Source organism: Leptodactylus fuscus, chromosome 3, assembly GCF_031893055.1.
Source record: "Leptodactylus fuscus isolate aLepFus1 chromosome 3, aLepFus1.hap2, whole genome shotgun sequence".
Taxonomy (NCBI): domain Eukaryota; kingdom Metazoa; phylum Chordata; class Amphibia; order Anura; family Leptodactylidae; genus Leptodactylus; species Leptodactylus fuscus.
Window position 1 is genome coordinate 31,655,149 of NC_134267.1, and position 142,872 is coordinate 31,798,020.

The 142,872-nt window shown below is 42.0% G+C and overlaps 1 protein-coding gene across 1 annotated transcript; it reads right to left on the reverse strand.

The window, feature by feature from the left end:
- Positions 1-8,616: 8,616 nt before the first annotated feature.
- TASP1 (taspase 1) lies at positions 8,617-111,584 on the reverse strand. The gene is made up of 15 exons (XM_075267385.1): positions 111,475-111,584; positions 107,836-107,891; positions 99,734-99,907; positions 99,161-99,228; positions 94,780-94,848; positions 94,146-94,266; positions 92,287-92,371; positions 86,331-86,410; positions 81,310-81,416; positions 71,285-71,404; positions 68,245-68,323; positions 39,741-39,851; positions 21,340-21,450; positions 21,188-21,261; positions 8,617-9,867 (listed from the first exon to the last, which is right to left on the reverse strand). The coding sequence occupies exons 3-15, from the start codon at positions 99,876-99,878 to the stop codon at positions 9,781-9,783; spliced, it is 1,257 nt and encodes a 418-aa protein (XP_075123486.1). The 5' UTR covers positions 99,879-99,907; positions 107,836-107,891; positions 111,475-111,584; the 3' UTR covers positions 8,617-9,780.
- Positions 111,585-142,872: the final 31,288 nt, after the last annotated feature.

Consider the following 142,872-nt stretch of genomic DNA (forward strand, 5'->3'; position numbering starts at 1 on the left):
GAATCCGTCTAAAAAAAACGCGTCCCATTCATTTCACTCGCAGTTTTTATCGGCTAGGGATTTTTTTTCAGCTAGCGGGACATAAAAGCAACATGACCTATCTTCACGCGGATTCCGTAGCTGAGTTAGCCGTGGCGTCCATGGCTGGAGACTCCCATTATTTGGGCCTAATCAGGAACGGGATGCCGTAACTAGCTGCGGCTAGGATCCCATTGCGGCTAGCCGTGTGAAAAAGTCGGTAGCAGAAAGTGAAGAGGAATTTCCTGTTCACTTTTTGCCATGTGAACAAGGCCTTAGGAGGCCAAAGAACCCTCTGCTGTATCACCTGATATAAAATATAGTACTAACATATATGATAAGACGCCTTTCCATGGTCAGATCCACTGTCCCTCATGAAATAAGCAACACCAATGATTCTGGCAGCCACAATTTCCCCACCTCATAGTGAAATCACATCGCTGTTATAGTGGAAGTTGGGTCTGAAAGCGAGCATTAATCTTACGGCTATCTCTTGTTTGCTTAGCTTAGCTCATATTCGGTGACAGTAATAAGAGCAATACACTTGGTGCAACTGCGGGTACAGTCTGTACATTGTGTTTCACAGTCTCACTCCGTAATATCATGTTCATTGGCCAGGATTTCTTTTTGCCTTCAAATTCAGAATGAATATTGAATTTCTAATGGTGTAATGCATAAAGTGCTATGCAAAAGTAGGCAGACGCGCGTATCACATTGAAAGCAATAGGTAAAAAAAAGCCTCCCATTGACTTCAATGGGTAGAGCACGTAAGACCAAACCCATTGAAGTCAATGGGATTCTGTTTTACTGTGCTCACTCTGACACGTGTTTACGCGTCAGAATGAGTGGAGCATTACTCTGTGTGAAAGCACCCTAAGGGTGCATTCACACTGAGTAAACGCTAGCTTATTTTGTAGAGTAAAATTACACTTGTAAATTTTGCTATCCCATTGACTTCAATGATATTTTTTTACAAGTGTAAAAATACGCCTGTAAAAAATACGCCTGTAAAAATACGCCTGTAAAAATACGCCTGTAAAATGTCATTGAAGTCAATGGGATAGCAAAATTTACAAGTGTAATTTTACTTTACAAAATAAGCTAGCGTTTACTCAGTGTGAATGCACCCAAAGGGTGCATTCACACTGAGTAAACGCTAGCTTATTTTGTAGAGTAAAATTACACTTGTAAATTTTGCTATCCCATTGACTTCAATGATATTTTTTTACAAGTGTAAAAATACGCCTGTAAAAAATACGCCTGTAAAAATACGCCTGTAAAATGTCATTGAAGTCAATGGGATAGCAAAATTTACAAGTGTAATTTTACTCTACAGAATAAGCTAGCGTTTACTCAGTGTGAATGCACCCTAAGTGTGAGAAGGAGCTATTGGATGTCCTTCCTCCCAACCGCGGTCAGGCTGTATAATCAATATCAGACTAAGCGGAGATCACTCTGCACAGAGAGCTAGACGATCCTGGAGTCTTTCTTTTCTTCCTAGTTGCTATGTCTCCTAGTATCTCTTCTATCTGCTATTCTGTGCTTGTATATGTTCTTTCTTGTATTATATTACTGTATTATCCATGCTGCTGTAACACACTGAATTTCCCCATGGTGGGACTATTAAAGGATTATCTTATCTTATCTTTAGCAGTCCACCTCTCCATTTTTTGGAGCATTTTCCACACCTCTAATAAACACAATCTTCATACATATGTGGCCATCACTGTCCTGTACGCTTTATGGCAGGTCCCCTATGTGGCCATCACTGTCCTGTATGCTTTATGGCAGGTCCGCTATGTGGCCATCACTGTCCTGTATGCTTTACGGCAGGTCCCCTATGTGGCCATCACTGTCCTGTATGCTTTATGGCAGGTCCCCTATGTGGCCACCACTGTCCTGTATGCTTTATGGCAGGTCCCCTATGTGGCCATCACTGTCCTGTATGCTTTATGGCAGGTCCCCTATGTGGCCACCACTGTCCCGTATGCTGTATGGCAGGTCCCCTATGTGGCCACCACTGTCCTGTATGCTTTATGGCAGGTCCCCTATGTGGCCACCACTGTCCTGTATGCTTTATGGCAGGTCCCCTATGTGGCCACCACTGTCCCGTATGCTGTATGGCAGGTCCCCTATGTAGACCTCTGGGTATATAAAATATCAAAATAGAAAAAAAAAATGAGAATACTGCACTTAATTACAGAATATGGAAGACTCATACAGACTCTGCAGGAAAGGAAACGTCTTGATCCAGAAAGAGATCCATTTGCCTCCCTTAAGTCCTTGCATAATCTCTTAATTGCCTCAATATGTTTTGACATACTTACAATCAAGATAATTTAATTTTTTTTCATTTTGCACGATCCTTTAGCTGGGATTTCATGTCATGCTATACAGGAGAGTTATGATGGCTTTAGACAAACAATGTCTCATTGGAGGGGTAACCATTGTATTGGCTCACTTTGCAATCCTGGTTCCTTTGGCAATGCTCGGGGTAAATCTAGCCTGGATCTATTCCCAGCAGCCCCTGGTGAGTATTGTTCTTAGTCCTCAATGTGAAAACCGCAAGGTAATTTTTCACTACTACAGCTCTGCGTTTACTTTGCATTGAGCCATCTTTGGCTTTTCTTTGACATTTCTGAACATGATCCGCTGTCATTAAATTTCTGTAGGGTACGGTGCGGCCAATTTTAGATTTAATCCTTCCTTCGCTTCCACGGTTTACAGCCAAAGTGCATTTTTGCGTCCACATCTTGCTTCGTCAGCGCTGGAGTCCTGCACGTTTTACAGTTTTTGCCAAGATTAGAGCTTGAAAAAAATAAAAAAATATAAAAAATCCCAAAACAATCAATTTTTTTTTTTTTATACAGAGGAGCCGTACAGGCAAATACCAATAACTCGTGAATACGGCGGGTTTATTTTCACATTCTGCTTATATCGCATAGCGTAATGAGTCATCAAATCAGAAATGAGGTATGTTTGACAGGAAAGTATTCTCCGCTGACTTTTGTATAGTCTAGCTGTAGCCTGACATGACAATTGTAGATATAAGACTATTGGCATGACGACTCGTTGACTTGTCTCTGTTTATCCTACAGAACGTGCGGATTATGGGTCACTGTTTACAATTTCCTATGTAACCTTCCATCTCCGCTAAGATTAGATCGTAACCTGAAGATGGAAGAATATGCATTATAGAGAACGGGACGAAAAGAAAGCAGCAGGTGGGATTTCTATAGGCCCTATAGACCCCAGTATAGGGTCTTCACCGTGGAGGAAGGAACACTACAAATGTCCATAGTAACACACAAAAATCTCTGTGTAGTCTGACCAAGTACTCCCTTTACTATTATTATAAGTAAATATAGCTATTCGCTGATATTCATGTGCACGGAGGGGACAGGTGATATATCAAATTTATTAAGAGCCGCCATGGACTCGCTCAACACCCTGATAACACAAGAAAGGATTCAATTGATGTCAGAAACCCCTTACAGAAGCTTCCTACTTGATCCCTGAGAATAAAAGGATCAGGCATGTTGAAATACAACTGCTCAATCCTCTCTACCCAGAGGACAATGCAGATTAGATGGTCGGCCAGTCCTGACAAAATCTAATGTATACGGTCAGCTTAGGCTCTATGTACAGAACCATAGGGTCAGTGAAAAATGGAATGGCCAGCATACGGATCATATCTGTGTACTGTCTGTGTTTATTGGACCTATACACTTATCCCTACTATCATGGTGTCTATCAGACACCACTACCATAGGCATAGAATTATGATAGAAACCATGATAGTACTTAAAGGGGTATTCCCATGACGCTTGTTCACCAACCTGCAGGCTGTTGTGCTCTCTTCACTTCCTGCTTTTCTCGGCACATTGGTGGGCGGGGTTTCACTTGCACAGGATTGGTTGTAAATTAATTACCACAGTGTGAAGCTGATGTAGCAGAGCTGGATTTGAGTCAGTTTGCATTACATACAGAGGTAACGGACTCCCTATCTCAGCCCTTATCAGCCAAATTCAATTAAACTGACTGATAAGAGCTCAGAAATCCCTCTCTGAGAAGCTCTGCTACTTAAAAGACACAAACAGCTCAGAGCTGCTCCCAGCCCCTCCCTCGCCCCTGAGAGCAGGTAGCTACATCACTTGACAAATGAGCAGATAATCCCAATTGCCATAGAAACGAGTGTAAACAATGAAGTGAATAAATTAAGATAGCGGCCAAACAAAGCAGTTTTGATAAAGCAATGCATTTAGGAAAAGTCTTAAAGCCACATAAACTAGCAGTATAGATAGGATCCTTGTGATGGGACAACCCCTTTAAGGGTTAAATGAATGAACTTGGGCCACAATATAAACAGGAATAGCACCTGCTCCAAATTTTGCGGCCCAGGTGCATGTGAACCATGTGAACCTGTGAAAAACAGTTGTAGGCATGGGGATATAGAAATAAATGGGTCTGTATACTATCTGTAATTCTGGAGTATATGGGAAATATATATGGCCCTGTACATACAGCCCTAGGACCCTCGTAGACTACTGTGTGCGGGCTGCTGGCCATGATTGTCTAATGTCATCTGTGTGCTGCCTGTGCAATAAGGGCTGCGGAAGCACGGCCACAGGACTGGACCTGTCCTGAGTTTTGCGGCCCAGACTGTCGGCCCACACACAGATCCGTGTGATACAAAGTCATATTAATGACTTCATTAATCCACTTGCGGATCCATATCACATCACATTGTAAATCCTACAGTGGGCATTGGATTTTGTACGGTAAAATCTTTTATCTGAATGATAGGAATCGCATCCTAACGCCTTTAGATTGGATTATTTGCAGTCATATACGTTCATTGTTCACACAGTCATTGTATTGACGCACGATCAACAAAGTTTTTCTTGGAACTTCAGGACGCTTGGAAGTGAAGCACATGAGTAATTATGACTAGATCTTCCTCGACTTGTTTTCTACTGGACCCCACACATATCGTGGTGCCAAACCTCCCATTACTGTGTTTGCTGGCAGCATTTAGTCGTCAGTCACTGCCAGAACGTATCAGATAAAAGTAACCACGATTTATTATTGAATGTCACTCTTCATGAGTCATTGATAGTGCAACGTGCAGAAGGAGCGTCAGGGAACTCAACTGAGATGTGCATTCTGGGTCAGGGTGTCGGGGAGATTTACGGCTTTATATGATATATGTCAGGCGTTCACAGACTCTACGCCAATTCATCGTCAGATTATTCTCCTGATAGACTCTTCAACAATACTAAAATAGCTCTAAAACCACAATCCAAAATTATTTGTAAATCCCACATCAGCACTCTACAGAATGCATATTTTAATCTCCTTCAGGACCAAGTAAATCAATATATAAGATAAACAGAACACACTCGTTGTAGTGCGGAGGGCTGTGCACTCAGGAATACATATGGAGGAGAATCGGGAACATATTGCGGAATAGTCTTTATAGGGGTTCTCCATGATATTGACCACCTGTCCTTAGGATACGTCATCAATATTAGATTGGTGGGGTCTGAAACCTGGAACCCCCACAGATCAGCTGATTGAGGGGACTGCTGTGTTGGAGCCTAGACACCGACGTACATATAATGGTTGTGCTTGGTATTGCAGCTCAGCCCTAATTCTTTGAATGGTACTGAACTGCATCATGGTCATGTGACCAATGGACTTGGGAAAAGGAGGTGGAGCCTACACAACGCTGCAAGCTTTTCAGCAGGGGTCCCAGGTTTTGGACCAATCTAGTACGGATGGTCTACAATATGGATAGGTCATCAGTCTCAGTCACAAAAAATCCCTTTAAATCCTCAAAATTTAAACCTATATGGCCTATGTCTTTTTCTACATCATTATGTTTTAGAGCTACAGATGGAGGTTTCCAACTTCTTATTTTTTTGGTCTATTTTCTTTTAGACTGTCTCCGTCCATCTCTATTGGAGTGAAAGGAAATCCCCAAGACAGAAATTTACATTCCTGGCTCCCTGTATACTGTTAAAGTGGGTGAAGGGATGTGACTATGTGTAAGATGATGGCAGCACCGCAAGGAGGTAGGAGGAGAGGTCAAGGAAGAGATTGTGATATGGTCCTATCTAAGGCCTGATATTAATATAATTATTATGAATGGTTTCTGTCTCCAGATACAGAAGGAAGAGCAGCTCTAATAAGCAACCTATAGTGCAATTTGATAGAACAGGAACACTTTTGTTATTTGGGTGGCAACACATATTAAAGAGAGTCTACCACCGAAATTGCTTGTGAACCTCGTCTATCCTGGTTATAGGGCCGAGTAGTGACACAGTCAACATAACTTTCTAGTGTCAAAAGGAAATCTTGCTACCAAGAAGACAATTTAGGGTCGGGGTTCCCACATTGCGTATAGGCAGTGCTTAGACTGCGGTAGAAACGCTGCGGCGAAAAACATTGCGTATTAAAGTACCTGCAAAGTGGATGGCATTCTGGCTAATTCCATCCACACATTGCAGAAACAAAAATCTAGAGCGGAAATTCTGCGATTTCAAGAATGCAGCACGACAGTTATTCGTACGTAAACGCTGGCGGTTTCCGCATAGGTATAATAGAGAGGGAAAGATTCTGTGGACTCTGTTTACAATGCTGCAGAAAAAGCCATGATGCATTTCCGCCACAGTCTTTTCCGCAGCCCTTTTTGGCTGTGGCTCTCTATGTAGGGCCTAAATGTATATACAGATGACCAGCTTGGTGCACGGATGTGGCCGTATATACCAAGCCTCCTCCTAACATAAAGGCAGATGTGGCCGGGCACTGGGCACAAAAGATTACACTTTAGTATGTGTATACCAAATTTAAGCCAGAAGTCCAAAGTGAACAGGGCAATGCCTTATGCAATTAAACGAATATCTGATACATATATATACTGTGATATTAAGTTACCATTCTATGTTATTTTAAATGACATATTAGAACATCATTTTACGTCTCAGCTATATAGTGGCCATAGACATATACCGCGACGGTGGTATGAAGACTGAGATCTGCACCTGTTACAGACTTCAAAGAGCTTCTCCTATGACTACAACTTTCACGCAGCATGAAAAATGTGTGCGTTTCCTTTGAAGTCTGAAGCAGGCAGGACATTGTATTGTCAGAGACTGCACAGAATTAAAGGGATTAGTCATGAAAAAAGAACAAGCAGTTTTATCATATAAAAACTTGGTTTTTTTCTTTTTTAGCAAGGTCTCTGAAGGCAGCCAGCAACGGATAACGGTATCCCAAATTTTCTAATGTCGTGGTGAATTTTCTGGAACGCATTTGTTTTGTGTCCAAAAATGAGCCATTTTCTGACTTGCTTGCCACCTTTGAGAAAACTGGGCACAGTCGGATGGAGATCCAGTCCCAACAGAGATACTTTAAGGTTCACACTACCATCACTTATGTCCGTTGCTCTCATATGTCACAGGATGAGAGCAATGGACATTGAGGCTAAGGGTTGGTTCACACTAGCGCTTGTATTCCGTCCGCAAGGAGTCCGCATGAAGACCCCCCCGAACGGAATACCAACGCTAATGCAAGCGCTGTGCAGTTAAGCACACGGAGCCCATGGACTATAATGGGCTCTGTGTGCTTGCCGCGCACTGCCAGCACAATTTATTCGTCTATGGGCTCCATGTGCTTTGCAAGCACATCGCTTGCAATTGCGATTGCATTCCGTCCGGGGAGGGTCTCCATGCGGATGGAATACAAGCGCTACTGTGAACCAACCCTCAGGCCTCATGTTGCAGAAACGCAGCTTTTTTTGTTGCAGATTTTGCTGTGTATTTTGAGCCAAATCCAGAAGTGGATTGAACAAAAGGTAGAAGTATAAGTATCTCATATATATCTCCCATTCCTCTTGTAGCTATGGCTCAAAAAACTGTAACAAAATCTGCAATAAAAAAAAAAACTGCATTTCCGCAATGTAGGGCTGTAGCCTAAGGCCGGGACCCCACGAGCCGGAAACGCCGTGATGGCGTTTTACAGTAACTGCAAAGTGGATGGGATTCTTGCAAATCCCATGCCCACTTTGCAGTAAAAACCACAGCACAGGCATGCAGCGATTTCCAAAACCGGCGTGGTTTTGGAAATCGCAGCATGTCAATTATATGTATGGAAACGCTAGCGGCTTCCCCATAGATATAACTGTAATAGAAAGTCCGCAGAGGAAAACACTGCAAACTTTCTGTTTAAAGCTCTGCGGGAAGAACCACAATGCGTTCCCGCCATGGTTTTTCCCGCAGCCGTCTCGTGGGGCCTTAGCCTCAGTGACAGATCTAGATGGAGACCCCTGTTCGGGGTTCACCCCAATATAAAAACAATATGACGGAAGCTGATTTTGGATGGTGTCAGACTGCACAAAGACATGCCCCATAGTCGAAGGGGAAAGGTTACATACAGCTCATGTACTCATGCATTTCCAGGAGGGCTAAGAGAGGAACAATACAATGCAAAGTTCTAAAAATCTGCTTTTTCTTAAACAGACATGTCAGGAAATGTGTCAACTAAAAAAAAAATCTGCAGAACCAAAGAAAGTGTATAGTAATATTTGACTTTATTTGCAGTCATAGAAAATATACGTAAAGAACTGAGTGGTAATATTCAGTTTACAGTACATAGACTTTGATATAACTTCGTAGTCTCACTACAGTACATTTTCATTTGCAAAAAAACCATCAGTGGACAAGAGTTGAACTATTGACCAGCAGTACTAGCAAATACGTGTTATAGAAGATCATTGCTTTGCTTGGAAGCCCATCTAAAGTATAGTGTCGACTTATATAAACTGATATATGTTTCCATTAAGTTCTAAAATGTGTCTATGTGAAATCATTGTGTATATTTCCTTTGCAGTAATTTTACTCTAACATCATAATATATGTGCATACCATAAATATGTCGCCATTACTCCATAAATAAAATACATTTAGACTGTTACTTAAAAGGGTTGCTTGAAACTGGAATCCCATGGCTGTTTCCTTATTAAATCAGCGCCTATGTATAGTCTATAGGCCACGTTTGTTATTGGAATGAGGCTGACCTGCAATACCAAACACAACCTATGGACGTAAGTGGCGCTGTTTCCTCAAGGAAGCAGTCAAGTCCCTTTCTTATATCATATGCGATGGCAAGAATATAGGAACTAAGTCTAAGAAATGATATAATTTGCAGATAATTAATAAATTAAATGCAGACGTGTATAACATAAGTGAAGTAATAAATTATATTGACCCATCCTAGGTTATATAAGGGAGAAACAAAGTAAAATGTATCTGAGCCAACTTTCCATCTGTACCGAGCACACTTATCTATACAACAGCCAGGGATTTAAAGGGATACGGAATTATTCAAAAACCACTTGGAATTTCAAGGAAAACGGATTTAGGAAGCTAGTAAAATAACAGAGAACAAGATCATCAAAAACAAACATACACTATACTTAGGAAAGAGAAGAAATCATTAGGTAAAGGGAACATCTAACTAACACAAGATCCAATACCTACGGAGATGTTGAAGCAGCCTACTGGAAGTAAGCACAATATTATCGGAAGAAGCCTTCACTGCAGTACAAGAAGAGGACAGGAAAGACAGCTGCATGCTGGTCAGGTTATATGGCGCATATTGTGCAATGACGACAACTTCTGAAACAAAGGGAAGTATCTCCGTGAAAGTATGATCGGTAAGGAAGCAGCAACTGGTGGACCAGGGAAGAGTCATGTCCAACTATGTGGACTGTAACCTACATACACCCCCTTCAATGGCGACAGACTGGCCAGCCACTGCACCCGGAGGAAGCCTGGAAATGTGTGTCTGGAAAAAAAATAAAATATAGGTTAAAGTGTATATTGTCAGGTGGATTTTCTGAAGAAGTGCTCGCGTGCTAACACAATTTCCGATCATTTCTGATCTTTACATGACTTACTGTATATACTTTATTTATCACAAGATTTGCCCTTGGCAGGCTCATTCTCAATTTGTCTTGAAGCTGGTAAGATGTCTCTTATACACAGGGAAGAGATCATCTTCCTTCTTTACCTCTCTGTAGCCCACAACTAGAATCAGCAACATAGATGATGTTATACAGTAGTACTAAGCAGTGTTGCTGTGAATCCAGAATTGTGGTGAGATAAAACACTTACTAGAAGCAGCAGCATTTTTGCATTGGTCTCTTTCTAGCCTGTCCACCAACTTGTATTGACAGCAACTCCAACCTGATCTCTCACAGAGGACAAATTTTAATGGTTAATAGTAAGTGACCACTGCAGTAACAATGGGGAGATGTAGTGGCTGATCAAGGGAGAAAGTGGAATTATTTTGTAGTAAGAGTTACTACAAAGTTTCTTCTATACACTTGTTCTGTATAGGGCTCTTCTAGAGGGTCTTGCATTGACAATGGGATAACCATTCACAATTTAACCCATTGTAAATTGATACCTTTGTCATTGAGATATTCAGGTGCGCCAACCTCCATGTGCGGAGCTATTAATGATATGCTGTATTCTGTTCACAGACTCTCTCTAAATTCTCAGGTTTCGTGTTGGGGGTGGCACTAGAATTTATTTTTTTAATTCAGTTTATTAGGCAGTAGGCTTGGATAGTACAGTGAAAAGCCCAGACTGTTTAATCAGCATTCCTATATCCTATATACCACGAGGATACAGAGGATGGTTCTTACGTACAAGGGAAAAGGGCAACTAATTCTATTCACAAAGTTGATCTGGAGAGGCTAAGGACTTGGCCAAGCAGCAACTGCAGGGAGCTGAATAAAGGGTGTGCCTGGGGTGCATTGCTCCATAAACCCCAAATGTTGTCAAATTTTATAAGCATTACCTATTCTTATAAACAATCCTCTCATAGGGCCCATCTTGTTAACTAAAAATCTCCACCGAAAGAGTGAAAGGGGAAGGTGTTCCACCCAGCGTAGCACCACAACCTGGCCAGAAACAGCATCTCGAAGAGAAGATAAGCCTGCAGGTCCTCTGATACAATTAGCATATCTCTGGGGTACTAGGTACTGCCTGCTGAAGCAGATCTGATAATATTATCTCGTTCCAAAATGTCCCCATACATGTACACCCCCAAATTAGGTGAATGAAGTTCGTGCCTAGGATGTGACACCTATGACAGGGAGTGTGAGACAAATGTCCCATTCTAAATAAACGGGAAGATGTCGAGTAACATTGATGGTGAAATTTTCCACATTGTGTCCTCACTCACAGACATCAAACATCTGCATCACGACCACAAAAATGGAAAAGGTTTTCTGTCCATCACAATATAATTCAGAACTTGCATATGTAACCTAGACAAGATGTAGACAATATATGTGTAAAAATAATGTAGCATCTGGCAAACACAGAAAAGAGCCCATAACCCACAGTTCTGCTATTGAAATACATAATTTGATTGTTTGACCAATTTAAGGAAGTCTGGGTCCTGGCAGTTCTTTTACGTGTCCCGCAGTTGTGGACATTCTTCAGTTTTCAGATTCTTTAGGCAGCAGAAATGACCTCTGACAACCTACTGTCAGCAATCCAATATAGTCAACACCACTGTGCAGTCTTTGCTCTAAGTATATTGCAATAGCTACAATAATAGAATGATTTCTGGGTTTTGCAGTGTTGAAAGGTTAAAACAAACATCACTGTGATCGAGCGTAGATAAAGGGGGAATGCCAAGATTCCTGGTGGTCTAAGGTAGCTAAGAGGTTAATGTCAACTTTATTGGTGGTCTACAGGAATCGCTGAAATCTATGGTGATCTAGGCCATTGAAGGGATGAATACCAATGTTTTTCGGATTCTTGCCTAATTAGCAATTAAGTTCCTAAAGTCCAGGGCTAGTGAGGTAGTTACTAGAGATGAGCGAGTACTGTTGGGATCAGCCGATCCGAACAGCACGCTCCAAAGAAATGAATGGATGCACCTGGTACTTCCGCTTTGACGGCGGCCGGCCGCTTAACCCCCCGCATGCCGGCTACGTCCATTCATTTCTATGCAAGCGTGCTGTTCGGATCGGCTGATCTGAACAGTACTCGCTCATCTCTATTAGTTACCTTTCCTAGCTCTTGTTCTTATAAGGAGGCGTTTACACATCTAGCTTTTCTGATGCAATTTACTTTAAAGCCGAAACCAGGAGTGGAGTGCAAAGAGTCACAGCACCAACCTTCTATATGCTCAAGGGCTTTATGAACCACACTTGGTTTGTTCCGATTGCGAATAGACAACCACAAAGTTCACATTGGATCAGCCGATCCTAATAGCACGCTTGCATAGAAATGAATGGATGTAGCCGGCACGCGGGGGGTTAAGCGGCCGGCCGCCGTCAAAGCGGAAGTACCAGGTGCATCCATTCATTTCTATGGAGCGTGCTGTTCGGATCGGCTGATCCCAACAGTACTCGCTCATCTCTACATGTAAACTATGAGCAATTCTCAAGGGATCCCCACCATTGTGTGCAGATTGCAACAGGTATTTGTGTGTCTTTACCAGCAGCCTCCCCTGTCCATATAGACTATAGAGATATATACATACAGACTATGTAAAAACAGAATCATTTGGAGACCTTGGTTTTATTACTTCTGCACATCACTATAAGCCTAGGCCAGAATGTCAGGCCCGATTCACATCTGTACATGGATTTCCATTCGGGGAGTCCCCCCACCCCCCAAAGGGAAACCTAATCCACATAAAAAAGCGGTTACCTTAGGAAACCTGTGGACCCCATAGACTATAATGAGGTCCGCATGGTTTCCATTCGGTTTTGGAAGGATAAAAAATGTGGAGAAAAGTGCTGCTTGCAGCACTTTTCTCTCTTCAGAGAGGGGAACGGAATCCCCGTACGGAGTGGCAATTGCAGATGTGAACCAAGTGTCAGCATTGTTCAACATGTCCAAGTGATAGAGAGAACAATGGTTGAACTGGAACGGCAGAAAAAATTGTGCACAGGTGAACCTCTGAATGGATGGATTGTCTGATTGGCGCATACACATCCATTGTGTAATATAAGTGCAATTGAATGTGACATACCGAGCCTAGGGCGGCAAATTCAACGTTGCATAAAATTTCTTACATTGATTTGTAAGTAGATGCATTATGGTATATGGTGCGCACGCTCAGAACTGAACAAATCAAGGCATTCATTTAGTTTCCATTTTTTGTATCATATGAAATTCCAATTCCAAGACTTTCTTGGAATTGGAATTTCAACGTTGAAGAGTGTGTGTATAAATATGTGTGTACTAAGTGTTAAAAACAGGAGAAACATACTTAAGAGACCCTTAAAGGAACAATGTTGCAAGATTTTAGTGTGTTACAAGACGTAAGGAATGTTTCTGATGGACGTGCATTTGAAGCTCAACACTAGAAACGGCTCCTTGCTACAGAAGCTCCGAGAGACAGGGCTAGAAGAGGGAGATTAACTCATTTCAGGAAAGGTCAAAAACATCTCTTCAGAAGAAGGACTGAGAGCAGCAGCTGTTTCTGTCATCAGAATTAAGATTCCCGGCTGTAGAATATGATAACAATGTAGACCAGATGTCAGAAGATGCAACTGTGAAGACTGCAATGTACATGAGCCCTGGGATTTCACCTAGAAAGGAAATGCCCGGAGCACCTTGTTCTGCATCACGAGCTGACACATGAAAGACAATGGAAAATGTAATGTAAAGTAGACTTTGCACCTCACGGCTTATCTGCTTGTGCACTACATAGATAGTTTACATTCACATGTAACTTTCAATGATCATCATTCCTGGTGGATGGCAGTGGACTACATGAGAACGTCACCTGTTAGACTAGTGTATTTCCATTACAGATGGCTCTGCACATCACGGCCTCCTTGTTTCAAAGCTCCAGACAAGCATGTGTTTTACATGACAGCTTATGTTCTCGATATTAAGTCATTTACAGTATAAAATTATTCTCAGCAAAACACCAATGCTATAAATTAGAAAAAAGATTACATTATGTTCAGTGACTGGTTGCAGTGCAGCCCCGCGATACCAAAAATTAGCAGCACCCCATGTTATTAAAGGGAACCCATCACCATGGGAATGCTATCCAATCTACCCCATAAACTATCCATAGGATGTGACTTTTATTTGCAGATTTGTACCCCAAAATAAAGGTCTGAAAATGGTATAACTAAAATCTGGCAAAATCAGAAAACCCACTCCCATCCTATTTGCATCCTTCAATAAGTGCCAATGCACTGGATCCGATGCACCTGGAATTTCTCTCTAGGCCTATCATTCCCATGCGCTCCTGTTATTTTTAACATCCAACATGCTAATTAAGCTCTATACCAGTGATGGCGAACCTTTTTGAGACCGAGTGCCTAAACTGCAACCCAAAACCAAATAAATTATCACGGAGTGCCAACACGGCAATTTAACCTTAAAACTCTGTGGGTCCACAATTGCGGACCCACAAATTACAGTCATGTGACTGGGGCTTTACAGATCTTGTACTGAAAGGTAAAGGCCTCTGCATTCTGTACTTTTAAACAATTAATTTTCACTATTTACATCGCACAGGATCTGTTTTATAGTTTACCGTGCAATGATATTACATCCTGTACTAATTTCACGTCTGCTATAAAACAAATACTGTGTGATATACATAGTGAGGGGACCCCACACAGTACAATCTGCCCCTCAGTGGCCCCCCACACAGTACAATCTGGCCCACAGTGGCCCCCACACAGGATTATACCTGTATACTCCACAGTAGCCCCCTCCCACACAGCATGAACTGGTCCACAGTAGCCCCCTCCCACACAGCATGAACTGGTCCACAGTAGCCCCCTCCCACACAGCATGAACTGGTCCACAGTAGCCCCCTCCCACACAACATGAACTGGTCCACAGTAGCCCCCTCCCACACAACATGAAATGGTCCACAATAGCCCCCTCCCACACAACATGAAATGGTCCACAGTAGCCCCCTCCCACAGAGCATGAAAGATCCACAGTAGCCCCCTCCTACACAACATGAAATGGTCCACAGTAGCCCCCTCCCACACAACATGAAATGGTCCACAGTAGCCCCCTCCCACACAGCATGAAATGGTCCAGAGTAGCCCCCTCCCACACAACATGAACTGGTCCACAGTAGCCCCCTCCCACAGAGCATGAAAGATCCACAGTAGCCCCCTACCCGCACAGCATGAAAGTCTACAGTAGCCCCCTCCCACACAACATGAAAGGTCCACAGTAGCCCCCTCCCATACAGCATAAAATGGTCCACAGTAGCCCCCTACCCACACAGCATGAAAGTCTACAGTAGCCCCCTCCTACACAACATGAAATGTCTACCGTTGCCCCCCTCCCCTGACAGTGCAAACAAACACAATATAGTTACCTGAAGAGCTGCCGGGTGTTCTCTCTTCTGTTCACTGCGCGCGCTGATGACTTACGTCATCACGCCCGCGCTTGTTCAGAGGTCACACTCTGTAGTCAGTGTAGGCCGCGTAGTACGCGTGGCCTACACTGAGCTACACTGACAGCTTTCAGCTGGATGCGCATTTGCACAACCAGCTGAAGGCAGCGATCGCTCACTAACGGGGAATCCTGCATCGGATTCGCCGTTAGTGAGCGATCAGGGCGACAGCACGCGTGCCAGCAGAGGGGGCTCTGCGTGCCCTCTCTGGCACGCGTGCCATAGGTTCGCCATCACTGCTCTATACTGTCAGGTGGGTGGTGCCAGGCAGTTCACTCCTTCTAGGGCCACCCACCTGACAGTAGAAAGCAAGACTCAGGGAGAAGCAGGCGAAGATAGAGGCGGTGCTGGAGATTTCTCTCACAGCATTGGGACCGCCTCCAGTGCTGTGAGAGAACTCATTTGCATACTGAAGAAAACCGGGATTTCTACCGAATGGCGGCACGGAGAAGACATCTAAAGGTATTAGAAGAATAGCCTTTCCTAAGGCTATTCCTACGTGTTACGGAGAAGAAAAATTGCATTTCAATGATTGAATCCCTTTAAGCAGCCATTGGCTCTCCAGCCCAGGTAGTATTGTTGACCCTTCTCCTCTATGATAAGTGACACTAACTCACTACAGGACAGTAGTAAACCAGTTATCCCCTAGGCTGTCGATTGCTAATCAAATTTGTCCAGCCCTTTGAAAAAAAAAAAGAAAGGCCCAAGGCAATTTTTTGGCAGAGATTCTGGATGAGTCCCTGATGAGTAATTCCAATGATAAATCCCATTATAAAAAAGAAGCGAGTGTATTCAGGCTGCCGTAAAACATAACCTAGCCACTTGCTCAATGTTAGTAAAGTTCTGCGCAGCCTTAGGCCACAGATGTGGTCATGAAGGATTTCCAGAGAAACCACACAAGTCGGAGACATGACTATACAATGACAGGGAACAAGGCTGCATTATTACCAGTATGTATCACTAAGTGCTCGGCAGATGGGATTACGGCTTTTAATTGTATGTGGTTTACCACCTGCTCTTTTATGTTTTATGATGATGAATAAAATTATTATTAAGGTTCTAATTTACCATTTAAAGAAATCCTAATATGTAAGATTACAGTTTTATAATACTAGCTTTGGTGTTCTGCCAATCCCAAGAACGTACGATTAGAAATTGCTTAGCCGAGTCTCCCTGGCATGAAATATCTGTTGCAACTATAGAATAAGTCAATGAAGAAAACTGATAAAGGGGGGAAAAATACAGGTTTATGGAGAGGAGGAAACATCTAGTGCTGGGTCTGAAGAACATGACATGGGAATTTACAGAGGACTAAATACAGACGTCCTAGACCACCCCATCTGGCCGTGCACTTATTGTTCCCTTTAACTTTACTCCTTAATATCATCTGGGGTATTATAGAAGCGGACGGGTGCTTGTAGTCTTAAAAGTGGACCTTTCACCAACTCCACCTCATGGCACTGCATTGATTCCAGCGCAGTTAGAATTTATTCTCTATCTCCCACCGCTTCAGAAGGACAAGGACCACCCGACAGCAGAGAGTAGAACTGTGCTGAAGCTCACAGCAATGATGACTTGGGAGCAATGGGGGGGATAGAAAAAAAATTTCAACTGTTTTAGAATCAGGTTGCAAAGTTGGGTAAAGTTTTCTTTAAACTAACCATAGATATTAGGTTTAGGGTGTTTTTCCATTAAGGAAAGCTATCCCTGATTCATAGGATAAGAGATGATTTGCAGATGCAAGGGGGTCTGATAGCGTCATGGCTGGGCATTAAGGAAAACCCTCTCTGACAGTATAGCGCAATAGAGCTAATAGTAATTGTACCGATATCTCTTCCCCAGGGGCACCTAACGGGAAAGCCGACAGTGTCCTGAATTCAGCACACTGTTGGCATTCTAGTGGTATATAAAACCACATGTGCCCGAGAACATGAAAAGTCCTCTTTAAGGATGCTGTGAACTCTGAATAAAAGCGATTTATTTCTCTTACTGGTATAGCGCCAACATATTCCGCTGCACGGCCTATAGGGCTGAAAATCTAAATTCCCTATCAGTATGTCATGTGATTATGGGAGGAAATCAGAGTACCTGGAGGAAACCCACACAGACACAGGGAGAACATACAAACTTCTTGTCCTTGGTTGGTTTCCAACCTATGACTCCAGCGCTTCTATTTATTAAAATTCCACCATAATGAGATTTTGTGGCATAAACAGGGTCGTAATTCAGCTTTGTGGCCATCAATGACCGACACGTACTGCATCTAATTTAATTACCGGATATACTCGAGTATAAGCTGAATTTTTCAGCCCAGTTATTGTACTGAAAAAGCCCCCCTTGGCTTATACTCGAGTCAGCAAAAAAAAAAAATTAAAAAAAATTATTTATTTTTAGGAGGGGGAGGGGTCTATGACCAGCTTATACTCGAGTCAATAAGTTTTCCCATTTTTCGTGGTAAAATTAGGGGCCTCGGCTTATATTCGGGTCGGCTTATACTTGAGTATATACAGTAACAGAAAAAAAAAAAAAAAAGGTTTTGCGTTATTTTTTATTTTTTCCCTACCTTTTAAAAAGATTTATTTTCCTTGAATTTTCTGAAATAATCACACCGCATTTTTAGGAAACGCGGGATATAAATTGTAGCCATAACCTATATGAATGAAACTACTTAGGTTATTGAGTTGTCTTCATCTCACCGCAGCGTGATCACCAAGGAGAAATGGAAACAAAACGTCGAAAATGAGTTTAGCACATAGTCTAACACATCTTAAAATACCCACTCACATCTTTCCCAAAATTAAAAATAGCAGTATAAGTGAGAAACGCGATTCCCTCAGAGGGTCAGCTCTACGCTTTGTTCCTCGACACCTCCGAAGGCAGGAAGGCACCGCACACCATTTCTGTGGTCAGGACTCGACGTTCTAGAGGTTTTAAGCCTCCGCTCAATGTTAACATAATTTGCATTAACCTCACCGTAAATAAAAATGCACTTTAACGAAAGTCAAGCAGTAACAGTTAACAAAAAAATTACTTAAAATAATAAAATAAAGTGAAATCAATGTCTCAAAGCCCGACCACCTGAAAAGAATAAACTCTCTTCTAGTCTCGAAAAGCAGAATAGTAAATCTGGATAAATTAGATATGGAAGCCAACTATCTGCAATATTGTAAAGTGTGAAATTCATCACCTACAGCATCTGTTCCTAATCCGTTCCACCATCAAAAAGATATGAAATGCTTTGAATGTTGCTCAAGCTTTTCATTTAGCCAAAATAAACTTTAACGTTCTTCCAGCCTATAATCCATAGACGGCCATCATGGTGATATAACAGCCATGTCCATGCTCTACTGTCAGATTGTCAGATATACTGATTAGAAGAAACTTAAAGGGGTTGTTCGAAGTAAAAATAAATAAATAAATAAATAAATACAAAATAATTAAAAAAAAAATAAACTAAAAATAAGCCTGCAAAAATGTCTCCTTTAAAACAAACTTATTCTGGTCACCTTCAACTGGTTTTCAGTTCCAAAATTGACAGCCTGGCCCTTGTCGGACAACCTTCTGGTACTTAGGCCATTTTATTCTGTAACTTGTACTTCTACAAATAGCCCAGTTACAGTGAGGGGAAAAGTAAAATGTAAAAAAAAATAAAAATGGATATTTTATTTTAAAAAAAATACACAACAAATAAAATATCCATTAAAAAAAAGAAAGAAAAATGGACATTTAATTTTGAAAAAATACACAAGGAATAAAAATTTAAAAAAGGAAAAATAGACATTTAATTTTGAAAAAAATACATTAAAAAAATCAATTAAAAAAAAAAAGAAAAGCAGACATTTTATTTGAAAAGAAAGAAAAGTAAACATTTTATTTTGAGAAAAAAAATACAAAAAATATAAAGAATCAACAAAAAAAAAAAAAAAGAACAGTGGACATTTTTTCTTTTTTTAAAAAAGCATCTGTCAACCTTCACCATAACCATCCTGTTCATCCAAGACTATACTACATAATACATCAAAATTTCGATACAATATGGAAACCCATTTTAATATACTGTTTTAGTGTGAGTTTGCAAAATAAAAAACATATATATATATATATATATAAATACACAATATAAAATGCATATTACTTTTGGTAAAGTTTACCCTCAATAGAGAAACAAAGTTTCTCTAAGGGCTAGTTCACTCTGAGTTTTCTGGCAGCGGATTTTCACACGAAGCTGCCAAAAACGGTTCCCTTTGACTTCAATGGGAGCCACTCGCTTCTTTTTTTCCGTTAGCTAGTAGCGGAAAAAAGAAGCGACATGCTCTATCTTGTAGCAGATTCTGCGGCTGAATCAGCTGTGGCGTCCGCGGCTTGAGACACACTCCAGTGTAGGTCCATTCATTCAGGCCTACGCAGGAGTGGAACGCCGCGATGGAATGCCGATGCTGCATCGGCATTCCATCGCGGCAAGTGGCGCAGAATGTTCGCACAGCGGAAAAGGTTTCTGTGACCTTTTCCTTCATGTGAACATACCCTAGCGTTTTTTTTTTTTTGTTTTTTTTTAATGTAGATTGTGAGCCCCACATAGAGCTCACAATGTACATTTTTCCCTATCATTATGTCTTTTTTAGAATATGGGATGGAAATCCATGCAAACACGGGGAGAACATACAAACTCCTTGCAGATGGTTTTATGCCCTTGGCGGGATTTGAACACCAGGACTCCAGTGCTGCAAGGCTGCAGTGCTAACCACTGAGCCACCGTGTGGCCCCCATACCCTAGCGTTTTTATGGGGGAAAAAAATTATGCAAAAATGACTTTGTTAGCCTAACAATGAAAAAGGCTCAGGCTGTTAAATCAACATATACACAAAAACACTAAAATTTGTCTTGTCACCAAGGCCTCTTCAGGCCTAGACATTAAGCGGTTAAACTACATGCCATTATAGCTACATAAATTTCCTAAAGGGTGAGAGACCTATCGATGAGAATTGGATATTTGTTGCTGTTTTGAAACTGCTGTGCAAGTCCTCTATTTGGATCAGACATGTTTTAGGCACATAATAAGCAACCTAAGGGCTCGTTCACAAGGGGGGCAGTTTTTGGCACTGAGAGTGACGCGGGGAGCCGCGTCACTCTCGGGTCAAAACCCGCCTACCACGACCATTGCGGTCACGGCTTCCCCCTCCAGAGTCAGCTCAAATGAATGGGCCGACTCTGGAGGTTGCTGCCGCCAGGCAGAAGCTGCGGCTCAGCGAGCCGCGGAATCTTCCTGAAGAAAGGGCAGCTCGCTTCTTTTTTGCGCTAGTGGCAACAAAGAACGCTAGCGGTGTCCATAGACCACCATTGTATGGAGGCAGATTTTGAGGCGAAATCCACTGTCAAAATCCACCTCCTTGCCCCCATGTGAACTAGCCCTAAAACTGTAACTAACCAACTATAAATACTGTAATTCACTCAATAAAATACTTAAAAACAACATAACAAGAAACAGCAGCAAATTTTATGGTCTAGATAGATAAAAAATATCAGCCACAGACAATTAAAAAAAAAAAAAAAAAAATTCTACTTTCGTAGACGTAATGAAATGACTGTGGGGGGAAAAGGAGGATTATATCAATGCAGAACGTAAAACGGATTGCGAACTGTCTGGGTTGAACAGAATACCGTCACGAATAAGAATAAATGACACTTTACAAACCTTGGCTTTGCCATCCTGAGCAGACATGTAACCGACACACATGCTCTCTGTAGTATGGCTCCACAAGAACTCAACTGTAAAGTAAATGTAAGAATTAGGGTCCGCACAGATATGTTCACAGGGCTAAGCCATTGAGATTTCCGGTTATTTACCTAGCAGAGCCTGCTTATCGTCTGGCGAGCCCAGCTTTGAGGAACATCTACATGATCGAAGAACAATTACACCTCCAAGAATGCTATCTTCATTCGCCAGGAAGGGTGAACCTAAAAAATCATTACTTTGGTTGAATATCAGATATTTAGGAACATTTATAAGAAATATCCTATCCTACTAATATTATAAATGTGAAAGTTTGTGTGTTTGGATGTTTGTGCGGTTGTTACTCAATCACACAAAAATGGCTGAACAGATTTGGATGAAATTCGGCACATATATAGAATGTAAACTCGATTAAAATATAGGCTACTTTTTATCCTGGTAAATGACATGGCTGCACGACTGTTAGGAATTAATATTCACATACTATATTACACTGCTCTTATCTGAGTTTCTGAGAAAGCCAGGGCTGTTATCTCTCTGTGTAAACACACACTAACCCTCAGTGTACATGCATTTGCATATTATCTGATCTGCTCCAGGCACTGCTGAAAAACTGACATGGGCAATCACCTTTAATCTGAATTGGCAGTTTGCCAATTTTCAACATGCCTGGAAAAAGAAAATCTAGTTTGTCGCAAACGAGAGCTATGAAGGAGCCAGAAGTCACAGAGGTCTCCTCAATCGGAGCTGACGGGGATCATCAGTGCTAACAACACACTCATTATATGGTGTCCCAGCGAGCTGCTAAGATACCGCAACAATCACGGGCACAGCGCGAGGAACGAGTTCAGCAGCAGATCAGCTCGACAGCTGTCAAAACCGCGGAGCAGGCGGGTCATCAACACCAACAGCATGGTCATAACGTGGCGTCCCAGCAAGCTGCTGAGATGCCGGAACAATCACAGGCACAGTTTGAGGAACATGGTCAGCAGCAGGACAGCTTGAGAGCTGCTGAAATGCCAAAGCAGGCAAACCATCGTTGGCAGCAATTTGCTGAATACAGGCGGATCATCGACGCCAACAACCCGCAGACAAATTGCGGGCAGAGGCTAGTGTAATATAATATTACACTCTAATGAAAAAAAACACATTATTAAGTGAAGGTTCGGTTCACATCTGTGCATGGGTTTCCGTTTATGGTTCCGTTAGGGGACCCCCTGAACAGAGACCTAATCCATATAAGAAAGCGGCTACCTTAGGAAAAATGCAGACCCCATAGACTATAATGGGGTCCATGTGGTTTCCATTCGAAAAATGTGGAGAGAAAAGTGATGCTTGCAGGATTTTTCTCACCGCATTTTTCATATGTAGAAGGTAATGGAATCCCCAAATGCAGATCTGGAATTAAAAGGGATTCCCATAAACAATACGTATCATCTATTTTATATAAAAAGCAATACAATACAATATAATATACACTTGCAGAGTGATATAGAAGGAGTTTTCCTTAAAGAACTCGCAAAGTAAAAGATACTACGAGGGAGGTGGAAAGAGTACAAGCTACTGAATACATAGCTTCTGTGAAGGCTTCTTCAAAAGGTCTGAAGGAACAGGAAAGAAAATATTTGAGGGTCCAAAGACATTTTATATTGGTTTTCCAGAATAAAAAAAAAAAAAAATTCACAGTACGGAATGCTGGAAATACTCAAAATATAGTGCTTGGCCATCTCTGATGCCCCCATTGATACGAATGGTACAGTGGCATGGTACCCGATCAGATGGGTCAGATGCCCACCAATCTGCAAGTTATCTCCTATCCTATGTATAGGGGGTAAATGGCTAAGATAGGAAACCCCTCTAAAATGCCAATGCTACTATTTAGTTTCAAGCCTATAGATATTTGTACAAGTGTAAACTCTTGCATAATCTCATTTTACCATGATTTAAGAAATTGTGACGGGAATTGCCAAAAAAAAAAAGTGGCACTGCAAAAATATCAGCGACCTAGAAGGGACTGAATTTAGTTACATGGCAGCGATCATGTAACTAAATCACAAGGTTACTCTTGTTAGGGCAATTTAGCTGAGAAAAGAAAGCAATAACCAATAGAAACCAGATTGCAGATGGTTTAAAAGGGCAAAGTTAGGAATTAAAACAGAGGGAACAAGCAAGAAAAACAGATGTTCAATTAGAAGCAAATTCCAAAACAGCAAAACTATGTTATTTTTAAGACTATTGAAGAAAGGAACGAGAGACCGGCAACAGGTTAAGAATGAGAGTGAGTGACACTGAGTGGTTGGAAGAGAAAATGGACATCATGTTCATTTCTGAACATCAGTACTTTAGAATATCCTAGAACCCTCTTCAGACAATAGCAGTCTGGAGCCCTATCTTTGCTGTGTATAAATTCAGAAACTCTGGTGAACCCCATAAAATACTGGCATCAAGTTATGAAGTCGATGTGAACGTACCATAGGAAAATCTTCAAACAAAGTTTACATAAATCAGTAGTACGAGTGAATGTAAAAAACTTAGATATCTTAGCAAAGGTGAACATAACATGTTTGTAGGGAAAAATGCCTCTTTCTCCACTAATCAGGCTCCTTTCCTCCTCCTCTTACTAAACTTTTCATGGATTCTGAAATTACTACAGAATTTGTCTCAAGACAAATTGTCATATTCATAGAAGAATCAGAGTAAATGAAGGAACCACATGAGAGCAATGTATGGATGTAGGTACTGACATGTTGATGCAGTTACTAGTGAGGCTTTTATCTCATTCAAGTGATTTCTTCAATTCAATACAGCCCAGTACTTCTCAATAAAATGCTTTACGGTGGTGCTGCTACTGTTTCTTAGAGAATGAGAGTGAGTTAGAGAGCAGGATCTACTATTTTCTTAATTTCTTCATGTGCAGTCTTCTATGGACATCTACTAATGTCCACCCACTAACGCCAAGGACGGTGGAGAATTAGTAGGAGGCAGAGTCTACAAAGGGGAAAACTACTAAGAATTCACCATAAAAGTCATACAGTGGTGAGAAATAGCGATACTCTCCATTCAGATTTGTCAGAGTTAAAGGGGTATTCCTATAACTCTTGTTCTGCAGCCTGAAGGCTCCGTACTCTCTTCACTTCCTGGATTTCTCGCACATTGGTGGGTGGGGTTTCACTTGCTCTGCTATCTACTATGATTTACAGTATGACGCTGATGTGGAAACTGATGTAGCAGAGCTGGATTTGAGTCAGCTTGCATTACATACAGAGGTAACAGACTCCTTATCTCAGCCCTTATCAGCCAAATTCAATTAATCCGGCTGATAAGTGGAAAAGCTGAAGATAGACAGCACAGTAATCCTGGAGCTCTCACCTCCCCCTCCCCTATATGAGGAGCTCTGTTGCTTGTCAGCCCCTCCTTCCCCCCCTGAGAGCAGGCAGCTAGTCACTTGACAAATGAGCAGATAATCCCAAGGGTCAGTGTCAACAATGAAGTGAATAAATTAAGATAGCGGCCAAACAAAGCAGTTTTGATAAAGCAATGTATGTAGGAAAATTCTTATATCCACATAAACTAGCAGTATAGATAGGATCCTTGTTATTGGACAACCCCTTTAATCGGAACTGTGATTGGTTAAACCGCTGCAGCGTGGTATCTTATTTCAGAAGACGACAAAAAACAATGAAAACTTATTGGAAAAACACATTCTTCAATGACTTTTCTTTGGTTTTTGCTGTCTTCAGTGTATCATGCTGCAGTAGTCTAACCAATTGCAGAAATTCAGGTAAAGTCTACAATATCTGTATATGGAATGTTTTAAAGTCAAGGTCCTGTTTCGTGGAACTGCCCAAGGTTATCCATACATAGCTGGTATGGTAATTAGGCTTTGCTACATCGCTCTGTTAAAGCTATTGCTACCACCCCAGCACAGGAAAGTTACTTTCCGGGAAGTAGTTAATTCACTACACTAACACTCAAGTTCACTTAGTCTACTTACTCTTTGTGATTTGCAATGTCTGCCGAAGGTTTACATCCAGAGGATTTCCTGATTATATACTTCTGATGGAAGACGCTGTACACCCATACAGTGGACTGTCACTCATATATGTATTTTTTTACTGTATGCCACTTTACAGAATAGTGCAGTCTGATGGGCTATTCCCAAAAGCAAAGAACACACTTTTTGGCCTACATTGGGCTGAACGGGGAACCATGGATATGTCTGATGTTTGCACCAAGAGCTTTCGTGGCACATAAAGCAAACACATACAACTGCATTGTGTAAGTAGCCTTAGGGCTCGTTCACAAGGGGGGTCAGGTTTTGACCATATTTTGACTCGGGGAGCCAAGTCAAAATATGGTAAAAACCCGCCTGCCACAAAGTCGCGGTCGCTGCTTCCCCCACCCCGGAGTCGGCTCAAATGAATGGGCCGACGCCAGAGGCTGCGGCTGCCAGGCAGAAGCCGTGGCTCGGCGAGCCGTGGAATCCGCCTGAAGAAAGGGCAACTCGTTTCTTTTTTTCCCGCTATCGGCAGTTGCCGATAGTGGAAAAAGGAAGGCTAGTGGTCTCCATAGACCACAATTGTAAAGGGGCGGATTATGACGTGGATTCCGCTGTCAAAATCCGCCCCTTTGGCCCCGTGTGAACTAGCCCTTAGGGAGCCTTCACACGGAGTTACGCTGCGCTCATTCTCATTCCCTTAGAGGGCGTTCACACTTGTGTCCTATTTCCCAGAGAAACTGGACAGGGGATGGCTATCCGGCGGTCAATTTTAAAACCTATTCATTTGAATGGGTTTTAAAAGAAAACAGCCGGTGTCTGTATCCAGCCTCTGCGCGGGGAAACATTTGGGTTATTTTTTTTTTGGGCCGGACACAAAGTCGGACATGCGGCGGGCTGACACGGGCGCAGGTGTGAACGCCCCCTTAGCGACACGATTATTGCTTAATGTCAGGGGAAACTCAAGCCCTATAATGTGGCGTTGGACTCAGGGTCAGTTTTGGGTAGAGTGAGAAAAACATTACCAACTTCAGCTTCGAAATCTAATATCTTACAGTTATGTTATACACTTATTATCAAAATGGTATAATTAATAAGATGTGTAGAATATCTTTTATAGAAATTCACCGCTTTATCAAGAATTAAGGAGATTTACGGCTTCTGACTGAACTTTTTATGAAGGAGTCAGTCGGTCTTCGGAAAAACAGAGGAGTCAGAGTCGGTATTTTGGCCTATAGACTCCCCTGGCTTCCTACTTATTCCAATAATAGACAGTAAATATCATCAGGCCCCTACATCAACACTGTAATGTAGCAGGCAAAACCAGGGAAGAAAAACAAACATGACATGGAATTTGTAGTAAGAGAGATTTCATAACTTGTCTTTTTATTTACGTTCCATGTTTTGGCCAATAGTTGACCAATAGTTGCGCTTCACTTAATTTCCAAAGTTACTCTGTAGAATAAATTGAGCACTAGTGGAATTCTTTTCCCCCCTAAACTCCACCAGCTGTGTATCAAGTAAACTAAGAAAAGGCAAAGTACAGAACACTTAAAGATCTCTTTGCCAAGAATGAAAGAAGACGATTAGACGAGCAGCAATTTGGTAAACAAAATTCCCAGAAATATAGACTAATGCATAGAATGTCCAGGGGCTTACAGTTCATGTGAAATAAGAGAAGAAGGGAAATGATGAATGGGGCTGATGCATGATGTGGATAGTATTAATCCACGCACAAAGACATTACTATTCTCAATGCGTTGAATTGTTCAGCAGGTGATTACACTGACAAATATATTCAGAGTATTGTTTCTTACAAAGCTCTTCATAGCATGAAGCGAGATCAAAGTAGCTATGTTGTGAATTTAACTCAGCCTTGCAAAAAAAGGTAAATGTGACAGTACGATTCGCCTCCTTTACAGAAGATGATGTACTTGCCAAGATAAGGTAAAAAAAAAAAGAAGAAAAAAAAAAGGAGCAGGGGAGCTGGAGGTCAGAGAATGGAGATGAAGGGAAAAAAACATCTCAGGAACAGCATGGGGGCAGAGGCAGGAGAAACCCGAGAAGAGCAAGGATTAGGACGGAACATTATGGGGTGCAAGATTTCAGCTATTATACAGCTTTCAAACATAGTTTAGAGGACACACTTTAGAACAGTAGAGATGTTAAAGGTGACCTGTCACAGGTCTATAAATCCACCATCCCTAATATGTAGACGGGAAATACTTGTTTCATTGTTAACAGCATAAAATAAAAAAAACAAGTGCAAAAGGGAATTTCTAAATCTACCCCATGTAGTAATGTATCAACATAACACAGAAGATGTCAATGCAGTAGCAGGATACAGATGTTGTATAATTGCAGTCTTGCAGCTTGTACATTTCCATCATGATATATGCTATAGACATTTAAAGGGTAACTCCAGCTAGAAACATCTTCCGTGGTAAGATCGAGCAAGACGCTGCTTTTTTTTCAGCGCACCGAAGACAGACATGTCCATCACGGCCTCTCATTGAAAACAATAGGTGACAGATAGAACTGATTTTAAATCAAAATCCTCTCTAAATTCCTCCATGTAAAAACTTACACTTACAGTACTCATACACACACGAGCAAAGTCATCCAGAACTAGTCAGTACTAATATATATTATATATATATATATATATATATATATATATATATATATATATATATATACACACACACAAGCAATGTCAGCCAGAACTGGTCAACTCTTCCCCCTCAAACTATGTCTGACTAGGAAGGATTGGGCAAAGTGAATTCATCATGCCTGATCTTTTATTTTTGTAAGAGACAACCTGCTGAAACTGAAAACACAGGCATGCTTGGCTCAGCGCAGGTGAATTAGGGGGTCCTTACAAATACTGTAGGTGTGGTTAGTATGACCAGTTTTAATGGCTATTCCCAACTCAGATCTGTAGCGGCCTCAGATGGCCAGGAGTGTGAACCCTGCTGAACAAGCTGTTCTACTCAGTTTCCATAACTCTCAGCAGTATTAAGAGTTATGGAATAGTGTAGCAAAGTGCTATGTGGATTCCAACTCTCGAAATGTGGAATGAGCGCAGCTTGTTTCTTCCCATTCATTTCAATGAGATGTTTCTGTACTCACAGCTTCCTTGGAATATTAGGATCTCAACTACTAAAGGCTAAGATGTAGCCTACCAACTAGGGTATAAAAGGGGTGCCTGGCCAGTTGTTTGTTTTTTTAAGGATAGACTGGAGAACAAAACAGAAGAAGTGACACTTACCTTACCGCTCACCACACAAGAAATAACTGCTGTGCTAATCACGGTTTGCCAATCACTAACTTAAGCAATGATCTCTGTCTCAAAGTGGTCAATTCACATTTATCTAAGTCACATATAATGCACTCAACTTCCATCCAAGACAGAGCGATACTGTATACAACAGAGACTAGACTGAGTGCGCTCTTTACACATATGCACTTCCCAGCATGTTCAGTGAGATGCTCCTGGCACTGCAGGGAGCTCCTTATCTTGGTTTATGTAACTTCAGCCTGGATTATTCTTTACCCTCTGCTCTTGACATCGGGTTCACACCAGCGTCTGGACTCCGTTATCAGGTTTCCATCTTCTGCCAGCAGTGTCCAGCTGTGAGCGCCGGTCAGTGTTTTATGCTCTCCGCGGTGAAATTTTTTTTTAAAAAACGGACACAGAGTACTTCATGTCCGACTCTGTGTTCGGTTTAAAAAAAACGTTTTCGTCACGGAGAGCATAAAACGCTCATCAGCGCTCACGGCTGGACACTTTTCAAACCCATTCAAATGAATGGGTTTGAAAGATGCCAGCAGGTTTCTGTCTCCTTTTTTTTTTTTTTAATGTAGATTGTGAGTCCCACATAGAGCCCACAATGTGCATTTTTCCCTATCAGTATGTCTTTGGAATATGGGATGGAAATCCACGCAAACACGAGGAGAACATACAAACTCCTTGCAGATGGTTTTATGCCCTTGGCGGGATTTGAACACCAGGACTCCAGTGCTGCAAGGCTACAGTGCTGACTATTTTTACATTTCTCACTGATTACTCACTATTTGGGTGCTTGCTTTTTTTTTTTTTTTTTTTTTTTTTTGGGGGGGGGATCTTTTTCTTTTCTTTTTTTAAGGGAGGCCTTTTTTTAGGGACAGGTTCCTGCCAGGGCATTTGCTACTAGAGCAATGTCCCTGAGCTAGGCCTGTAGGGTCATATTCAGAATCGCACCCTGTCTAGCATATTTTTGTACTTTTTTATCTTTACTGTCCTTGTATTGTATAGCCTATCATTATTTTGAGGCTTCTCTCACTTTTGGCCCGGCTGGCAAAACACATTATAGGTCCTCCTATTTATCCGGCTTCATCTTAAGTGGTGAGTAGGTCTGGTTTAATTTTCTTGGGGGCTGCCGTGCCTTGTCTAATGGATATATTATCACTTTACTTTTATATTGATATCTACCGGTCCATGTTGGTTTTCTGTGCAGGACTATTTTTAATGGTATTTATTAAAAGTTATAATATATACACATATATATATATATATATATATATATATATATATATATATATATATATATATATTTTACAAGAATCTATTCCATGTGGACTCTCTGATATTGATACAGAGGAAAGTCTCCTTTTTTTGCTTTCTATATCATGCAGAACGCCCTGTACAGTTAAGCAAGTAAAGTATAATCCAGGACATGATGACAGGTCTGCTCTAAAAGATAACCCTACTAAGAGTTTCTTTTAACTCCCAGCAATTATTCATCATCCCATGACAAGCGATCTGGAGGATCAAGGGAGTGCAAGTGGCCAATATTTTGTTACTGTGTTGTACTCAGCCAGTTCCAGGTCTAATATACCCTATTTAGAAGATATTTAATTGTTAAACATATATTTCACTTTTACATTCCAAACATCTTACAGTTAAGAAATAAAAATATACACCAAGTCTCAACTTTATTAGGCATATATTGAGGATGATGCTCCTGTTCCCCTAAGTGCACACAATCTTTTTTTTTTTATTATTATTTATTCCCTATTTCTCCCTATCAGTATGTCTTTGGAGTGTGGAAGGAAACCGACGCAAAAACAGGGAGAACATACAAACTTCTTGCAGATGTTGTCCATGGCAGGATTTGAACCCAGGACTCCAGTGCTGCAAGGTCACTGAGCCACCATGATGCCTTAAGTGCCCGAATTCTGAAAGTGGTAGTGCATACTCTCCAGACATCTGCATTGGACATCCTGATAATGTCTAGGTCCTTCAAGCACACTCATCTCACTGTCCTACTTAAGGAACCATAATGGTTTAATATCACATAACATGGCATTTTATGCTGCTGAAAATAGCCATTAGAAGACAAACAGAAGGTGTATGAATGTACCAAGATAGTAACATTGCTTAGAAAAGCCATGAAACAAAATATGCTCATGTGTTAATAAGGGGGATTTATTAATATTGAGAGCAAAGAAGGCAGAAGCACCAGAATTATTAAGACTCTTAATTAGAGATGAGCGAGTACTGTTCGGATCAGCCGATCCGAACAGCACGCTCACCTAGAAATGAATGGACGTAGCCGACACGCGGGGGGTTAAGCGGCTGGCCGCCGTCAAAGCGGAAGTACCAGGTGCATCCATTCATTTCAATGGAGTGTGCTGTTCGGGTCGGCTGATCCGAACAGTACTCGCTCATCTCTACTCTTAATTCCTTGCACACCATGGGAGGTCTCTCCGATAAAAACAAGGTCTACATCAGTCATAGAAAGGTAAAGATTTCAGAAAACTAGCGCCAATTTTCTGGCCTGAGCTGTAGTAATTCTGATAGGGCAAGGAATCCTTACCCTGGCCTGCCTTGATGGTGTAGGAGTCAGAATAGTGACAGTGGCGCATGTGACGGACATGCTGCAAAAATGTGACTTTTTACACCAAAAAACTAGCACACTCATTTTAATACCTTTGGCCCTATATTAGCTTAAATATTCCAGACACATGCATCGCGGTTCCACCCACAGCACTTTAGACAGAAAGTTTGCAGAGTTTTCCTCTGTGGACTTTCTGTTACAATTATACCTATGAGGAAACCGCAAACGCTTTTGGAAATTGCGACGTGTCCGCACTGCGGTTTTTACCCTGACTCTAAAACCCTGCAATTTTTATTTTACAAGGCTTGCCCATCCCGTGGGGCCCTGGCCTAAGATGGTTTACAAAATAGGGCATTTTCTGAAACAATCCCCTGTAAAGGATCTGCTGCTGACATCTTGATGCAAGATTCCATAGAACGCCTTCAGAAGTCTTGGGTCCATGCCTCAATGAAACAGAACTGTTATTGAAACAAGTGGCAGACCTACGGAAAGCATCAAGCAGGTGGCTTTGAAGTTATAGCTTATACATGGTGTACATTATGTAAACAGACAACTCTTCACCTACAGTCCTACAAATCAGAAGCGTTTATATCTGCTATGATAGTATATCCTAATAGAATCCCAGTAATATTTCCATTTTACACGACTGCTCCCATTCTCACCCTGTACACCCCCAATGTCCACGCTCTCAATATACACACACATGTGCCCGACACGCTGTTAATAGCTTGTTATGTATGTACATGCATATACACAACCCATCATATTTCACAGGGTGCTATTCTAAAGATTTGAAAGAACATACACAACTATAGTCTAAACATCTCGAAAGTTCAAGGGGAAAAATGCACTAACAATGCTCTCCAGAATCTTGTGGCGAGAAGATTTATCTCCATTTTATAAACTATATTTTATCTGCTCATTATTTGTCCAAGTTTTACTGAAAGCGTTAACACACAAATATTTATGGCAACTCTGCCGTCCATAAACTTGGCTTCATCATAAAAGAAGCCATCAGTAACACATCCTCATTTGTAATATTTGGATTTTTGGATTATTCTTGTGTATATACAACATCTTCTTATTTGCCGGCATTTCGCAGTTCGATTAAGCGCTCATCAGATCGCAGTCCAGGGCATTAACATTTAACAAATGTGTTTTCGCAAATCTAATTATGCCATGTCTTTTATTTTTAGTCCTGAAAGATTGGTTGGCTGTACTTTGATTAGAAAAAAACTACATCTGCCATTGGTTTGTCCATCACCTGCAGATTAGAGAGCTCCAAGTGTCTAAGCCAGGCATTGCCTTCTTGGAAACCATCCCAAGCCTTTTATAGAGTTTGAGAGATGCGCTTGAAATAGGATGGAAGAAATGTACTGAAATAGCCAAAATCGGTCACCTCCAAGTACACTGCAAGATCGTATTTTGTGTGAGAACTTGATCTTGCCCAACCCGTTCCTTAGCTCCCTGGAGCCAAACCAAGAATGATTTTTAATGGAACCTTCTCATGTACTTCTAAAAACATACCAATTGTTTTACATCCTAGTGCTAAGCAACACAGATAGTAGTTGTATTCTACACCCAAATATTCCTCCGTTTCTCGCAACAATTATTAAAGGGAATTTTATGGCGATTCAAGCAGACTTCATTATAATTCCAGCACCGTTACAATGTTAACACGTGTTTTATAAAGTTATATCAAAATTGTTCCACAATTACATTTTATGTTTCTTTGTTACATAGTACAAAACATCATTTTTCACCCAATTTTTTTTTACACTCATGCATGGATATTGAGTTATGGTGACTTCTCCCCCCCTCTTCTGATACCCACCCGCCTGCGCAGTACGCTCTGTTCAGCATAGACTTCGCCGAACGTACTGCGCATGCCCGTGGCCATAGTGCCGACACCGCAATTTTGCGCATGCGCAGTACGTTACTCGAAGTCTTCGCCGAACAGAGCATACTGCGCGGGTGTCCGACGTGAAGCCGAAGAAGGAAGGGAAGGATGCAGAAGAAGATAGAAGCAGTGCTGGAGTCGGTTTTCGAGCAGCAATGGGGACGCCTCCATCGCATTTCCAGCCCTGGGGGACGCCCCCATCACTGCGAGAGAACTAATTAGCATACCGGTAAAAACCGGTATTTCTAACGAACAACATGGCGGAGAGCACTTCCAAAGGTAGGAGACGAATAGCCTTTCTAAAGGCTATTCCGACGTGTTACCTAAAAAAAAAAAGTTTTTTAATGGTAGAATCCCTTTAATTCATTAAAAATCTATTGCTTGAATTTCTATGAAAATATAGAAAAATATATGTAAGAAATTGTGTATATAATGGATTATACACTACCAACAATTGTTTTATACACTTAAGAATAATCACTTTATTTTGGAACTGTAGTCGGTAACTTTTTTCCCTACGACATAACTCATACTCCAACTCCACAGCTCTGGAGATAACTACAGAAATTCTATGCGTACATACCGTACATTCTTAGAGGGCGGTCACACAACCATTGGTGACCATCAGCCGTGGCCGTAGTTATTGACTGTTACAAGATTTTAGCAACAGACACTAGCTGAACCATCAGTAATCTGTTAAAATTTCCATTCATTTCAAAGGGATTTTATACTGTTTCCGTTAGTGTCTGTTTACACACAATCCGTCAGAAGTCAGTTTTCTCCCAGAGGAGAATCCTACATGCTTTTGTGTCCATTTGAAAACACGGATCTTGACGGACAGCAAGTCTATGGGCAACAGACCTATAACAGACAGTAACTGATAGCCATCAGTTACTGTCCATTATTTTGTGTCCGTTGCAGTCTGCGCATGCTCAAAAAGCAGAAACAAAACAAAAAAATCCCAGACAGTATAAAATGGACACTAAATGATGCTAGAATGTCCATTTTTTTTAAATGATCCATTAAATGGATCAGTTAAAAAAACAGACACATTAAATTCAGGTAGTGTCCATTAATGTCTGTTAAGATAGGTGTGTGTTTGTTGTTTTTATTGTTGGGGGGGGGGGGGGGTTAACAGACACCTTCATAACAGAATCCAACAGTGGCGTGAACCCTGCCTTAAAGTATGCCTATCATTCAGGATGGGTCTTCAGAGACAGTGGTCACGTCAGTACATGTGCAATGTAAGCATTTCTGACCATTAAATGATTACTGTATACTCTCAAGTATAAGCCAGATTTTTCAGCAGAGTTTTTGTGCTGAAAAAGCCCCCCTCGGGTTATACTCGAGTCAAGAAAAAAAAAAAAAAAAAATTATATATATATATATATATATATATATATATATATATATATATATATGTTTTTATTTCTTTATTTTTTAAACTATGACCAGCCGCAATAGTAATGTATAGAATCTCCCATAAAATAGTGAAAAAAAACTTTAAAAAAAACATAAATAAAGTAACTAAAAGTTCTAAATAATTTCTTACCCTAGAATACATATAAAAGTAGAAAATGACTGTGAAACACATACACATTAGGTATCCCTGTGTCTGAAAGTGCCCAGTATAATTGAGTATAAGGTATCTGAAGGCTCCTGTTCCGTCGGGAAGGGGTTAATAGGAGCACTGCAGATACCCTATATTCAGCCAGACTGAATTCCAAATGAGGGGGAAAAAAACTCAGTCCTTAAGCTCAGGGAAGGGGCAGACAGACAACCAAAATACCCCCTCCCCCTCCCCTTCCCCAGCAACTACTGCACCCAAAAACTCCGACCATTTTAATTTTTGAAATTTTCCAGTAGCTGCTGCATTTCCCCCCCCTTGGCTTATACTCGAGTCGATAAGTTTTCCCAGTTTTTTTGTGGTAAAATCAGGGGCCTCGCGTTATATTCGGGTCGGCTTATTCTCGAGTATATACGGTAAATCCAGCTTGTTTCAGTAGGTTTGCTCTTCTGTAGGCTCAATTCCTATTTGTTAGTCCCCTCAGATTTCTGCTCCATGATGGATTGGGACTAGCTGTTATGAGTTCTCCTGTACACAGCACAAGGATAAAACATCTCTGACAAGACGCAGCAGCAGCATGGAGGACATTATACTACAGTACTGAGCAGTACTGCCACGAGATGCTCCTTACAGCTGCTTCCTCTACCTTCTAAAACCCAGGGCTTCTCATCTTCACATCTATGGCTGATAACATGTCTTTTTCACTGGCTGTGTATGGATTTTATCAGTGAGCTGAGAGTAAGAGAGGACTAGAGTTGGCTAAGTGGAAAAAGAGCCATTTTCCTGAAATAAGGTATAATAAAATAGTTCCTTATCTTCACTTTTACTATTTATCTATGAAAAAGGAACATGATAGGTACGCTGTCTTTTTTTCCCTTATATATAAAGGGGTGGTAATTTGAATAAATCTTCTCTCTCTCAAGTAAAAAATTCCACATACTGGTAACATAATGATGCAATTATGGTCCGAATGTTGATTTTGACTTAATTTTCCATCAATTTATCCCACAGAAGATATTCGGCATCACTCTGCACAGAATGTAATCACTCATACCATTCTCCAATTGCACACGCAATCTAGGGCTTATTCCATAGGAGGGCACTAAATATATCTACTTTGGAAGATAAAATGGTACTAGAGTACCCAGAGTAAACTAAAAAAAAAAATTTGTGCTGGGTGGATCTGATCCCAAGACCCCCATGCAATAAAAAAAAAAAATCACAGACTCAGGTAGGGATTTTCTTTAATATTTACTTGTTTCGGTCCCTGTAATATATACTGAAATTTTTCAACCCTAAAAAGTGGAAGAATTGCCCATAGTAACCGATCAGGATGGAATCTGATTACTAGGGCTCATCGAGAACATATAGTAGAAGTGAAGCAGCTACATACAGCAAACAAGTAGATTCTATTCTGATTGACTGCTATGGGCAACATTTAATAAAAATTTAGCACAAGAAATTGACCTATTTTTTTTTTTAGATCTTTTAGTTTAGTTTAATTTTTAGGTTAAGCATATTCCTATGGACATGTTTGGGAATCTTCATAGTAACAGGATAGCCCCTGTGATCTCGTCATGGAAAAGGTACTGGGGAGGTGGGGACTTGTACTGGGGGGCACAAAAGAAAGTATTAGCCATGATAAATGTAAACAGTGGAGACTAGTGGTTATGGAGCTTGCTCTGCCGTCCCTGTGATTGTTTCAGCATCTCAGCTTTTAGCTGGGACACCATATAATGAGCTTTGATGATCTGCCTGCTCCAGTGTTTCGGCAGGAGTCAAGCTGACCTGCCACTGAACTCATTCCTCGTACCGTGCCCATGATTGTTCCAGCATCTCAGCAGCTCGCTGGGACGCCATATAATAAGCATGTTGTTGGCATCGATGAGCCACCTGCTTCAGCGTTTTGGGTGCTCTAAGAGCCGCTTGACACCTAGCTTGCTCAATCCTACTCAGCTCTGCTTGAGGAGAACTCTGTGACTTCTGGCTACCTTCATAGCTCTCATTGCTTTAGAATTTTTCGATAAATTAGATTTTCTTTTTCCTGGCATGTTTAAAATTGGCAAACTGCCAATTTGGATTAAAGGGGTTTTCCCATCCAGTGTGTACGCACTGTAGCAGATCAGATAATATGCCAATGCTTGTACACAATGGACTCAGTGTTATCTGTGTGTTTACATAGAGAGATAACAGACCAGGCTTTATCAGAAATCTCCAATTAGCTGATTCTCCTGCTGGCAAGAGCAGTTTAATATAGTATATGAACATAAATTCATAACAGTCGTGAAGCCATGTCATATACCAGGATAAAAAGTAGCCTGTGTGTTAATCCAGGTTACAAACTATCTATGTGCCAAATTTCATCCACGTCCGTTCAGCCGTTTTTGTGTGCTTGAGTAACAAACATCCAAACTTTCACATCAATAATAATATATATATATATAATATATATATATAATAATATAATAATAATAATAATAATAATAATAATAATAAACATAATATTAGTAGGATAGGATAGGATCTGAATTTGGCGAAGACATCAAGTAAGCATAGTACATATCAAAACACCATGCAGTGCCTATTTTTTTTCCCTTCTGGGATGAACTTTTTATTTCATGGGTAGCCTGTTAACAAGAGCAGGTACCAAACATTACAAGTAAACTTCACCATATGCCCCAACTATTAAAGGTGTCAGCATAATTTGAGTACAACTGTAATGTATAGGATGGAATTCCATTTAGCCACACAAAAAAAAAAAAAAAAAATCGGAAACGCTGGCTTTTTTTTTTCTACCCAACTGCAGACGATGTGTAACGTGTACAAAAGCCATGCGGCGGGTTTAATTATCTCTTTCAATACACTTATGTAAATCTTAGTTTGGATTGTAAATAGTGGCATCTGCTCAGTGTCAGCGAGAACTGTCCAAGTCAATTTTGATTTCTTTCACAAACTAAGCGCACTTGTTTTATCCTTCGTAGTCCTCAGGGGAAGAATTGGGGTAACTGGAAACCACTTCACCCGTCAGATTTATGCATGACACATCAAATGCTTGTTTTGCTATTTTTGTATAGATAAAATTACCCTTTATGCAGAGGACATTATCCAGAGCTAAGCTATAAACAAATTTCTTAGCAAGCTGGAAGAATTTCTTTTTTATCTGGCAGGCATATGTGAAAAACGCAGCTCTTCAGAATATATTCCCAAATACCTCACTTCGGAAGTCACATTTATTTGGTATATGGCGGATGTAACATGTGGGTAAAGTCTTGAGGTTTACAAGTACACCTAGAGTGAAAACCTGCAGCAAGACAGGCGAAATGGAATTTGGAAATATGATTAAAAAAAGGGGGGGAATAAAAATCTATAAAAATATTTTACGTTCTATAAACGGAGCGGTGTTGTCTATCGCTGTGTCTCCTGAAATAATAATGATATATACAGATACAAGTCTGGGAAACTTTCAAGGCACTTTTCTGCCTAAATAATAAAATCGGGGGTTATTACTTTCCCTTGTGACTTTATTCTGTATGTGATTCAACTTTGTGTACCAGAGCCTCCATTAGGAGACTATAGAGAGCTGCCTTGGTCACCCAGCCAAGCAGTATACATGTATCCACCATCACTCCCTACTGGGATCCCTATATGGAATCCCATATAATGCAGACGAAAGACAGGAATATATAGGGCTATTCTTATGATACCCATTCATTTCTATAGTGGGCTCCATTTTAGGGGTCATTCACACGGAGTAACGCGCTGCGCATTGGGCCCCAAATATATGTGTAAAATCCATTAAGCCATTGAGTTCAATGGTCTTTCTTTTTTTCGTATAACGCGTAATTTTGCACGCGTAATATTACACGCGGAAAAAAAAAGCCATTGAACTCAATGGCTTAATGGATTTTACATGTGTATTTGGGGCACAATGCGCATCGCGTTACTCCATGTGAACAGCCCCTTAGAGATAACCATTATAGCAAGACAGTGGTGGAGTGGTAAGAAAGCTTTATCAATACTGTCCTAAAATTAAATATATCAATATGGCACACATGTACTTGACGCAAATCGCTAGACATGCTAAATAGTTTCCACTAATTTGTGGCAAAAAATGGAGCACAGCACTAAAGGGTTATTCCCATCTTGGCAAATAATTGATTTTGAATGGAAGGGCAGTGATCACACATGGCCACCAACCAAGGCCGTTTTAATCACAAGGCCAATGGTGCACTTGCACCAGGCTCTATGGTATTGTAGTAGGGGTCACCTGGGTACAGTGGGATAGTCCTGCATTTGCTGACCCGCTGTTCTGTCTAACTAATCTGCATTCTCCGGATGCAAAAGAGTTGAGTGCAATAGTGATGCAGAAAGCTGTTCACTCCCTGCTTTACCATTTGGCTACTATCTATGCTCCTGGTGTCCTGGGACCTGTAGGCGCGATATGCTGACGTCACTTACATCGCACCTGTAGGTCCTAGAAGACACTGGGACCAGAGAAAGGAGAGAACAGGGGAATGGGGAAAGGTGAGCATTAAGGTTTTTTTTTTTCTTTCATACATACTGTGGGGGCAACTGAAAGTTGAACATGAAACTGTGGGAGCAACCAGGTGGGGGGGCGAGAAACTGTGAAGGCAAACTGAAGGGACACTGAGGAGGAGGGTAATATGTGATGCACGCAGAGACATTTGACTGTGTGATGGGCCTCATATTGTATGGGGTCACTAAAGAGGTATTATACTATGTGGGGTCGGCCATAATTTGTGCGGGTCAGGTATTTCTAAGTGCTGGTGATGGGGGGGGGCACTTATTTTGCACTGGGCCCACCAATGTGTTAAAACGGCCCTGCCAGCAACCCAACTCGATGTAGGCCTGTAGTCAGACATTTATCACCTATCTTTAGGATATGCTTTGATAGTAGGAACATGCCTTTAAACTCTATACTAGCTGTATAAAGTCACAAGCAGATTATGACATTAGGATGCTCATTTACAAGGATTAAAATGTATAAATTAGTCTCAGTGTGAGATGGAGCCCAACCTGAGTTTTGCTATTGGGCCTTATGATTTTTCCGTACACCCATCCTCTGCGGTTTTATCTTCAGATTCTTTATAGTAGAACATGGATGACTAATACACACATTTCATATTCTAAGTTTATACTGATCTTACCAATAAATTTATTTTGCATAGACTCTAGCAAAGCTTGATGTGCATCTTCAGCCTGCAACGCAAGAGAACATTCCCTGGCCAGGATGGTTCTTACAAGGTGCTCTCCACAACCTACAAACAAAAAAAAAATACATTCTATTACATTGTAATATTGTAAAAGCTGTGTACATCTTCAGATCCAATTTTTTTGTTGACATAATTTATTATAAATTGGACGGGATTAGAAAATGGTGTCTGCTTTCTTCCTCTCCGGAAGTGACGTCATGTCCATTAGTCATAATACAAAGCTGCAGCCCTGTCCCGTAAATCTCAATAAGACTGATCTGTAACATTGCCATGTGACCAAAAGACACAATGTCACTTCCTGTGAAGAAGAAAACAGTGATGTCTTCTAATCCTGGGTCACCCCTTTAAGTTTGTACTTGAGTACATAAATCTTTGCTGCCACTGAATAGCTCAATATGCCAATCACAAGTTTACATCAAAGTTGTAACTAGCAACCAGTGGCCCTACTCTAACGTGACCACCCTGAAGGGAGTCTGTCAGCAGTAAAATAAACCTAATCTCAGGACCTCGTAGAGGGGATTCTGCAGTTTCCAAATAAGTCTTTGTTATTCTGCTTTGAAGCCCCATAAATTTGTTCATATACAAATGAGGAAATGTGTGCTTTGTCTGGAAATCTATAGTGGAGACCAAATCCCATGCAAGCTAAGGCACCCAAAAAAAATGATTTCTCCTCATTTGCATATGAATAAAGCTGCAATTTGCACAAATTGGGGTTCCGAAGCTGAATAACAGAGATATATCAAGAAAATGTAGAATTACTTCTATAAGGAACTGGGATTAGATTTATAACTAGAGATGAGCGAACAGTGTTCTATCGAACTCATGTTCGATCGGATATTAGGCTGTTCGGCATGTTCGAATCGAATCGAACACCGCGTGGTAAAGTGCGCCATTACTCGATTCCCCTCCCACCTTCCCTGGCGCCTTTTTTGCTCCAATAACAGCGCAGGGTAGGTGGGACAGGAACTACGACACCGGTGACGTTGAAAAAAGTAGGCAAAACCCATTGGCTGCCGAAAACATGTGACCTCTAATTTAAAAGAACAGCGACGCCCAGCTTCGCGTCATTCTGAGCTTGCAATTCACCGAGGACGGAGGTTTCCGTCCAGCTAGCTAGGGCTTAGATTCTGGGTAGGCAGGGACAGGCTAGGATAGGAAGGAGAAGACAACCAACAGCTCTTGTAAGAGCTAAATCCCAGGGAGAAGCTTGTCAGTGTAACGTGGCACTGACGGGCTCAATCGCCGCAACCCAGCTTTCCCAGGATCCTGAATGGAATACACTGTCAGTGTATTCCCGTATACCCGATATATACCCCGATACCCGTTCCAACGGTGTGCCCCCCCACCTTCACCCCAGAAATACCCTGCAAGTCCCCTAGCAATAGAATTGGGGCTATATACACCCACAATTTTTACTACTGGTATACAGTGCCATTGTCTGACTGGGAATTCAAAGAATATATTGGGAATACAAATACCCTCATTTCTTGCTACTGCCATATAGTGCCAGTTTCTGACTGGTAATTCAAAGAATATATTGGGGTTACGTGCACCCACAATTTTTACTACTGGTATACAGTGCCATTGTCTGACTGGGAATTCAAAGAATATATTGGGAATACAAATACCCTCATTTCTTGCTACTGCCATATAGTGCCAGTGTCTGACTGGGAATTCAAAGAATATATTGGGGTTACGTGCACCCACAATTTTTACTACTGGTATACAGTGCCATTGTCTGACTGGGAATTCAAAGAATATATTGGGAATACAAATACCCTCATTTCTTGCTACTGCCATATAGTGCCAGTGTCTGACTGGGAATTCAAAGAATATATTGGGGTTACGTGCACCCACAATTTTTACTACTGGTATACAGTGCCATTGTCTGACTGGGAATTCAAAGAATATATTGGGAATACAAATACCCTCATTTCTTGCTACTGCCATATAGTGCCAGTGTCTGACTGGGAATTCAAAGAATATATTGGGGTTACGTGCACCCACAATTTTTACTACTGGTATACAGTGCCATTGTCTGACTGGGAATTCAAAGAATATATTGGGAATACAAATACCCTCATTTCTTGCTACTGCCATATAGTGCCAGTGTCTGACTGGGAATTCAAAGAATATATTGGGAATACAAATACCCTCATTTCTTGCTACTGCCATATAGTGCCAGTGTCTGACTGGGAATTCAAAGAATATATTGGGGTTACGTGCACCCACAATTTTTACTACTGGTATACAGTGCCATTGTCTGACTGGGAATTCAAAGAATATATTGGGGTTATAAATACCCTCATTTCTTGCTACTGCCATATAGTGCCAGTTTCTGACTGGTAATTCAAAGAATATATTGGGGTTACGTGCACCCACAATTTTTACTACTGGTATACAGTGCCATTGTCTGACTGGGAATTCAAAGAGTATATTGGGAATACAAATACCCTCATTTCTTGCTACTGCCATATAGTGCCAGTTTCTGACTGGTAATTCAAAGAATATATTGGGGTTACGTGCACCCACAATTTTTACTACTGGTATACAGTGCCATTGTCTGACTGGGAATTCAAAGAGTATATTGGGAATACAAATACCCTCATTTCTTGCTACTGCCATATAGTGCCAGTTTCTGACTGGTAATTCAAAGAATATATTGGGGTTACGTGCACCCACAATTTTTACTACTGGTATACAGTGCCATTGTCTGACTGGGAATTCAAAGAATATATTGGGAATACAAATACCCTCATTTCTTGCTACTGCCATATAGTGCCAGTGTCTGACTGGGAATTCAAAGAATATATTGGGGTTACGTGCACCCACAATTTTTACTACTGGTATACAGTGCCATTGTCTGACTGGGAATTCAAAGAATATATTGGGAATACAAATACCCTCATTTCTTGCTACTGCCATATAGTGCCAGTGTCTGACTGGGAATTCAAAGAATATATTGGGGTTACGTGCACCCACAATTTTTACTACTGGTATACAGTGCCATTGTCTGACTGGGAATTCAAAGAATATATTGGGAATACAAATACCCTCATTTCTTGCTACTGCCATATAGTGCCAGTGTCTGACTGGGAATTCAAAGAATATATTGGGGTTACGTGCACCCACAATTTTTACTACTGGTATACAGTGCCATTGTCTGACTGGGAATTCAAAGAATATATTGGGAATACAAATACCCTCATTTCTTGCTACTGCCATATAGTGCCAGTGTCTGACTGGGAATTCAAAGAATATATTGGGGTTACGTGCACCCACAATTTTTACTACTGGTATACAGTGCCATTGTCTGACTGGGAATTCAAAGAATATATTGGGAATACAAATACCCTCATTTCTTGCTACTGCCATATAGTGCCAGTGTCTGACTGGGAATTCAAAGAATATATTGGGGTTACGTGCACCCACAATTTTTACTACTGGTATACAGTGCCATTGTCTGACTGGGAATTCAAAGAATATATTGGGGTTATAAATACCCTCATTTCTTGCTACTGCCATATAGTGCCAGTTTCTGACTGGTAATTCAAAGAATATATTGGGGTTACGTGCACCCACAATTTTTACTACTGGTATACAGTGCCATTGTCTGACTGGGAATTCAAAGAATATATTGGGAATACAAATACCCTCATTTCTTGCTACTGCCATATAGTGCCAGTGTCTGACTGGGAATTCAAAGAATATATTGGGGTTACGTGCACCCACAATTTTTACTACTGGTATACAGTGCCATTGTCTGACTGGGAATTCAAAGAGTATATTGGGAATACAAATACCCTCATTTCTTGCTACTGCCATATAGTGCCAGTTTCTGACTGGTAATTCAAAGAATATATTGGGGTTACGTGCACCCACAATTTTTACTACTGGTATACAGTGCCATTGTCTGACTGGGAATTCAAAGAGTATATTGGGAATACAAATACCCTCATTTCTTGCTACTGCCATATAGTGCCAGTTTCTGACTGGGAATTCAAAGAATATATTGGGGTTACGTGCACCCACAATTTTTACTACTGGTATACAGTGCCATTGTCTGACTGGGAATTCAAAGAATATATTGGGAATACAAATACCCTCATTTCTTGCTACTGCCATATAGTGCCAGTGTCTGACTGGGAATTCAAAGAATATATTGGGGTTACGTGCACCCACAATTTTTACTACTGGTATACAGTGCCAATTTCTAACTAGGAATTCAAAATGCGCAAGGCTCCCGGAAAGGGACGTGGACGAGGCCGTGGGCGAGGTCGGGGGAATGGTTCTGGGGAGCAAGGTAGCAGTGAAGCCACAGGGCGTCCCGTGCCTACTCCTGTGGGGCAGCAAGCATTGCGCCACTCCACAGTGCCAGGGTTGCTTGCCACATTAACTAAACTGCAGGGTACAAACCTTAGTAGGCCCGAGAACCAGGAACAGGTCTTGCAATGGCTGTCAGAGAACGCTTACAGCACATTGTCCAGCAGCCAGTCAGACTCTGCCTCCTCTCCTCCTATTACCCAACAGTCTTGTCTTCCTTCCTCCCAAAATTCCGAAGCTTTACAGAACAATAACCCAAACTGTCCCTGCTCCCCAGAGCTGTTCTCCGCTCCTTTCATTGTCCCTCAACCTGCCTCTCCACGTCACGATTCCACGAACCTAACAGAGGAGCATCTGTGTCCAGATGCTCAAACACTAGAGTCTCCTCCATCTCCGTTCGATTTGGTGGTGGATGACCAGCAACCCACCCTCATCGACGATGATGTGACGCAGTTGCCGTCAGGGCATCCAGTTGACTGGCGCATTGTGCGGGAGGAGGAGATGAGACAGGAGTTGGAAGAGGAAGTGGTGGATGATGAGGACACTGACCCGACCTGGACAGGGGGGATGTCAAGCGGGGAAAGTAGTGTGGATGTTGAGGCAGGTGCAGCACCAAAAAGGGTAGCTAGAGGCAGAGGCAGAGGTCAGCAGCTTAGGCGAAGCCAGGCCACACCCGGAATCTCCCAAGATGTTCCAGTTCGTACCCAGCCCCGAAAAACTCCCACCTCGAGGGCACGTTTCTCGAAGGTGTGGAGTTTTTTCAAGGAATGCGCCGAGGACAGATATAGTGTTGTCTGCACAATTTGCCTCTCGAAATTGATTAGGGGCTCTGAGAAGAGCAACCTGTCCACCACTTCAATGCGCCGTCATTTGGAATCCAAGCACTGGAATCAGTGGCAGGCAGCAACGGCAGGACAAAGGCCGCCTGCCGTTCACGCCACTGCCACTGCCTCTGCCTCTGCCACTGCCACTGCGGACTGTGCTGGCGATGCACTCCAGAGGACGAGCCAGGACACCACTTCATCTGCCTCCGCCACTTTGTTGACTTCTACCTCATCCTCCCCTGGTCCTGTCTTATCTCCTTCTCCTGCACCATCAAAGGCACCATCAGGCGTTTCTTTACAACAACCCACCATCTCTCAGACATTGGAGCGGCGGCAGAAATACACTGCTAACCACCCACACGCGCAAGCCTTGAACGCCAACATCGCTAAACTGCTGGCCCAGGAGATGTTGGCGTTCCGGCTTGTTGAAACTCCCGCCTTCCTGGACCTGATGGCAACTGCGGCACCTCGCTATGCCGTCCCTAGCCGTCACTACTTCTCCCGGTGTGCCGTCCCCGCCTTGCACCAGCACGTGTCACTCAACATCAGGCGGGCCCTTAGTTCCGCGCTTTGCACAAAGGTCCACTTGACCACCGACGCGTGGACAAGTGCATGCGGACAGGGACGCTACATTTCACTGACGGCACACTGGGTGAATGTAGTTGAGGCTGGGACTGCTTCCCAAACTGGCCCGGTGTACCTCGTCTCCCCGCCTAACATTCCTGGCAGGGACACGAGAAGAACACCCCCCTCCTCCTCCTCCTCTACCGCCTCCTCCTCCGCCACCGCCTCCTCCTCCGCCACCGCCTCCTCCTCCGCTGTTAGATTGACCCCAGCTACGAGTTGGAAACGTTGCAGCACTGGCGTTGGTAGACGTCAGCAGGCTGTGCTGAAGCTGATCAGCTTGGGGGACAGACAGCACACTGCCTCCGAGGTGAGGGATGCCCTCCTCGATGAGACGGCAATATGGTTTGAGCCGCTGCACCTGGGCCCAGGCATGGTCGTTTGTGATAACGGCCGGAACCTGGTAGCAGCTCTGGAGCTTGCCGGACTCCAACATGTTCCATGCCTGGCCCACGTCTTCAACCTAGTGGTGCAACGTTTCCTAAAGAGCTACCCCAATGTTCCAGAGCTACTGGTGAAAGTGCGGCGCATGTGCGCCCACTTTCGCAAGTCGACAGTAGCCGCTGCTAGCTTAAAATCTCTCCAGCAACGCCTGCATGTGCCACAACACCGGCTTTTGTGCGACGTCCCCACACGCTGGAACTCAACGTTTCAGATGTTGAATAGAGTGGTTGAGCAGCAGAGACCTTTGATGGAATACCAGCTACAAAACCCTAGGGTGCCACAAAGTCAGCTGCCTCAGTTTCACATCCATGAGTGGCCATGGATGAGAGACCTTTGTGACATCCTACGGGTCTTTGAGGAGTCCACAAGGAGGGTGAGCTCTGAGGATGCGATGGTGAGCCTTACAATCCCGCTCGTGTGTTCTGAGAGAATCCCTGATTGACATCAGGGATAACTCAGATCACACAGAGGAGTTAGGGATAGCATCCGATCCGTCACAGCTGGAGAGTAGGTCCACACATCTGTCCGCTTCACTGCGTTTAATGGAGGAGGAGGAGGAGGAGGAGGAGGAGGAGGAAGAAGAGTTGTCCGATGATGTGATGGTGATACAGGAGGCTTCCGGGCAACTTCGAATCGTCCCATTGTTGCAGCGCGGATGGGTAGACATGGAGGATGAGGAGGAAATGGAGATTGAACTTTCCGGTGGGGCCAGAGGAGTCATGCCAACTAACACTGTGGCAGACATGGCTGAGTTCATGTTGGGGTGCTTTACAACCGACAAGCGTATTGTCAAAATCATGGAGGACAACCAGTACTGGATCTTTGCTATCCTTGACCCCCGGTATAAAAACAACATCTCGTCTTTTATTCCGGTAGAGGGGAGGGCCAATCGCATCAATGCTTGCCACAGGCAATTGGTGCAGAATATGATGGAGATGTTTCCAGCATGTGACAGTGGCGGCAGGGAGGGCAGTTCCTCCAGTAGGCAACCAAGTTCTCACCGGTCCACACAAACGAGGGGCACACTGTCTAAGGTCTGGGACACCTTGATGGCACCCCCTCGCCAAAGTGCCGCCACGGAGGGTCCTAGTGTCACCAGGCGTGAGAAGTATAGGCGCATGTTGCGGGAATACCTTTCCGACCACAGCCCTGTCCTCTCCGACCCCTCTGCGCCCTACACGTATTGGGTGTCGAAGTTGGACCTGTGGCTTGAACTTGCCCTATATGCCTTGGAGGTGCTGTCCTGTCCTGCCGCCAGCGTCCTATCTGAGAGGGTGTTCAGTGCAGCCGGTGGCATCATCACTGACAAGCGCACCCGTCTGTCAGCTGAGAGTGCCGACCGGCTCACTTTGATAAAAATGAACCACCACTGGGTAGAGCCGTCATTTTTGTGCCCACCTGTGTAAAGCACCCCAACATGAAACTCCATGTCTGTACTCAACCTCTCCAATTCCTCCGCATCCTCATACTCATCCACCATAAGCGTTGCACAATTCTGCTAATACTAGGCTCCCTCCAACATGATTTCCCCCAACTCTGCTGGTTAGAGGCTCCCTCCACCCTGATTTCCACCAACTCTGCTGGTTAGAGGCTCCCTCCACCCTGCTTTCCCACAACTCTGCTGGTTAGAGGCTCCTTCCACCATGAATTTGCCCAAACTGGGCTGTTTAGAGGCTCCCTCCACCATGAATTGGTCCAAACTGGGCTGGTTAGAGGTTCCCTCCACCATTAATTGGTCCAAACTGGGCTGGTTAGAGGCTCCCTCCACAATTAATTGGTCCAAACTGGGCTAATTAGAGGCTCCCTCCACCATGAATTGGTCCAAACTGGGTTTTTTAGAGGCTCCCTCCACCATGAATTGGTCCAAACTGGGCTGGTTAGAGGCTCCCTCCACCATTAATTGGTCCAAACTGGGCTGGTTAGAGGCTCCCTCCACAATTAATTGGTCCAAACTGGGCTAATTAGAGGCTCCCTCCACCATGAATTGGTCCAAACTGGGTTTTTTAGAGGCTCCCTCCACCATGAATTTGCCCAAACTGGGCTGGTTAGAGGCTCCCTCCACCATGAATTTCCCAAAACTTGGCTGTTTAGAGGCTCCCTCCACCATGAATTTGCCCAAACTGGGCTGTTTAGAGGCTCCCTCCACCATTAATTGGTCCAAACTGGGCTGGTTAGAGGCTCCCTCCACCATGAATTTGCCCAAACTGGGCTGTTTAGAGGCTCCCTCCACCATGAATTGGTCCAAACTGGGTTTTTTAGAGGCTCCCTCCACCATGAATTGGTCCAAACTGGGCTGGTTAGAGGCTCCCTCCACCATGAATTTCCCAAAACTTGGCTGTTTAGAGGCTCCCTCCACCATGAATTGGTCCAAACTGGGCTGGTTAGAGGCTCCCTCCACCATTAATTGGTCCAAACTGGGCTGGTTAGAGGCTCCCTCCACCATGAATTTGCCCAAACTGGGCTGGTTAGAGGCTCCCTCCACCATGAATTTGCCCAAACTGGGCTGTTTAGAGGCTCCCTCCACCATTAATTGGTCCAAACTGGGCTGGTTAGAGGCTCCCTCCACCATGAATTTGCCCAAACTGGGCTGTTTAGAGGCTCCCTCCACCATGAATTTGCCCAAACTGGGCTGTTTAGAGGCTCCCTCCACCATTAATTGGTCCAAACTGGGCTGGTTAGAGGCTCCCTCCACCATGAATTTGCCCAAACTGGGCTGTTTAGAGGCTCCCTCCACCATGAATTGGTCCAAACTGGGTTTTTTAGAGGCTCCCTCCACCATGAATTGGTCCAAACTGGGCTGGTTAGAGGCTCCCTCCACCATGAATTTCCCAAAACTTGGCTGTTTAGAGGCTCCCTCCACCATGAATTGGTCCAAACTGGGCTGGTTAGAGGCTCCCTCCACCATTAATTGGTCCAAACTGGGCTGGTTAGAGGCTCCCTCCACCATGAATTTGCCCAAACTGGGCTGTTTAGAGGCTCCCTCCACCATGAATTTTCCCAAACTGGGCTGTTTAGAGGCTCCCTCCACCATGAATTGGTCCAAACTGGGTTTTTTAGAGGCTCCCTCCACCATGAATTGGTCCAAACTGGGCTGGTTAGAGGCTCCCTCCACCATGAATTTCCCAAAACTTGGCTGTTTAGAGGCTCCCTCCACCATGAATTGGTCCAAACTGGGCTGGTTAGAGGCTCCCTCCACCATTAATTGGTCCAAACTGGGCTGGTTAGAGGCTCCCTCCACCATGAATTTGCCCAAACTGGGCTGGTTAGAGGCTCCCTCCACCATGAATTTGCCCAAACTGGGCTGTTTAGAGGCTCCTTCCACCATTAATTGGTCCAAACTGGGCTGGTTAGAGGCTCCCTCCACCATGAATTTGCCCAAACTGGGCTGTTTAGAGGCTCCCTCCACCATGAATTTGCCCAAACTGGGCTGTTTAGAGGCTCCCTCCACCATTAATTGGTCCAAACTGGGCTGGTTAGAGGCTCCCTCCACCATGAATTTGCCCAAACTGGGCTGTTTAGAGGCTCCCTCCACCATGAATTGGTCCAAACTGGGTTTTTTAGAGGCTCCCTCCACCATGAATTGGTCCAAACTGGGCTGGTTAGAGGCTCCCTCCACCATGAATTTCCCAAAACTTGGCTGTTTAGAGGCTCCCTCCACCATGAATTGGTCCAAACTGGGCTGGTTAGAGGCTCCCTCCACCATTAATTGGTCCAAACTGGGCTGGTTAGAGGCTCCCTCCACCATGAATTTGCCCAAACTGGGCTGTTTAGAGGCTCCCTCCACCATGAATTTGCCCAAACTGGGCTGGTTAGAGGCTCCCTCCACCATGAATTGGTCCAAACGGGTTTTTAGAGGCTCCCTTCACCATGAATTGGTCCAAACTTGGCTGTTTAGAGGCTCCCTCCACCATGAATTGGTCCAAACTGGGGTGGTTAGAGGCTCCCTCCACCATTAATTGGTCCAAACTGGGCTGGTTAGAGGCTCCCTCCACCATGAATTTGCCCAAACTGGGCTGTTTAGAGGCTCCCTCCACCATGAATTTGCCCAAACTGGGCTGGTTAGAGGCTCCCTCCACCATGAATTGGTCCAAACGGGTTTTTAGAGGCTCCCTTCACCATGAATTGGTCCAAACTTGGCTGTTTAGAGGCTCCCTCCACCATGAATTGGTCCAAACTGGGGTGGTTAGAGGCTCCCTCCACCATTAATTGGTCCAAACTGGGCTGGTTAGAGGCTCCCTCCACCATGAATTTGCCCAAACTGGGCTGGTTAGAGGCTCCCTCCACCATGAATTGGTCCAAACTGGGGTGGTTAGAGGCTCCCTCCACCATTAATTGGTCCAAACTGGGCTGGTTAGAGGCTCCCTCCACCATTAATTGGTCCAAACTGGGCTGGTTAGAGGCTCCCTCCACCATGAATTTGCCCAAACTGGGCTGGTTAGAGGCTCCCTCCACCATGAATTGGTCCAAACTGGGTTTTTTAGAGGCTCCCTCCACCATGAATTTGCCCAAACTGGGCTGGTTAGAGGCTCCCTCCACCATGAATTGGTCCAAACTGGGGTTTTTAGAGGCTCCCTCCACCATGAATTTGCCCAAACTCTGCTGGTTAGAGGCTCAATCCACCCTGATTTTCAAAACAAATGTTGGTGCCAACCTCAACTTACTACAAGGGCCAAATTCACTGCTGGTGACAAGCTCTCCTCACTGCAAGTGCCAAATACACATGTTTCAAGGTGTTTTCCTACTGTCAGAGAGGTGGTATTGAGTGTGTAAAGTGTGTAGTTGTTAGGCTGTGATGTTGGGGTAATAGAGGGTCTTTGGTGTGTTAGATGCCCCCAGACATGCTTCCCCTGCTGTCCCAGTGTCATTCCAGAGGTGTTGGCATCATTTCCTGGGGTGTCATAGTGGACTTGGTGACCCTCCAGACACGGATTTGGGTTTCCCCCTTAACGAGTATCTGTTCCCCATAGACTATAATGGGGTTCGAAACCCGTTCGAACACACGAACATTGAGCGGCTGTTCGAATCGAATTTCGAACCTCGAACATTTTAGTGTTCGCTCATCTCTATTTATAACCAATTAACTGCTGGCACTTTCTCTTCAAGCAGCAAGTTCAGAACTAGAAAAGTAGAATATTTTTGGCCTTCTTTACACACAGGGAGAACACAGTGCTTATACAGTACAGATAATTCACACAGTGATGTCACAGTACAAGGAAAATATATATAATATTATAGTAAAAAGATAATGTCAAAATACAGAGAAAATATACACTACGATGTCACAGGGAGATCTGATAAGAAGATAGATCGATAGATAGATAGATAGATAGATAGATAGATAGATAGATAGGTAGATAGATAGGTAGATAGATAGGGACACAAAACATGCAACAAACTGGTTTATTTAGAAAAAAAAAAAAAGGAAAATAAATAAATCTTGACTTCAGGCACAAAATGAGCAAAACAAAATACAGCCCTAACTTCAGTCAAAAACAAATGAAAAACCTGCTCGTCTGAGCAACTAAACAGAACTGATAACCTAACTATACGTGTGGCTTACTTCCAGCCACACGAATAAAATAAGCACAATATAGTCTCACAGGACTCAGGGTTACAGGACAGAACCGCACACCTCCTTTCACCCCATGGAATTGCACTGTAATGCAAGAGCTGCAGCCTTTTCTGGCACAGTAATAAGAGCAGGATCTACACCTGGGCTGAGGCCTACTCCAGATTCGCCCTGGGCCACACATATGTCAGAAACCTGGGGCTGATATATCTGGACACCAGCACTCTGCCTGTTACCTTCTGACTCTATCTATCTATCTATACACACAAAAGAATACTTTCTATATCATACATTTCTGCTGTTCCTCCATCTACAGAAGATGGAAACAATTAAGGTACGCTGCCAAATACAGGAGCTCTATGAAAAGATATTATCAGTAGGATACGAATGATGATATACATGTATAAGACACATAGCAGCGAAATATGGAACAAATCAATTATACAGTTAGTAAACAGAACCAGTGCACCGCACACTAGTGGTCTTTTCCAAGAGATACCTGCTCAATGTCCTGCTTTCAGACAGATACATTTTCTTCCAACACACAATTTACACAGTAATTGTCATAATTTCCAGTAATGTAACCCTCCTGACCAAAGAAGAGATGTAAAAAGTATTCACAAAAACTTCCGCCCTTTCCCTAATTATAGTTCTGAGGGCGGCAGACTGTTCTGTTGTTAAAACAAGAAGCATCAAAAGACCTATGGATAGTAAGGCATACCTATAGTTATACAAAAAATGTTCATAGATTTTCAACTGCAATATCTTTGTGGATCAGATACTGTAAAGCGCAAATTTTACTACAGATCTCTCTTAATAATCTGTTTTTATTATTTATGTAGGGATGTATTCACACCTGCATTGTTTAATTCATTTTTCTAGTGGGTGGCATGACCATAAGAACAGATTAAATAATAAAACAGATCCATCTAAATGACTTAACACCATGAATCTCATTGACTGTAATGGAGTCTATCAGATATCAGCTACTTACCCATTGGCATTACCAGGCAAAAAAGTTAGACTTGTAAAATGTGTGATTTGAAACGGACTAAGCGTTGGCGTCCGTCTGTTTGAAATCGAAGAAGAAAAAGTCTTGCAAGACTGACCTTCTATGTCTATGAAGTTCAAGAGGTACAGCGGAGGTGCGACCATTTGTATAATGCTCAAAAATTCTGAAGCAAATTGGACCAAAAATTTGTCTAACATGCCTTACACCATATTCATCAAGTTTTTTTTTTAGATTTATCATCCACTATGAAAAGTCTGCTGTATTTCAAAACTAACTAAATAGTATTAGAAAATCTGCTCCACTATCTCTACAATGTCTTATGTAAGAATCCCCAAATGCCTGCGTGAACTTTTCTCACATTCCACTTAATATATGCAGAAAGATAAATCCTGTATGCAGGGAATCCAGATAGAAATGCGTCGGACTTCATTATAGTCTATGGAGTCTGCGGACAACCACTTTTTAAAGGGGCTCTATCACTGGGAAAAGTCATTTTTAACTAATCATATCCTTGCATAGGCTTTAGAAATGCTATTCCACACCTTTCCTTTAGTATGTAGATTGCCTCAGTGGTTTCTGAATAAGTCCGTTTTTATTCATATGCTAATGAGCTTCCAACCAGCACAGGAAGTTCCCAGCAGCACTCGTCTCTGCTATTATCTCCTGTGTGTGTGTGCAAACAGGAAGCTGAGTCATCAGCAGCAGCAGCCTCCCATAGGAAACAATAAGAAAGGGGTGCACAATGTATCGTGCACCAGTCTAATTAGCATATGAATAAAAACGAACTTATTCAGAAACCACTGAGGCAATCTACATACTAAAGGTAGGTGTGGAATAGCCTTTCTAAAGCCTATGCAAGGATGTGATTAGTTAAAAATGACTTTTTCCAGTGATAGAGCCCCTTTAAGCAGATAGGGTTTCTGTTTTTCAGGTCCGAAGAAAGGAAACCCCAACGCTAGTATTAACCTAGCAGTATTCGTTTATATAGATAGAGTTTGTATATATTTTCAAATTTTTACAATCATCAAATTTGGAAAAAAAAGAAATTCTAAAATCTGCTATAGAGCAGAAAGTGATAAAGGAAAGGAATGGTCACCATTAATAGTACCAATTCATGGAGTCTGTGACGAAAATGTGCGACTTCCACCGATATAACTTATACTTTAGATTCCAAAAATACAAGACATGTCGTAAAAGTAGAGAAAATAGCAGATTTTACAATAATGGTTTAAGCAATGGCTGAAAAGCCACAAATCACAAGCTATGGGTGGCGCCAAAAAAAAACATAAAGGAAAAAAAAAAAAAAAAAAAAGTTAAACCCGCTACATTGTAATTTAATCTCTAAACCAGACATACTGATCTGTAACTATTGCTCCAAGTTGCTGGCCTATTTACATTAGGCCCCCTTATATATGGCCTCCCAATCTAGTAATGTCAGAAACAGTTAAAACCACATTACAAGAATCCCAAAGCATAACATTCCAACCACCACGGAATTAGGTCGAGCCTAAAAGAGCCACAACAAAAGCTAGAATATTCATTTTGAAGATGACAATGGAAAAAAATTACCAATGTAACAATAAAAGATGGGCCTGCCAGACAATGGAAGGCCCCATCGGCCTCTATCCATCTATGAATAACCCGATGGTCGGGAAGTGGCGACAGAACAGAAAACAAGTCTTGTGGAGTAGGGTCTACTTGCAGCATGTCGTGGAGAAATTATTGTAGTGCTCCTTCTTTTGAAGGACTCTGCTTTTAACTCAGGAAATTAGAAACAGGAGTGCCAGAGGGCATACACATCCAAGGCTGTACACTGGAACACACACGTTTTCAATTACGGAACATGAAAGGAACTTCTGATGAACGAAAGAAATGAAATCCAGCCTTCTTTCTGGGAGCCATATGCCGAGAACTTTGGAAACCTGACATCAACACCAAGCTGCGTCTTACTTACTCCTGAGTCAGGTTATGCTATACAATCTGGCCCTGGATTCCTCCACAGCGCTCACTACTGATCGAGTGCATAAATACAGGATCTGCTTAGTCAGCAATTTTCGGGTGACGTATTTCAGATACAGTTATGCACTTGGAAATGTTATTAGAGTGAAAACAACAATTCGACAACCAATGCATCAAAAATAAAATCCAAATCTAACTATTTTATTTTGTGTCTACAGCTCCTATAAAGACCTACACACGTGGACAAAATTGTTGTTTGATGAAAGAAAAACCCACAATGGTCACAGAAATAACTTGAATCTGCCAAATGTAATAATAACCAAACTACATGTTGACAAGCCACAAAGCTTCTGGGAGAATGTCCTATGGACAGATGAGACAAAAATCGAACTTTTTGGCAAGGCACATCAGCTCTATGTTCACGGACAGAAAAATGAAGCATATCTTGAAAAGAACACTGTCCCTACTGTGAAACATGGAGGAGGTTCTGTTATGTTCTGGGGCTGTTTTGTACCTCTGGTACAGGGTGTCTTGAATCTGTGCAGGGTACAATGAAATCTCAAGACTATCAAGGGATTCTAGAGAGAAATGTGCTGCCCAGTGTCAGAAAGCTCGGTCTCAGTTGCAGGTCAAGGGTCTTGCAACAGGATAATGACCCAAAACACACAGATAAAAACACCCAAGAATGGCTAAGAGGAAAACATGGGACTATTCTGAAGTGGCTTTCTATGAGCCCTGACCTAAATGCTATTGAGCAGTTTTGAAAGGAGCTGAAACATGGCGTCTGGAAAAGGCCCCTTCACACACCGAGACAACTGGAGCAGTTTGCTCATGAGGAGTGGGCCACAATACCTGCTGAGAGGTGCAGAAGTCTCATTGACAATTACAGGAATCCTGTGATTGCAGGATTGCCTCAAAAGGTTGTGCAACAAAATATTAAAGAGGACCTTTCATGGTTTGGGGCACAGGCAGTTCTATATACTGCTGGAAAGCCAACAGTGTGCTGAATTCAGAGCACTGTCGGCTTTCCCGATCTGTGCCCCGGGTGAAGAGCTATCAGTCCCGATACCGTAGCTCTTTACAGTCAGAAGGGCGTTTCTGACAGTCTGTCAGGACCGTCCTTCTCCACAGCAGCGCCTATAGCGCTGTACAGTGTGAGCGGGGAGGAACTGTGCACTGTTGGCTTTCCAGCAGTATATAGAACTGCCTGTGCCCAAACCCATGAAAGGTCCGATTAAGTTAAGGGAACCATCATTTCTGTCCAGGCCTGTTTCATGAGGTTTATTTAAAAAAAAAAAAAAAAAAATCTGTTGAATCGAAAAGCAATGTCTGACTTTCATTCGTTCAATTACATAGAATTTTTATGTATTATTACTTTTATCAGATTTGTTATTTCTGTGAACATTGTGGGTTTTTCTTTCATTAAACAAGAGGTACCGACAATTTTGTTCACGTGTATGTGTGTCCATGGTAAAGATTACAAACACACCCCTATGTAGTCTGACTTGATGGTCAATTAGCACAAAATAAGTATAATATATGCAAAAGAAGAACAATTATTTTACTTTGGGATTTTAACCGTAATTTTTTATTTTAATTCCCAGCCTTACAAAAGGCATAACCTTTTATTTTTCTGAGGATTTCTTTTTTGTGGGACAAGTGGTAATTCCTAATGGCGCCATTTAATATTCCATATCATGTACTGGAAAGTTGTATTTAAAAAAAAAAAAATAAAAAAAAAGTTTTGCATGGGGTAAATTATAAAAAGAATGAATTTATTTACTAGCTTTGTTTTTATTGCAGTGAAAACGAAGTTACCTTTATTCTGTGGGCCAATATGATCATGGAAACGCTAAGTTTATATATCTATATTTTATTATCTTTTAAAAAATCTCAGGCATCACCATAATCGGACCCTCATAACCCTATATATCTGTTTACAGAGTAAGGGATCTTTTTGTAGCACCAGGTTTAGTATTTATTGATACCATTTTAAGGAATGTATGATTCTTTATTCACTTTTTTACCAATTTTTTGGGAAACAAAGTAGTGAAAGGATTGAGAGATGGGCATTTGGTTTGTTTTTTTATATTTCCAAATGTTCATAATTTTTGTGAAATTGGGAAAGGACATGCCTTGAATTTTTAGGTTTTATTATACATATTTTTTAACAACTTTTTTTTCTAATTACCACGTCGGAATAGCCTTAAGAAAGGCTATTCGTCTCCTACCTTTAGATGTGGTCTCCGTCGCGCCGTTCCTTAGAAATACCGGTACTTACCAGTATGCTAATGAGGTCTCGGCAGCAATGGGGGCGTCCTTCTTCATCTGCTTCCCCCCCCTTGTCTGTTGTCTTCTTTCTTCGTCATGTCTGACGCCTGCGCAGTCAGCTCTGACAGCAGAGACCCTGTTAGAGCCGACTGCGCATGCTCAGTAAGGTCCGTACAGCCCTCCGACGCCTGGATGAGTTCACTCGCACGTCGGAGGGCTGTACAGACCTTACTGAGCATGCGCAATCGGCTCTAACAGGGTCTCCATCTGCGCAGGCGTCAGACATGACGAAGAAAGAAGATGACAGACAAGGGGAGGAGGCAGATGAAGAAGAAGGACACCCCCATTGCTGCCGAGACCTCATTAGCATACCGGTAAGTACCGGTATTTGTAAGGAACGGCGCGATGGAGACCACATCTAAAGGTAGGAGACGAATAGCCTTTCTTAAGGCTATTCCGACGTGGTAATTAGAAAAAAAGTTGTTTTAATGGTAGAATCCCTTTAAATAATTTGGAATTTTTTCTTTTATATAAAAGTTGCACATATATTCTGCTCACAGAAAATATTACACAACAACTTGCAACCCCAAGGTCCTCCTGTAAACTTCAAATTCCTTGGTTTTATCTGTAGTTCGCCCACAGTCAATGAAAGGAGAGAATAAAACATAGTTTATAAAATATCCCATTAATGTCTATGTCTGGTGCAAACGTACAAACAGATAGACTCGCTCTGAAAACTCGGATCCATTTTCTGAGTAAATATTGTTTCTATATATTCAAGTTGCCAAATACTTTTGGCCTGTGTGAACATTTACACAAACAGAAGAGTCATTAAAAATGAATTAGCAAGTTACAGAACAAACACAATTCATTAAAACCAAAAAGGGGAAAGAAGTGAATTTAAGATGCGATGACCTCCTATTTACAGGAGTCACATTCTTAGCAGGACAGGCATGGCCTGATAAATCCCTGTCCCAGCTCTGATACATAAATATATATACTGTGTGTGTGTGTGTGTGTGTGTGTGTGTGTGTGTGTGTGTGTGTGTGTGTGTGTGTGTGTGTGTGTGTGTGTATATATATATATATATATATATATATATATATTTATTTATTTTATTTTTTTAAAAAAATTTTATTTTTTTTTATTTTTTTTTAATTCAAAAGCTTTATTTGGTTTTCCAGAATTTTTAAAAGAACAGTACAAAAGGTAAAATAATACCACAACTGAACATCAGATCATATACAGAGCATTACCAGGTAAACAACGGTAAAAAGTGATAAAGCGAAGATCACAAAATCTCGTGTATTATCATCATGAGCAATAAAATAGAATAAAATAAAACAAGCTGTCAAGGATGAGAAGAGATAATATCAGTGCGAGAAGTCCGCTCAGGCAAACCGCCACAACAAAACGTACAAAACATATAAAACGTACATAACAGCAAACAGCACCTGACATGCTAACAACAGATAACCAGAGAAGAGGGGAAAACATAGGCAGGGGAAAAGGCAAAAGAAGGTAGGAATCCGATCACCAAGGGAAGAAAACATATGAAACAACATATGAGACAGGAGCAGTCAAAGTCTCCACCAAAGAAATCGAGCCAGGAAGCGCCATCAATCCCCCCTGGCGGCAGACGTATCATTTGCAGCCTCCGATTGAGCCAGCAAGCTCTTCCGAGCCTTTGGCGACCTGTTTCTTCCCGAAGAACGAGAGGGATCCTGCTATGCCGTAGGAATGAATGGACGCAGCCGGCGCACAGGGGGTTAAGTGGCCGGACGCCGGCACAGGCTGTGTGCCGGCGGCATCCATTCATTCCTAACACTGTTAGCTTTTCCCACAATGCTTGGCCAGTAGTAAAGCATTGTGGGAAATAATCTCCGACCTCGATCCTGCCAAAAAAGATCGGGATCGGAATTCCGATCGCAATCGTGAAATTTACTTGATCGCCGATCAGAATCCGATCCCAATCACTCAACCCTAAACGGGAGCCCCAATACCTTCCAAAGAATCGAGGCAAAGATAGTGGCTCTCAGTTATATGGATTATTTGATTTGGGTAGTCTTGCCACCCTTGTATAAAACAAGACTCCTAGATTCCCAAGGGCCATCATTACAAATTGCAACCACAGATTGAAGTATTTGTTGGTACCATGTATCCAGTCTACTGTATGTCAAAATGGACACATTACATTATGGCCTCTAATGCTAGAAAAACTCACGCCTCCATCAGCCTTACAAAACATAAGATTCTTCAGAGTAATTCATGGTCTCTTCCTTCCTATATGAAGTGAATGAATGCCAGGTTGAGACTACAAACACAAGAATGTTTCAATAGTAGGGAGGGGTTCTGAAGGGGATAGAACAGCCATCTTGGAAATCTGATCATCTTGATCAGGTAACATCTCCTTAGGAAAGTAAGTGGCAAATACTGAGCTCTGTAAATATTTTCTTTAGTTGCCGGTGCTAATATTATGTTTTCTACCTCTCTCACACTAGAAATGGTCAGTATTTCTTTTAAAATGTTTTCCAAGTGGCTTCTGGGTAACAGACTGAGTTAGGGAGCAGGAGCTTTTGTCTGCATGTGCTGTATACAGGATACCTGATTTTATCTAGTTTTTGACCTCTAGCTCTGAACCCGAAAATTAGAGAAAGACTGAAAAGGAGAAAAAGTGATATAAACAGGATTGTGGAGTCCGAAGGCCAAACCAGCGACTCCTACTCTGACTCTTTTATGTGTCCTAAGCTAGACCCAGACGCCTTTCAAACAGCCAATGTCAGATAAAACATTAAAGCTCTTCTAATTCAATAAAAAAAAAGTTGACATTGAATTCTTAAGGCTGGTAAATACACAACAATATGCATCTACTTAATGAGACAATATTAATCAATAATTGTGTAATTGTGGGCCATTGTGGGTGATCGTTGTGGGTGGTGGTCACCTATGGGGGATCTATGGCAGGTCTGCCTGCTATCTCTCTCTGTTATACTAAACAAGACGTCGTGACCAGCCCAGAATCCATCAACCAGATGATCAAGCATGAACCAAGCTGTAACTCTAGAAGATATCCAGATGAAGAAACTCAACTATGAGCTTCTCTGATGATGTAAGCTAATGAGACATTGACTGATATTTCTGTTATTCTGGAAGTTTTCCCCCGTTCCTGTGTTTTCCTAGTGGTGTCCCCAGTGCTGCGAGAAAATTATCCAGTGCTGCCTTCTCCTTGTTTGCTTGCTCCGCCTCCTCTTCCTTGTCCCGTCACAACTTCTTCAAAAAGCGCTGACTACACATGTCTGCCACTATATTCCTATGACCGAACGGGAGAGACCACAGGAAAATGGCCAACGGACATGCGCAATGGGCCATTTTCCTGAGGCCGAACAGAAAAGAAGCAGAGAACAAGAAGGTGGCAGCGCTGGATAGTTTTCTCGCAGCACAGGGGACACCCTCAGTGCTGTGAGAAAAATAATTAGCATATGGGCAAAAACCGTGATATCTAAGGAACAGTGGCGCGGAGAAGACATCTAAAGGTAAGGGACGAATAGCCTTTCTTAAGGCTATTCCGACGTGGGTTTAGCTTAAAACGGGATTCCAATTATAAGATCCCTTTAACATTTTATTTTAGGCCTTCTTCATAAAAACTAGTGAATTTGGAATATTGTTGTTTTCTAAGAAATGGTTTGAAATATTTTTTTAATTCGCATATATCAAGACCTGTACAAAAATATATTCCGCAGTAATTTAAATAAATGATCAAATTTAACCCACGCATATTTAATTAATAAAAATATTATATATATATATATATATATATATATATATATATACATATACACATTTTTTTTTATAATATATGCCTGCACATACAGACACTTTTTTTTTTTTTTAAAACAACTTTCTCATTACAATTGCGCACAATGAAGCTGTTACTAAAAACTCAAATCAGTCTTTGCACATTAGAATATTTCAGCAAATAAACAAAGGTAACTTCAAGGAGACGATGGTGTTTAAATTTAAAGAATTTGCAGAGTTAAAAAGTTGATGTTACCCCCATAAAAATAAATGATTCCTGTAAGAACTTGAAAGTCTCACCTAGAGTTTAGGAATATACTACATCAATATTTGTGTTTCACTGAAATAACATGATCATTTATGAGCAATGAAGACAGGCGCTTCTATTCTTAGATTTATTCACTAGCTGTTTAGGTTTGGTCTACCCGCTTACATAAAATACACTTTTCAATACCTTCGGGTCCTGGGACTAGAAAAAAAAAAAGAAGGTTTAGCTGTCACAGAAAATAACTAAAGGGATTGGGGAACTCATCTACATTTTAACTAGTTGACTTTAGATGAATTTGTTAGTAACCGCACACAGCCTTCATACAAGACCCGAAGTGTTTGTAGGGGTTTCAGTGTTTTGGGCGGCATTTTTTTATAATGTGACATTTTGTACAGACATTTCCCTGCTGTTTTTAAAGTTGTATAGTGAATCCTATTGAGAAAGTCGCCAGGAAAAAAAAAAAAAAAAAACCTTGACCATTGACCCTCAAAAAGATACAAAAATAACTAAAAACACTAAAACACTGTAGGAGGGATTTATCGAGACTGGTGTTCTGTACGCAGGTCTTGATAATCCGCTAGAGGAATTGCTACATTCAGGATGAGGCACAAGCAGCAATTTTTTTTCACATATGGAGTTTTAAAAAAGTTGGAAACCCGAGATCTCCAACATCATCAAAGTGACAAAGGGGAATAATAAAATCCCCCCTAAGCATGTAGAATGTACATCATTTTACAAGAGACTTAAAGAGGGCTTTTCACCACCTCCATAAATTCAAGTTGTTAGCATCTGTGAATGGGTGGTCCTACTAACCATACATTAGAGAATTATTTGCTCGGGAACAATGGGGTCTAGATAAAAAAAAAAAAATCCAACTTTTCCAGAATCAGTGGAGAGGCAGCTACTAATTGCTAGAGGTGACGGAAGGTCCTGTTTAAGAGAGTTGCCAGAGACCCATTCAAAATGGACAGTGAAGACCTATCCGTATGATAGACAGTAGGCTGGTAGAAGCTCTGCTTCTATCCAGTGCCACCAGTACAGTGTACAGAACTGACAGCTATATAATGTGTACAGTGCTCTGTACACTGTAGTGGTGGAGCTAGGGTACTGCAGCTCTGCTCCCATTCACTTGAACAGGAGAATAGCTGCGTCTGGTCATATATCTTATATATGGCTTTCAGTACCTGACCCAATATGATATTGTCCTGAAACACAATCTGTATGATGTACTACCAATAAAAGTTTGATGTTCTTCTACTGATGTGGTTATTAACCAGTGAACGGTAAAGGGGCGTTCACCCTTGTGCCTGTGTCCGCCCGCCAGGTCTCCGCCCTATTCCCCAGAGAAATTGGATAGGGGATGGCTTCGCAGCAGTCAGTTTTAAAATCCATTAATTTGAATGGGTTTTAAAAGCAAACCCCTGATGTCTGTGTGCAGCCTCTCCGTTTTTTTTTTTTTCTTCGAACACAAAGTCCTGCATTTCCAACTTTGTATCTGGCCGAAAAAAACTGTTTTACCGCAGAGAGGCTACATACGGACACCGGCGGTTTGCTTTTAAAACCCATTCAAATGAACGAGTTTTATGACTGACCACCGGGAAGCCGTCCCCTGTCCAGTTTCTCTGAGAAATAGACCTGGCAGGCGGACACAGGCGCAAGTGTGAACACCCCCTAACACTACTTCAAGTGCTTATAGTCGTGCACTACTTTGCAGACAATGCCTTATCAAGAATTCCTACCTGTGATTTTATCTTATTTTGTCCATGTACCACATATGTTAAAGTCTCTTACTAGAATCCAGCATATCTACTAGGCCACAAAGATAGATTGATTCAGGTGCCCCTAAAATGAGTTGCTACTTGTTAATCAGTGCTGCTATGGAGCAATTGCTCCAAAGACGTAAGTAGAAAAGCCCTCATGGCACCAAAGAGCTCATATATGAACAATAGCTCAGCAATGAAGGCATCTATTCACAATGGGAATTCCAATGATCCTAATCTATCGATCTGGGTTGATATCATGGGTTTTGATGTCAGAATCCCTTTAAGATTTGGATTGGTTAGGATACGATGTCCGTACATAACTGTCTGACCATAAGCTGTAAAAATCTTCTAAGTTATTAAAAAGTTAGTGATTAAATTTGTATGACAGTAAATAAGCAGCAAACTATGTATTTAATAGCTATAGAATACCAATAATCATATAATATAATTAAAATAACAAATCATTTTATATTGAAGCCAGTCTGTTTTTTCCCAAAAAAACTGTCTGCAATGCCACATCCCTGACTAAAGCTTTTTTATAGGCCTATGCTAAGACTACAAAAAATAAATATAAATATATATACCGTATATACTTGAGTATAAGCCGACCCGAATATAAGCCGAAGCCACTAATTTTACCACAAAAAATTGGGAAAAACTTATTGACTCGAGTATAAGCCGAGGGGGGGAAATGCAGCAGCTACTGGAAAATTTTAAAAATTAAAATGGTTGGAGTTTTTGGGTGCAGTAGTTGCTGGGGAAAGGGAGGGGGTGTTTTGGTTGTCTGTCTGCCCCTTCCCTGAGCTTGAGGACTGTTTTTTCTTCCCCCACTTGGAATTCAGCCTGGCTGTATATAGGGGATCTGCAGTGCTCCTATTAACCCCTTCCCGACAGAACAGGAGCACTGCAGATCCCCTATATTCAGTAGACCGGGCACTGTCAGACACAGGGATACCTAATGTATAGGTGTTTCACAGTCATTTTCTACTTTTATATGTATTCTAGGGAAAGGAGGGATTTACAACTTTTATTTACTTTATTTTTGTATTTTTTTTTTTTAAAGCTTTTTTTTTTTTCCACTATTTTATGGGAGATTCTATATATTACTATTGCGGCTGGTCATAGACCCCCCCCCCCCTCCCAAAATTAAAAAAATTTTCCTTTTATTTTTTTTGGCTGACACGAGTATAAGCCGAGGGGGGCTTTTTCAGCACAAAAACTGTGCTGAAAAAATCGGCTTACACTCGAGTATAATATATATATATATATACATATACACACACACACGCTACACATTTATATTTTTACTAGCTTTTACCCGCGACTTCGTCTGCGGTGATTTGAGAATTGGGCGGACACAGACGTGTGAAACTGTAAAAGTGCTTTAAAAAGTTTGGTGGGCTAGCAAATGTGATGTGATGTGTTGTATTGTGTATGTCGTGATAAAGACAATGTGATGTGTTGTATTGTGTATGTCGTGATACAGACAATGTGATGTGTTATATAGTGGAAAGCTATATGTAAATGTGAGTGAGTAGAGTGAGGGCTACTCCTGAGGTGACAGTAAGGAGTGTGCAGGCAGGTTGAGGCAGGAAATGCCAGGCAATGTGTGTGAGTGTGTATGTAGTGATACAGACAATGTGATGTGTTGTGTATGTAGTGATACAGACAATGTGATGTGTTATGTGAGTGAGTAGAGTGAGGGCTACTCCTGAGGTGACAGTAAGGAGTGTGCAGGCAGGTTGAGGCAGGAAATGCCAGGCAGTGTGTGTGAGTCTATAGCTGGGGCTAGGAGTCCTGCTTTTGGGAGTCTCCTGCTAGGAAGCCATGTTGTTTAGTGGCACCAAAAGTAGCCTGTGACTCAATCCTAAGGGAAAACTATGTTTGTGGAAAATTGCACGCAAATCCGTCCAGGCGTTTTAGCGTGATTGAGGAACAAACATCCAAACATCCAAACACACAAACTTTCACACTTATAATATTAGTAGGATAAAATTATTATTAATCGTGAAAAAAGATCTCAAATATCTTCGAAAGTATTTTAGATTATTAAAACATTGTAGTATAGTTCAGACAATATTGAATCCATGGTGGAAGCCCATATAATCCAATATTCATTTCCACTCTAGGAGGTTTTCATTAACCCTCTTTTACATCTCTTAATTATATATCTAAATCCCTTTCAATTTAAAGCTGGATGACTTAATTTGAAGACCGTACCCACATCCTCAAGAAATCACAACCACATAAGAATTAAAAGAACTTGCACAGAAACAAGCACCAATTTAGTACCACAAACCAATATACTTGGTCTTTAGCGAGCAGATGGCTAAGCCACACAATCATAGGTCTGGATTTAAGCTTGTATCCTGCTCGCTTCATTTGTGTGTTCTTGATAAAGATTACTTGCTGGATAAAAAACGTCCCGGCCTTCTGCACTAAAGCAATAAATATGCACTTTATTAAATCGCTATTTCATATCAGATTTTAAACTGGAATCACATAAAATAACACAATAACATCTCAGAACTTCCTGCGTTTCATCACTCGCTGTCTACTTATATAATAGACAAACAAAACGAACAAAAAAAAAAAACCAAAAAGACTTCAAAGGCAAGAATTCTCAGATCTGGGTTCATTGATTGGATTTCAACTAATTGGCCAATTATTGGTTCACGTATAATAACAAACCAACTGTCCAAACCCAAAGGCTACAAAAATTCTACCCTCTCAATTTTGTCTAGTGGCCAGTTGGCACGTGTACACACGTAGATCAATTACCAGCTGTAAAGCTTTTCGGAGACGGGTTAATTATTTTAATATTTTAGTTAAATTCTTTATGTACAGTCCTATACAGATAAAACAGCAAAATTCCTTTGAAAGGACATGCAGAAATTCCTAATGAGGCACAATTGTAAGACTAACCGGGATCAAATATTACAACTTCACAACATCCAAGAGGAATCACTGCATAAAGCCCATATCTTGGGAAATGCTGAAAGTCTGAAAAGAAACTTTTCAGAATAGACAAGCCCTTTAAGGAGGACCTGTTACCAGGTCTCAGAAGCCCAATGATATACATCATCTGATAGGCGTAGTTAGTAGAGATGAGCGAGTACTGTTCGGATCACCCAATCCGAACAGCACGCTCGAATAGAAATTAATGGACGTAGCCGGCACGCAGGGGGTTAAGCGGCCGGCCGCCGTCAAAGCGGAAGTACCAGGTGCATCCATTCATTTCTATGGAGCGTGCTGTTCGGATCGGCTGATCCGAACAGTACTCGCTCATCTCTAGTAGTTAGTATCCAACATGTGATTGCCTAGGCCAGTGATTTATTTTACAACAGCCCCAGTAAAATTTTAATTTACCCTGGAAAACCTCTTTAAATACGGATATACATAAGGTTTCCATCAAGGCTTAAATTGTCTTATGCCTGGTTCATATCTGCATTTGGTAATCCGTTCAGGGAGTCCGTAAGGAGACGCTCTGAACGGACTACCGAACGCACTGGCAAGCGGTGTGCAGTGAAAGCACACGGACTCTATAGACTATAATGGGGTCCGTGTCTTCTCCGCGCGCTTCAAGCACGAATCATGTGGACATGACAGTAGATCACAAAGTACTTTTCTGTCCGCATGCGGACACCACGCGTAAAGCACACGGACCCCAATATAGTCTACGGGGTCCATGTGCTTTCACTGCACACCGCTTGTCAATATGTTTAGTATTCCGTTAGGGAAGGGGCCGACTCCCTGAACAGATCACCAAACGCAGATATGAACCGGGCGTTAGAACTTAGCCTCATTTAATAGAGCATGTGATTCTGGACCAAAATGTAATGCACTCCAAGTTTCCTGCCCAAAAACCTGCTTAGGCACCATGTAGCGAGCCACAGCAAAAACAAAAATGCAGTGAAAAAAAGACTTTGGCAGAAAGGCAAGCATTTTTGAATACAGAGCTTTTCCGCTGCAAATTTTTTTCTGCAATGTGTGAATGGGATTAGCCAGAATCTCACCCACTTTGCAGGTACTGTAAAGAGTAGTGCTATTTCCGTGGCCAAAATGCTGTATTTTTGCAACGTGGGGTCTCGGCCTAAAGATGCCACCACTAAATTTCTTCCCCCTTCATATCTTGCTGCTTACTCCCTGATATTAGGGAAACAAGCTGTATACAAGAACACAGAAAGTGGAGGGGCAGGTCTCTCTTCACAGCCTCTGCATCTTCAGAAATCACTTTGCTATTCGATGCTCCCAGTTTGCAACTTGTCACAGCTCACAGTGAGGTGAGGAGAGTCTATGTACTTCTGATTAGCTGCTAGTGTTATTGCTGATGGGATGTTAGTCATAGACAGCAAGCAGCTTTCGTGTTTGTGTTCAGATTTCTCTTCCTCTGGGTGAATGATCTTTTTAGCTGCATCATTTACTGGATTTGCATTCCAGTGTCCCTGGATCTTCTATATTACCACTTTGGCTTTTCTCAGCTACTTGTTTGCTATTTTACATTTACTTTTTGCAGAACTACATGTAAACAAACCAGTAGTACTAATGATGATTAAGGGAAGGGGCAGTTTGCTCTGTATTCTACATGTCCCCAAACCTAAGACAGAAATGCAAAATGTGCTGCAGCCATTATGAGGTTATTATCAGAAGACAATGATGACGAATTTAAGATTCCCTGTATATATATTAGGCTGAACTAACACTGGATGAAAGCTTTAATCCATATCGAGCTGATGAGATGCAAGTACATCGAAACGGCCATCCTCGATTGAGAGACTATACCTGGTAATAATCCCAGCGTCATTGCAAAACAAAGGCCTCTTGGAAGGTCGAGCATGATGCTAAAGGGAGCAGCCTTTATTGGGATATTTCACTGGAACTCTATCTTCCTAACTAAATCAGGGAAGACAGGCTTGCACATTCGAGTGAGCGCCCTCAAATTGGTTTGCAACACTGAGGCAGCAGCTGACTTCCTAATTACATCATGGAAGACAGATTTGCATATTCTTCCCATAGCTTTAATCCATGTCAAACATATCTATAGGTTCACATTCATCTGATGGTCAAAAGACTCTCCTTTTAGGTGGGCAGGGATGTATCAGTATATTTTTTCAGTATACAGTCTCTACAATATCATACCATATAAAACATGTATAGGTATACATGAGCCTATGGGCGACGCATGCATGGTATTACTATAAAATGCCTTATGTCGGAGGTATACATCCGGAAACCTACCTTATGTATACCTCCGACATGCATCACAAATGCTATGTGTACTTACTCTTACTGCAATACTCCTTTTGGAATATAGACATCAACACTGATCTAAGGAATTGGTTTTTTTGCTTCATTAAACATGAAGAAATTGTGAACTACAGCAGGAAATCTTTAAAGCAGCCGTCACCTTCACACATACATTATTTGCAATAAAATAAGCGGAGTATAAATAGAAAGCATTAAGAACGGTCCTGACACAAGAAGACAGCTGTGCACAGAATGCCTATGTGGCACACATATGTTCTGATTTACTTGTTCAGCGCCAGAAGTAGCAGTAAGTAATCATGGAATGGAAGCAGTAAATACCTGAAGTACTCACAGCTGTAGAATAAGGGTTGTGAACTCCAGTGTTTTCAGCCCAGCAGCCACATCCATAAAGAGCAGCCTAAAAATACATCAACAATATCAATGAGATCAAAAGTGCAGAAATACAGCACAAATACTATTGCCATTGTAATATCATTTACACTACAGTCAATTTACATTCAATTTGTGTTCTGTTGTAAGAGGAGGATTCACCCACAACAAAGCCACCTGTCTGGACCCTGTACGTCAGCACATGGGGGTCCATACCCCAAAAATGCGTAGGCATTTTATGTTCTGTCCCATGTGATGAATGACAGTCCTTCATAGGAACAATGCATGGAGGGAATATATCACTAAGAGCGGGTTCATACCTGTGCCCGGTCTCCGCTTTCGGGATTCCGTCTTCTGCCAAGAAAAACTGTACAGGAGACGAAACTCGGCGGTCAGTTTTCAAACCCATTCACTTGAATAGGTTTGCAAAGTGACCGCCCGTGAGCGTCTTCTGCCTCTCTGCGGCAAAACGGTTTTTTGTTTGTTTTTTTTAACCGGACACAAAGTCAGACATGCAGGACTTTGTGTTCGGTTAAAAAAAAAAAACGGTTTCGCCGCAGAGAGGCAGAAGACGCTCACAGGCGGTCACTTTGCAAACCCATTCAAGTGAATGGGTGTGAAAACTGACCGCTGCGTTTCCGTCTCCTGTCGAGTTTCTCTTGGCAGAAGACGGAAACCTGAAAGCGGAGACCAGGCGCAGGTGTGAACCCGCCTTAAGGCTTGCAGCGGACCATGCCACAATTTTCTGACCTACAAATTGGATTCCTATTGAGAGTAAAAAAATCTATAAACCTGGGGCCACAGAGATGTACAGTATGGGCTTTTACTAAAGACTTGTGACACAGTCATATGTATAACACTGATGGTATCAGATCTATAGGCATGCATATGCCCACGCTTAATCTGTATGTATTTCTCCACCTCCATCTGAGTCTGCTTCTTCCGACATTTGCAGGACTTTTTCTGCTGAAAAAATTTAAAAAAAAAAAACATGACAGAAGAAAGCTTCCATTATCTTTTTTTTTTCTTCATGGGGGTTAATACACACAGACACTAGACGAGGGGGCTCCATCTGCATCTGTTATTTAATGTCCATTGCTCTCATCCTGTGACGGATGAGAACAATGGTCATGAAATAATTGGTAGTGTGAACCGATTCATAGTCAATGAATGTTAGAATACAAAACACAGATTCATAGATTCAAGCAAGGAAAAAAGGTTCTCCTATAAGTTTTTCCTATGAACATAACCATATTTAGGTTTGTAGACAATTACAAGTTAAAGATTTTTAAAAATCTAAATAAATAAAAATTTTGCAGGATTTTAAAGATTTCCTCTAATCATCTTAGTGGTGGCAGTCTGTTATCCTGATAGTTTGCCAATGGATATGACCATGAATGCAGGAACTTTCTGTGTCCTGGCACTTCCCAGAAACCCAGCCATGATTTCCTTATTGTGACCAGGTTATCAGGCAGGGACACTATGTGCATGTGACGATAACCCGGCCACAAAATTAAAATCATGGCTGGATTTCTGACCACAGAAAGTTCCTGCACTCATGGTCATATCCATTGGCAACTTATCAAGACAACAGACTGTCAACACTAAGATGGCGAGAGAAAATCTGTAAAAATTCTTCAAAATGTTTATTTAAATTTGCAAACAAGTTTAACTTTTAATTATCTAAACATTTTAAAATATTTTTAATTTTCGAGTGGGAAAGCCTCTTTATAGCGTTGCCCAGTTTCCACAAACAAATATTATTGTTTGTATAAGGTAAAGTTGTACAAAAATTCCTCACAGTTTTCTAGATCTTTGCTTGCTGTTATTGCGTGTTTTTAAAGGACGTCATTTGGCAGCATTAGATTCAATGCAATTGAATGGAGGCTATTCACATGTTATTTTTATGGCCCGTTGTATTAGACCGACAAAATAAAGGTCATGTTCTATTTTTGTCAGTTTTCACCGATACATCCATACACACAAATGTATGGAGTATCTGTGAAATTGGTGCCCCTTGGGAGCAAGATGGCCGTGAAAAATGGCCGTTTTTCGTGGCCGTTTCGTACCTAGTTGTGTGAATGTGAATAAAAATCAGTCCTTGGAAATATGATACAGTCACATGGTCACGTGATAGACACAGAGGTGCACGGCTCGTTACTGATCTGTAATTATAATCAATCACGTGTCTGGTATCGAACTGTGCACCTGTGTGTCCATCACATGACCATGTCTGATTACTCAGCTGTGACTGTAACCATCACATGCCCATGGACTGTATATCACACGACCATGGACTGTATATCGCACGACCATGGACTGTATATCGCACGACCATGGACTGTATATCGCACGACCATGGACAGTATATCGCACGACCATGGACAGTATATCGCACGACCATGGACAGTATATCGCACGACCATGGACAGTATATCGCACGACCATGGACAGTATATCGCACGACCATGGACTGTATATCGCACGACCATGGACTGTATATCGCACGACCATGGACTGTATATCGCACGACCATGGACTGTATATCGCACGACCATGGACTGTATATCGCACGACCATGGACTGTATATCGCACAACCATGGACTGTATATCGCACAACCATGGACTGTATATCGCACAACCATGGACTGTATATCACACGACCATGGACTGTATATCACATGACCACCAACTATATATCACATGACCATGGACTGTATATCATATGATCATAGACTGCATGACATGACCAGGGACTGATTTTTATCCACTGGAAGTAAACAAGGAATGACAGCAAGCAGAGATTTAGAAAAACGTGAAGAATTGTTACAGAAAGTATATTGGAATTTGTAGATCTTTTCACTATATAATCAATAACAATTATTTTGAGAACTTATACAACCCCTTTAAAGTCACTCTAGTGCTACGATCGCCCCACATGTGGAAGGACAGATCACACAAGATGGATATATTCCATACAACACTCACCTGGCCAACTCTTCCTGGATGTTTCATGGCTAATCCACCACTGGAGACAGCAGCAGCTACATTTCCATCTTGGTCAACAACTATTGCTCCAACAGTGTCCAGAGTTCCTGAGTCATTCTCCTGCGGGGGCAACAGCAACAATTACTTAAAGTAATATTAGCGAGTTAGCAAAGCAGACTTTAATGAAAATTGATACTACTATAAATAATAAAAAGGAAATGTAAGCATTTTGTTTCAGCAGAAAGGTCAGGGAACATACGTAATAGCCCTCCCACTGTTTGTACTGGCATAAAACAAATAGAACAGTTTATTAGATACACACACTGTATTATTGTAACCTCCAGAACTCGTGTGTTGTCACAGTTACTTTATACCAAGTCTTTTACTTCTAGGGTTATATAAGGAGGTCATATTCAGGGCTACACTACCAACGCAACGCAAGTGAACAATCACATCCTTTGAACTGCCGACAGCAAAAGCAATACTAAGGCTGTATTCTGACTAGTGTATTGGTGTTACGTTCTCTTGTCCATCAGTTTGCAAATGGTAACCTTCTTTCTTGAGCTTGGACCCATTCAAGTTCTGTACATAATGAAGGAAAGAATGGACCTCATCCTTATTGACAACTTTTTCAGACAAGTAGACCCAACCTAAAATTCAACGTATGAGCAACATTATCATGATTTTATTTGTTAAAAGATGGCTGGCCCTTTGTACCAAGTAAGGCCTCGTACCTCGTGTCCCCAGATTTCCTCATAGACTGTAAGCTCTTGCAAGCAGGGCCATCACTCCTATTGTCTGATATGTTAATTATTTTGTCACATTGTAATCACATGTCTAATATTGTTGTGGAATATGTTGGGGTTATAGAAATAAAAGGTATAAGGATAAGGACACACGTTGCGGAAACACAGTTTTTTATGCTGCAGATTATGCTACTTTTTTGTGCCAAAGCCAAGAATGGCTACAAAAGTCATGGGAAATATATAAGACGTTCTTATGCTTCTCCCTTCTGCTCAAACCACTCTTGGTTTTGTCACAAAAAAAATGCAGCAAAATCTACAACAAAAAAAAGCTGCATTTCTGTAACGTGGGGCCTCAGCCATATTATTTCTCTGGGAGCATAGGATGGATTCATGCTAAGACTAAGGGATTATTCATCCCGAAACGCGTTAGTTGCGTATTTTTATTAGCTTTCTTTATTTTTTCACTTTGTATGTTTTTTCCTATCTTTTTCACTTTATAATTTTTTAAAAAAACTATGGATTAAAAGTAAAATTTTAGATGCCGGGCTGTGGATACGTATTTCTTTTTCATTATATATTATTTCTCCCTTGAGGCTCTCCCCTGCTTCTCACGGTGTACCATGTAGGGGATTGCGTGAAATACAAAGTAAATAACGGGGGGGGGGTCACTTCAAACATAGAAATGCACTCCTATGTTTGTATGAAAGAACATATGCTCACCTTTCATATGACACTAAGGTTGCAGTTCTACCTGTATCATTTCTATCACTGTGGGGTTTTTTTTGAGCCAAAGCCAAGAATGGCAACAAAAGGAATAATATCTATCTCAAATATATAGGAAGTTCTTATACTTCTCCCTTCTGCTCAATCCACTCCTGGCTTTGGTTATTTAAAAAAAATAAAAAAATAAAAATTAGCAAATTCTGCACCAAAAAAAGCCTAAAGAATAAAGAAATGCAGGATTTCACAAAAAGGAGACAAAATTTGTTATTAAAATTTATTTATGGCACCAAAGCTGGTGAAAATCCAAAGTTGTCGAAAAGTTTAGTTATGCTTTAAGGGTATATTCACATATAGGATAAATGTCGTGGAAACCTTTTCCGCCTTGTGAACATGCCACTCGGCTAGCTGCCACAGGATGCCGTTGCAGCATCGCCATTCTGTTGCAGCATTCCGCTCCAGTTTAGGCCCGAATAAATGGGCCTAAACAAAAGCACGCCTCGAACATCTGCGGAAAGATAGGGGATGTCGCTTCCTTTTTCCACTACTAGCTAACGAGAAAAAAAAAAAAAAGCAAGTGGCTCCCATTGAAGTCAATGGCAGCCATTTTTGCAGGCAGATTCCGTGTCAAAATCCGCCTGCAAAAAACTCTGTGCTGTATACGTAGTCCTACAGTCCACACAAATATATTAATATGATAAAAGTTGGAATAAATAAATAAAAAGCAAATAAATACGGATAAAATTCCAGCTAATTTTGGGGAAAAAAAGCAAAACAGAGGAAAAAGGTCACAGAAACGATAAAGTCATTACAGAAGAGATCAATTCCCCTTAGGTGGCCAGGAGCGAGGAGACTCTTGACATGCCCTACAGCCTGCTATGGGTCAAGAGTGTTACTGCTGGTAGTATTTACAGTAGATGAAGAGAAACAAGACAGATGACATCTTTAACCGCTTAGTAAATGTGGCATACGATCTTCTCGCCTAGCAACCTGACCTCTGTGGTTACAAACATTAAAGTGCATCCAGAATTTATATGGATTCGTATCCGACTTTATTAGGAAGTTCTTTTAATAACTCAAAAATATGGAAACTGTTTCTGTAAAAATGGTAAAATGTGCTTGTGAAAAATACCAGATGATTCTTTCGTTCTGGAACAGAAATCGCTTTACAAAAGGTTAAAGCGGAATCTCTGCAGGAGTGAAAAACTAGCCAACGTATATATGTATAATGCTTGCACAGCAATGGACGGTTCCTTCAACCCACAGCTCCGACTAGGACAGCGTGGAGAAAGCTTCATCGGATTACAATGAATTTGTTTATGAGAATTGCAAAAATTCTAACAAAAAGAGAAAGTGTTCTCTACAACATTCTGTAACAAATACTGCGCCATATGTAAAATGAAATGTAAAAAAAAAAAAATTCACTTGTTATATTTAACAATAAATAAATGTATATTTCAGAGGTTTTAAAATAATTTTGTTTTTTGATCCTGTAAGTCACTGATTCCTATGTTTACCGTATTCAGAGAGTGGGAATTGTAATAAGGGGTAATGGATCTATAAAAAAAGAACCTTTCATGTCCTCAGGCACATGCGGTTTTATATACCGCTAGAAAGCTGACACAGGGGGCATTCCTTACCACCCAGCGATGTCACTAATCTGTAAAGAATGCCCCTAGTACTAGTCTATCGATGAGTACTGTCAGGAGGGGTGTTACTCAAAGCATAGCGTCATTGCTAGGTGGTAAGGCACATCCCCTCTGACAGTACAGAGCTATGGATGAGTACAGTCAGGAGGGGCGTTCCTCTCAGCCCAGGTAGACTGTAAGGAACGCCCTTCTGACAGTGGGCAGAGATCGGTAATGGCACCAATATGTCCAGCCCCGAGGCACATAACGGGAAAGCCGACAGCGCACTGAATTCTGCGCACTGTCAGCTTTCTAGTGGTATATAAAACCGCATGTGCCTGAGGACACAGGTTAATAATAATAATAATAAAATTTATTTATATAGCGCCAACATATTCCGCAGCACTGTACAATTTGTAGGGTTCAAATACAGACAGATACATAACAAAGAACGTCATTTCACACAATGGGACTGAGGGCCCAGGATAAGTCATCAGAATTCATCGTGGTTGAGGTCTGACACCCAAACCCTGCAGCAATCAGCTATTTTTCAGTCACTGGAAGCAGTTCTCTCCTATTCAGGTGAATGAGTAGAGCTGCAGTTCCTGGAGTCACCACATGTGGCACTTCATACAAAAAGCTTCCCGTCTGTACAGTCTAGCAGTGGAGATGGGATCTGTAGCTTATAGGTCATCCGTTTCCAACTTTACTGGATCGTGGACAACCTCTTTAATGGTAAAGTGTAACAAAAACTGGGCAATACATAGTAAATGTCTAAACAGTTAAAAATTGTAATTTCAAAAGAATCTATCAGGTCTATTTGGGACACTAAACTACCCACAGGTTCTTATGGATAGTGTGGTTTAGTTCCCTAAATATCCCTAATGCTGTCCTTGGCTGCTATGGACAAAAAAACCTTAAGGCTAAATGCACACAACAGTAAAATAAAAAAAAAATAGACATTAAAAATTTATGAAAATGGCAAATTTCAACATCCACGTGCCACATATTTTTCATCCACTTTCTGGCCAATTGTCTGTTTTTAATGTTCATATTGCATCAGTTTGTAATTTTTTCTTATTTTTTTTTGCCTTCAGTTAAAAAAAATAACAAAAAGGTTGAACTTCATTTGGTACTTACGACGTGTTGATTGTTTTTATTGCATTCTATATCTGAATTTTAAGGCTTTATGGCATTTATCATGTAGAATAAATATGTTCAAATTGTAGTTTAGGTTGTTATGTATGTGGTCACACCAATTTTTTTTTCATTAGCAAAAGGGAAAAAGTCTATTTTTCCCTTTTTTTTTCTTCTATAAAACAACTTAGGTGTTGTGAGCAAGTATGCTTTCTGATTGATAATGTTGATAATGGGGGGGGGGGAGGAGGATATCAAGAACAAAAGTCTATGGTAGACCAACACGTTTCGGGTCTTGCCCTTTATCAAGTGTGTATTAACTTAATAAACGCTTGATAAAGGGCAAGATCAGAAACGCATAGTGTGTTCACCATTTGGAGTAAAATTCTTTACTTCTGGACCAGTGCTTGTATGCCTCACATTTAGAGTATTAACCTATACCCTACACTGGATCTTCCTGACATGTTATCTCTGTAACGTTTCTGTGGCCGGTGGAATTGTTCCTTCACGCCTTTTAAGACATTTAGTGTACGCTCACCTTAGTGAACTGGGATGAGCTCACAAACTGCTTATTTGATTTTTGCTTTCCACCTCGGTTTAGAGACTCATTGGACTCATCCCTGATCCCTAGTCACTGACTGATGACATGGCTGTTTTTTCCAGATATTGCATCAATCTGTCTGTCTAGGTTGTACCATCATGTCTGTCTAGGTTGTCTCAAGTATTGTAACTCAGTCTAACTGAAGCTTATGGGGTTGAGCTGCAATACCACGTTGTACATTGTGCCATTCATCTCATCTATTATACCTTCTTGAACTATATGAATAAACTGACAATCGGAAATGATCCTTCCCCTTGTCAATGAAAAGTGTAGAGCTCCGATTGGACAGTGCCAATGTATAAAGTTCACACCTCCTTGACAAAGGAAATTGTGAATCCCACTTGTCTAATTATGTATACATGGTCTACTTCTTGAGCTGTACACTACGTAGTTGCAGAGCTAAAATTAGCTGATCGTTGGGGGTGCTGGTTGAAATACATTTTTGAGGTTCGGTTCACTCCTTAGGTAGCTGTAGATACTTATTTGAAGTATTAAACCCATTTTGTATATGCGGTTAGGTTTTTCCTAGTGTTGTTGTGACTACAAAATCAATTCAATGCAAAAGTAATGATTCATGCAATGAAAATGTGGCCATGGTGTTTCCAGAATTTGATTCTCATGATAAACATCTGCAGTTCCTGTAGACTTAGGATAGGGGAGTCACAGTTCTGAAGATCAGTGGGGGTCTCTGTAGTTGGACCCCTACCGACCAAGCATTTTCAATATAGTTGTCATAACTATCTGTCATGGGGAAAACCCTTTATAAAAATAGAGAAATCTTCACTGTCGGGACGCACAATAAATAAGACAGATCTTTCTTGTGAGGGATGACACATTTTATTAGGTTATGAAGCTTTACTAGAAAGCAGTGCTCACTCCCGCTACGTGTCCATTGGCCCACAGAGACGTTTACTAAGAACTCAGATAATGGTTTGTGATTCACGTCCGTCAGCTGTACTCAGCAGGACAGGATTTCACAAAACCATAATACACAAACCCACAAATGCACGTTTCAGAATACTTTGAAAGTGAAACATAGGTAAATATATTTCCCGAAGCATATTCAGCTTATAAAATGGCAATCCTTAACCTCGTCCTAATCTGCACTGTACTATATGTGAGGGTAAAGGGGTTTTCCAGTCTTATTAACTGATAATAGTATATCTGAGTTACAGAGATATTGCAGTGTATGGTAAAAACTACAGTGTCCTTACAAAATAGAGAACTTATACATCTCTGCAGAAGAAAAATAAAAAAATGTTACAATAAAGTGAACACTGTATAAACAAAACCACCACAAATAGATTTTTTATCATTTCACAATACATTATATGGAAAATAGAATAATGGCGCCATTAGAAAATATAGTTTGTCCTGCAAAAAAAAAGCCCTGATATGGCTAAGTTGTCTGACAACTGAAAAAGTTATGGCTCTCAAAACATTCCAAGCCATTGGACATTTATAACAATGATGACATACTAAGAATGCTGTTTTAGGACCCCTTCATACGCGCGTATCACATTGAAAGCACTAGGGGAAAAAAAAAAATAAAAAATAAAAGCAGCCCATTCATTTCTATGGAGAGCGCACGTATGTCGGCTCCCATAGAAAGCAATGGGATCTGTTTTAACGCCGCTGATTCAGAACATGTTACACATTCAGAATCAGCGAGCGTATACTCCGTGTGAAGGGACCCTCAGAGTTTCACACTCCAGAACTCTCCTAAATGATATATCAAAGAAATCTAGGGACCCTAAAGTTGAGCCCCTCTACATAGAAAGTGCAACAAAATCTGCACTAAAGTAATGTTCTGACATATAGTTTTGGCAGGATTTCTACCTAGCAAAAGATTCTGAACGGACTAATCTATAGTTTTGTGGGGAACCTTTCTGTACAACTTTTATTTCCTGCATTTAATCCCTGCTTTGTATTCTGAAGAGTCAAGTGGACGGTCCAACTCAGTGACTGACAACCTTCCCTATAAGTGTGCATACAGAGATAGAAAGTCATAGAGCTGGACTCCGTTTTGCAGCTTCTAGTACTTGGTATGGAATAGTACCTGGTGCCATTAGGTAGTACAATTTGTCCTGCAAAAAACAAGCCCTCATGTGGTTCTGTGAATGGAACAATATAAATGTTATAGTTTTTGGATGGTAATGGTTATAAAAATACAAAGTATCTGTGACGGGAAGGTGTTAGAGATGATACCACAGATTCTTACAATTCTTAATGTATCCATTTCAAAGAAAAGTATTAGTGTAATAAACCGAGACAAACATTTAATCCTTGTTTTCTGAATCTGCAGATCATCCACCTTTCATCCATGCTCATATTTCAAGCCTTGAACCGTTGAGATTTTCCTTTTTATGGCATTAGAAACCTAGTTTGATATAGGACAGACCAGAATTACATTCCTATAAAGTGAGCTGTAGACACCTCCATCCGCAACGCCGTTATTAAATTTTAACATCTCCAAATCCATCTTACAACTAAATGGTAGAATACGTCTGTTGCATCACATACTCTGCGCCGTGCTTAACTAGACGCTGTAAAACAAAATTACACAACATGCTAGCAAATAAAACTAAAGGAATGGAAATAAACTGTGCAGTAAAAATGTTACGGCTCCTAGATTCATTTCCCAAGTCTGTTCAACGGAGACGGTACTTGCAAAATCGATTTCAAATTTCCCCAAAACTAAAAAAATTGAGACAAAAAATAGGAAGCAAATGTTTATATAAGCTGTATATAAAAAAAAATCTCAAGAACTGTTATTCCTTGACACAACCATGGAGAGAAAATACAGTGAGGCGTCTGACCTGCACTACATCTCCATTTTATGCCCATTTTCCTTTCGATGATAGGAATTCTGAATGTTTCCAACTAACCAGAATATAATATTTTACATGAGTACAAGAACACTCACAAATTACTGTCACCAACTAAAATGGATTAGATTAATCTAAAAGGTCCACTAACAGGAACTCCCAACTAAAAGAACATCACCTTGTGAAAGTATATGGACCTCCCGATGCATGGACCAGCTGAAACTACTGAACTTTGCATTCTTTGCTCAGGTTAATTTGTCAAAAAAGAAATAAAAATTAAGATGTTTTTAGGAACTGTAATCTTCCATCAACGGATCCTTAACTTGAATCTGGTCACGGCCATCTCAACGACGTATGGACAAGATTACTCTCCAACTCCAAAAACAAGAAGAAAATTAGAAATTTACAGAGGTACAGTGAAACCTCTCCATTAGACCACTCTTTGGGAAGACCAACTCCTTACCCAGACTACATTTTCTGCAATGGATTTTCAGTTTTCCAAAATAGACATTTTCTTTGAGAAGACCTCCTCCCGCAGAAGACCTCCTCCCGCAGAAGACCAACTCCCGCAGAAGACCAACTCCCGCAGAAGACCAACTCCCGCAGAAGACCAACTCCCGCAGAAGACCAACTCCCGCAGAAGACCAACTCCCGCAGAAGACCAACTCCCGCAGAAGACCAACTCCCGCAGAAGACCAACTCCCGCAGAAGACCTCTTTTTCATGTAATTTTGAGTGATTGTCTTAAAGAGATTTCACTATATTGATTATACCGACTTATTTTGGATTCATGGGATTCCATCAAGATATCCATAGTTTTAACAGGAAACTCTGGTATTTTTGTCTGCCAAAAACTCCAGAATCTGTGACACTGGTTCCTAACAAAGAGAGCAACCGTATGTGAACAAAGCCTAAGTAATGCCAATGTTCAGAATATTGTCTTGCTATAGCAATGAAAAATAGGGGAGAAGATAGGATTCACCTAGGCACTATTGACTTGACAAGCAGGATCTTTTAGGCTACATAATGGGTGGCAAACATGGAGTCAAGAGTGGAGAAAGATGGGTGCAATGAGCCAGAGACCTTTTAGGCTTGGGATTTACACTGTTCTGCTCCATTATAGAACATACAGACTATATGGGGTTCAGTTGGGTTTTAATCTAGTGACCTGACATTTACCTGACAAAACAGCGCACCATGCCCCCCCTTATGGAGCCTCAAATGCAGATGTGAGCAGTGCCGGAGGCCCTGAACTCAATAGTGTAGAGAATAGGTTTACATAAATATTTATTAGCACATTAATATCCAAAAAAGTAAAGTAGTGGAGTTCACTTTTTCCTGCCAGATGGTTCTGTAAGACATCATTTTGTTGGTTGCCAAAAATATCAGAATTGAGATAAGTAAGGACCTGCTATTGATGTTTACCACAAATCCAACTCAAAAAATGGAAAAAAAAAATCAGCTATGTTCCTATACACAATGAAACTAGCAGCACAGATGGAAACAGGTTTTCTAATATCTACAGTAAAGCAACTTGGAGGATATTTAGCATTGCGGATTACAGAGGAGCACAGAGGACGTATAAACTAGGGCTCCATGTAAACTGTGAGGCTTCAGATCACAGATCCCTTTTCTCCAAATCAATGGTGATATTATCAAGACTTATTAAGAAAACCTTCAAGTGACTCTCCACTTTTTAACGCCATGTGCAGATTAAAGGGGTTTTTCACAAAAGACATTTATGGTCCCACATCTATCTTTATAGGTCATCAGTCTGATCTGTCGGGGTCCACAACACGTACCCTGCACGGATAATCTTTTCTAGCAGCCTGAAAGCTTCTAATGGATGGGTGGTAGATGTAGTGAACTGCAACGCCGCTCCTAATTCTTGAATAAAAGTGGTGCTACAAGCATTGCACATCCACTAACCGCATCCGGCAGCTACTACGGTAGTACAGATGATCTAAGCAGTGTCTGGTTGTCGGACCCAGACTGATCACATACGGATGACTAGAGATGAGCGAATATACTCGATCGAATACCTCCGACGTATAGCTCCCGATGCAAAAACACTTCCGGGGCATCGCATTTTTACTGTCCCTCCCACCTTTCCTGGCGCTATGTGTCGGAGGTATTCGATCGAGTATATTCGCTCATCTCTACTGATGACTAATTTTGTCAATAGGGCAGAAGTATGAGCTGATATAATGACGTATCCTCAGGATAGGTCACCAATATACAGGCTTGATAATACTGAGAACAAATTTACTGCTGTACCATGCGACATCAGTACCCACTGGATAAACACACCGAAAATACGGTAGGTACCAGCCAATGGATGCCGCAACCACACTGAATAAACCAACCTTTTCACTTGATTGTCTTCTTTTCTTTAGTTGAATATAATCGGTTTCCACCTTTTCAGCCAGTTCCAGTTTCCGTTTGTTGCGTTTAAAAGCAGCCAGGCTCAACTCTGAAGAAAGAAGTATGTATACAATTCTTCATCTTCATCATCATCCACAAGTACACAGAACACATTAAGTACACATGAACGGCAGGTCACCTCCTAAGGTATAGCTGTTTGACGTGACCCTCCCCTACCTTCATTTTCTCTCCACTTTACACAGCCCCGTATTCCATACACAATGAGCAAATGAGAAGCTTCATGTCTCTATCTCTCTATTTCCTGCTCCTCCCCCTCCCCTCTCCAGAGACTTCTTTGTAAACTAATACTCTTGCTATGGAGTACGAACTGAAATCACTCAGGATCAATACTTAAAGGGCACTTTTCTATAATGAAATATATTGCAAAATTTGTTAACTGGATTTGTGGCGAGATCTACAGCAAAAAAAAATTCTGCCACATGTGACCTTACCCAAAGATGGTTTGCAAATATATATCCAACATATTTCATTTGCAGCTACAGCCTAATAAACTTAAATAAGTAATCCCGCATCCTCAGAACTGTGAAAGTACCAGATTATCACCTCTTGTGTATTGAGGCCAAACATATGTCAAAGTTAAAGTTTGTGAGCAGAGTCCTCTCGCCTTATGGTTTTGTACAGTTGCAACCTTTCATCTGGTTTGCGCTTTATAAATAATTGCTATATGCGGAATTCTTCATTGGATTCTTATCAAACATAAATGGGATTATCGAGAATTTTACTGTCTATCCCAGAGACCCATCTGTAGACAACACTGTTTCAGGGTTCTTAAGCAGGGCACTGGCTGGCTGATGCCTTAGACACAGCTCAGTGGGATCCTGACTCACTAGTTCGTGGGGCCTTAAAGTATCTCCAATTAGAAAACAATTCATCAATTAATAGTACATGTGATACTAAGAAACTTTTAAAATATATCTTATCAAAAAAATAGGTTTCCTTCCCAACTTGTTAGGCTGTTCTCCTCCTCACTTTCCTTTAAGATTAATTATATACTATTTAGAGTAGGTCTTTGTATTCATCTTACTCACAGTAGTCTATAGAGAGGTGAGGGGGAGAAGGAGGCTGTTAATTGATTTTAGTGCCTCATTATATTCAGTAGAATCTTCTATTGAAACACTATAGTGTTACAAGAGCTCCCTGGCTCATAGTGAAGAAGAGTTTAGCAGCTAGTCTTTTCCAGCAGCCTCCTTCTCCCCCTACCCTCTCCATAGATTTCTACGTAAAACGTAACAGTCTTATAGGTGGAGAAAAAACATATTTATTTAATACATTACAACACAAAGTTTCTTATATTAACTTGTACTATTCATTTATGGAAAGTTGTTTTGTGATCGGAGATATGGTTTAAAGGGTCGATCAAAACCCCAAGAATTATGGATATTGAAGACTCTGATTATTGAAAGCCTGACAGCCGAACCCCATAGAGATTAGCTGATCCAGGTCCCGGAAGCTACGGTACATACAGTGTATATGGACAGGGAACTGCAGCTCTGCTCTCATTCACTTGAATATGAGCATTGTAGCTTCCAGGCATACACGCTTTGTATAGCTAACCCTACAGGCTGATCGGCGCAGGGGAACATTGGGACCATTTTTACATAAGATGCGTTTCTCAGAAACGTCTCCTACACATACACATTAAGTCCCTTCTTTGACTCACAATCGCTTCATGACTAAGAAATATATTATCTAACAGTGATATAGACAACGTTATGTAGCAAAAGAGCTAACCCTGTACTCGCGACATTCACCGTCTGCTTTAATAATAAACATGGCTTCATTTCAGAGCTATTTGTATCCACACGTATAGTCATGATGAGGTCTGATGAGAATTATGTAAGGTTTGTTACGCCGGATTCCACGCATAGAATGTTCTGCAGAAATATTTGTTTAACAATTATATTCTACAGCAGGAAATTAACAGTTCTCTCTGTCTTTGGTATTAAGAGGGACGGAGACAAAACAAACGAGAAGAGACCGCAGATGAAAGCAAAATGTTACAAATATCGCTCTTTGGCAGACATTTATCAAGATCGTGCTAAACAATGCAAAGAACAGCATGATCCGGGATAATCGCTTTCAACTGTCTAAATGTAAATAGACAACAGATGAAGTCCATCGTGGATCTCATTTCTCCGCAGGGTCATATCATTTATTTTAGTAAGAAGCCATGAGTACTGGTCACCTAAAGATTAACAGCCATACAAGAGTGATGTACACAACGTTAAAGGGGTTTCCAGTCACAGCAAGTTATCCCCCATCCAGGGGGTAGCGGGTAACTTGTTGATCAGTGGAAGATCCTAATAATCTAATATTTACTACCTATCCTTAAGATATGTAAACCATTTAAGGGATGAAATCAGAAACCTTCCTAAGATGACTAACACATACCGAATAGAGATGAGCGAGTACTGTTCGGATCAGCCGATCCGAACAGCACGCACCATAGAAATGAATGGATGCCCATGGTACTTCCACTTTGACGGCGGCCGGCCGCTTAACCCCCCGCATGCCGGCTATGTCCATTCATTTCTATGCAAGCGTGCTGATCTGAACAGTACTCGCTCATCTCTAATACTGAACACCCTGGTGCCTATGCGCAACACATTCGGGACATTCCAGTTGCTAACAGGGTGTCAGAGTACTGGTAACCATCTTGAAGAGTACTGGTGACCATATACCTTCAATGGTAGTTGGACGCATTATGGTTCAGCTGACAGCTAAACCTGTAGATTCGCACCTGTATCAATGCCAGACTCATTGCTGTGCTCTCAGTGGCATTAGAAGATGCCAAACCCCTTACCTTCAATGAGGGCAAAAAAAAAAGGATTAGGCCTGTTGACAGACAACATACCAGATCCTTCCTTCCACTCGACATCTGGATCATCAGAAAGCTGGAACAACTCCATACACATTAGATAGTCAGTGGTTCTGGTTGATGTTCACCTAATGTGTATGGACACCAGCGCCGCACCTCCCATGAGGCGACCTGAAGAGAGCGCTTCAGGCGGCGCTATGTCAGGACCCCAGGGAGGGCGGCATTTTTGATTACCTAAGACAGTCCAGGACAAGCTGTCCTGGACTGGCTTAGCACCGAGCGGTGGTTTGGGGAGGCCACTGGAGCAGCGCTGCTCCAGCAGCCTCCCCTCACGCTCAGGCAGAGAGCAGGTCCTCTCCGTGCCTGCTCTCTGCCTGCGAACGGCGCTAAGCCCCGTCCCCTTCGCTTGACCACGCCCCTTCGCCCGGCCCCCTCCTCCGGCGGGGGGGTGGGGGGGGTGGCTTTCTGTAGTTCGCCTCGGGCGGCGAAAGGGGAAGGTTCACCCCTGAAGGGCACCTTATAGCTACATAAACAACTGGCTTTGAATTCTGGGTGACAACCCCATTTACGATGTAAGAAATAGTTTCTATTACCCAAAAGAGGATGTTTTGAGGATGCACATTCCTAATTTATTTTAGAAGGACCTGTTCCTTAATAAAAAAATCTGCAGTAACAGCCTGTTAATATTAAAACCCAACTCTGCCTTTCTATATAAATAACTGGCACAATTTCTGGAAAAATTCTCCAATAATCAGCATTTTCCCAGTCTTCCAGCATCCAAGTAAACCGTGTGCTCAGTAAACAAAGAGCACGGAAAAGTGAAGCCAGCTCATCATCTGGGGCACTACAAACCCCCCGGCTGATGTATGCTACCGTCTGTACAGCCTCCGATGTGGACAGATCGTAACGCTTTACATCCAGGGAAGAGGCCCCATCTACATATGTTCTGCATTTCAGACTCAAGAACAGCAATGGCATCCCAAGCACTTATACATAGCGTTCATGCCTCAATTTGAAGGAAGCCAGACAGCTTGTGTTAAATACACAGTTAATCTGTTTTCATTAAACCTCTGGGTCTTCAGTCACCTTTACACTGTGCCCCCTCTATTTTATTACCAAAATCTCCAGTTTCCCCCGCATGATTCTACCAGCTACAATATTTATAGGAAAATCCATTACGAGTCCAGAAGCCATATTATTACTTGCTCACTGCTATGTAGATGAATAAGCAGCTGCGGCAGGAGTCCCCAGACAGGGTGAGGCCAGGAGACAGCACTATCTATGCCTAAGTACAGAGGGAAAAAAATAAAGCCTATGGGAACTCACAGTCGCAATACTGTTTCAAGGAAATATAGGAAACCATGGCAGACTGCTTTTTTGTATAGAGTGGGTCACCGCAAGAGAAAAACCGTAATACTATGCAGTATGCTGACATATGTATACATAGTTCAGGGATATACAGTACAATGGGAATACTCCCAATGAAGTATATCATTAGAAACATGGAAACAGCCTAAAGGGTATTGTTTTAAAGGGAAATTTATGCCCTCCCAGAGTGATAGCCTATATATAACAGCAGGCGTCCGGATGGGAGAATTCCTTTACATGCTTAAAGGGACCAAATGTACCCCTGAACGCTAAGAAATTAGACATTGTTCATACTAGGTAATCTAGCGCAAATCAATGCAAATACCTTAACACTTTTATGCCATATCTGATTTGACATTTGACTAAAATCAAAGAGCACACCTTAAAAGGGTTGTGCCACAAATGACATTTAGCCCCTATCCACGGGATAAGAAACGTGTATCTGATTACCGGGGGTGGGACAACCAGGACCTCTAGCGGTGGTGTTCATGCTTGGCCACCATACTATCCACTTATATGGGACTGCTAGAAATTGCTATCCAGTAGTCCCATAGAAGTGAATAAAGCGCTGGCTACTTATACACCACCACTCTGTTCACATGAACCTCCAGCATCGAGATACTTACCCCCTATCCTGTGGAGAGTCATTAGAAGTATGACTCCTTTAATTTACACGATACCAAAATCTATATTACATACAAAACAATGGCAGACTCATTTCCAAGGCACAACGCATGCCACTATACATGTACTCACTTGTAGCCATGATGTCTTGCGGGCATGTTGGTATGCCATGATCTACAGCCCATTTAAAAGCACCATCTCCAACTAAAAAGCTGAAAGAAATTTAAAAACAATGCAATTTGCAAAAAAAATTCAATTTGTCCTACAGTAACAACATCTATAGAGAGAACATCAGATATATCTCACAGGTTTGACAATTATAGTCCAGTACCTACACTCTAGTTGTGGGGATGGCGGCTGCAGATTCGTGCGGGAAAGAGATTCCGAAATCAGTGTTTGTTCTTGCCATACAGTACGGCTGTACAGAAGCGAACAGTACAGCTGTTGTATACACAGAAGTCAACCATGAGCGGTCCAAGCGGGATCATCATATCAACCATTACATAAGTACATATTATCGGGGGGAATTTATTATGAGCGGAAGTCCATTTTTCTAGGTCACAAACCCACATTTCAAATGTGGAGCATGTGGTGTAAAATGTGGCAAAATTGTTGCCCCAATAAGTTGAAAATGTCACAAACTTCTACCTTGAGAGTGCAGCAATTGATAAATCCCCCTGTATAAATGTATTAAAGGGGCTGTTCATACACTGGAGTGGCAGTGCCAGGGAACTTCAACCCTGCACTGCCACTCCAGGTAGGGTCGCTTTTGCCATTTACCTTATATATGGCTTCAGATGGTCGCATCAGCAGATATGGTATGAGACTTCGACCGATCTGATATTGATCATATTCCCTCTGGATAGATCTTCAGTGTCAATCATATTCACATCCTGGACATCCCCTTTAAGCCCAAATCAACCATCTATGTTAAAATGGCCAACAATAGTACTTTGGTTCATCTTGTCTCAAATGTGTTCAAAAACTCATTTAAATTCCCCTAATTTATATCAGAAACTATATATACGGTGAACAAATATTCTCGATTGTGACTACTAAGCCATTAAAGTCAATAGTAACCCTGCAACGGCCAAACAATCAGCAAAATCTCCGTTCTTTAGTTCATTTCAACCCTATCACATGTCTTCTGCTTTAATCCTCTAAAAACACATTTTGAATTATGTTTGCTAAAGATTTATGATTCTGGGATATATTGCACAGCCAAGCATTTACTGAAGTTTACCCTGTGAGATTTTAACATCCCACAGCTATGTGTACTGGCATATACAAGTCCAAAATGTTACTGAGCATAGCAAAAAGCTGAGGTCGTCTCTTAGAAAGATGTATTATCTGCTAAATATACAGCGATCCAGGACATGGGGGCTCCGTGACTGTTGACAGCATAGGTCAGTCATTGTACTGGCACAGTAATCCAAAGCTGGCACTCATCTCTTCCTGGCGTAAACGCGTAGTGATGAAATACAAAGCCAATGCTGCCAATGTTTTTGGAAAGACACCGGTCTCTTCAGACACAAAACGTGCTGACACACGGTTTCTGAATTTTATTTATTTATTAATGATCTGTAGTTACTACTGAACTATTATTTCTGGTACAGACTGAGGCACGATTGAGGGCACGATCAAGATAGAAGTACTTATTGTTTGCCCACCTGGCACGGTTTATTAATGGAATATTTGCAAACCCAGAGAACTGGTTTCAATTATTTGTATATGAATGAAAACAACCAAATTGGTTTTAAAGAGGACCTTTCACCACCTCGACCAATTCTAGTGCTTAGCATCTGTTAATAGTCGCCGCTCTACTTACTCCAGCACAGTTGGAATTTTCTCTCTAGCCTTCACTATTCCTGAGTAACAAGTGCAGTTAGTTTTGAGGCCTGATGTGCCTATGTAAGCTCTGTAATGTCAGGTGGGCGGTGTCAGGCAGGGGGTGTGACTCAGGGCACCAATCAGAGGCAGCCAGTGTCAGAGCTCAGAATCACACCCCTTGTCCGGCCACCTAACATACTATTTAGCCTCTCCTTATTGCTCGGGAATGGTGGGGGCTAGAGGGAAAATTCATACTGTGCCAGAATCAGTGGAATACAGCCTATTAAATGATGCAAAAAGATTTTGGAGGTTGGACGTGATGAAAAGTCCTCTAAAGTGTTACACACTTCTAGTTTGCAAAGTGCTGCTATGGTCAAGACAGTGGACAGCTCTGTTGCAATAGGTCTGAATCTGAACATGGCAAAAAAAATTAAAGGCTGACGTTTCTCTTCATGTTGACACTAATATCTTACTAATTGAGAGGTCCAACTGCTGTAACCACTAACTATAATATAATTAAGACAGCAGTCAACAGCGTATCTAGGCATGTAGTGGTAGGTGCACCCCTCTATACACCTTGATACAGCTATACCTGCCTGAAATGTGACTACACATTTAAAAATGTTACTTACATGTGGTATGTTCCCTTCATTTATTAAGAGTGCTATCTCTGCTCGACTATGACATTTAGGACCCATGGTAGAGTGCTCCCATAAGTAGTGCATCAATTGACTCTGAAGACAGGTTGTAATTCATCAATTAAAAAAAAAAAAAAAAAATCCCCCCCTCCCGCTAGTCTTAATCCATTTCCTTGCTGGTGTGAGGTGTGCCTGAATGGAAATCTAGGACAACTGGGGTACAATTCACACCAGTTTTCTGGCAAGAGTTTTAGTAATAATGGGCTGAAGTTTTCTGTGATGCCTAGATTCCCATCTTAAAAAGTAGCAAGCAGGTCAAAAAAAAAGCGTGCACCGATAGCAAATCAAATACTCTTATATGAATAGTAGGTCAAACTCAGTGCAGTTTTATTCAAAGCCTCAATCTGACTCCAATACAAGAGCATTAACAATTTGACCCCCTGTTTATACAGAAAACACTGTGTGCATCAGAGCAGTAACAAGGAGCTAAGTGCACCAGAGGGGAGCACATAACTAACAACAGGATACTGCACACTGGCTCAATTTCAGAAGGGCCAAAAAAAATAGAATGTAACCATAAGGGACATCTTCACGGTGACCTTGAGAAGCCATGCAAAATGACAAAGAGTGTCTTGGCAACTTTCTAGTATTGATGCCGTTTTGATATAGCAATTCACACGGGGTCACAGTGATGGGACCTCCACAGATTGGACACTGATGGCATATCCTATGTGGAAAAATATGAGAACTGTTTGCTTTCATATGTCAACAAACCATCCATTATTCCTAAACCTAAAAAGGTGGAAACATTATCATGTGTCGATCCATGTTGTGCTTATTTTATTTTGGAACGATGTAAGTTTTGGTTCGATTGTAGGAATATTAAATATCAAGCAGTCTTTTCTAAAGTAAAAAGAGCTGTGTTTTCACTGGCCGCCTCATGAGAGGCAGCGCTGATAGTTTTATGTATATAGGAAAGGTTAATGCAATACTCTCACTAGTAACCAATTGCAATGGGTTTCTCGGAACGTTCAGCTGATTGCTAAGAAATTCTCTGCTTATGTTTTTTCATTCTGGCAGTTGTTTCGAATTGGGCAACAGATCAGAAGCATCGGAATGATATCATGCGCTTTCCAATACTTTGCCTTTTGATTGCAGCCTTGATCAAAGCGAAAGGTATCGTAACATTAAATTATTTGGTAAAGTAGTGTTGGTAACAGGCAAAAGAAAAACTAAAACTCTGACAAAACAGTTTAATTTAGGAGCAATCTTACATTTCCAGAAAGAAATGTGGTTTGCGCACAAGAGGATTAATTGGCTAATATCTTCAATGTCAGTGCATGCAATCCCTAAACGCTAAAGTCATCTGTTTGAAGAAATCCCTGTTCACCACTACAAAAGGAAAAACCTAAGTGCATGCCAAATGCTGTTAAAAGCAGCGCAGAGGATCTTTGTTAAAATAGTATCATTTGTTTTTGAGACGGATTTTCGACCTCTGGTTGCCTAAAGCAGAACAGACAAATTAAATTAGTAATGTCAAAAATATTCATATAAATTGCAAGAGACCGGGCCATTAATACATCTCCGTGCGGTGGACAAGATGTTCCCAGGAAGGAGAGAGCAGACCACGTATCTGCCACTTCCACAAAACCAAAGAGAATTAATGGAATAACTTGTAGTACGTTGGGTTTACAACAGATAGTTACGGTAACTGCTGTCTGATACATGAGCAAAACAGAAAACTAAAATGTGGGCTAAAAATAAAAACTGTGGAATTAAAAATGCAAAAACAGAATTAAATATACAAAAAAAATTATTACTTTATGTGTTAATTATTGCAATATAAATGTTTTGTGATGAAGGTAATTTTTGTGTCAGCACTTCGAGACACAAAACTTTTTAAAAAATTTTTGTCACTATTGCAATATAGTAATAATGCAGTAACTAGCATTTACTCCTGAAGGAATATATCATTCATTCATTATTCTGGTCCACCGATGGACCAACAAAGTGGAAAGATGAACTTAGCATCAGCTCTAGGCCCCGTTCACACAGAGGGCGGAAGGGTGGATTTTGACACAGAGAGTGATGCGGGGAGCCAAAATCTGCCTGCCACAACTGTCACGGCTTCTCCCTCCAGAGTAGGCTCAAATGAATGTGCCAACTCCGGAGGCTGCCGCTGAAGAAAGGGCAACTAGCTTCTTTTTTCTGGTAGCGGCATGTTGCCGCTAGTGGAAATAAGAACGCTAGCCGTCTCCATAGACCACCATTGTGAGGGGGCGGATTATGACGTGGATTCCGTGCCATAATCCGCCCCCTCTGTGATCGTGTGAACGGGCCCTTAGGGAACAAATTGAAGGCAGCCTGACTGCAGGATTGGACTACAAAGGGCGAATCAAGTGAATCATTTGAATGAACTAAATCTTAAAGAACTAGATTTCCCATCACCATCATGCAAATATATTAATAAAATTTAGTTATATATTAATTAAAGAGGAACTTCCATATTCTCCAACATTGGTGGTATTATATACCACTAGGTAACTGTCATTGTTCCAAGTTCAGCTCACTGTCAGCTTTGTTGGTATGTGTCAAAGTGCCTGACATATCTGTGCTGTTCGTTTCAGCACCAATATCCCTCCACTGTCAGAAAGGAAGGCCTTACAGATCTACATCATCACCGACAGCGCCGCACCTCCCATGAGGCGACCTGAAGCGACTGCTTTAGGCGGCGCTATGCCAGGGCCCCAGGGAGGGTGGCATTTTTACTTACCTAAGCCAGTCCAGGACAAGCTGTCCTGGACTGGCTTTAGCACCGAACGGTGGAATGGGGAGGCCACTGGAGCAGCGCTGCTCCAGCAGCCTCCCCTCACGCTCAGGCAGAGAGCAGGTCATCTCCGTGTCTGCTCTCTGCCTGCGAACGGCGCATAGCCCCGCCCCCTCCGCTCCGGGTTTCTGTCGTTCGCCTCGGGCGGCGAAAGGGGAAGGTTCACCCCTGATCACTGAGCTGTGAGTAAGGGGGCCTTCATACGGAGTATATGCTCCGCTCATTCTGAACGTAAAATTTGTTCAGAATGAGTGCGTAAAAACCAGCTCCCATTGATTTCTATGGGTGCCGGCATACGCGCGTATCACACTGAAAGCAATAGGGGGAAAAAAGCCTCCCATTGATTTCAATGAGGAGCGCAAGTAAGTCGGCACCCATAGAAATCAATGGGAGCTGGTTTTTACGCACTCATTCTGAACGAATTTTACGTTCAGAATGAGTGGAGCGTAACTCCATGTGCAGGCTCCCTAATGCCGCCCACTTAACAGTACCTTTCCATAGCCTTGTACTGTCTGGGATGATGCTGAGCTATAACGCCCGCCCTTCTGACAGTGGAGGAATATCAGTCCCGAAACCAACGGCGCCGACATCTCTGACACTAGGGACCATACTGGCAAAACTGACAGTTCTCAGAATTTAGCGCAGTTTCAGCTTTCTAGCCGTATATAATACCGCTAATGTCATAGGACATGAAATGACCACTTTAATGTTGATAGTCAGAAAACCATAAGGGTGTTTTACTTTACATTGGACGCCCCTTTAACACTCCATAGAAACACAGTCATATAATTACCATGGCGGGATTCTGCCAGCAGAGAGTTTTCCCTTTTGTCCTTCAAATAGTAACTTGTTTGCTGCCAGAACTGGATTTTTTATTCCTATAAAAAGGAAGAAAAACATCACAACAGAATATAGCCAATACTAACCTAATTCTTAAATAAACGTGTATATATAAATCTAATACTGCATGTTAGAACGCAATCTCTAATCTAGTATCAGCTCTGGTAAATTACGGGTCTATTTTTAAGTTACCAACATAAATACAGTCGTGGCCAAAAGTAAAGGTGAACCAAACCAAATGGGGCCTACTAAATAAATTCAATTTATTAAGGATTAGAAGGTTCGGCCATGTTTTCATTTCCTGATTATTCTCACTGACATCATATACTGTATGGCTCCTCCAGTCCGTCTGAACCTGCGCTACAATTCCATTTGTCGAAATGTTCACGTTGGGGAAAGAAAAAAAAGAACGGTTCAATATTCTGCTCTTTTGTCTCATTCCAGCAAAGTCAAACATGGAACTTATTCAACAAGGTTAACCTGAGGTGAAGTCAAGTTTAAGGAAAGCTTATAAAACACACAGAGTGTGAGGGAGATTACACCTACTTAAAGGAAAGCCCCATCACATTTATTCTGCAGGTTTCCTTTAGCCCTTTAGTGACCAGTCTATTTATGACCTTAATGAACAAACCATGTTTTGCGTTTTTCCATCGTTGCCTACCAAGGCCTATAGCTTTTTACTTTCCTATGTGATGATATTGGGGCACTTTTTTTGCTGAAAAAGTGGTAGTATTTAATGACACTATTTTGGGGTGGATATAGCAGGAGGTTCACATCTGCACCTCATCCATGTTTGGGGTTTCCATCTACTTAAAAAACGTGGAGAGAGAAGTCTGGCAGGCAGGACTTTTCTCTCTGCATTTTTCCGTCTTTTTCAGGCGGAAACATGGCACACCCCATTATAGTTTATGGGGTCCACGGGTAACCGCTTTTTAAGCAGATTAGGTTTCCGTTCTTTGGGTCTCCCAACCGCGGGTGTGAACCTAGAGTAAATTTATTGACTGGGTCAATACTATTAAATTTATTTAAAAAATTAAATAACTTGTGAGCTTTACTACTTTTGCAAAGTAATCCTTTTTTTTTGTAAACAAATGCAGAAGATAGGGGGCCACACGGTGGCTCAGTGGTTAGCACTGCAGCCTTGCAGCGCTGGATTCCTTGGTTCAAATCCCGCCAAGGGCAAAATACCATCTGCAAGGAGTTTGTATGTTCTCCCCGTGTTTGTGTGGATTTCCATCCCATACTCCAAAGACATACTGATAGGGGAAAAAATGTACATTGTGAGCTCTACGTGGGCTCACAATCTACATAAAAAAAAACAAAAAAAAAAAAACAAAAACAAATGCAGAAGATATCAGAAGCTGCCACAGACACCCAGAAATCACTCAAAACACTACTAAAAGTATATGGGTATACTTATTAATACTTTAGGAGCACTAATAAACTTCTTTTTTTTTTTTAAAGATATTTTTGCCCAGAAAACCCCTTTAATAATTTTTTTTTTTGTCAATGGAATTGTGTGAGGGCTTATTCTTTGTGGGAGGACCTGTTGTTTTTATTTATGCCATTTCGGGGAAACATAGCACCTTTTGTTGGCTATTTGTATCATTTCTTGTCTGACAGACAAAAAAAAATGGCAACTATGGCATTTTTTCAATTTTTTTTTTTTTATAATTTTTATTTTATTTTTTTAACACTTTTCACCAAGAAGGCAAAACAACATTATAGTTGTATTACTTAGGGGAGTACAGACGCAGCAACCCTCAATATATCTATTAAGTTATAATTAAGGATAATTAACATGGACCGTACCACTCAGAGATCCCACTGCTCCAAAGCTTAAAGATTTTCCATCCATGATACTGGCGTCACATTCTATTTCTCCAAGTAGATTCAGATTTGAACCCATACCAGCATTTGTGAAAGGGGAGTCCTAAATAGGGACAAGCAATAGACATTAAACCCATATTACTGCATTTTAATATAAGAACATGTAATTTAAAGCATTTGTTCGGCTCTAATTCAATTTTACATACTGATGACCTATGTGGGGGGGGCTTTGTAATCTGCGGGGCTGCTTTGACACTTGGATCCCACATATATCAGTTGTTCTGGGCGCGGAAAGCTGTAACAGTGGACCGATTTGCAGTGGACTACTGTGCATGTGTTCCCCAGGTGTCAAACCCCCACGCATCACATACTGATGACCTATCCTGTGGACAGGTTATCAGAACTACGGCCAGACAATCTGTCAATATAAACAGTTTAAGGGGTCGTTCGGCAACATGATAGCACATGAATTGCAAGCAAATGAACAACAATATCTGACGTGTGGTCAAATGACTGTGTCACTAAATAAAGTGCTCAAAAACATGATGTGAAGCTTCTGCTTGTATTCTATACTTCCTTCTATTAGGTTTCCAGATTAGTGCATAAGCATACGTACCTCCAACTCCACCAGAGCCGCAGTAACCGCATCTGTGGCAAGATCACCAGCTTGTAGCTTTTCAATTGCCTGTATAAGAAGAGCAAATTTGCCACATAAGTAACAACGATCAATGAGAGAAGACAATGTGTAGAGAGCTATGGTAACTAATGATAGGTTAATATGTTCTGTAAAATAACCGTTTTACTCAACACATTTTAGAAAGGAGACAATGGACATCCTAAAGAATGAAGTGAACTGCCATCCCTTGTAATCCTTAAAGGGATTTTTCAGGCAGAAAACTTTTTTTTTTTTTGAAAGGTTAGTGCTAGCAGCGTTTGGAGTGATTTCTGGGTGTCTCTGGTTGCTGTTGCATCCTCTGCATTTGTTTACCTGGTGTAACTTGCTGTGTAGCTTCTACACTAGTTCCCTCTCACTCAGACCCCCCTTTTCTCTCACTCCGTTACTCTCCCCCTCCCTGCCTTACTAGCCTAGCGATCCTGCCCATTACTAGCCCCTCCCAACCTCCCCTGTCTCACTAGCTTAGCAATTCCACCCATTAATATCCCCTGCCACACTACCCAGTCTCCCTAGCCTAGCGATCCTGCTCATTTCTAGCCCCTCCCACCTCTCCCCCCGTCTCCCTAACTAATCTATTTTGCCAACTACTAGCAGAGAGAAAGAAGGGAGGCTTTGTTCCCACACACATGAAGGATTGGTAAGTATTGATGGGGATGGAGGGGTGTGGTAGGTTGGAGAGTAATGGTGACATTCCATTTTGGAAGAAGTGAGACGGAACATCACTGGATTATCAGAAAGTGTCCCTGGGGCACTGAGACTGAAGGGCAACAAAAGGGAACTTTCATGTCTATCATAGATTTCAGTGCTCCAGACCATTAAAAAAAAATACCAGTGAGCCATTGGCATCTAAATTGAAAAATTTAGAAGACAAAATAAATTTGTAGTTGCTCAATGCTCTTCCCAGTAGGACCCCACAGTATAATGCTCTCCCTATTGTTGTATATAATGCTCCTCCCTACAGTATGATAGATAGATAGATAGATAGATAGATAGATAGATAGACATATATACACACACAAATAATGTTCCCCAGTGGTCCCCACACTTTACAATGCTCTCATGGCTGGTCCCCAGGATTTATAATGCTCTACCCAGTGGATCACCCAAGTATATATTATGCTCCCCAATAGCACCCCACACACAGTAGTTGTGACATATTTTTATTTTCTTGCCTCTGGCTCAAAGCAACAGCCCTGTACCAGACATCACTTGTAGGAGGTAAAATGGGTAAAGCAAGGAGCTCAAGTCTTCCTACTTCACCTTCCTTTTCACTTTATCTGCGGCTAAAGCTGACATCAATACATCCAGCTGCGTGTGCTCCATCTACCTACGCTGGCGACTCTGGTCACCATCTGGAGACTTGGATTTAAGTCCAGAGTGTAAGTTCTTGCACCCATGTTATGACCCTGTACAAGCTTTTAGTTGCACGGTTTAACATGCTATAATACACACAAACAATGACTTTGGTTCACATTTTCAATAAATTTACCCCCAATAAGTTACATCCAAACTACAATTCCCATTAATTCGGGAGACTGCTGTAAAGCATATCTCTTAACTGTGTTAAATCGTAGAAGTTACTCAGGCATTATGGCTTCCTCCATAACTATGTAGAAAACCGAATACAATATAAATAAAAAAATAAAAAAAACTTTTTTAATTACAAAATAAAAAAATAAAAAATTAAAGTCCAAATATAGATGATAAATTATGATTGGATTTACTTGTGATGGGTATGTAATGGACATCCAAGGAGGAAGGGGGGGCGTATGCCATAAATATAAAACCAGGTGTTGAATGGAAGAATACAGACTACGGTATATAGAGGAATCAAACAGTCAAAAGAAAGCATAAACTATTTTTTCCTGTATAAAAATATCACATTTGGGAAACATTTGGAAAAGCTGAGCATCGCATGCATGACTTGAGATTAATGCACGTCTGGCATGTTAACATCTTGATTTTCGAGCTGTGATTCATCTTTAAGTTATCACAGAATTGGTAAGGATGTGGGTGAAGCATGCCGCTGCACGAAGGTCAAGCTCCTCACACATTTGTAAGTAGGAAGAGGAAATATTGCCTTAACAAAAGAACGGCCAGTCTAGTAAAAAGCCGTTACTCATTACAAAATCCTTCCCCAGCTCCATATAAATATTCTCCCGAACGTCTCCAGTGCCATATCTGTCTCCTCATTTGCCAAGCTTACATTTTAGCTGGCTTCGCAAACAAGGGAGAAATTCAGACGCTGCAGCGCTCCAGCGCGAGCCAGCACTAATCATTTCCCCTAAAATTACATTTTTGACCATGTGCTTTAGGTATTCGGCTCAAGTCAAAGGATGCATTTTTTCGTGAGCCAAGTACAGACTAATGAAAATACAGGTTATGTAATAAAGATGCTGTTGTCAGACAAAGAATCCAGCAGAAAGTGGCCCTGGCTGGTGCAAGTGAAGGGCTCGTTCCTTTCGGAGATGGAACCGCATACTTTTCTGGTGTGTAACGCATTGGCATGTGCGTGCAATCTGAATTACAAAGAGTAAGTGAATTACACACATATACAGAAAAAAACAAAACAACTATGCATTCTTTCACACATGACAGCCTTATTTCCTCTGCTGCCATGTAAAAAGGCCAAAAGACAGAAAACTAATGTAACATTTGCTTGTAGGTAAAAAACAGAAACACAAAAGGGTCAATTGCCACAAATAAGAACCATTTGGACCACCTAGGCTGATGTCCTCGGGTTTCTTGGAAATTCTTAAAGAGAGCGTTCATTTTGCACAACCAGTTTTGACAGTGACCCTTTATGAACTGCCTAGCGAATATGAAATTTGGAAATCATTTACCCATGCACCCCAAATGCACCTGAAGGCAGAGGCTGTAAAGTGGAGAAGTTTATACTGCAGTTTGTAACATCACCAGTAAGAGGCTCTGCTCCTTGTTACTGATAAGGTCAGACAAAAACGGGAAAAATTGCCTCGATGGGATATAAATCAGTGATAACGGCTATAACCCAACTGTCCTAGCTGCAGATAAAGATGGATGAACGGGATTTAAAGGGGTTGGCCACTTTCGGTCCAATATTGAGAAACAAATTTTATTGTTTGTACGATAAAAAGTTGTACAATTTTCCAATATACCTATATTTCTGTTTTCTAGACCTCTGCTTGCTTTCATTCAATCTACTTACTGCCAGTGGAAAAAAATCAGTCCATGGTCATGTGATATACAGTCCATGGTCATGTGATATACAGTCCATGGTCATGTGATATACAAATCAGGGTCACGTGATGGACACACAGGTGCACAGCTCGTTATAGTCACAGCTCAGTAATCAGACATTTGCCTGGTAACAAGCTGTGCACCTGTGTGTACGTCACATGACCAATGACTGTGCGTCACATGACCATAGACTGTGCGTCACATGACCATAGACTGTGCGTCACATGACCATAGACTGTGCGTCACATGACCATAGACTGTGCGTCACATGACCATAGACTGTGCGTCACATGACCATAGACTGTGCGTCACATGACCATAGACTGTGCGTCACATGACCATAGACTGTGCGTCACATGACCATAGACTGTGCGTCACATGACCATAGACTGTGCGTCACATGACCATAGACTGTGCGTCACATGACCATAGACTGTGCGTCACATGACCATAGACTGTGCGTCACATGACCATAGACTGTGCGTCACATGACCATAGACTGTGCGTCACATGACCATAGACTGTGCGTCACATGACCATAGACTGTGCGTCACATGACCATAGACTGTGCGTCACATGACCATAGACTGTACGTCACATGACCATAGACTGTACGTCACATGACCAATGACTGTATAAAACACATAGGAATAGGACCTGGCTTGAGTATTGCCCCAGGCTCATGACCCCCTGTATGGATCAATGAGAATACAAAGGTGTGTGTGTGTATGGTACCATAGAAAATAATGGGTCCTTCCTGCTCTTACTGATGCGTTCTATTCAGAACTTCACAAATCAGCACAATTTGTATCCCAGTCAGTTAACAATAGGTTGATACATAACTATAGTATACACCAAAGGTCTTTGACCCCTGCACAGTTGTATAAGAACTCCAGGGCTTCCACCAATCCTGTAAATGAAGGAGCCATTGCACTGACTTAGTGATGTATCCCCTTATGGGATATTTCCATGTAAATCGTTTCTACTTTTAATCTGATTGTGCGGAGAACCAGTAGTAAAGGGGACAGAGGGCAACACCCCGACCCCCTAACAACACATACAGATTTTCCCCATACTGGGAGACACAACAATAGGATCTTACCTTTTTACATGCTCTTTTACAGACATGTTTATATTCCTTAGCTTTAGATTCAGAGTGATACCCAGCACCTATACATCAGAAAAAAAAAAAATCTTCATTATGAAGGGTATGTTATGGTAGTGTTATGCTATATCTAAGGCTCAATTCGCACTCCTGTCATAGCTTCAGTTCCTAAAGGAGCCATGACAGCTATCCACTTCTGGACCTCATCTACTTCTGATGAAACTCCTATCATCCATGTGCCGCTTGTGCAGCAGTCATGTTTCCGCAGGCCCAATTATTCAAAGAATAGGAGCTACTGAAGCACGGACTGTCGGCCATACACTGAATAGTAAAATACACGGTCGTGTGCGTGGGCCGATAAAAATGAGTCAGTGTGCTAAACAGGAAAAATCCAAATAGAACACTAACCTGGCCCATGGCACACTGCCTTGTAAAGCCCACTGAAATGAATAGGTCGAACAAAAACACTTAAAAAAAAAAAAATGCATGGCAGTTTTCCACCTCAAAATTCACCTGCTAAAAACTGTGTGAACATACCCTTACATCTTCTTACTATTGATCACTACTCACCCGCATGCACCAGAACAAACCCCGCTCGCTTCCCCTTCTGTATTTTACTGGAGTCTACTTCTTTGGTCGAGTCCGTCTCATTTTTACTGGAAACCTGAGATGATTTAGAAGGCAATGGCTCTGATGTATTTACAGCCTTCTCCATAATGGTACCACAAGGTTATCATCGCTGTCCTAGAGAGAAACATGCAGAATAATGAAATAAAATTATTTTTTGCCAGTAGTTACAGAAAACAAAATATAACATGCAGAGTTTCATTATATAAGTTATCACTTGGGGGACTCTGGCTTGTAAAATGAGTCTGCCACCAGAACCATGATATCAATCCAGCAGATAGGTTAGGTTCACTTAGGCTCACCAGAATCAAACAGTGTTTTTCCTCGTGAGTTGCTGCTAATTTAACAGCATTTTTATCAATATGCAAATATGCTTTTTGGAGCAACAAAGGTGTTGCCTTTGCTCCAAAGATATAAGCGTTAAAGGTGTTTTCCAGGCAGAATCTTCTTTTTTAAGAAAGGTCTGTTAGTGCTAGTGATGGGTTAATAAGTCCACCCATATACCTTTAGCAGTGTTGGGAGTGATTTCTGGGTGTCTCTGGTTGCTGCTGCTGCATCCTCTGCCTTTGTTCACAAGGTATTACAGCGGATGCCGGGTCTGTATTCGCATTGTGCAGGCTAGACTGGTCTCACCATCTATGAGCGTGCACGCAGGGCCAGCGGCATCTCGCCGCTGGCTTTGCATATGTAACCCCGCCCACCAATTACGCAACAAAGCAGGAAGACAGAAGATTTTACAGCAGTGAAGACTGGTGAGTATGCGACGTGGGAATACCCCTTTAAGTTGGGCAGGGAGTTTAGTTTAGCGGTTAATTTTCAGTTTATCCTGGCCAACCCCTTTAACAGTAAGGTTCATATGGTTCCAAAGAGCTCACTAGAATGTTGACAAAAACTCCAACCAAGACAGTGATTCACAGAGCCTATATTTCGTTACTTCTGCTGCTCCTACTCACTAGCTATTCTGATTCTCTGGGTGTTGGCTCCTACACTATGTTCCTGGTACAGTTTCCTGACTGCATATTCTGCCTGCCGATTTTGTACCCCCATTCCCTCCTATTGTGACCACTGCTTGCCTCCTTGACCACCTCTCCTTGACCTCCGATTTTGTACTGCGTGACCTCCTGATTCTGACCCAGCCTGCTGACTTCTCTCTCGTCTCATCCCCTTGTACTGCAGTACCTCCTGTTGCCAACTTGGACTGAAGGACTAAGCTATATTAAACATCTGCCCCCTCCTGGATAATGTTTTCTACTGCATCCTCCTTTGCTTCCGGTTTTCCATCAACTTCTACACGTACTCAGGTGAGTGGTTTTCAGATTTAGGGGCTTGCTGTGACCTGTGATGCGCTGCGTGTCCCGCACCTTCGAAAACTGCTGCGATTCTAGCCAAAGGAAGCAGCCAAGTCTATCTCCGCCATCAGGAGCTCTGGTGAAAACCTCTGGAGGCTGGTTTCAGCTCGGTTCAGGAGGCGCCAGATGCTCAACACTTTTTCCCATAGTGTGCAGGGGTGTCTCGGCTATCTGTCTTGTACTGCATTTGGTTCCTAACAGCTTTGGAGTTCAGAACACGGTCTTACTCCGTAAATGTCAGGATTTTCTGTTAGTTTATATAGAATTAACATCAGAAACAGAGTAGGACCGCCTACTGGACTCCTAAACCCAAATGAGCAGAGAGTATGGGAAATAAATGACAAGCTATATTAAATCTTTTACTACAAAGCTATATATCAGCATTTTTATGTGACCGCTTAGAAACAACTTTTCCTAAATGAATAGTACAGGTGAAAATAAATTTTGTAATATATCTTATTAAAGAAATTGGTTTTCTTCTCCACTTTTCAGGCAGTTGCTTTTTCCATATTAGTCTATGAAGACAGGAGTGGATAGAGAAGACACTCAAATAATTGCTGTTGTTACACTCTGCTGTTCCTAGTTTCCTTATAATAATAATTATTATTATTATTATCACTGCTAAGTTGTAGATAAGGAGTTGACAATACACAGAATGAGGCAATAAATCAATTTGCCAGCCAGCAGAATTCTGCTCAGCCCCTCCCTACTCCATAAACTTATATGTGTGAGGCTGAAGAGTAGACAGATATAATATAAGCAAAGCAGTCAGGAAGAAGATAAGAAGGAGAAGAACAGCTTAATAAGCGATGAAGGAAACATCTTAAGATAAGTTTCTTACATTGAAATGCACTATTCATTTATTACTGGAGCTATGCTTTAAACATCTGGGATGTCAGACTTCTTAAATCATAAAATATCTTCTCAAATAAACAATATTTTACTTGTGATCGTCCTTCATAATGTCCGTGTGTATATAAAGATCAGTAGACAGGCTTCTGGCAGAACACTTGAGATTTTCATTGTACTTTTTTTTTATAAAAATTGTGAAATACAGGAAACTGTAGTAGAAATTCTGGACTTTTTGTCACTCGTTTCATCAACACGATCACCAGATTTTGAGCTTGCTAGCAACCAATACCTTCCATATAGGCGGCCATCAGCAGTCTTTAGGTTACCTGATGCATTAGCATTAAACATAACATTTCTAGTGCATTTTTATAACACTGAGATACAATGTCCATCTCCCCCTTGTCTTCATCATTAGCAAGAGAATAACAAAGAGTATTAGGTTAAGGCCTCACGGGATGTCCTGCAGCAAAAAAGCACTGCGGAAAAAACGCGGCGGCAACGCATCGCAGCTCTTCCCACAGCGCTTTAGACAGAAAGTTTGCAGAGTTTTCCTCCACGGACCTAAGGATAACCATTACAAACAGACAAAACACTAGAAAGTTTCTGCCGCAACAAACAACCCAACCTAAGCTCTACACTTCTCAAATTTGTTTCACGTACACTAAAAATGGAGCTGGGCAGAGGGGACACAAAACTACCCTAGAGGGAAGTGATAAAGTGTAAAGAGAATATCTGGGTTTTTTGTTATTTCAGTGCACGCACGTCTCCGCTACGTAGGCTACAAGTTCTATTTGGTAAAGAAGATCCATTTTATGGACAAAGTTGTACCTAACTTAGTTTAGAAGCAAAGTAATAACATCAACGGCTGCCAAACTTCTGAAAAGAAGAAAGTGATTATTGATAGAAAGCTCTTCAGACTATAAAGTAGTTTCATAAATGAATACATTTATAAAAATTTGGGTCTCAGATTGCTCCTCTTGGTTTTCTTACCAGAACCACTGGGCTGTAAAGTAGCTTTTTTTAACGTCACTTTCTCCAGTTCCCAAATGGATTGTTCCAAGACAAATTGTTGGTAAGGCGATGACTGCACCATGTTAATCCCTACTTTTGATGTAAGATTTTCCATTCCAGACACTTTTCTTGGGGATCTCAATACACTGGTTTGACTTGATGTTTTCTCACTGGCGCTAGAAGAAACTCAATGTGCATTTTGGTTCTGGTTCAGTTCTGCTTGCCAGTCTTTTTGATACCTAGGTTACTGCCCTATGTGCAGTATTTCAGGACAGCCAGTCTAAACAGAAGGAAACCTCTTTTCATTGCCTAAGCACAAATTGCTTCCTTTGTTCCTTTCGATTCTTTCTTAAGAGGTTTATAATTTCTTTATAGACTTTTCTCTTCATCATACTTGGTGGCACAGACTTAATCCTCAACCTAATAAACGTTCTATTACCGAACATAAATTTTCACACCCACACCTTAATCCAGTTCCAGAGTTCTTTTTATTGGGAGACCTAATGTAATTTGAATAAGGAAAAGTCCTGGTGGCACCAAATATGTACATGCCACTAGCCCATAACGCCACATGACCGTTGTTCCAGCCAAAGTAATCAGACTGGCAGGGCACCATGGACCTTCAGAACTAGAAAAGCAGCTGGTTAGAAGGTACCTATGTGTTTCTTTGCTTCCCTATATTAGCTATTATATATATATATATATATATATATATATATATATATATACACATACATACATATACATTTTTCTGCTAAAGCTCAGATAACCCCTAGGCTACAAGCAAGATTCTTCACTTTAAAACAAGAACAGAATATGAGTTAAAGTCCTCGTGGCTCAGAAACAGGACTGACAAGTAGTCCACTCTATTAAAACAACCCCTCACAGTTTGATCCACTTCCAGCACTTACTACCTCTGCTGCCACAAGGGCTAAAGCTCATATTTAGTCTTGTTTTAAAGCCTAGACCATGCCTATAACCCCAGTAGACTCCAAATTATCACTGGATGAAGAGGAGCTGCATATACTCGCTGCTCTCATTTCAGTCACTGTCTTGGAAACACATGCAGCTGACTGTGTGCAGGGAAAGGAGAAGGATTTCTTATTCTCCTGTCCCTGTGCCTCCAGGGGAAGGGGGTACATGGGGCTTTTGTTTATTATATCACCCCCACCCCATTATCAATGAGAAAGCATACTTGCCATTAAACCCCTTAGATGCAGCAGATAAAGCTGACCGCAGCACCTAAGTGGTTTTACAGACAAAAAAGTAAATAGACAATTTTTCCCCATGTTAATGAAAAAAATAAAAAATAAAACACAATTGGTAGTGCCACATCCGAAATCACCCATAAATAAGATTAGCACATTATTTATTCTACATGTGAACGCAATAATCCTTACATTAGAGATGCCAGAATGGATATCGTCTGTTCATCTCATTTATCAAAAAGAAAAAAAAACTGATCAAAAAATCTTATTTAACTACAAAATATAAGGCCTTGAATAAGAGTTAAAGCGCAAACACAGAGAGGGATAAAATGTATAGTGCTATATATCTTAAGGACATGGTTTCCTTCATTACTTATTAAACTTTTCTAATCGTCCTTATCTCCATAAGTGACTGCTTGTTTACATAAGTTTAGTCTATTCAGCCTCACACATGGACCTCTATGGAGAAGGGAGGAGTAGAGTATGAGGCTGCTCCCCATTAGTTAATTGATTTATTGTCTCATTCTGCACACTAGTAGCCTCTTATCTACAAGCCTAGTAGTGTTCAAGGAGCAAAGAGTAACAGACTGTAGCAGCAGAAATTATTTCAGTGATATTTTCCTTCCCACTCCCCTCTTTGTAGACTAATATATACAAAGTAACTCTGCCTGAAAAGTGGAGAAGAAAACATATTTCTTTAATAATATATATTACAAAGTTTTTTATATTCACCTGTACTACCCAATTATGCAGAGTTGCTTAAGCTTTAATAACATAAAATGCAGGCATAACATCAATTAAGGAATAGAGGGGGCGTCTACAGCAAAGATGGCTTACAATTGTGTCTAGTCACTGCTGCAGCACTGCACAGATGAGTAGTGGAGAGCGGCACGCAACAGTGATGTAACTTCCCTTTCTCCCTGCTAATGAAATCACTGGGACATGTCTAATAAGTTATTTACAAACCACGGTCATACAATCGTATTAGTTTATTAACTACCGTATATACTCGAGTATAAGCAGAGTTTTTCAGCACAGTGTTTGCGCTGAAAAAGTCCCCCTCAGCTTATACTCGAGTCAAGCAAAAAAAAAAAAACATTGAAGGCCGGCCTCACGGAGGGAGGAAGTGGGGACCGGGCTCGCGAGGGGTTGGCGTGGAAAGCCGGCCTCACAGTTAGGGGGGGAGCATGGGGTTGCGGAGTCCCATTTGGGAGAGAGGGAGGTTGGGAGTCCGGGGGCGCCTTTCAGGAGGTCAAGGCAAGTCGGGGTGGCGAGTGAGGTGTGCGAGGCTGCGGGGGAAGCGAGTTCTAGGTTGCCCGTGGGGCAAAATGGGGGGACTGGGTACGCGGCTGCCGCAGGGCAGGAGGGAGGGGCCTGGCCCGCACTGCAGGTGTCTTGCCTAGGGGGGGAAGGGGGCTGCGGACGAAGTCGCGGGTATTGCTAGTTTTTATATAAATCGTTAAAAATGTTGCATAGTTTATGAGAAGCTGTGGTTAGCCCCTTATCATCCCATCTCTCTTCTCTGGACAAACCCTTATGGTCTGTCATCTGGCTCGCTCCTGGGCCTTATGGCACTAACCAGAGATGTCTGGCGTTCATGTACTGCCCGTTTCCCATTGTCCTCCACCATCTTCTTCTATGTTGTTTGACAGCAACAGTATCAGGTCTGTGGCTAAAAGCTGGCTTGTTCTGCTTTGCTGACATCACAGACCATCGTACCTGTCCTCTACTCCCATTTTCCGATCTACAATCCAGATTTTCTCTTCCTTCCTCTTGCGAATTTACTTATATTCAGATACATCATTTAGAAAATACTATTTTTTTTAGAGACTCCTGGGTGTCCCTCTCCACCAGTTTTGAAAGCTTGTGTAAGTCTAATTGTTCCTCTGCTGGTCTTATCTCTGACATCAATGGGATTCACTCTGATCGTCTCCCTGAGAAGTTTCCCGCTCATCCTACGTGCATAAAAGTGAGAATTATCTGGGGGAACTTGTATCTGACCAGTTATGTACTATCATCTGGAGACACGCAGCTAAGACCATTCCAGCTGACATATTTCCATTTGTTTTGGTTATGCCCATTTCTTAAGCCATTCTGGCACCAGGTTGAGTGGGTGTTGAGGTTAATCTCCCCTTGTTCCCTAAGATGTTCCTACTAAATATGGCATTTGAACATTTTAGCAAACACTTTCTCCAGTGACTGCTTGTGGCCTCATTGATAATATTGGAGACTCTCCCCCATAACTGCAGGATTTATACTCATGGATACAGGAGATTAGAACTCTTGAGACCCCGACTGTTCTTATGCTTAATAAAGAAGTTGTATAAGATCTGGAAGATACTTTTTGGGCTCTTCACGACCTTTAGGCCTAGGAGTAGGGCCCACACCTCTTCAGCTCCATTTTTGACTTAACTGTAATGTGGAGAGGAGTCCCCTTTCTCTATCCCTCCCCTTCCTTCTGGTTCTTGTCTTGTGTCTCCCCGTTTCATGTCATTGCATTTGTATTTTCTCATTTGAGCTGTGTGGCTCCTTTGTTGTGGGCCTGCTTATTTTATAAATGCTTTGCGGAACTTCTTTGTATAGTCTCTTTGTTACAAAATGTAATAAAAAAAATTACAATTGAAAAAAAAAAAAAAAAGTTTTTGCATTGTTTAAGAGATTTCCATTTAGCCAATGGATAGCAGGAACTTTCCATGGTCTGGAACTTGTCAGAAAACCAGGCATGATTTTTTTTATTTTTTTTTTTTAATGAATTATAAAATTTACAAAAATGTACTTTTAACTGTTTACAAATTTACATAAGGTTATGTTCATGGAAAAAATCCCTTTAAATATGAAAATTAGGATACTGGTCTGGGCTCCATAATAATACTGTGCACGCACCTCGATTGGCTTGGGGCAAGAGAGGGCTAGTTAGAATAAGGGGTGGTGTTTTATGTCTATAGGCAGTCTTAGAAAGAAAAAAAAAAACCAAAAACACTGTATCAGTATGGCTAAGGCCCCACGTGACATTCTGCAGCTCTAAAGCACTGCAGGAAAAACTGTGGCGGGAACACATCATGGTTCTTCCTAGAGCGCTTTGAACAGAAAGTTCAACGGAGCTTTACTCTGCTGACTTTCTGTTACAATTATATCTACGGGAAAGTCGCCAGAGTTTCTGTAGATATAATTGACATGCTGTGATTTCCAAAACCGCAACGGTTTTGGAAATCGCAGCGTGTCTGTGCAGCGGTTTTTACTGCAAAGTGGGCTTGGGATTTGCATGAATCCCATACACTTTGCAAGTACTGTAAAACGCCGTGATTTTTACTGCGGCGTTTCCACTGCGGGCAAATCGTAGCATTTCCGCCCCCGTGGGTCCCCGGCCTAAGTTTAGGAATGCCCCGGTCACAGCGCCCTACATATAATTTCTACATGATCAGGAAGGTAATAATGTATCTGAAAATTCATGCTACTCAGCAATTGTTGAAAAATCACCCAGCTCTTCTCCCTTGCACTATGGACAACCAACCCTAGTGCAATAGCAAGAAGGAGGCCCATGCTGAAAATCAATAAGAAATTTTTCTCAAGATTTTACTGCACGTAATTGATAGTAACAGATGGGATAAATATAACCGATACTCACATGCTTCACTTGATGTCTAGGATACCTTCAACTCACAAAAAGGTTCATTCTTCAACCTGCAATATAAAAATATACAAAATGATCTACACTGGCTCATGAAGTGCAATAGTCCCTAAATAAGTAAGTACACCCATCGTGGAACCCAATGTCATGGCTATGAACCAATTCTTACCTCATTTTAAACAGGAACTTTCCCCACTTCTACAAACCTCAGTTCTTAGCATCTCCTAATAGTTGCTTTATTCCTGGACAACCCCTTTAACCACCAAAAAATCCTGGAGACTAATAGACCCGTACTTTGTACAACTCTGTTGACACTGCTCTTAGTTTACATCAGCGTGTTGACCAGGAAAATTTCCTTAAATAAATTTCCTCTCTACTTATCAAGCTGCTCTATTTTTCCTTATCTTTACTCCAACTGTTTACTCAGCTTCACACAGAAGTCTATGGAGAGGGGAAGAGGCTGCAACCAGCTTTTTAAGGAGGACTTTTCATGGACTCATCAATGTGCGGTATTATATACCACTAGAAAGTCAATTTCTAAATTCGGTGCCCTGTCGGCTTTCCTAGTATGTGCCCCACTGCTGGAGATATCGGTCCCATTAATTTCGGCAACAATATCTCCCCACCGTCAGAAAGCTTTACAGCCTAGCATCATGGCTGGGCTATAATTGTACTATAACATAGCCTGACAGTGGGGAGATATCGGTGCCAAAATTAATATAACATTGATGAGAACATGAAAGTTCCTCTTTAATTGATTTACTGCCTAAGTAGAAATAAAGTCATATCTTGAAAGATACAGCAGTGTCAAAACAGTTCTTTCACTCACAGTGTAGCAGAGTTTAGAAGCTGCAGTTATTTGTGTGTATTTTCCAGCAGCCTCCTCCTCCTTCCCCTCTCCATAGATTTATATAACTAGGGTCGGACTGGCCCATAATTTGTCCATAGTGGCGGGATCAATATTGCACTTGAAAAAGGGCGGTCTGCCCGGAACACGTGGTGCCTAATAAAGTTGCCTTCCATTTTTTTCATAACTGGGTGAGCGCTGAATTTCTGCCTGTCCTCCGCAAGGCTGGTCCTTTCCTCTATCTTTGTTTGACGTCCCTGAGACTGTTATCAGCGGCTGCCTTCCGATTCCCTACTGGTTTCTTGTTTATCATGTCTATTGGTTGTTGTGTCAAACACAACCAAGCCAGGTGAGCGGACACCTGTTTTGCTCTATTTTTCTCATTTATATACCAAGGGTATTATGCACAGAACGGCTCGGTGCCGGGGATTTTGTTTTCTTTTCTTTTCACATGAGGTGCAGGACTCCCAGCAAGGAGGCGCCAGCACGAGACTGAACGGACACTGGCTGCGGACAACGGAGACAGGCGAGTATGCTTTTTTTATTTTACACCTCCCGCCTGGCACGAGTTGCTCCAATATTTGGACAACCACTTTAAAGGATTTACCCATGTTTCTAATATTGATGGCCTGTCCTTAGGATAGACCATTAATATTACATCTGTGATGATACAACAGCCAGGACCTCTGCAGATCAGCCAGCTTTTTCCAAGACAGAGCAGCTACAGGTAATGGTAACATTTCTAGGAGCCGCGCTGTTCACTTGCCATAGAAGGTGTAGCGGTAGGTTTAGGTAGTGCAGTGGTGCCCATGGTATAGTGCGTGAGCAGCATGGCTCCGGACATGTTATTACCTTTAGCCATTGTGTCTCGGTACTGCTGATCTGCAGGGTCCTGGCGGTGGGTCCTAGACACCCCAGTCCGACCCTGTATATAACAGAAGTAATTCAACCTGATAGAGACGGGACTATTTCTCTAACAAAGATATATTACAAAGTTTACTATATTCACCTGCACTATTTTTGAGAAGCTTCAGATCTATCTCAGCTCCTAGCTGCCATAGTTTCGCTGCCGGAGATGCGCTTCTTTATTAAAGGAATTGTCCAGGAATTTGTGTTTTTATGGCCAATCCTTGGGATAAGCTATAAATATGTGATTGGTGGGAGTCCATAAAAATAAGCCATAAAACCAAATTCCTGGACATCCCCTTTAGTAGACCCAAGTACAGAGCACAGCATTGCTTACATCTTTCGGCAATTAAAGGGGTTCTCTCATCTCAGGATTTCCGCAGCCTTCCACTTTCTAGTCTTCAATTCATTCCAGCTTTGAATGTCACATTTATCGCTGGATTTACATACACAGATAACAGAGACACTTGGAAAGAAATTTATCTAGACCTTATCAGGCAGAAATTCAAATGCAGTAAGATGTTAGAGAATATAGAGGGCAGGAGTAGGAACTGTTATCAGGCATCAATGCAAACACGTGAGCAGGTCTATGACCTAGGCAACCGGCTGTAAACAATAAGGAGAGAAATTCAGCTGAATCTGGCAAACAGAGTAAGATACGTAAAGCAATGTATTGAATAAAAAACTTCTGTTAGCTTCAGCTACAAGTCTGAATATGACCCTTGAGAAAGGAATAACCCTTAGCTACGGCGGTTAAAGTACTATGCGTACGTATAAAAGTGATTGCTGTGGATTTGTTGCACCAAGACATGTATGCCGATATGGTTACTTGTCCCAGATGGGATTAACCCTTTAATACAGGTCATGTTATAGTCGTGACATCCCACTTGGTGCTGCAGTTCTGGACTACAGTTTACTATACAGTTGACCATAGACTCTTAAAGGGGTTGTGGCACGTTACAACTTACCATCTAGCCACAGGATATGTGCAAAATATCTGACCCTTTTACCCCTATCTGATGGAGTGCTGCCACATTGGTAATGTCTATAGGACTTCTCGGTGATCCCTGGCAGCCCTATAGAGTTGAATAGAGGAGCAGAGCGCTTCCATTCAGACGGGTATTCTCTGGATCCTAGGGGCCCCTGTGGTCAGACCTCCATGCTGTGGACAGCTCAGGGTCGGTTCACATCTGTATCACCAACTCCATGTGGAGACTCCATTACAGCAACTGCTAAAATTTGCCGGATTAAAAAAAGTGCTGCAACTTTTTCATACGCCATTTTAATTTTAAAACACCCAACAAATCCCATTATAGTCTATTATGTTACAAAGGACAGCGGAACACAGATGTGAAGATAGGAGAAGTCTATGGTTCTTTGTGGGATGCCTCTCTATAGTCTACTATGCTTTCCCATAGAGCTGGATAGAGGTATTTTGGTGCGTACCTGCGGAGGTATACCATAAACACTATTTCAGCATCTGTTGGAAAGAGACCCTACAAGTGCAAACCTAAAACAGAACCTCTATGGGACCTCAAACTAAGACCTGCGGGGCTACAGACCCCAAAAGGCTTTCTGCAAGGTGAAGAAGGTAAAACTTAAAGTCAGTAACATCTCAAAATCTGCAAGATGAAGCCCAGCTCCATGCAACATGCCCTGCAAAAGATTGCACAGCCCCACACCTGAGCAGCTCCTGCAGAACTACAACTCCCAGCAACAAGCTAACCAGCCTCTATGCAACAGCATGCTGGGAGTTGTAGTTTAGTTGAGAAGATGAGCAGCTACAGGTCACTACGCCGTGCCCTCTGCCCTGCGGCATGAAAGTGGTGACTGGCTACAGACGAGGCCCTGTATGAGTTGGGGACGTGGTACCGAACACTCACAGGCAACCCGCGCTGATGTGTCTGCCCCCGGCCCCAGCAGCAGGCCCCTCCGTCCCAGCAGCAGCCCGGAGCCGGCTGGCATTTGCGCATGCGTGATGCCTATTGGTGGGTGGCGGGTCACGTGACATCAAACGGCGCGCGTCTCTGAGGGCGAGCGGAATGTCGTGACGCGTTTGTTATTGAGGAGCCGCGCTGCTGTGTGAACAGTGTGTATACCTGACCGGTATACCTGCTCTGTACAATCCGCCCATACAATGACATGTAGTAAACGCTACAAACTGGTTCAGAGCTGTAACCAGGATGGTAGTAATGTGAGGTGATAGTATGGCGGTATGCTCCACTTGGGTCAAAGCTGTCTACCGCCCCTAAATCATCTCCTAATTGTCCCGAATCTGCTCTGCATTGTATAGGAGACAAGGTGGAGTCTAGAATGAAGTGGTGTAAATCAGATGCGTGGTGACACCTGTAGGTGGCGCTGCCTCAGCTCCCGGAGTGTAGGAGGCAGAGACGATCGCTTCATTTACGGCACGCTGAAAAATGTGTGTCCTGTCCAAGTTTGCTGTGGTTTCCACAGCTGCATGACAGGAAAAATGGCAGTGGCATAGCCCTAGGGGGTGCAGAGGTAGCCATCTCTACTGGGCAGGGGTCCCTTATCCCCCATTCACTAAAACATGTTTCACAGCTATAGTGGCAGGATTTACGAGTCTGAATATATTGCCGGGAGCGGGACTAAAGCTTTGTTCACATTTTACCCCCGAAGCAGATTCCTCCCAGAATCCTCCTCACATTGTTTTCAATGGATGTCCTGCTCAATCTTGCCGCAGATTTCGTGGCTGAATCAGCCAAGGGGTTCACGGCTCAAGTCTCCCTTTTGGACTAATCAGGAGCGAGACGCAACATCATGTCAAAAGTTCGCCACAGGGCCCCACCATTCCTAGTTACACCACTGGCTGGTTGCATAGCCGAACTGTGTTATACTCTTTCTATAGCTTGTAGTCTATATGAGAGTTATGGGAACCATGTAGAGCCGGGGTCAGCAACCTTCAGCACTCCAGCTGATGTAAAACTACAACTCCCAACAGGCTCCATTCACTTCCATACGAGTTCCAAGAACAGCGGAGCAAGTATGCATGCTGGGAGTTGTAGTTTTACAACAGCTGGAGTGCTGAAGTTTGATGTGATGTAGAGAAGTGCCACATGGTTGTTTCTAGAAGTCCTGCCCAGATGGTTAGGACTTGCAGCCAGCTATTCTTGTCTTGTCATGATTTGTCAAGATTGGAATAACCCTTTTTTGAACACGATAACTTTTATTGATCCAATGTGATGTAAACTAGTAAATAAACATATGCTGTGTTTACCTCTAGTCAAGCTGGTCACTCACTGTACAAACTGTTGCGGTGAGGGTATGTACTGCAGCGCTGTTCCACAGACCATTAAAGGGGTTGTCCCACGTCGCATACTCACCAGTCTTAGTTGCTGTAAATTCTTCTTTCTTCCGGCTTTGTTGCGTCATTGGTGGGCGGGGTCACATATGCAAAGCCAAGCGGCGAGATGCCGCTGGCCCTGCGTGCACGCTCATAGACCAGTCTAGCCTTCACAATGCGAATACAGACCCAGCATCCGCCTCTCTCTATTACAGCGGATGCCGGGTCTGTATTCGCATTGTGAAGGCTAGACTGATCTATGAGCGTGCACGCAGGGCCAGCGGCATCTCGCCGCTTGGCTTTGCATATGTGAATACAGACCTGGCATCCACTGTAATAGAGAGGCGGATGCCGGGGAGTGTAGACGCCGGCACAGATGCCTGCAACATCGCTATGCTCCTGTCCTGCATGCCCCCTCCCCTCCTGATAATACTCGTCTATGGAAAAGCACTGTGAGCAGAGGGAGGGGGCATTCCTCCCCGTTCACACTGTACAGCGCGATAGGCGTTGCTTGTACAGAAGGATGTTCCTGACAAACTGTCAGAAACGCCCTTCTGACTGTGAAGAGCTACAGTACCGGGACCGATAGCTCTTTACCCGGGGCACAGATCGAGAAAGCCGACAGTGCGCTGAATTCAGAGCACTGTTGGCTCTCCAGCACTATATGGTACTGCCTGTGCCCCAAACCATGAAAGGTCCTCTTTAAAAAAAAAAAAGCCTTATCAACATATAGTAGAAAAAAATCTATGTGGCGGCATGCTGCAGATTTTCACAGTGGATTTGTGCACACTTTTGCAGTAACCCTTTGGAGGGATCTGGAGGGTGGGAGTTGCCAGGGGTGGCCTTGGACTCAACTTCCTAGGTTGGTGCAGAGCTACATGGTGGTAGTGGTAATAGTTCCCCTAACACGTCAGAACTTAGAGTTTAATGACCCTACATGGCACTATAGCGCTACATATAGTTGAACTATTAATGAAAATAGTAACATCAATAATTTTATCACATTTATATAAATAACTAAATTATTTTATTTTGAAGCCAACATTGGTATCAGTATGTTTGTAACAGCTCCATCCAAAACTGACTTTCACTCCTCAACTCCATCTGTGACTCCACAGTGCAGAATTTATGCAAAAGTGTCACCATGGAACTCCCTCCTAAACCAGTGTCTGTATAGGTAAAAATGCGCTGAGTTTAAATATGTCATTTGTATCTCAGTATTCACTTGTATTCCTCTGTAGTCAGCTGATGAAGGATCTGTGCACTTCACTAATGTATACCCAGGACTCCTAAGGGCGGGTTCACATCTGTACCCGGTCTCCGGTTTAGCCAATCCGGCCAGTTTCCGTCTTCTGCCCCACATCAGTTCAGCACAAGTACGTTTATGCAACAATTACGTCAAAAGTCAATCGTACAACACAGCTATGCGTATGCAGCAGGGCACATTATCACATTAACATACATGTAATTATAATTATCCATTTATATTGCAACTATAGAAAATAAATGTACGCGATTACCATCTCCATTCTATATGCTCATCAGTCACAGATTGATACATTTACCTAACGAATGAAACCACTAAAGACCCGTCCCAGTTCCCAACAAGATTTATATCATTATGTCTTTGTTATTGTGCTTTACAATAGGGATTTCCCAGAAGAAACCTGATGTGATTGCTCTGATTTATGGATTTGGGCCTCATTTGTGTCCATTGATCACTGTGTCCATGTAATTTTGTTATTTGAGACTTTCCTTTAAGTTCCAGAATCAGAGTTAATCATCTTACTTTGCCGTAAGAAGGTTGCAGTCAGGGATTTGGGCTTGTTTTTCTGTCTAAAAAGACACATTTTTATAAAAATAGGTTTCTTATAATGAAAGCCATTTGTAAAAACAGCTACAATGAATTTTTTTTCTTTCCTTTTATGCATTAAGTCCTTTTTTTTTCTTACTATTTTAATTACATAGCGGTGGTTCTTACGGCAAGTATATTGTAAACCAAAGCAGAAATGTCTTGATGTGATTTATTAACAACGTGAACATGGTAAGGTAAGTTAAAACTGTGTGTTTGGTTAGTGTGTCCCAATTAATCAGGAATTTACCTAAAATCCATGAGTGATATATCGAAATATATACAGTAATGATTAGTATATTATTTACACCTCGCCATCCTTTGTGACGGGGTTATTAATCAGCGCCATCATCCTAAATGTACATAATACATCAGTTAGATTGGCAGTTGCTAACAGGTTGCACATGTATGGGGTATGTTGGTCATTTGTAATCCTGTTCTTTGTATATGTATGTCTATATACTGTAATACACACTGAAGGGAATTTATTAAAGGGAGTCTGTCAACAAAACCCAACACATCAAACCCTGCCATGTAGATAGATTCTATAGGCAAGGAAACGCAGAGCAGCACATAGCGTAATACTGTTGGATCAACAGATGTGCAAGAAATATAAAGGAGCAGGGCTCTAGGCCAGTACTCGCATCTTCAGTGGTTGCGAATAGTCACAACTACTATAACAGCATGTATAGATCAATGCTGGTATCGGTAAACAGATGGTCATCGACTCGCCTCAGGACATGGTATCCAGACGACAAACCGTAGATCAAGGAATATGGAGGAGGTGCTCCAGAAGAAGGACGAGAAGTCTGAGCTTGTCCAGTGAACGATGATCTGTATTGAATTGCACAAACACTACATCTACAACGTTTCGGGGTACAACCCCTTTATCAAGTGTGTATTCAAACAATGAACACACTATAATTCATTACTACTAAGGGCTAGTTCACACGGGGGCAAAGAGGCTGATTTTGACAGCGGATTTTGCTTCAAAATCAGCCGCTTTACAATAGTGGTCTATGTAGACTGCTAGATTTTTTTTGTCTGCTAGCAGATTTTTCTGATAGCAGAGAAAAAGAAGCGACATGACCTTTCTTCAGGCGTTTTCCGGCTGAAGAAAGCAATAGAAGTGAATGGGAGGCGAAAATCGCGCGTTTTTTTGAAAAAATAAGTGACGCGCTTTTTTGCAAAAAAAGGCAACACTTTTTTTCAGCCCATTCACTTTACAGGAGGGGAAAACAGCCTGGCTTTTTTTTTTTAAGCTGTTTTTACAAAAAAAGCTCCAAAAAAAGCTTGGCAAGGTCCAAAAAAAGCTTCCTAATCAGGAAGCTTTTTTTTCTGGTGCCAAAATAAGCCACACGTTATTTATGTGTGAACTAACCCTTAAAGGGTTTTTCTGGGCAAAAAGATATTTTTTTAAAAAAAAAAAAAGGTCGGTTAGTGTTATTAATGGGTTATTAAGTGCACCCATATAACTTTAGCAGTGTTTTGAGTGATTTCCGGGATTCTCTGGGAAGGTCTAGTATCTTCTAAATTTATTTACATGGTGTAGCTTCCTGCTGCAATGCATTATGGTAGTTGTAGGCTCTCACACTATCTCCAGCTCACTCCTCCCTCCCTAACACCCCTCCCTGTCTCACTAGCTATTCCTCCCTCTGCTAACCTTTCCTTACTCATTCAGTCCACCCCCGTATCCTATTATACTTTACCTGTCTTCTAACTGTCTTACTTCTGTGGGGAACGCCCAGCACTGTGCTGTAGCTATGAATACTTCTCTATCGCGCCGGCTTCCAGCTTGCACAATAGAGATGTATTGTTGGATTCAGCACTAAACCAGGACACTGGCTCTATTGCGTGTGTGCGTGCCGACGTCATCGAAGAGGGAGGAGCCGCTCCCCAGGGAAGGTACCCTAGACAGGAATAAGATGGGTAAGTATGATAGAGTAGATGGGGGGAAGTACTAATGACAAACTGTTTTCAGAAATGGGGAAACGGATTGTCAAAAAATGTCCCGGGGCGATCACATGACCATCCCAAGGTTATGGGTAAATAGGCATTGATTAATAATGTAATTTAGAAAGTAGGAGGGGGAGGGTGTTTAGATTGGTGTAGGATTTTATAGTTATCCCGGACAACCCACTGAATAATGGTACCTAACAGAAAAAAATCTCATGATTTTATGTTTGATTGGCAATCAGTAACTCCTCCCCCAAGTGGGTGTCTTTTTTCTCTAGGTCCCTATATTAGGTAGTCTCATCCTTTTTCTGTAGCACCTCCTCCAGATTCAGACATTTCTTTATACAGTACATGATCTCTGTGTAGTGTCCAGTCCTGGTTTTTGCTCACAAACTCTGATAAAAAAAAAAAAAACACTGACCGAGTGAAAGCAGATACAAACCCCAGGTTGTGTATTTGGAGTAGCTGCAATATATATATATATATATATATATATATATATATATATATATATATATATATATATATATATATATATATATAGTAATAAACTGGAAAAATAAAAATACTCTGCTGGCCAAAAACCAGCAGTCAAGATTAGTCAGGACAATCCAGAAACAAAATACGAATGACAAATGAGGAAGAATCCAGTAGAATAGTCAAGGTCATAAAAAAGGCTCAGAATACCTTTGGTGACAAGGATATAGCACCAATATTTTAAAACAATAACTTGCAAAAAGTACAATGTACAGAGAAGGTCAGGTAGAACGCCAAGGACTCTGAGCGGTTGTTTGACCAGGACCTCAGATTGGTATGTCTTCCATAAGATTTAGAGGAAATAACTTTGAAGTGTTATGTAAATTAGGCAGTTGGTGAACTGGGGGCGGGACTTGTGAGCATTGCTGTTGCTGCACAAGTAGGATGAGTGATGTCAAAGCAGTTGTAGGATCAACTCTTACTGCATGGGGTGCCACAGGCAGAAGATACGAGGGGTCTTCCTCCGTTGCACTAGCTGCCTTATTTGCATATGACTTTAAAGTTTTTTTTTTATCTCCAAATGTACAAAAGTGACATACATCACAGAAGAATGGTGTTTATTACTGTAATGTGCTCTGTACACATGGTGCTGATAGATAAACTTGGGGGAGGTGGTAGCCTCCCCTTAAACCAGTGCTGCTAATATAACATGGTATAATACACACCATAGTTACATTTCTTATGGATTTTTTAAGACATATACGAAGATTTACCTTTTATGCAAATGGTCTTAATGACTAAATATCTCTGGAAAATACTGTATATAAACCACATTGATGTCCCAAGGCAAGCTTGAGACTAAGGCCCCACGGGCCGTACCGCAGCACTAAATCGCTGCGTGAACATATTGCAGTTCTTTCCGTGGCACTTTTAAGAGAAAGTTCACAGAGTTTTCCTCTGCGGACTTTCTCTTAACATTATATTTACGGGAAAGCCGCCGGCATTTCTGTAGATATAATTGACATGCTGCGATTTGCAAAGCCGCAACGGCTTTGCAAATCGCAGCGTGTCCGCGCTGCGATCTTGTCCACAAAGTGGGGATGGGATTCGCATGAATCTCATCCACTTTGCCTGCACTGTACAATGCCGTGATTTTTCCCACAGCCTCTCCACTGCAGGCAAATCGCGGCGTTTCTGGTCCGTGGAGCCCAGGCCTAAAGGGATTTTCCGGGCAAAAAATCTTTTTTTTTTTTTTTTTTTTTATGTCTTAGAGCTATTAATGGGTTAATAAATGCACCCATATACCTTTCGCCGTGTTTTGGGTGATTCCCAGGAGCTCCTGACATCTCCTGCATTTGTTTACTTGGTTCAGCTTCCTGCTATGTAACTTTCTCACTAACCCCTCTCACTTTGCTCTCCTCTCCTTACTCACTCTCCCACCTTCATCTCTCCCTCCCTCCAATGCACCCCCTTCTTATCTCTCGAGCTATCTCACCCATTCCTACTGACAGAATCAGTAAAGAAGGAAGAGCCGTCCCTGAGGAAGAGGCGTGGGGCGGAAAGTATAAGGGGTAGAGATGAGTGAACACTGTTCGGATCAGCCGATCCGAACAGCACGCTCCTATAGAAATGAATGGAAGCACCTGGCACGTACGCTTTGCCAGCGGCCGGTCGCTTAACCCCCCGCGTTCCGGCCGCTTCCATTCATTTCTATGGGAGCGTGCTGTTCGGAACGGCTGTTCCGAACAGTGTTCGCTCACCTCTAATAAGGGGGTGGATTGGGGGAGGGGTAGTAGTGACGATCCGTTTCTGGAAATGGATCATCAACAGATAACCAGAAAATGTCCCCATGGGTAAATCTATATTTCTGATTAATTATGTTTATTTAGAAAGTAGGTGGGGGGTTCTCCAACAGTCTATATGTGCTCCCAAATCATAGCTGTAGCGCCATTGCAACTATTGTACACTTCAACCTTGTAAACAAGACTGTATTTCCATTTAATTTGCAATTTTAAGACATAATTTATACAAATTTTGGAGAGTCCATATAATGCATGAAAATAAATTTACTTCTACATTTTAAAAGGTTAAGTAACCTTTTAAACCTAAGTTATTTTAATGGGCATTGTTCCTTCTTCAACAAAGTTTTCGTTTTATGTCAACAGACACTAGTCATTTTAGTTCTCCTTTCTGGGGTATTTGCCTCTATAAATATTATGGTGTTGAATTTCACCTCTAGAAAGCTTTACACCCAAGAAATTTTGACAGGCATTTATGACTTGGTATAAAATCCTGGCAACCGGTTCCTGGTCCTTTGGTAGGAATACAATTCTGAAACATCAGCACATAAATTGGTTATGGCCGTGGTACTATGTAAAAGAATACAGGAAAAACAGAACCATTCATTTGATTTATGCCAGAATTCACTTTTAGTTCCTCGGATGATGAAGAGAACAGATCTGATCAGCGGCATGCATTCATGTTTACCTCATAGAGTTGCATAATATTGTAGGATGCCAAAACTAACTGGAAAATAATTGTTGATAATACATTTTCCACCAAGCTGAAAAAGAATATCTGAAAATACGTTTGCATGTCTTCTTTTGTAAAATTGTTAAGAATCCTATTGAGCTGCTATATCCAAATAAACTTATTTCCTCTCAGTCTAAGGCTAAGTTCATATCTGCGCCAGGGTCTCCGCCCCACAAACCATCAGAAATCAGTGGGGAGAAAAGTCTTGCACAAATGCCTTTTCGCTCCGCTGTTTTCAGTATGACAACAGCAGACTCCATTACAGTCAATGCATACCTCCCAACCGTCCCGATTTCCGCGGGACAGTCACGATTTGGGTGACATGTCCCGCGGTCCCAGTTGGAGGGAGGTATGCCCCGATTTCAACTCAGATCTGCGTCCAGAGGACGCAGATCTGAGTTGAACACATGCGGCTGAAGCAAGGAGCTGACACAGGTCAGCTCCTCGCTTCGCCGCTGCCCGCCTCTCTCCCTGACACATGCGGCTGAAGGAAGGAGCTGACACAGGTCAGCTCCTCTCTTCGCCGCTGCGTGTCTCTCTCGCTGACACATGCGGCTGAAGCGAGGAGCTGACCTGTGTCAGCTCCTTGCTTCGCCGCTGCCGCCAGCACCTGGCTTGTAGACGCATGTGTCAGTGAGAGAGATACGCAGCGAGGAGCTGACCTGTTTCAGCTCCTTCCTTCAGCCGCATGTGTCAGGGAGAGAGGCGGGCAGAGAGCGGCGAGGGAGCGGAGGAGAAGGTAAGTTTAATGTGGAGGTGGAACGTGAATCTGGGGGCAGATGAAGGAGAGGACGGCATGACACTGGGGGCAGAGATGAAGAGGACGGCATGACACTGGGGGCAGAGATGTGGGGACATGAATCTGGGGGCAGAGATGGAGGGGACATGAATCTGGGGGCAGAGATGGAGAGGACATGAATCTGGGGGCAGAGATGGAGGGGACATGAATCTGGGGGCAGAGATGGAGGGGACATGAATCTGGGGGCAGAGATGGAGGGGACATGAATCTGGGGGCAGAGATGGAGGGGACATGAATCTGGGGGCAGAGATGGAGGGGACATGAATCTGGGGGCAGAGATGGAGGGGACATGAATCTGGGGGCAGAGATGGAGAGGACATGAATCTGGGGGCAGAGATGGAGAGGACATGAATCTGGGGGCAGAGATGGAGAGGACATGAATCTGGGGGCAGAGATGGAAGAGGGACATGAAACTGGGGGCAGATGGGTGTATATGAAACTGGGGAAGAGATAGAGGGGGGGGGACATATAATTTACGGGTGACTGTAGGAGGATTATATTGTGTGCGGTCACATGAAAAATTAATGAGTGGGCGGAGTCAACACAAAAGTGGGCGGGGCTAAATTTGCCCTACGCTACGCACGCCGCACATTTTATCCCTCTTTCAGTTCTTCAAAAGTTGGGAGGTATGGTCAATGGGGTTACCCAGTGTCTGCAGGTAACCACTGTTTTAGCAGTTTGGCTTTCCATTGTTCAGGTCCTCCAGTACAGTGGTCCCCAACTTTCTTTACACCAGTGATCGGCTTCAAGAAAGACCATTTTCCCATAGCAGTGGCGTAAGTAGGAATGGCGGGGCCCCGTGGCGAACTTTTGACATGGGCCCCCCACCCCTTTCTGACTGACACCAAAGACCTCGACCGACCTCCACCGCATTCATGCGTGCTCTATTATGCCCAATAGTGGCCCCTACACACACCATTATGCCCCATAATGAACACCCATGAACAATTATTATACTCTGGGGTCTTTTTAGACCCCAGAGAATAATAATTGGAGACCCTGAAAGTAACCACTTTTTAATGCGTATAGGTTTCTGTTTGGCGGGTCCCAAGCAGACTCCACCAACGGAAGCCTGAACGCAGATGTGAACCGGGCCTAAACATCACATTATAAAATACAATTCTAGTATGTATAATGGTAGACATGTATAGAAGCAAATACAGATAGATAGATAGATAGATAGATAGATAGATAGATAGATAGATAGACGGACAGATAGTTAGACAGATGGATATATAGGAGTTAGATAGATAGGAGATAGACAGACATTGATATGCTGTATATACTTACACATATACACATCTACTCACACACATACATTCATATACAACATATACACACCGATCTACACACATACAGGACTCACAGTATATAAGACACATAATATAAACACATATACACATCTATACATATTTTATCCAAAAATATACTTACATGTGGCTGTGCAGCTCTGTCTAGCAGTGAAGAGAGCAGATACATTGCACAGGATGTCTCCCCTCACACGCCGATACTGAGGAGGGGGAGGGCCGGAACAGGAAGCTGCTGTGTGCGGAAGCTTTTACAAGAAGCACCTGCAGCCCTGCATCTAGCAGTGATTTGTCTTCTGCCGATCTTCTCCTTATGGTAGGGAAGGTATGGGGCCCTTGAGGGTGTGGGGGTCTGTCCTGGGCAATTGCCCAGTTTGCCCCCCCCCCCTCCCTAACGCCAGCCCTGGGGCCCGTTACCAGCTGGAGGTAACAGCCTGTTAAGGAAAAAAAAAACACAGGGGTAGCGGCTTTCGCAGGGCCCCTAATGTCCCGGGCCCTGTGGCAGCTTCTACCACGGTAGTTACGCCACTGGTAGCGGGGCTTTGGTCATATGGGAGGAGGGGTTATGGGCGAACTCCACGGTGTGGACGGGAAGGCTCTCCACCAGGATGCTCTGCGGGGCAGGCTGGCACAACACAAGCATCTGAGTGGATATGGCAAATCACTAGACACCGAGGCTGGATTCTTTGTACTAGGCCACGTTGCTATCGTAACGTGTAAACTATTGGGTAGCATGTTGTCCTTAGCAGCTACACGACGCATTGCTACCCGATAGTTTACACATTACCACAGCAACATGTCATAGTGCAAAGTATCCATCTAAGACTGAGGCCAACCCGCTGCCCCAAACCAGTGGTTAGGGACTGCTACCCCAGTGGACTCGAACAACAAAGAGCCCGGCGCAGATGTGAACCTAGCCGAAGTATGTCCCTCTAACCTGGCCGCTACTATCACTCTACTCATAACATCGAGGCAAACCAGAATACCAGCTGGTGCGTGAACAGAGTGTGCATATGCTTTTCCAAGAGGACATAGTATTTAATGTTCACAGGGCTCTGGTTTATATATTGTTCCTTGTTTTTAGGGTATATTCACACACAGCAGACTTAGTGCCGAAAGTCCCATATTTTTAAAATTGGCTTTGCAGAAATTCAATGAATGGAACTGACTGTTTGGAATTGTTTGTAACCTGGTTTAGAAACACAATTTTTTGCATGTTTTGAAATGATCAACCGAACTCCACCGCTGCCTTGGCCAGATTGGTTATATACAGGCCTCGGGCAGTAAATTTAAAGGGGTCCGGGGAGTTAAGATTAACTTACTTGATCCAGCAGACTATTGATGATGGGCCCAGCTTCCAGCCTGGCTCTGACATCTTGGTCACTTGATCGGAACCAGCACCCTGACCCCTGTGTTGCTCCACTCCCTCTCTCTGTTCCTGATCTGACAGGTATTTCATTATTTGCACTGTGGGGGCTGGATGACTATAGTTCTGACACCTGGGCCCATCAAGAGGACAGCAGATCAAGTAAGCTAATAGTAATTCCCAAACAACCCCTTTAACCTTTGTCCTGGGTGAAAGAAAATCTAGCTGCAGCTCCACTGAAATGGCCACTTTTGCAAATTGTAATAAATATGAGCACCAAATAATCTTGCAGTAATTTTAACCAAAGTTTTTTTTTCGCTGTTTTTTTTTTTTTTTTTTTTTTGGAGGGGGGGGGGGGTATTGTAGATTGTGAGCCCCATTTCAGGATCACAATGTACTTTTTTTTTTTCTTTATCTATCAGTATGTAGAATGGGAGGAAATCCACACAAACACGGAGAGAACATACAAACTCCTTGCAGATGTTGTTCCTGGTGGGACTCGAACCCAGGACTCCAGCGCTGCAAGGCTGCAGTGCTAACCATGTTGCCCCTCTAACCACAGTTTATGAAGGTGAAGCAGTGAGATCCCTTTAAGCACTGAAAGCCAGGTTGCCTTGTACACATTGCAAAGACACTGCCACTGAAAACTGATCCATCTCAAAGAATCACACTGTGTTTGTCAGAGGAGCTTCACATATGCTGCCAAAAAGCCATAAAAACATCTACCAAGTCTGCTGACTGTATACTGCGTGTTACATTTTTGGATGGGTAAACAAGGACCAGCATGTTGGATCATTGGAAGGGATAAAGAACATCACACATGTCTTGCGACACCTTATCCACCTCATTATACTGAAATAAACATGCACGTGGATCCAAGCATGTGTGTATGGCCAGCTTAACCTCCTGCAGCCCCAGCTTGGGTTATGTCTTCTTGTTTTTTCATTGCACTATAGCTTATTCATTCTTTTGTCAATATAGCCTTATTTTGCAAAACAAGTTGTTTTTTTTTTTTTTATAAATTACTTTTTATTAAGGGAGAAAACCACAATTTGGCCATTTTTTAAAAAAAGATTTTATGGGTTTAACCATATAATTCTGCAGGATTAGCTGATTTATCATTGGTATCTGGGGTACTGATAACTTTTGAATATATTTTTATTATGGTATATGCATAATGGATAAACAAAAAAAAATTGTTATTTTTCTACATCTTTCACTGTGTGGTTCAACCACCTTGTATTTCAGATCATTATGGACTTGGTAACACCATTTATGCATACTTTTTAATTTTTAAAAAAAAATAAAGCATTTTTTAGTTAGAATTTTTTTTCATATTTTAAACTTTTTATTTTTCAACATCTACACATCACACAATCACTTAAAGTTGGTAATTATTTATTTTATTTAACTTACTTCCTCTAGGCATTTGTTGAAGCTGGACCTTGGGTTACATGACAGGCAACATCGCCTGTCAACTGGATCACTCTACCCCAGGGGTCCTCAAACTGCGGCCTGAGGGCCACATGCGGCCCGCCAAGCACTTCTGTCTGGCCCCGCCGACGACGCCGGCAGGCGTGCATTTATAATGAAGCTCCTGGGGAGCTCGGGCCAGGCCATGGAGCACACTTCACTTTACCTATTGGAGGGCACCGCTCCCGATGTCTGTGCGACCTGCTCTGCCTCCGGCCCACTGTTTAAAAAGTTTGAGGACCCCTGATCTACCCCCTCCTTCCTTTCCAGTTCTCACAGGTATGGAAGGCTATGGCTATGGAAGCTATGGAAGGCTAGCTTTATTAGGGTAAGTTCACACAGGTTTTATTGGTCAGGATTTTGAGGCTGTATCCGCCTCAAAATCCTGACCAAAAAGACGGCTCCTATTGAAATCAATGGGAGCCGGTCAATTCTTTTTTCCGGGAGCCATTTGTTCCGGTTCCCAGAAAAAAAGCGACAAGCTAATTCTTTCAGGCGGATTCTCCTCGCGACATCTGCCTGAAGACACTCCCTCCTGACTAAGCCCATTCATTTGGGCCTAATACAGAGCGGAGCTACTTGTATTTTGGTCCGGAACCTGAGGTGGCCTCCGTCTCAGGTTCCAGACCAAAAAACCCTGTGTGAACCCAGCCTTATTGTCTGCTTATCCCAATGCTTCCTGTGAAAACGAGAAAGGAAGGAGATGGCAGAGTAGAGGTTGGGGCGTGGGCCCTTAGGCAACAGAGACCAGTGGGCTGCTTTTGGAATAACTCATGCACACTGCAGCAAAAAAAAAACAATCAAAATTGGGTGGTTTTTGCAGAGGGAGACGTATGGAGTAGACTGTATTACAGTCCTCTCCAGTAGAAGTAGATACAACCTGTTCGGACATCAGAAAGTAAAGAGGAATTTGAGGTGGACATCTGCATCAGAATCTTCTTTATTTTCTTCTCCAGCTCATGGTGTGGGGTATCAGTATTCTGTTGTGGTTTTCCATCACTGATTAGGCCCAAATGAATGAGTCTAACCAGTGCGGAGTCTCAAGCTGCGACCTCCGAATCAGCTACAGAATTCGCAGCAAGATCCAGAAGATCGCTTTTTTCCAACTCCCTGCTACAATTAGCTTCAATAGGAGGCAGAATGAGGGAGGAATATGCTGTTGGTTTAGGTGCAAAATCACTGCCAGATTCCATCATGTGAACAGGGCCTGATACTGTTAATAGTGACTCTCCACAGGGGCCCCCACACAACATTATATGCCCACAGTGACCTCCACACAGCATTGTATGCTCACAGTGGCCCCCACACAACATTATATGCCCACAGTGGCCCCACACAGTATTATATGCCCACAGTGACCTCCACACAGCATTGTATGCTCACAGTGGCCCCCACACAACATTATATGCCCACAGTGGCCCCCACACAACATTATATGCCCACGGTGGCCCCCACACAGGACTAAAGCTCTGCTCCCCAGACCTCACTGCTGGGGACTAGGATTGGGTCTCAGTGGTCACGGGGCACAATGACATCATTACACCAGCGTGTTCCATGTGACCACTGGGGCCCAATCACAGGACCCAGCAGTGAGGTCAGCGGAGGAGGATTTCAGTCACCGGAGTGGATGCTGAGCCCAGGATAGGTAAGTATAAGTATTATTTTTTATTTTTAATCACCTCCCCTGGCCTGGCATCTAATAGGCCGGGCCCCCCTCTTCAAGCAGTATGTATATCGGTCTGGGGATCAGACTTTCCCTGACCGCTATCATGGGCTTGGGGCTGGGTGCTGACACTGACCCTGCTGATCACGTAACCCAGGTAGGAACCAGCTGGACCTCAGCTATAACAAATGCTTGGGGGACTTAAGTTAAATGAAAGTCTCACCGTGCAGTTATTTCATTTAAGGGGTTACATTTTACTTTCAGTATTACTTACAAATCCGTTAACTATAGCTTTTTTGCTAACTGTCCTCCACATCCATTTTACAATTTAAAATGATTTTTTTTTTCATGATCAGACCAAAATATTTGAGGAAAGTTATTTGGTGACATATGTGTCAGAGTGTATTAAAAGTTCAACATTATCCCACTTTTGCTTTGTAATGTTTGAAGTTAATTAGAAAAAAATGTATTTTATGATATAATTTCCTTTGCCTTTAGCAAACGCTATTATCACTTGGATGTGTGAGTACTAGCACCTACGAAAATCCAAGGGCCGACACAGGAAAACAGGTTAACAAAAGTTATGAACCTTGCATATCCCCATTTTAATTTACACATGGGCTTGCTTTGCAGACCAAATACTGCAGGCTTTGTCAAGGAAATGGAATTTACATAAAGTATGAGTAACGTGTACAAGTTATTATATCCAACCATAATTGCTGGTGACCTCGCTTTTTCCCCCATACTTGATAGTAATATTGATGACTGTTAGACCTTAAATTGCTATGTGAGGCATGATTCTCATCCAGCCCACAATGTTCCAATTATCCTGATGTCCAACGTTATCACTTTGGTTTCCTTTTAAAGTTCTCTTAAAAAGTTAACGTTTAAAAGGGTCGTCCAAGACCCCAGGGTAATGGATATCCACAGGATAGGTCATCACTATTGGACTGTCAGAAGCCTGACATCAGTACTGCAAACCTCCCAACCGTCCCGATTTCCGAGGGACAGTCACGATTTGGGTGACATGTCCCGCGGTCCCGCTTGGAGGGAGGTATGTCCCGATTTCAACTCAGATCTGCGTCCAGAGGACGCAGATCTGAGTTGAACACATTTGCGGCTGAAGCAAGGAGCTGACACAGGTCAGCTCCTCGCTTCGCCGCTGTGCGCCTCCCTCCCTGACACATATGCGGCTGAAGCGAGGAGCTGACAGGTCAGTTCCTCGCTTCAGCCGCATATGTGTCAGCGAGAGAGGCGCACAGAGAGCGGCGAGGGAGCGGAGGAGAAGGTAAGTTTAATGTGGAGGTGGAACGTGAAACTGGGGGCAGATGAAGCAGAGGACGGCATGACACTGGGGGCAGAGATGTGGGGACATGAATCTGGGGGCAGAGATGGGGGGGACATGAATCTGGGGGCAGAGATGGAGGGGACATGAATCTAGGGACAGAGATGGAAGGGGGACATGAAACTGGGGGCAGATGAAGGGTGTATATGAAACTGGGGGAGAGATAGAGGGGGGACATATAATTTACGGGTGACTGTAGGAGGATTATACTGTGTGCGGGCACATGAAAAATTAACGAGTGGGCGGAGTCAACACAAAAGTGGGCGGGGCTAAATTTTCCACGGCGCGCTACGCGCGCCACACATTTTGGCCCTCTTTCAGTTCTTCAAAAGTTGGGAGGTATGGTACTGTGAACCGATTGGCTGATTCAGCTACCAGAAACCATATACAAGGTCTACGTCCAGAAACAGCTCTGCTCCAGTGGAAGTGAATGAGAGCAGAGTTGCAATATCTAGTGCCACCGCTACAGTATACAGAGACAGATTCTGTATACAGAGATGTACACTGTAGCAGTGGCACTGGGGAACTGTAGTTCTAATCCCATTCATTTCAATAGGAGCAGGACTGCCTCTGGCCTTGTATATGGCCTCTGGTAGCTGATTGAAGCAAGGTACGTATGTTGGACCACCAACCATAGGATACTGTGGATAGGTCATCTGTATCCATTTCTCGTGCACCCTCTTACCCCTTTTATTCAACGACGACTTAAGCCCAAACAGATTGGTTTACACAAGAGAGCTCATGCCTATATATATTTTTCATAGACAGGTCTGTACATTTAGAAGACAGCTCTGGAGGACTATACAGAAATATGGCCCTATATAGGCCTGTGTATATATCATGTATAGCACAAGCAGCCTGCCGCAGATTACATTGTAGGAAGTTCCTGCGTGTTAATCACTCAGTGGCGTAGTTGTCTTTGGTAGGTAAAGCGGTGTCTATTAAACACCTGTGTGTCCCAGGTACAAGAAAAAACACAAGAAATTATATTCCTTAGATTATGAAGACCTCAGTTTTGAAGTAAATGAAGGTGCTTCATATCAGTTAACCCATGGTGGATAGTAATCTATTCCTTACTCTTCAAAAAAAAGTGGTTCTGCAGCAGCAGGTGTCTCTTTTAAGGGATAATGTACCTTCTGCTATAAATGATAAAGAATATTAGATGTCATCTAAGTTTTAAAAATTTTCTCTGACCATCTTAAGCCCGTTTCACATCTGCATTCGGTACTCCGTTCGGGGAGTCTGCATAGGCACCCCCTGAACGGACTACGTAACGCATTGACAAGCGGCGAGCAGTGAGAGCACACAGACCCCATAGACTTTAATGGGGTCTGTGTGCTTTCCGCATGGTCTCCTCGCGAGTCATGGAGACAGGAAAGTAGATCATGAAGTACTTTTCTGTCCACGTGTTCCGTGGGGAGACTGTGCGGACAGCACATGGACCCCATTATAGTCTATGGGGTCCTTGTACTTTCATAAGTTCACCACTTGCCAATGAGTTTGGTATTCCGTTCGGGAGGGTTCCAATGTGGATTCCCTGAACGGATTACCAAACGCAGATGTGAACCGGGCCTTAGTGGTGATGATCTTTTGTCTTTATTGGTTGCCAATGGATATGACCACAAATGCAGGAACTTTCTATGATCTGTGGCTTGTCAGAAACCCAGCCAGGATTTCCCTACCGCAGCTGGGTTGTCTTCTCGTACATGTAGTGTCCCTGCCTGATAACTTGTCCACAATAAGGAAATCATGACTGGGTAGGTTTAAAGAAAAATAAAGTACTTTGTGTGAAGTAGGCTCCCCGTCTCCCATTTTTCCCATTTTTTGTTCAGAATTTATTTCAGAAGTTGTATTGTATTTCTCCTCTGCTCAACAGGGATGTGTAATGACATTTACCTATAGCACCTGCAGGTGGCAGCTAATTCTTGTCTACTGAGGAAACATCATTAAGGTCAAAAAGTCATCAAAATGGAGGCACCCAAGCACCCGGGGAACATAAGTATACTGGAATGTTATTTTATTGATATATTTTGTTCTTACAGTTTAAATCCGTAGGGCCTTTTTCAACTGTGTGGTTGCTTCAGCCATCTTTTTTGGTGTGGCCTGCTGGGGGAGCAGTATATCAACCAGGGACAGAAATAGACTTGACAGGCTGATCAGAAGGGCCAGCTCTGTCCTGGGGAGCCCCGTGGACCCAGTACAGGTGGTGGGTGACAGAAGGATACTGTCCGTGGTGACCTCCATGCGGGAGAACGAATCCCACCCCATGTATGAGACCTTGAGGACACTTGGCAGCACTGTCAGTGACCGACTGCTTCACCTCAAGTGTGAGAAGGAGCGCTATAATCTGGCTGTATAATCTACACCAGACCAAGTGAAGATCACCCTGCACAGAGAACTAAATGTCCCTGAAATCTTCCTTCTATCTTCTATTCATTAGCTGCTATGGACTCCTAGTATGGTTTCTTTTTTTCAGCTTATGTGTGTCTACTTCTGTAATATATTTCTGTTTATTAACCTGTATCTGCATTACTATGCTGCTGTAACACACTGAAATTTCCCCACTGTGGGACTATTAAAAGATTATCTTATCTTATCTTATCTTAAATTTCCAGGTATTATTATCTATAGGGTTGAACTTCTCTTTCTGTGTGTTACATATTTTATCCACATAGTTTACCCATCCATGTTGTCTATGTCATCGATTAGGGCCTGTTCCCAAACTAGAGGTTTTTGGGCAACCTAGAGCTCCATATATGTCCTTCCACCAGAACCATATACTTGGTCATATCTTTTGGTGACTTTTCCCCTATTTATACCCATATCCCATTTCTGGGGACTTTCATGAACATGTACTGTATTTTCCATATCCTTTCATACAGGGCAGGCATGGATGTCCTCTTTTAGGGTGGCCCAAGGGTAAAAGTGCAATAGTAAAGCGGTCTGAAATAAACTATTTAATACATATTTTCCATTGAATACAACAGGAACACATGATTGTAAATGATTACTACTCAGGGCATCATCCATCATTTGTGATTTACAAGAAAGTAGAACAAAGATTCAGTGCGGGGATTCGTGATACCCTGAGCGACCACTGCCAGCACTTTACTGTTAATGTTCTAAAACATTCCGCTTTGCTGTTTTGTTCTTTAGCAACCCTAGTTGTATAAAGTATGTGTCAGTATGGCTTCAAAATGTTATTTTTGGATAAGGCAAACAATATGATGCAGAAACAAGGGCCAACTGTCATTTCTGATTCGAAACAATAAATGTAATTTCGGAAGGCAGGAATAATATAAAACATACATGATTGTTCGTCGTGGGTCTGTGATCTTTTTTTTTTTTTTCCTCCTCTTTTCCAGTTGTTAAATAAATCAAAAACCTCTTGTGGGTTTGACTTGTAATCTAAGATCTCCAAATGTTTCAGTTCCACTTTCTGTAATCATTCATAATGTGCTAAAAATGATGGCCAAAACTCGAATGCGACTCGGTCTAAAAGATTATCCAATGCTTTTTTTTCAAAGTCACCTATTAACAGTAGCACAAGATATTTATACACATATCCAATATGAGATATCCCTACCGCATTAGTAGGGTTCTGCTTTATTTCACAAGAGCTCTATGTTCAAATCTGACCAGGGCAACATATAGAGCTTGCATATTGTAAGCGCATTTTCTCCCACACTCAAACTGCACAGCGGAGACTTGCCCGTGATCAGAGCCCTCTCTTATTGTGAATCATGAAATATATGAAAAACATTGTTATCCTTAAAAGCTGAATACTAGATATAGTTGCTTATGCTTGAAACTGGTATAATGATACATGATAAGATGGCGCCTGTATCCAGGATGGATGCAAGAAAAACAAATGCTTGGCTTGCTGCCAGAAGACAGCTCCCCAAGGTGACCACGCAGGACCGGGAGTAGCTGGCTATATATGGCACTGCTTTAAATTTTTCTGTTTGATTGAGATGTACCATACCTATCAGGAATTAATATGAAAACTTACATTGTTGTTATATCACTTCCTTTCTCTGCTACTATTTAACCCCCTGTGTTTTTAATTAAAAAGTGCGTCAGCACACATTCCATAGCTGAGAAAAGAACGAATACCAACATATAGAGTGGTGTGACTTCTTTACTGCCTGGCACTCAGCCTAATTAATTAGGACGATGAAAGTTACCCGGGATTATTGGTCAATTATTCATAAACATGACTCTGACCTTATCATTATCACATGCATTAACCCCTAGTCAAACCTCACTGAGGCATCGGATTCCCAATGGCACATGGGCCCTGTCAAGTTTAGCAGGTTTGCTGGCCCCCCAGGATGAGATTGCAGAGTGGCATGCTGTATCCATGGAAGCTAAGAGCCTTTTTCAAGTCCCTGAGGCCCAGAAATGCAGCATTTTTTGCTTTTTTTGAACCAGGATTGGATTGAGCAGAAGGGGGAAGTATAAGAGCTTCCTAGATATTTCCCATTCCTTTTGTAGACACTCTTGGCTTTGGCTCAAGAAAACACAGCAAAATCTGCATTAAAAAAGCTATGTTTCCGCAACGTGGGGCCTCAGGCTTAGAGAACCTTAAAAATCTTTGTAAAAGATATTTAAAAATATAACACTTCATATGACCCCCCTTTCCCCAGATACCAAATAAAACAAACACAAACATGTTAGGAATCTCAAAGTCCAAAAATGCCCTAAGTATACACATATAAAAATATTTTTTGCATCCCCCAAAAAAGGTAAGAAAAAATTATTAAAATGTCAGACATAGCTTAAATTATATAACTAAAAAGCACAACTGACACAGCAAAAAATACCCTAATACAGGTGTAATGGAATTGCTAAGACAGCAATTCCCAGAACGGTTAAACCCTGGGAGGGGCACAAGAGACAGTGAGCCCTAAGCTGAAGCCCCCCTCTTTCCCTTCCTATTGCCATGCCCTATCCTAGGTAATAGGCGACAACCACGAGGACAAACCCTCCCTGAATACGTGAAACACAAAACGCAGACAAGACGAACAACAACAAAGGGAGGTCAGCTAGCCAGGGTTCGGTAACAGGAGAGCGATGCAGTACCAAATCGGAGTAAAGAGAATAGTCAATGAGAAAAGCCAAAGGTCAGGTATAATAGTATAAGCAACAGGTACAGTAAGAGCAGGTATGCGCACGGCAATAACAAGCACTGGTGTGAATGGGAACCAAGGCTAAATAGGGAGGAAGAACCCGCCCATGGAGTTCACAGAAAGGCAGCTGTCAATCAAAGGGCAAGGCCAGATTAACCACTTAATGGACAGAAGCAACCTTGGCAGAAGACGGGTGTGGTGCAAATCCAATTAAGGACTAGAGCCGTGTTCACACAGTGCAACTAAAAACTTTAAGTAGATTCTCAAACTGCACACGCCTCCTGCGCCGCAGCACGCGAGCAGAGGGTGGCGCAGAGGCCTGAACAGGCAGAGATGTTACAACAGGGGTATATAATGATAGCCTCAAGAATTTTTTATTTTTTTTCCAAAAAAGTATGAATATGGTATCACTGTTATTGAAAGGGTCAATAAACACAGAGTTTTTAGGCGTGGGTTCTGATGCGGAATCCGCACAGAAAAAAAAGCCTCCCATTGACTGCAATGGGTTCCTTTTTCCGCTCGTGGATTCTGAAGCGGATTCCGCATCAGAATCCACGCCTAAAATCTCTGTGTGCATTGACCCTAACAGCCCACAGAATACAGGTAACAGACCATTTCGGCTGCACAATGAATGCATAAAAATAAAACCCATAATGTTTCTTCAACATCACCCCCATTATGAATATTTTTATGCAGCTTTCCATTACCTTGTACAGAATATTAAATGAAACCATTATGAAGTAAAATCTGTCCTCCATAATATCCTTACAGCTCTGTGAACAGAAAATAAAAAAATGTTATGGCTTTTGGAAAAATGACTGCGGTTGGAAAAGATTAAGGGACAGGAATTTGTTTTAGGTTTTTTTTTAAATTACTTTAGTGCAAATAGGAAGCCTCTGCATGGGTCAGCTATATGGTGTCACTTCCAGTGCCCATACTATATACTGTATGGAGCCGGAGGCAGTTGCCTTCTATGGAAATAGACTAGTGGAATTCCTGGAGCAGGGGTGGTCCATACTGGAGACGTGGTTTGTTCCTTTAAGTAATAAAAGCACTTAATAAAAGTAATAAAAAGTATTGATGTCACAGGTGGCAAACACCTTGTCAAGTCTTTGGGGGTGAGGTCAGGGACATGGGACAGGGGGTCACCTGTAGGCCACTAGTGCATGTGATGACATCACAGGTGTGTTATATCACCAGGTGGGCAATGATTATGGTAATGGGCCTCAGAATAGTTGGGGACATGATGGGTAGTGATTTCATATAAGGTACTGATTATGTCACAGCTGATAAAGCTGCAGCCAATGACTATCCATTGTAACAAAACTAGCAGAGGTATAGGTGGGTAAATTATAAATAGTGGGTGTATATTGGAAAGATTTGGAATCTGAAAGGTAGATTCTAGTAGATTCTAACATTATAATACTGCGCTAGCAACTTTACTACATGTTACATAAGTCTACAACTAGTACTAGCCCTGAACTAGTACTAGCACTGAAAATGATGGGTACTGTTAGGAATTGCTAGGACAGCAGTTCCCCAGTGCTGTAGATGAACCCTGGAGGAAGGGGCACAAGAGACAGTGAGCCCTAAGCTGAAGCCCCCCACTGTCCCTTCTGCTTGCCTAGTCCTATCCTATGTAATAGGTGGCAACTTGGAGACAGACCCTTCCTAAATACGTGAAACACAAAACACAGACTAGACAAACAACAAAGGCAGGTCAGCTAGCCAGGGGTCAGTAACAGTCGAGCAATGCAGTGTCAAAATCGATATCCAAAAGAGTAGTCAATAGGGAAAGCCAGAGGTCAAGAATCAGAATACAAGAACAAACAGCAAGAGAAAAGCCAGCACACACAAGGCAATAGCAAGCACCAATGTGAATGTGAGCCAAGACTAAATAGGGAGGAAGAACCCACCCTGGAGATGATAGGTGGATAGGCTGTCAATCACAGGGCAAGGCTAAACTTAACCACTTCATGAACAGAGGCAAACAAGAGCAGAAGACGGGTGTGGTGGAAATTCAATTACAGAACTAGAGTCATGTTCACACAGTGTAACCAAAAACTCTAAGCAAGGAATTAAACTGTACCCTCCTCCGGCACCGCAGCATGCGAGCAGAGGGTGGCGCAGTGACCCAAACAGGCAGAGATGTTACAGGAACATATTAACCTCTCTACTAGACAAGACTACAATGACTTAGTTGACAATGCTATCGATATACATTGCATGCTATCTGTATAGTTTCAATTTCAAACATAATAATGTATATATTTTAAGAGAAAGTAACTGAAAATATTGTCAGCGATGCTATATTCCTATCGAGTTTGCATGTTTTGCACTGGAATGCATGAAAACAAAGCCCACGCTCTTGGGTGGAGGACTCTGGACAAGGAATTTAAGTGATGTATTTTCTGGATATAAACAGTGTAATGTATATTATGATATCCCTTTGATTTCCATTCTTTACATTTCGTTTTAATTAACATTCGTTTTGTATTGTGGCAGCCAAATAATGGAAATAATGTTCTATTTTATGCTTATTTAACACATATGAAAATGGTTGTGACTCCCGACTGACGTCTGAAATAACTGATAGAGAAGATAAGAAGTAAGAGCGCTCAGTTGTTGATACCCTTTGAAGGCTAAATGAAAACATGATAACAAATAGTAGTCTTCGGGACTACCCGGATCTACCTACTAAAGGCTCCGCAAACTGCAAAATCCTTTGTACATGTCACATTAACCCGTTTATGCCTAGAGTTCCATTATTGGACCGGCAGCCTCAGCACTCAACTCAAAAATTTCAACCTCTGGCATAAATGGGTTAATAAAACACTGAAAAGGATTGGTGTTTATGCTGTCCAAAAAAACTTTGCTGGTGGTCTCCATTGTGGATGTTTTTATTTAGATTGGCTCTTGACTTATTGACTAGAGATGAGCGAGTAGTACTCGATTGAGTAGGTATTCGATCGAATACTACGGTGTTCGAAATACTCGTACTCGATCGAGTACCACTCGCTATTCGAATGGAAAAGTTCGATGCAGAACCAGCATTGATTGGCCGAATGCTATACAGTCGGCCAATCAACGGTGTTTCTTCTCCTACCTTTAGAAGTCTTCTCTGTGCAGCTTCCCCGCGGCGTCTTCCGGCTCTTCATTCACTCTGCCAGGCATCGGGCCTGGGCAGAGCCGACTGAGCATGTCCGCTTGTAGTGCGGGCATGCACAGTCGGCTCTGCCCAGGCCCGATGCCTGGCAGAGTGAATTCAGAGCCGGAAGACGCCGCGGGGACGCTGCACGGAGAAGACTTCTCGGAGGATCCAGCCTGACCCTCACTCGTGGACTTGGTAAGTATAATTTGATCGAATGTTGCCTACCCCTGAAACGAGCATTTTCCCCCCATAGACTATAATAGGGTTCGATATTCGATTCGAGTAGTCGAATATTGAGGGGCTACTCGAAACGAATATCGAACCTCGAACATTTTACTGTTCGCTCATCTCTATTATTGACTATTCCTTGTTACTTATTACAAGCCCATTTAGTTTTACGGGTAAATAATAATCAATGAATGTTTAATTGTATAAGTGACCAGTGAGATTCATCAGAGTGCAGCCACTGACCCAGCCTTCTCTTCATCCTTAGGCCTTATTCACACAACTGTGAAAAAAAAAAAAAGCAGCTTTTTGTACGCCCATCACATGGCCATTTTTTAAACAATGGCAGTCTATGGGGTTATTCGGATATGTGTCTTTTTGATGGACCATTTTAAACAGTCAGTCCAAAAAATTGGAATGTATTAATTTTGTTTCTATTCGCAGATCACTAAATAGACTCAAGTGTGTGAAGGATCCCTGAAAAAGGATACCCCATGGATGCAAATTGCTGCGAAAAAAAACAGTTTGATCTGTTCTTCACAGCTGTTTTTAGCCACAGTTGTGTGAATACAGCCTAAGGATCGGTAAAGTTTTAGATTTTGAAATGCTCTTTGAAGTCCTTAAATGTGTTTAAGTAGGTCAAGTGATGATTGATCTCAGTCTCGCTATCTCTCATTATATTCCATGGTAACAGCTCAGACGTAGCACAATTCAATTAGTTGTCCAGAATAAGTAAACATTGAGATAGGGGATTGTATGTTGAAAGCAGACATATTTAAAACGAGGGAAAAATAATAGCATTTTCCTTTAATTCCCTTCATTTCATTGGAGGCATTTGGGTAGGATGGGAGGCATTTGAGTAGCATTGGAACTCCAAAGTTCTGGTAAGGCCCCTTTCACTCGGTGAATTCTGCCCCTATTCTGCCTCCTATTGTATTCAATGGGAGGCCCAGATCGCAGCAGGATGCTGAAAAAATAAGCATCCTGCTCAATCTTGCTGCAACTTCCATGGCTTCAGACTCCCCACTGAGTATAGCCTTTCATCTGGCTCCATCAATGGAAGAATCTGAAAAGGATGTCTGGCTAAAATTCCTCTTCTGTTCCGTAGTTTTAAAGAGTCCTAATACCTCATACACACAGCCAAATGGGTTCTGATCTTTTAATGGAAGGCACTTTGATGGCTTCTGAATGTCTTCCATTAATTTCAATAAAGGCTTCTGTTCTTATCCATTTTCACAGAACAGCATAGGACCTACTCTAGAATTATTGGAATGGACGGAGCATCAGAACCCCCCAAGGAACAGATTTGGGCTGTACACGGAGTTGTGTGCACAAGGCCTACTCGCAAGAGAGATAATTCTTGCCTAATACGTACTCTAGTACTTGGTGGTTGAATGCTAGCGGGTCTTAGTGATTTGTTTCATATATTTTGTAGATGATCAATTACCCCATAACAGAACTTATAGTTCACTTTGGTAGGTCCAGTAGACCACACATTAGTTTGGGAAAGGTGGAATCCTATAAATGAAAATCATTGAGCTCTTCTTTAAAACCGCTGCTACAGTCATTGTTTAGCTATGGAGATTGCGTGACGGTATGATTGATTTTTAGGCACCTACTAGGGCATGTAGTGAATCTGAAGGGTTGTCCATATAGATCAGACAACTTTTAAGAACTGGTTTTACTTAAACCCATTTATCGAAATGTTCACTGGTGATAAATCACCATTGGATGGGACAATATTCCACCTTACAATCATTTACTCTTTTCCTAACAGCCCATATTAACACCCGTTTTTAAGAACCATCTTTAGAATTAGATAATGCTAAAAAGCAAGTTACGCTGGGTTCACACCTGCGTTTGGGGTCTCCGTTCTATGGTTTCCGTCTTCTGCCATGAAACCATAGACCGGGTCCGGCCGTGCGCGGCGGTGAGCGTTTTAGGCTCTCCGCCGCGAAACCGGATTTTTTTATCCGGACACAGAGTACTGCATGTCCGACTCTGTGTCCGGATTATAAAACCCGGTTTCGCGGCGGAGAGCGCAAAACGCTCACTGCCGCGCACGGCCGGACAGCTTTCTCACCCATTCAAATGAATGGGTGAGAGAGACTCCTGCAGGTTTCCGTCTCCTGCCTGTGTTTTAGGCAGGAAACGGAAACCTAAGTACGGAGACCAGGCCGCAGATGTGAACGAGCCCTTAAAGTCTCAAATTTCATTGTTTGCCTGCGGATATGGAATCATCAGTCCCATAAGAATTGGTTTTATATTTAATGATTGCAAGTCAGCGCTCCTGCCATTGCGTTTTCTTTTAGAAAGTACTTGTATCTTTCTACTTATCTAGATCCATCTATTTTTGGACCTCTATATTCCTCTGTTCATCCGTCAAGAAATCTATGAATAAATTGACAACTGAGGATTACTATGCCTCTTTGCAAAAGTTTTCTTTCCTAGCTATCTGACACTATCAGCAATGATTGGGAAAACCTCAACGATCCCCCCGACTCCCCTGTTCTGTGGGAGTCCGTGACACACAGGAAATGGCCACTCAGCATACTTATGTCAAGTAGTAAACTTGTAGATACTCCACTCAAACTTGGTGTAAGATAAGATAATCCTTTAATAGTCCCACCATGGGTTAATTCAGTGTGTTACAGAAGCCTGGATAATACAGTAATATATTACAAGAATAGAAGACACACAAGCTCAGAATAGCAGATAGAAAAGATACTAGGAGTCATAGAAACTAAAAAGAAAGACTCAGGATAATTTAGTTCTCTGTGCAGAGTGATCTTCGCTTGGTCTAATGTTGATTATACAGCCTGACCCCAGTTGGGAGGAAGGATCTCCGATAGCGCTCTTTCTCACACTTGGGGTGAAGCAGTCAGTCACTGACTGTACAGCCCAGTGCTGTCATGGTTTCATACATGGGATGGGAGTTGTTCTCCAGCATGGAGGTCACCACGGACAGTATCCTTCTGTCACCCACCACCTGTACTGGGTCCAGGGGGCTTCCCAGGACAGAGATGGCCCTTCTAACCAGCCTGTCAAGTCTATTTCTGTCCCTGGTTGATATACTACTCCCCCAGCAGGCCACTCTGAAGAAGATGGCTGATGCTACCACAGAGTTGAAAAAGGCCCTAAGAAGTGGCCCATGGACTCCAAAGGCCCTCAGCCTCCTGAGCAGGTAGAGCCTGCTGTGTCCCTTTCTGTGCAGCTCCTTCAAGTGATCAGCCCAGTGCAGCTTATTATTGAGGAGCACACCCAGGTACTTATAGGTCTTCACTATCTCAATGCCTGTCCCTGGATGTCCACCGGTCCCGGAGCACTTCTCCGCTTACTAAAGTCCACCACCATCTCCTTGGTCTTCCCAACATCAATCCTGAGATGCTTCTGCTGACACCATTCCACAAAGTCCTGGTTTAAGTCTCTGTACTCCCTGTTGTCTCAATCTGTAATGAGGCCTACTATTGAACTCCGAATCTATAGTCATACTGCTTTTCATCCACCTACTTTTTGGCCAATTTATATCCTGTAGATTATCAAGTAGTAGAAGACCTGTATGACTACAAGAACAGACTACACAGGTTTGTATTCTGATACCATGGAGAAACTGCTATGCAAAGGAAATGCAAACAAAGGGGTTAGAAATTTTAAATGAAAACTACAAAGTTACATCATATTAGTCATATTACATGCTAAGCAATGAAAACAATTGGTTGCCATGGTGGTCCTTCCCATAAATTTCAGCTAATTTTAATTTAAGAGAAACCTAATTGAAATGCATGCTACAAGAATTTCCAAAGCGATCCATATTTCCTCCAACTTTCTTTCAGTGTTCCCCTGGGAAATCTTGCAACCTTATAGACAGCGCTAGATATTAAATATTCACTTCTGACGCAGGTGGAAACTATTTGACATCTGCAAACATTTGTCTATAAGGAAAGGGTAAGATAATAACGGCCTGCAGACACTCGCTTGTCATATTTTACAGGTAAGTCAAGACAATGGCAGCTGCAATCTTTCATGTTGTTGTACATTGTTATATGCGAAAATGCAAATCTTTTTGATGCAAAAATAATGGATAACAGACTGTCGGAACGCTGCAAAAGGTTAAGCTTTCTATATTAATGCTACCATTAGTCTCCAGATGAATATAATTTATGATATAATGATGATTCATGAGATTCTCATCTAATAGACATCCTGATTTTCTGCGTTTGTTCGCTTTAGTCCTTCAGATGGAGTCACATACTTTTGTTACTTCCTGTGCTTGGCCCGGGAAGAGATCTTCACATCTAAGAAATACATTTTGTCTGATCTCATTCCTCTATTATTTCAATGTGTACATGATTCATAGTTCATGCGAATAACCTCAATGGTGTGCAGGTGCTGATAATTCTGATAATCCTCACAGATACTCTAATTCACTGACCCCATATACAGAAAAGGTGGAAAAATTTAAGAGACACGTGAGCTCAAGATGTACGGTCTTCTCCTACTTTAAAGAGGACCTGTCATGTCCTCAAAGATCGGCAGAGTTATATACCATTGGTAAGCTGACTAAGTGCTGAATTCATTGTCAGTTTTGCTGGTATATGCCCCGGTTTCAGAGATATTGGTGGTGTTAGTTTCAGTACCAATATCTCTGCCTTTTCAGAGAGGCTGGTTTTACAGCTCAGCATCATCACTGACCGGAGAAAAACAGCAGTACAAGACCATCAGGGGGGTGTTCAGCACATTGTCAGCTTTCCAGCACTATATAACACAGCCGATGTCAGAGGACATGAAAATTAAATGTCCTCTTTAATCCTTTAAAGGGGTATTCTCATGACGCTTGTTCACTAACCTGCAGACTGCTGTGCTTGGCACATAGGTGGGCGGGGTTTCACTTGCACGGGATTGGTTGTAAATGAATTATCACAGTGTGAAGCTGATGTACCAGAGCTGTATTTGAGTCAGTTTGCATTACATACAGAGATAATGGACTCCCTATCTCAGCCCTTATCAGCCAAATTCAATTAAACCGACTGATAAGAGCTCAGAAATCCCAGAGGTCTCTGAGAAGCTCCACTACTTATAAGACACAAACAGCTCAGAGCTGCTCCCAGCCCCTCCCTCCCCCCCTCAGAGCAGGCAGCTACATCACTTGAGCAGATAATCCAAAGGGCCATAGAAACGGAGTGTTTTTTTGTGGCTGGACACAAAGTCGGGCATGCAGGACTATGTGTCTGGCCAAAAAAATGGAGAGGCTGCACACGGACACCGGCGATTTGCTTTTAAAACCCATTCAAATGAATGGGTTTTATATCTGACTGCCAAAAAGCTATACCTTATGCAGTTTCCTTGGGGAATAGGATGGAGACCTGGTGGGCGGACACAGGCGCAGGTGTGAACACCCCTAAGGCCACAGACACAGCTCCTGGATGAGAGCAATGGACAATAAGTGACTGATGCAGGCGGAGCTCCCTGTTTGACGTCAATCTGCATTCGGCCTCTTGAACAAAAGTAAATGATCATTACAGAAAAAGTTTGTCATGTTTTTTACATTAACATCAATGGGTACAGAAACCAGTGGAGGGGGCTCCCTCTGTGTCCCTTACTCTGCTACGGTCAATGTCCTTTGCTTTCATCCTATGAAAGATCAGAGCAACAGACATTCATAACAGTAGTGTGATCATCCTCATATTCCTCCTAGAAGTTTATGAATACATTGACAACTGGGTGTAAGCACTTCCCATGTCAAAAGGAGTGTGAGTGTGTAGGTTCACACCCACTGATAACCCCCAGCTGTAAATATAATTTTAAAAAATTATCTAAATACGGAGGAATCGTACAATATAGACTTAGAAGAAAAAAGCTTCAGAATTGTTATATGATGGGGAATACATAAGCTGACCAGTCCACTTGAAGTATTTCACTGTAAATATATGGTAAACATACATAGACGTAGCTTAATATTTTGGATATGTTAATAACATCTCATTAAAAGAATTTATGAAAGTGATATTCTAATTTTGGAAAAAAAAAATGTATATTTGTATTATGAAAAGTTACATAATTTTCAAAGATACATTCTATAGCAACTTCTTTCGGTTCTCAAGATCTCTGCTTGCTGTCAATCAATATGAACCTTCTTGTTTACTTCCAATAGATAACAATCTGTCCTAGTCACATGATGCATAGGCGAATCCCTCTTCTCATCAGTCCTAAAGCTGGCCATATACGTTAGATGATCGTTGGGTGAACCCGCCAGTTTAGAAAGGACCAACTGATGTTGGAAAAGATTGAGCATCCCATAACATCAACCCAAGTATAAATATCATTTCAACCATTTTTCGGTATTGCTCAGCGTAGTCTTGGTGACATTTTTGTAATATATTTTATTAAGTGATTGGGAAGGAGGGGGATTCATCAAAACTGTAGTATTGTATGCAGTTTTGATGTTCCCTATGAGCACCTAACTCATGATCAGACTGTGCTTCATAATGAATCAGGCACTTTCTCCTGGCACCTCTGCACCTAGGTGTAAATCTACTGTAGTCCTAAAGCTGCCATAGATAATTCCGTATGACTATATTGCAGGTAGCGGCCCACTTTTAGGAAAGTGCTGAGGCCTTGAAAAAACTATTTGCATTTCATTTTCTTAAAAGAACAGACTCTAAGGTTAGGGGGAATAAAAAAAAAAAATTAAGATTC

Coding starts and splice junctions, on each gene's coding strand:
- TASP1 (XM_075267385.1), bottom strand. CDS start 99,878: ATGGAGAAGGCTGTAAATACATCAGAGCCATTGCCTTCTAAATCATCT. Junction 94,849..99,160: donor GTAAAAGAGCATGTAAAAAG/GTAAGATCCTAT, acceptor CTTCTTATACAG/GCAATTGAAAAGCTACAAGC. Junction 68,324..71,284: donor ATCCAGGAAGAGTTGGCCAG/GTGAGTGTTGTA, acceptor ATGTATTTTTAG/GCTGCTCTTTATGGATGTGG.